Raw genomic sequence first — 125,628 nt, 5'->3', positions numbered from 1 at the left:
AGGGCAGTCACAACTCTCATGCAGCATTTGACAGTATCAAGTGTTTTCTGCCCCTGGTATGAATTCTAAGGACAGGGTTAAGGGCTTTTGGTGTAAATCCTACTTATCCAGAGGTAAAAACACTAATGTCCTGAGTGCCTGGTTATGAAGGGCTGTCCCTTCTGCCATGGGGGTTTGGGAGTGTGCAGAGGCCCTTCCTGAGTATAGCTCAGGTAACAGAGTTGGGGGGGGGCGCATAAATCAGCCAGATGGAACTAGGAAACTGGCCCTGCCCCTAGCACCTGTCAAAGTTCCTTGCAGATGAAACACACACACACACACACACACACACACACACACACACACACCACGGTTTATAGTAAATTTTTAATTGGTTCCATCAGTGACTCCAGCATAAGTTTTCCTGAAAGGGAGACAGAATCAAGCTACCTAGAGGTTGATGAGGTGTGGGGATCACTGAAGTCCCTGACCCCACTCCACATACCCAGTGGCCCAGTAGAATGAGGGTTGGGCTAATAGAATATGAAGAGAGAAAAGGAATTGCAGGGTGAGGGAAATACAGGCCCTGGCCCTCTCCTTAGCCTGCAGGAGTGAAAAAGGGGAGGAGACTCTCCCTACACAGCAGTGCTGGAGCTACACAGTCAAGTTCTCCATCTCATTATGTAGGGAGAAAGAGATGAGCCTCTTACTGTCTTGTACTGGGAACCCCTTCCCAGGTGGTCTTCTGTAACCTCTGTTCTATCTTCCCGATTCTGTATTCCAAATTCTGCAGTTCAAATCCAAGGTCTGAATTCTATGTTCTACCTTCTAAGTTCATGTTCCATTCTGTGACCCAGATCTGTCCCAGCTCCATCCCTTTTCCCAGCCTTTCTCAATGGAATATGTAGGATCTCACGCTGAATTTGCTAACTTTAGGGTTTTCCCCTTTACTTCTTGAGGCAGTTTTAGGCTTTTCCCTGACAAGAGGGACTTGGCTCAGACTATCCAGCAAGTGGGTGGCCCAGTGGAGACCAGGGAATTCCAGACAACGAGGCCTGGTCTGACTTCCTTCCTCCCCACCCCACTCTAACCACTGGACACACTACCTTTTGTGTAAGTAAAGCTAAACTGAGGGCTTCCATGGTGATAACTAGGGACTGGTGGCCTTGAGATGAGGAATGTTAGGGGGCAATGTGAGAATACATAAAAGGTTGCTGTTTTTCATCAGAGAAACTAAAAACTGCTTCCAGCACAGGGGAAGGGGTGGGCAAGGAAGGTGGGAAGGGCCTGGGCAGAGCTGCAAGTCCTCAGAACCCTGTCATCCTTTAGCTTCCCCTTTGTCTGAGCTGAGCACAAACCCCCAGAGTCATCCCACATCCAAAAGAAAACCAAGACAGCAGGACTGTGATCTCCTCTGTCCATTGGCTGCCCTGAGGGAGAAGGGGAAGGAGGCAGAGGCAGAGGCAGCGGCAGCATCACTGGAGAGGCGAGATCTTCAAAGGGATCATGATCCGAGACTCCATGTGTCGCACCAGTGGGACTGCGGAGAGAGAAACAGAGGTCACAGAGGGGGCAGAGGCAAACCAACCCCCAAAACTGGACTTTGAAGGAGGAGGAGGGGGCGCCTGGGTGGTTCAGTCAGTTAGGCGTCCGACTTCAGCTCAGGTCACGATCTCACAGTCCGAGGGTTTGAGCCCCTTGTCGGGCTCTGTGCTGACAGCTCAGAGCCTGGAGCCTGCTTCGGATTCTGTGTCTCCCTCTCTCTCTGCTCCTCCCCTGCTCATGCTCTGTCTCTCTCTGTCTCTCAAATAAATAAAAACATAAAAAAAATTAAAAAATAAATTAAATTAAAAAAAAAAGGAGGAGGTGGCCTAGGATGCTGAGACAGGGAAAGCCCCACTGCCTTCCTAGAACAGAGAGCACCCAATTGTGGGATAAGAGGGGACTTGGGTGGTGGTGAGATGCAACATTCTTAAAGTTTCACAATTATGTATTTATGTTCCTGTATAGGTGAGAGAATAAGCAAAAAGTGATTTTGCAGATATTGCTTAGAACAAAAGCGAGGTGTAGAAGTAGGGGGATTTAAAGAAAAATATCAAGGGCACCTGGGTGGCTCAGTCAGTTAAGCGTCTGACTTCAGCTCAGGTCTTGATCTCATGGTTTGTGGGTTCGAGTCCCACGTCAGGCTCTGTGCTGTGCTGACAGCTCAGAGCCTGGAGCCTGTATCTCCCTCTCTCTCTCTGCCCCTTCCCTGCTCATGCTCTGTGTTTCTCTCTCTCAGAAATAAATAAACATTAAAAAAAATTTTTTTTTCATTATCAAGAAAATAATTATTGCCATAGTATACAAGGAGGATAAAAGCTATGAGGGTGTCCTCAAGTGGCTAACGTTTGCAAAACACTGATTTGGTTCAGTGGTTCATTTGGTTCAAAAAGATTCATTTTATAGATGGGGAGGCTGCAGTCCATAGGTCAGCACAAGGTCACCCAGGAGGTTAGACTCCTCTTGCTCAGAGTTGTTCAAACTTTACCAATTACCTCCAGTTCTTGTTAAAGTGCAGATTCTGATTCAGCAGCTGGGGGTGGGGGTTGAGATTTGGCATTTTTAACAAGCTTCCAGGAGATACTGATACTGTCATTCAGCACCACACTTTCAAGACTGAGGCTCCTGCTAATTACTTCAGGAGATGCATTTTCCCCCACACCAGCTGGTAATTGTGGATCCTTAACTGTAAGCTCAAGGGGAGGGACAGGCTTCTTCTGTTCATTCTGTGTCCCCCAGCCAGCCACCCACTGCAGTCCCTGGCACACAATCAACACTTGCTGACTTCACGTGGTTCTCTGGGGTCCCCGCAAGGTAGCAAACATGGAGAATAAAAAATTTGCTCAAAAAATTTGCACTTCCTCTGTGCCAGTCTGGAAGCACTTTCCAGAAATTAGCTCCTAGAATCTTCCATCCAGCCCTCCAAGGGAGGCACCATCACCATCTTACAGATGAGCCCTCAGTGTGAAGAACCATGTCTGAGGCCACAGTGCATTGGGACCACCTGTGTTTTCGTCCCCTGAGGCACTCACCTAGACCCACTGCCTAAATCACATGGAGTGTGCCACCAAGATCGAAACCTACTCACTGTCTTAAAAGCTTCCTAGCACTAGAGGTAATCAAGTGAGGCTCGATTTCCTTGCAGAGGGGATTCTATCCTCAGATTGGACTCTTGGCAGATGACCTCCAAGGGCTAGGCTGATGCCCCAGCAGAAGCACTCACCTGTGTAGTAGACATTTTGGTCCCAGCCCCTCTTCCTCCAGGCAGCATTTCGAGTCTCCTCCCGAGACTGTAGGTCTTTATAGGCTGTAGGAAAGGCATTGGCTCATTCCGTGGGCATAGAGGATCTGATTCTATACCTAGCACAGAGCCCTCTTCCCATTGCCCCAAACCCTGTCCTGCTGTCTCTCCCCAGTGCCTCAGACTGTTACCACACACTGTCTACTCTGACGATCTCATCCAATTGTACATTTGTTGACAACATCCACCTTTCTATTTCCAGCCCAGAACTCTCCCTCAGGCTCCAGAGCCATATATCTGGTGCCCACTTGTGTCTCCACTTGGACGTGACAGCACCTTAAAGGCAACATTTCCAAGGGCCAAGATTACACTCTTGACTCCCTCAACCTGCCTTCCCAGGGTCTCAGTAAGAGACACATAGCTAGCTGCTGAAGCAGGAATCTGGAGTTCTCTCCCTGCCTCACCCCACACAGACAATTCATCCACAAAGCCCACTGGCCTCACTTCCAGACTAATGAATCTGTGGCCTTTTCAGCATCCTCACTGCCACCACATTAGGCCAGGCCACCATCCTCCTGAACCCATCCGCCTGAACGAGTATAACCATCTCCTGATGCCCCACTGCCTTTCTTGTTCCCCTACAAACTCTCTCCAGCAAAGCACATGGCAACCAGAGCAATCATAGTGGAATACAAATCAGGTCATGTGCTTAAAATGCTGCAGCAGCCTCCCACTGCATTTAGAATAAATCCCACTTGTCTCCACAACCTGCAAGGCCCAGCCTGATCTGGTCTGTCCCCATCTCCTCACACCCATCCCTATCTCCACACTGGCCTCCTCTGCACTCTTCAAAACCCTGAAGGCGTTTTCTCCACCACAGGGCCTTTGCACATGTTGTTCCCTCTACTTAGAATGCCTTTCCCTGGCAATTCACAAGCTGGCTCCTTCTCATCCTTTAGCAGAGCTAACACTTTACCTCCTCAGAGAGGCCTTCTTTGTCTATCCAAGTCATTCCCGTTTGTTTCATCATTTTCCCCTGCGTCTTCATTATTTGTAATAACCCAAAATGATGTTTTTGTGTTAGTTTATGTCTGAGGTGGTGTCCCCCTCTGCTGGAACATAAGCTCAAAAGGGCACTAATATATTTGCGTTGTCTATATAGAGTGACAATGGAGAAACGGGACAAGCAGAGGGCCCTTGGAGGGTTCCCAGCCTACCCCAGAGATGGTGCACAACGTAGAGCTCGCCTATCTGCGAGAAGAAGCCGCCCACTGCCTCCTGGTTCTCTTGCCGGTACTTGATGGCCCGCGCCCTAGGGACAGCAGAAGAGTGTGGAGCAGGGGCCAGGGCGAGTGCAAAGGGCCCTATGAGGTGTCACCAGGCTGATTTCTTAGCCACACCTCAAGGGAGGAGCCTGAGGTAGGACCCCCCAGTTCTCAGAGATGATCAGGGAAGGGGGTGACAGAGGTACAGCCGTGGGCTGGGTATTCTGCTAGAAGAGGGTTCACATCCTGGTTGGATCCTTCTCCTGGATCCACAAGGAGCAGAGGATGCCGGGTTCCCTGACATATGGCCCTGGGAAAGGTGGGATGCCAGGGAACTAAGCAGGATAGGAAGGCAAGGTCCCCCCAACCCCAGGCACTGCCACTCACCAGTTGTTCCCCCACTCAATCATGGTTCCTGGCTGAAAGAGAACCAGGGGAAAGAGTGGAAATGAGCCCCATCTCAGATTCCAAATGTCATGGCTGGGTAGAGGGGGGAAACTGTTATGTCTCCCCAACCCCAGGGGCCACTTGGCCTCATTCAAGGGTCCTGACTTGCACCTGGGTGTGCATGTGTGCACACGTGTGTACATACCTCTATTCTGAACCCATAGGGAGGGAGAGGCCAGAAGCCTCAGTCTGGGTGCTGGGGCACAGGACCCACCCACGTTGGTGTATCTGTAAAGCACCACCACAGCAGGGAAGGTGGGAGGCAGGCAGGGATCTGGTTGGGAGGAGGCACCTTGAGTTTGTATGTCCTCAGCTCATAGATGTTGGGGCCTGCTCTGGGCTGTGGCTCATTCCAGAAGCTGAATTCAAGGAGCATCTGGTTTCTCCTGGACAGCAGCATCTGGCTCCGCTCCTTTCGGAACTCCAGGTACTCCTGTGGGTGTGGCAGTCTGGGCATGGCAGCCACGAAGAGCCCCCCACCCTGGCGGTGTATCTCATGGGGTAGTGGTAGCAGCCCCCAGCACAGGGCTGAGCCAGAGCCAATATTCCAGAGAGGTTTGTGGAACAGATGCCGACATACCTTGTTGTTTTTGAGTTTGTTCATGCAGTCCATGAGGGCTGGGTAGCCACCTGAGAATCGCCACAGGTGTACTGTTGGGGGGGTGAGGAAAATAGGAGGTACAGGTCAGGGGGCTGCTGGGACCCTGCCCTGCTTACCCTAAGGCTGGCTAAGTGTGTATGAGATGGGGCAGTCTCCAGCTGAGTTCCCTTTGCCCTGGTAAGAGATAGTGCTAGACAGGGGATTTCCCCAGACACAAGCCCAGGAGACCTAGGTTTGAACTCCAGGTCTGCCAGGTGGCCTTTGACCGCCCCCCTCCAGCCCTTGACATCCTCATCTTGAAAATGGGAATAATGTTTCCACCCAATCTTCCTTAAATAGCACAAGAGGATCAGGTGTGTCCTTGTACCCAAGGTGCAACAGCACACCAGGCCTGTGAGGGACAGGATGGACAAAAAGGGAGAGTAGGCCTAATGGGCTGAGATGGAACATTCTTAGTGAATTAAAAAAAAAAAGAAAGAAACCAAGGAACAGAACAGCATGCACAGTATGCTAGCACATGTGTTTAGGGGTGGGGAGACATATCCAGAGATGTTGGTCTTTATACCATCTCTCATTGGAGACCCAAGAGATTGTGACAGAAGATGCCCCTGAGGCAGAGAATTGAGGCCCAGGTATTGTGGGCAGGAGGGAGGCTTGCTTTTTATTGAAAACTCTTGTGTACTGTTTGAATTTTCTATCATAGCCCCTCTGCTGGGTCAAATAGTATTCCCCTGCCCCTTATGTTTATGCCTACCCAGAACCTCAGAATAGGACCTTATTTGGAAATAGGGTCTTTGTAGATATAATCAAGCTAAGATGCTGTCATATTGGTGGGACCTAAATTCAAAGACTGGTGTCCTCATATGAAGAGGGAGACTTGGACACAGACACAAAAAGGGCACCATGTGAAGACGGAGGTACACAGGGAGAATGCTATGTGGTAACGGAGGCAGAGACTGGGGTGATGCATCTACAAGCCAAGGAAAGCCAAGGATTTCCAGCAAAAACCAGAAGGTGGAAAAGGCAAGAAAAGCCTTTAAAGAGAGCGCGGCCCTGCCAACACCTAGATTTCAGACCTCGGGGCTCCAGAACTTGAGAGAATAAATTTGTTGTCTTAAGCCACCTAGTAGTTGGCACTTTGTTATGGCAGCCGTAGGAAACTACTACACCTTCCAATAATAAAGGTGGAAGAGAAAAAAGGAAACAGTCTTGTCACCCTTGGGAGCATGGCTGAGGTCGAGAGAGGAAGGTCTCCAAAGGGAGACTAGAGCTGAGGCCAGTTGGCTGACCAGTGGTTTGGAAACACAGACTTTTGTTCCTTCCCATCCCCAGCCTATCCCTTACCTGCCTTCTGACCCCATCTGTATACCTTGATTCTCCTATCTGCAAAATGGTCTGACCTGAGAGTTTAAAGGCCTCTTTCCCAAGGGAAACAGCAAAAATACTATATGGATAGAAGTCTACCAAGCTCAGGAATGCTGCCAGTAGAAGAGGGATAAACATCATACTGGGGACCAATAGGGAAAAGTTACAGGAAAGGAATCCTAGGCCCACGAAATGTCAGTTTTCTAACAATTGCAGTGCTCCCTCTAGGAGATAGATCAACGGTTCTTCTACGTCCATTAAAATGTAGATTCTTGAGCCCTACTTCTAGGGGATGGCTTGGGGTGGGGTGGGGGTCTCTGCTCCCTAGCTGATTCTACACAAGGGATGACACCTCAAGATACACAAAATTTAGGACATGCTTTAAAAGTTCAGGAACCCATCCCTCAAAGTTAATTTCCCAACTATCAAATAATTAAGAGAATCCAAGGACTATAGCTAGAGCTGATTAAGTTGTACCTAATATGGGAAAATGGTAGGGGCTAAAGCTCAAGACAGTTTGTTCTTCTCTTATCCACCTAGCAATGTGTCAATGTCTGTTACAGAAACAGAATACATGATCAAGAGAATCTGTCTGTAAGACACTGATTTTTTTTTTTTTTTTAGACACATACAATTATCAGGGCTGTGGAAGGATGAGATAGGTTTGCTTATTACGGAGTGAGTTCCCCATTACTAGGAGTGTTCAAGGGACACTTAGAAGACCCTTTATCAGGACTGTTGCAGAAGAGCTCCCTGTGCTATACAGAGTCTAAATCAGCATGTCCAAAGGACTTTTTGCTACAATAGAAATGTCTTATGGGTGTGCTAACACAGTAGCCACGAGCCACACGGGTCTATCAGTGGACACTTGAAAGGTGGCTAGTGTGACTGAGGAACTGAATTTTTCCTTTTCTTTAATTTTAACTAATTAAAAAAAATTTAATGTTTATTCATTTTTGAGAGACAAAGAGACACAAAAAGGGCACCATGTGAAGACGGAGGTACACATGGAGAATGCTATGTGGTAACGGAGGCAGAGACTGGGGTGATGCATCCACAAGCCAAGGAAGGGGCACAAGTGGGGGAGGGACAGAGAGACACGGAGACACAGATACAGAATCTAAAGCAGGCTCCAGGCTCTGAGCTGTCAGCACAGAGTCTGACATGGGGCTTGAACCCACAAACTGCGAGATCATGACCCGAGCTGAAGTCAGATACTTAACCAACTGAGCCACCCAGGTGCCCCTAATTTTAACTAATTTAAATTTAAATAGCTACATGTGGTTAGTGGCTACTGCCCTGACAGTGCAGTCTAAATACCAGGGACCCTTTGAGTGAATGAGATGCTGTGAGTCAAATTTATGTGTGCCAGCCTAGCAGCTGGTGCCAAGGGCAGGGTGGGTCTCTGGGGGAGGGATAGTGCATGCTATGGGGACCTCCGGGAGGCTATAAGGAACCAGTTCAGACAAGAGCCTCTGTGAATTCCATAAGTATGTGCTACATATAGGGGATTCAGTAGTAAAGACAGACAGGGACCCCTCCATCCCAGAACTCACCACCTATATGGGGAAAATGCAAGCACAATATGGGGTACACGATTGGGGCTGTGAAGAGGGAAGTCAGGGGAGGTGCCTGACCCCGCTTAGGTGGAGAGGATCAGGGAAGGCTTCTAGGAGGACGTGAGGTCTACACCAAAACAAAGGTTGAGCAGAGGGGTGAGCCAGGTAAAGCGGGCAAGGGAAAAAGGATGTTTCCAGCAGAAGAAACAGCAGGAACAAGAGTCTGGAAGTGGAGGGTGAAATGGTCAATCTGGAGAACTGCAAGAAGTCCTGAGTGGGAGAGCACAGGAAGCAAAGCAAAGAGGATGTGGCAGAGAAGGGCTCACAGAGCCGCATGGGCCACCCTGAGGGCAGACAGGAGCCACAACAGGTGTCTAAGCAGTAGAGTGAGCTGAGGAGGACTGCATTATGAAAGATCCCTCTGGGTGCCACTGTGGAGGGTGTGGAAGGTGGCTAGGCATGACAGGTGTCAGAGATCCGGGCTGGGCGGCAGTAGCACTGGGGAGGTGGGCACCTCACCTGCCTGGTCCTGCTCCCCGTACCATGTGTTCCAGTTGCCCACGAGTGAGCAGGGGTAGTCCTCATCCAGGTGCAGCTTGGGCAGCACAGCTTCCCTGGGGTGGAGGGGAGGGGAACAGAGAGAGGGAGGAGGGCTCACATCAGCCACCAGGGTCCCTGAGATAAGGGTTCCAACTCAGGCCCTCAGGGCTGAGCCTGAGTGTCCCCATCTCTAAGATGCAGAGGCTGGACAATACATCTTTAGGACTTCTGGCTCTGACATCTACATCTCCTAGATCTCTGCAGGGAGAATGGGGCTGGGATGGAGTCTCCAACCCAAGCAGGGAGGGATGAGCAGATGGAGGAGGATGCTCACGTCAGGCTGTTGTAGGCATCCAGACACTCAGGCTTCACATTGTGAACTGCAACAGAGGACAGAAAATGGAAGGTGAAGCAGGGTGTGTGTGTGTCTGTGGGGAACTGGGGTGGGGGGACATCCCACAGGGCCAGGGCTCCCAGGATAGCTCAGAATGTCCCAGCCCCTCTCCTGTCCCAGCTGAAGCCTTTCGGGCCCCCAGAGGCCCCAGGAGGGCTGGCGGGCTGGCTCAGCAGCCACTCACACTGGATCTTGTAGAGGTTGCTTGTTTCCTTCTTGGACAGCAGGGTGGAGTGGGCATCCTTCCGGGGATCCACCTTGTGCACAAAGAGGGAGCGGAACCAGCTACCTTCATTGTCCTTGGAATAGAAGCTGCAGGACAGAGGAGTTCAGGGGGACAAGCGGGGGGGGGGGGAGCCCTGGCTTTTCCATCGGCTCCAATATCCTGTTCCCCCATCCCTCAGATGTCCTGAGGAACCCATATTTCTAGGAATGGAGCCAAAGAATCCAGTGGCAGACCCAGAGTTTAAAATGTCACTGGAGTCAGCTGAGCAGACCTGGTCCCTTTTACAGAGGTCATGGCTACCCACTTTGCTTCTTAAAGTTTTGCAAGGCCTCAGGAGGCCAGGGGAAGAGCCCCACCTCCCACCTCTCTCCTCCCTCCCTCCACTTTTCCCTTTCCAAGAGGTTCCTTGGGGCACACATCTGCAGCCTCTTGCCAAGAAGATCAACCCTAAAACCACCTTGCCTGATGTCCAAAACCTGACAGTGCAATGTATCTTACCAGCCTTCCTTGCTGTCCCCTCCCTCCAACCTGTGTACTCCACTCTCCAGATGTGCTCCTCCCTGAACATACCAGGCTCTTTTACTCAGTGCTTTCTTGGCAATTTCTGTCCCCTCTGACAGAAGGTTACACTCATTGTGCTCCCCAGTGCCCACACTACACTTGGCCTGTGCCTCTTCCCAGTCCCCATAAATGGAGAGCCAAAGAAAAATAAGCTTTGTCCTTGAAGAAGTCACAGTCCACTGGAAAAAACAGGCTTTGGAACATAATTATAGCCAGAGGTATCTGGGAGAGCCTAGGTGAGCAAGCCTCTGGCAGTCTGGGCAAACCCTCCAGAGGAGGGGATCTGACCAATCTCTGAATCTCCAGGGCTGATTTGGCAGATAACAGCAGATAGGGTAAAAAGGCATTGCAAGGCAAGACTCATTCATTCATCCAGGCAACATTTAATTGACATTATCCACCCAGTGTGCTTGGCTAAGGTGCCTTGAAAAATGAACAAAGGAATGAAGTACTCTGTTCAGAGCAGGGGACCTGCCACCTGGTCCTGCCATACCCTAACTATACTTCCCACACAAGGTCCCAGCAGGGCAGGCTTTTTTTTTTTTTTTTTTTTTTTTTTAGGTGGCCAGAGGCTATAAATCTTTTTGCTTAATAGCAGTGGTACAACTTGTAGTCAGGCCTGAAAAGCAATTCTCATGTTGGATGATTTCTAGCCAGAGAGCCTGGACCTTAAGTGCCAGCAAGTGTACTTTTTCGATCTTTTTCTGTGGCTAGAATAAATGTCTTGGCAAATCAAAGTATTATTTTTTTCCAAAATATGGAGCAGCCACTGAGACTGATGAAATTAAAAAAGCATCTTAAAGTAGTAAACCATTTATATGAACACAGAGAAAGATGAATGAGGATTTGTCCCCAACCAAACACTGCTTACCTGGGAGAGGGGAGAAGATGCTTACATTTTTCTTTACTCACTAAAGCTTTTTGGAAAGCTAAAAAAATAAAATTGTTTAAAGTGTTTCTGAATTCACAGGCTTTCTGTCATTGTGCATGTATTTGTTTCATTAACAAAGAACAAAAAAGATGATTATCATCAGGGTGCCTGGGTAGCTCAGTTGGTTGAGTGCCCAACTCTTGATTTCAGTTCAGGTCATGATCTCATCTCATGGTTGTGAGATGGAGCCCCATGTTCAGTTCTGCGCTGAGAGTGGAGCCCGATTCAGATCTCTCTCCCTCTCCCTGCGCCCCACCCCCCCCGCTTGTGCGTGCACTCTCAAAATAAATAAACATTAAAAAAAAAATACAATTATCATCAGATGGGCAGTGTGGTTCTATGAAATTTGGGGACCAGAATATAGCTTCGCTATAGATACTTTAGCTGAGGACATCGTCTGTGTCAGGGATCTGTGATCAACTTGTCAGAAGCATGATCCTACTGCATCTACGTAATGTTGACATAGGGTCGATACTATTAGGGTTCCCATTTTTGAGATGTGAAAATAGTCAAGGGGTTAAGGAACTTGCCCAAGGTCATATGGTAAATCAGGGGCAGAGCTGAGGCAAGAAGAAACCCAGAACTCTTTCCTCCAAAGTTGGCTCCCACCTCCAGTTTGAGCACTGACTTGGGGAGCACCAGGCAGATACTGTGAAGAACCAGGTGTTTCAACAAAGCCACTGGCAGAGAGATCCGACCTTTGATTTGAATATAGAGGGGATGCTTCCCTTGGAAGGGGTGGTGGCAGGGAAAACAATGGCTCCTACTCACTGTCAACCAAGACCTTTGCTCCAGGACTGGGCTTTGAGTAATTTATTAACATCAGTACTGACCAAGACAAACAGCCAGGAGGTCAGCCCTTGGAGACAGAGCCTGGGGGCTAGAATGCTCTTCACTCCAGGGGAATGGCAGGGGAATCCAGGAGCTCTGATGGGCTCCCATCTCTTCCCACAACTCTCTCATCTTTTATGCCTATGGACCTCAGTTGTCCCATGTGTCAAATGAGCAGGCTAAAGCAACCTATCTCTAAAGATCTTTTCTCAGGCAAAACCCAAGATGGAACCTGTCCAAGATCCCAGGACAGGGTCTGAACTCCAAGCCAGTGTCCATAGGTTCACATTTTCAAGAATTCAAATTTCATTTTCTCAGTGAAATCATAACATTCTCCTGCCCCTGAACTCCCTGACCCCTCTCACCCTGCTCTCTGTTTCTGTAGCTCCTTCTATCACATTATACTTTTTCCCCCCTTATTATATGCCTTGTTTGTTGTCTGCTCCAGTAGAAGCAGCCCCAGATGGACAGGGATCTTATCTGTCCCTTGTATTCCCACTGCCTGGAATGGTGCTGGGCACCTGACACGTGCTCAGTCTGTGTCTGGGAAACAAATGAAGGAGTGAGGGGACACTAAGACAGAGCCGCTTGAAGATGATGAAAGTTGGAAAGAAATAAATTAAAGGAAGGGTGGTTCAGGGTGTGGACGCAGGGCTCAGGGTCCCTTTCCCTCCCCACCACCACCAGCAGAATTAGTGCTTAAGAGCACAGGTTCTGGATGAATCCAGGTTCTAATCTCAGCTCAGCTTCATCTCTTTGAGCTTTATATTCCTCATCTGTAAAATAGGGGCGTTAGGATGGATCTTTTAGAGAAAGGGCCTGACAAGATAGTGCAACTAACATCACTGTTCCTACCAAACTTCCTAACTCATCTCCCAGCTCCCACTCTTTCCCCACTTTTCCTAATTTGCCCATCCATCTTTGTAAAGCACCATTTGGATGATGCTATTGTTCTGCTCTAAAGTCTTCTGTGGCTCCCCACTGTGTACAAAACAAAGGCTGGATGTCTCCACTTGGAATTCTAGCTCTCATGTACTTTGCCAAGCTTTCCACAGATCCAAGATTCCCTATCCCAGTGGTTCTGAAACCCACCACTAATAATGTCATCTGAGAAATTCTCAGGGCCCATCCTAGACATACAGCAGCAAAAACTCTGGGGGTGGGCCTAGCAATCTGGGTTTTAACAAGCCCACCAGGGGACTGCTCAACTTTAAGGATCAGTGCTCTAGAACAGTCCTAATTTCTTTCCCTCCCCCCGGCCCCCCCCCCCCCCCCCCGCCAATGTAGTCTCAGAAATGCCAAAGATTTTGGTATCTAAACTATATTAAGAATGCCTCTTAGGCCTAGAAAAACACAACGCAGCTTTGTATACTCTGTAGGAAAGATCTGTCCGGATGGACCAGTTTTAGCCCCTTCCATAAAAACACCTCTTATTTCTCCATGGGCCCTTTCATCCTTTTCATAGAAGTATGTCTTATCTCCCCAGCCACACTGGAAGCCACTAATGTCCTCCCATCCCCCCCAGGGTACAAAGCACAGTGCTTTTGGCTTGGGAGTTGCTCAACAAATATTTGTCTCAGATGAGAACTTTTCGGTAGATATCACATTTGCACTCTCAATAGTGATCAACAATCCGACACCCTGCAAAATGAAATTGCTCCAGAATGTTCTCAGCTCTATGCACACTCTGAAACACTCTTGTGTTTTGAGTTGGCTGATTTTATTTATTTATTTATTTATTTATTTATTTATTTATTTATTTAATTTATTAATGTTTATTTATTTTTGAGAGAGAGAGAGTGAGAGAGAGCACACATGCAAGCAGGGGAGGGACAGAAAGACACACACAGAATCCGAGGCAGGCTCTAGGCTCTGAGCTGTCAGCACGTAGCCTGACGCATGGCTCGAACTCCAGAACCGCAAGATCATGACCTGAGCCGAAGTTGGACACTCAACCGCCTGAGCCACCCAGGCACCCCTGAGTTGGCTGACTTTAGAAAGGACCATGTATCTGCTTGATTATTCCAGAAGTGTATGTTTAGAAGACATACATAAGAGCTAAAAGAACTGAAGCTCTGGGGGTGCCTGGGTGACTCAGTCGGTTAAGCGGTCAACTTCAGCTTAGGTCACGATCTCACGGTTTGTGAGATCGAGCCTCATGTAAGGCTCTCTGCTGTCAGCGCAGAGCCTGATTCAGATCCTCTGTCTCCCACTCTCTCTGCCTCTCCCCCACTTGCATGCACATGCTCTCTCTCTCAAAAATAAATAAACATTAGATAAATAAATAAATAAATAAATAAATAAAAGAACTGAAGTTCTGGAGCACCTGGCTGGCTCAGTCAGTAGAGCATGTGACTCTTGATCTTGGGATAGTGAGTTCAAGTGCCCCATATTGAGTGTAGAGCTTACTTAAATAAAGCATAATAATAACAGTAATAAAAATAAGAGAACTAAAGTTCTGTTAACAGGATTACTGGTACAGCAGTAGTAACAACTGCTGTTTATTGAGCAATTACTATGTGCTAATCTGCATGACACGTATTTGAGAAAAATGAAGCTCAAGGATGGTTAATGGCCGAGAGGATTCCAACCCACATCCATCTGACTTTAAAGCCCACACTCTTATCTCCATCCCAGCAGTCCCCAAATCTCGGAGGTCAGAAAGGCTGCTACCTGTCCCTCTAGTGACTCCAGAGAGATATGGGGTGGCCTAAAGGTCAACAGGAGGGGATGTTCCCAGGTATCTAAAATGCATAAGTAACTGTAAAGCAGTCCCTGAGCGACGTGGGAAGCATTAGGCCAAGAGCCTTCACAGCAAGCCTGCAAAAACGCCCAGCAGATCATCATCACCACTTTACAGAGAAGGAAACCGAGGTTCACAGAGGTTCTAGTGCCCAAGTCAAGTGAGTAAGTGAGGAGCAGCAGGCTGCCTTATGTCCCACGCTCCTTTTGTGGTCTCTGGATATTTGCCACACAAATGGCTCTACCACCTACCGATTCTGGTACCCTGGGGAAGTGAGGTCCCAATCCCAGCCTCGATTTCCTCATCTGGAAAACAAGGAGCTCACAGAAGATGATCTCCCCAAGGCCATTTCAGCCCTGATATTATGAGGAGTTCGTGCAGAAACTGTTAGAACAAGGGCAATATCTGTTGCATGTTTACCAGGGGCTAGAAGCCTCACCTACATGGCCTTTTTCACCCTCAACAGCTCTATGAGATACAGACTATTTTATCACCCCTTTTGCAGATGAGGAATCTGAGACTTCAAGAGGCCAAACGACTCACCCCACTAAGAAAGGCTGAGTTAGATATGCTGGCGCTAAACTCCAGGCTCTTTCCATGATACTAGCTTTCTCCCCAATTATTGGGCGGACAGGGTGGGGGGAACACACTCAGCTCCTCTTTCCCAACGACCCATGAGCCACAGTGCACAGTGCTCTAAGATCTCATGGCAAGGTCTCACAGAACTCTGAAGTTTCAAGCCTAGGCTGCTGGAGAGGAGGGCCCCCTGCTTCTTTTCCACACACAGGTGGGGAGACAGGTGTCTTCACTTCTGTAGCAATATGTTCTTGAGCACACACTGTCCTGAACCCTGTGCTAGGGGCTGGATTAACAGAAAAATGACATGACAGGCTAGTCGGGCAGACAAGCAAGTGTGTATAGAGGGTGACGAGGGGATGGAGAAAGTACAGGCCGCTGGAGACGCAGAAGGGAGGGGCCGCCCAGGGCTGTTCAAGGAGGCCAAGCCCTGCCTCAGTCCAGAGCAGGGCCCAAACAAAAGCCCAGGCTGAGAGAACTGCCTCTCTCAGGAGGCCACCAGTTGTGGTGCAAAGAGCACTGTCAGGAGACCTAGGTCCGGACCCAATGCCACCTCCGGACACCAGAGGGAGTGACCTTGGGCAACTCCCATCCCTTCCTAGGCCTCCTTTGCCCCACCTGTACTGTTCAGGATTGGGGAGCAAAGGGTCTGTGCAGCCATGGCCCTTGGGGGTCCCCTATTGCTATCCGTATCTCTTCCCCCCAGAACTTCCGAGGGAGGAGCTGCCTCTCCTAGAAGGCCCCAGTAGGTGTTATTTCACAATCATCTCAAAGGCCTAGAAAAGAAGCCACTCCTGCCCTCTGCCCGGCTCCCACTCTCCAGGGCCCAGGGCATGTCCCTCTCATTCACCCCATCTTTCATCCTGTGCCCAGAGCCAGGTATCCATTAGGACAAAGACCCTGCGCCTACCTTTACCATTTCCCCCATTCTTTGCTGAGAGCTCTTCCCTAGGCCTAGATCTTGCTCCCGCCTCTAACCCATATAGATTCCAAGCCGGAGTCTGTCCATTCCTCTGACCAAGACCCTGGTCCCCTCCCCAGCACTCCCCGCGCGCGCGCAACCCTCCCCCATCCCTGCCCCGGCTCTCACCGCGCGGCAGCCGCAAGGTCCCCTGCTCGGGGCTTCGGGCGCCCCATCAACCGTCGCGTCGCCGCAGAGATGCTGCACAGCCGCGGAGCCATGTTGGAGCGGCGCAGATTGAAGGAAGCCCCCGCCCCGAAACCGGCGACGGGGCGGGGCGTGAGTAAGCCCCGCCCCACCGCGTAGACCGCTTCCTTCTGCAAGCAGCCAGGTGGGCGTTTCCGCCGGGCGTACCCCAACTCCACGGAGTTAGAGCTGAAGTCAGACTTTTGTTTTCAGAACTCCTGCAGCTCTGGTATTGACTTGCTCTGTGACCTTGACCAAGGCCTTTGCCCACTCTGGGCCTCAGTGTCCACCTCGGTAAAATGGGAGCATGGAACAATGGCACTAGGGTTTCTTGTTTTTGTTTTTTTTTAATTTATATTCAAGTTAGTTATCACATAGTGCAACAATGATTTCAGTAGATTCCTTAATGCCCCTTACCCATTTAGCCCAATCCCCCATCTCACAACCCCTTTGGCAACCCTCTGTTTGTTCTCCATATTTAAGAGTCTCTTGGGGTGCCTGGGTGGCTCAGTCGGTTGGGCGGCCGACTCCAGCTCAGGTTATGATCTTGCAGTCTGTGAGTTCGAGCCCCGCATCGAGCTCCGTGCTGACAACTTGGAGCCTGGAGCCTGCTTCGAATTCTGTGTCTCCCTCTCTCTCTGCCCCTTCCGCATTCGCACTCTCTCTCTCTCTCTCTGTCTTTCAAAAATGAATAAACGTTAAAAAAAAAAAAAAAATCTCCTGGGGCGCCTGGGTGGCTCAGTCGGTTAAGCGTCCGACTTCGGCTCAGGTCATGATCTCGCGGTCTGTGAGTTCAAGCCCCGCGTTGGGCTCTGTGCTGCCCGCTCAGAACCTGGAGCCTGTTTCAGATTCTGTGTCTCCCTCTCTCTCTGGCCCTCCCCCATTCATGCTCTGTCTCTCTCTGTCTCAAAAATAAATAAACGTTAAAAAAAATTTAAAAAAAATCTCTTATGTTTTGTCCCCCTCCCTGTTTTTATATTATTTTTGCTTCCCTTCCCTTATGTTCGTCTGTTTTGTATCTTAAAGTCCTCATATGAATGAAGTCATATGATATTTTTCTTTCTCCTACTAATTTCGCTTAGCATAATACCCTCTAGTTCCATCCACATAGCAGCAAATGGCAAATTTCATTCTTTTTGATTGCTGAGCAATAATCCATTGTATATGTATACCACATCTTCTTTATCCACTCATCTGTTGATGGACATTTGGGCTCTTTCCATACTTTGGCTATTGTTGATAGTGCTGCTATAAACATTGGGGTGCATGTGTCCCTTCGAAACAGCATACCTGTATCCCTTGGATAAATACCTAGTATGCAATTGCTGCATTGTAGGATAGTTCTATTTTTAATTTTTTGAGGAACTTCCATACTGTTTTCCAGAGTGGCTGCACCAGCTTGCATTCCCACCAACAGTGCAAAAGAGATCCCCTTTCTCCACATCCTCGCCAACATCTGTTGTTGCCTGAGTTGTTAAGGTTAGCCATTCTGACAGGTGTGAGGTGGTATCTCATTGTGGTTTTGATTTGTATTTCCCTGATGATGAGTGATGTTGAGCATTTTTTCATGTGTCAGTAGGCCATCTGGATGTCTTCTTTGGAGAAGTGTCTATTCATGTCTTTTGCCCATTTCTTCACTAGATTATTTGTTTTTTGGGTGTGGAGTTTGATAAGTTCTTTATAGATTTTGGATACTAACCCTTTATCTGATATGTTGTTTGCAAATATCTTCTCCCATTCTGTAGGTTGCCTTTTAGTTTTGCTGATTGTTTCCTTCACTGTGCAGAAGCTTTTTATTTTGACGAGGTCCCAATAGTTCATTTTTGCTTTTGTTTCCCTTGCCTCTGGAGACATATTGAGTAAGAAGAGGTTGAGTAAGAAGATCAAAGAGGTTTTTGCCTGCTTTTCTCCTCGAGGATTTTGATGGTTTCCTGTCTTACGTTTAGGTCTTTCATCCATTTTGAGTTTATTTTTGTGTATGCTGTAAGAAAGTGGTCCAGGTTCATTTTTCTGCACGCTGCTGTCCAGTTTTCCTAGCACCACTTGCTGAAGAGACTGTCTTTATTCCATTGGATATTCTTTCCTGCTTTGTCAAAGATTAGTTAGTCATCCATTTGTGGGTCCATTTCTGGGTTTTCTATTCTGTTCCATTGATCTGAATGTCTGTTTTTGTGCCAGTTCTGCACTGTCTTGATGATTACAACTTTGTAATACAGCTTGAAGTCCTGGATTGTGATGCCTCCTGCTTTGATTTTCTTTTTCAAGATTGCTTTGGCTATTTGGGGTCTTTTCTGGTTCCATACAAATTTTAGGATTGTTTGTTCTAGCTCTGTGAAGAACGGTGGTGTTATTTTGATAGGTGTTGCATTGAATATGTAGATTGCTTTGGGCAGTATTGACATTTTAACAATATTTGTTCTTCCTATCCAGGAGCATGGAATCTTTTTCTGATACTAGGGATTCTTAATTGGGAATCCACTCAAGTCCCTCAGTCCCTTCCCAAGTCCCTTAATTGGGAAGTCCCTCAAGGACTAGTGGCAGAGGGTCAGTAGGCCCCCTGAAATTGTGCATTTTTCTGGGGAGGAGGGATCCACAGGCTGTATTTAGCACATTTATCAAAGGAGCAAACCCCAACAATTGCAGACAGTTGGAAAAGGCTCTAGGCCATAGGTACATTTTCTCTCCATCTCCTTTTCTATTTTCATCCCATTTTGCCATCTCTGCCTGGACATTCTGGGGCCCCATGCCCTCTTCTGGCCCTGCCCAGCTCTTTTGCCTGCTTTCCAAACTAATCCCTTCTCGGTCCACAATCCCCCAGGTCACAGACCTCAGCAGGAGGGGAGAGCCTGCAGACCCCACGAGGGGCCCAGGGGCCGAAAGGGACATGGATGTTTGCATGTACACCTCCTCAAAGAATATCCACCCACTGGTTGCAGACCAGTGTCTCCCTCCTGGTGTTCTTGGCAAGGGGGAGTGGAGGGCAGGCATTAATTTTGTTAATCATTCAGCAAATACTACGTCTACCTGGCTATTGGCCGTGCTAAGCTCTGAAACACTAAAGGTAGACAGGACAATAAGCCCCCAGCCCTTTTGGGACTTGAGGTCTGGTAGGAGAGACAAAATCAAATCAGCACTGACTTTGAGCCCCTTTACAGCAGATGCCTTAAGCTGCTCTCCTCTCATTTCTCTTGCATGATACATTAAATATTTACTGAATAAGTGAAAAATACACACAAAAGTATTTTTGTCAATTGCAATACAGACTATGAAGAAGTACAAGGAGCTGTAAGGACTTACAATGTGTGGGGAAGAGAAAAAGGGAGGTCCCATATAGACTTGAGGGTCAGTAATGACTTCTATAAGAAAATGAGTCTTGCACTATGATTTTTTTTCCCTGTGTTTTCTAAGTTAACATGTATTATATGTGTAGCTTATTTTAAAAAGGAAACGATAGGGGCACCTGGGTGGCTCAGTTGGTTGAACATCTGACTCTTGATTTTGGCTCAGGTCATGATCCCAGTATGATTGAGCCCTTCGGCAGGCTCTGCGCTGAGTGTGGAGCCTGCTTAAGATTCTCTCTCTCTCTTCCTCTGCTCCTCTCCCCCACTTGTACGTGCTCTCTCTCTCTAAAATATAGATAGATAGATAGATAGATAGATAGATAGATAGATAGATAAAAAGGAAGCCATATCCTCATGATAAATGGAAAACCTGGATCAATTGTTCATAAACAGGCAGAATCATCCAAATAAATACAGTGGAAATAAGTGCTTGCTTAACTGCAGCCACTGCCTTGTAGCTAAGGCAGAACACTGTAAGCCTGAGGCCTGCTCTTAGTGTTAACAAAGAACAAAGAGAGGTGTTGGAGACACATCTGGGCCCAGTGGCTCCTTGGGGTTATCAGAGGGACTAACAGGGAATAAGCTCCCCCTTCTGGAAGTTGGTGTGATCAGAGGCTCCCCAGTCACAGCCACTCAGGCCAAGCCCAGATGGGTAGATGGAGATGTCACTGGTGTCATGCCATAGAGCTGCCCTTCCCTTAGACTCTGAGTGTGGCAGACCTGGAGAGGCGGAAGCGACTGGCTCCATCGGACCTCCCAGGAGGCCTGACTTTGGACCTAAGCTTGAAACAATACGCAGAGAGGGTTTGCCAGGAGAAGGGAGCAGGGCAAAGGGAACCTGAGGCAGAGAAAGCAATGTTGCATAGTATGTGAAAAGGCTGCCATGAAGAAACAGGTTAGAAATTTTAGCACATGGGGTGCCTGGGTGGCTCACTCAGTTGAGCAATTGACTCTTGATTTCAGCTTAGGTCGTGATCTTGTGATCATGAAATCGAGCCTTGCATCAGGCTCCTCGCTAAGCGTGGATCCTGCTTGAGATTCTCTCCCTCTCCCTCTGCCCCTCTCCCCTCTCTAAAATTAAAAAAAAAAAAATCAAGCAGAATCAAATACAATCAAAGGGTGGAGGTTATTTGGTAGCAGCTCCTCAGTCAGTACAAGGAAATACCTCTCTAACAATGGAGCAGGCAGCCTTGGTGACCGGTCACTGATTTTTTTTTGGCCGTGTGGTAGAAGGCGTTTGGTAATGAAACCACAGGAAGCCAGGACCCATGGACAGAAAGGGGCTGGCCCTCCTGGTCTAGGGTGAGAATCTTCACCAAATTCTAGATGTTTCTGGCCCCCTCTGCTGAGGAGAAGAAGGGAGGGCTTACCTGCAGCCTCCTTACACTGGTCTGACACTTGTAAGAGGGTTTTCCCATCTCCCTCCACTTAAGTGGGGCAAGAGGATGAAACCAGGCAGCTCCAGGAGCAAGCTCCCACCCCTGACCATCTCTCCTGGTCAGACAGATCTCCCTTCCCATGTCATATGAACCACAGTGTGGCAGCTTACTGGAAGTGCAGCTTTGAAACCCTAACCCCATCCCAACCCCAGCTAGGGTGACCAACTCATTTCAGCTTCCCCTAGACTTTCCCAGTTTTAGCACCGAAAGTCCTCCATTCGGAAAACCCCTCTGTCCCAGGGAAACCAGGAGATTTGATCATCCTAATTGTGGCCCTATCCCTCTCCTCACAATACATACCTACTCCATCCCAGAACCTTCTCCTTGCTTAACTAACTCCATTTACCCTGCTTGAATAAGTAAGGCACAGGGGTTCTCTTTGTGACACTCAGTAACATGCAATGCTGGTTAACTGAGCACCTGTCATGAATGGGTCCCTGTCCCATGACTGTGCATTCTGAGCGGCAAACCAGAGAGATGCTGAATGACAGTTCTACAAATAAGGAATTAGACCGTTTCCAATTACTGTGAAATAAATTACCCTCAAAATCTAGCAACTTGGAACAATAAACAATTATCATCTCACATGTCCAAACAGGTCAGAAATTCAGGAGTGAGTGGTCAGCTGGACTGGTTCTGGCTCAGGGTCTCCCACAATGCTGCAGTCAAAATGTCCGCTTTGGGGGGCTCCTGGCTGACTCAGTCACTAGAGCATGCAACTCTTGATCATGAGGTTATGAGTTCGAGCCCCATGTTGGCTGTAGAGATTAAATAAATAAACAAATTAAAAATAAAAAAGATGTCAGCTTGGGCTGTGGTCATCTGAAGGCTTGACTGGGGCTGTTTGGATCTACTTCCAAGGTAGATTGCTCACACGCCTGACAAGTGATTGCTCTGTGTTGGCTTGGGACCTCAGTTCCTTGCCCCATGGACTTTTCCAGGCACTTCTTGGGTGTCTTTACCACATAGCAGTGGGATTACCCCAGAGCAAGTGATCCAAGAGAGAGTAAAGTGGAATCTCCAAGGACTTTCATGACCTGGCCTTGGAAATCACACTTCATCATTTCTGCACGTCCCATTGGTTATACACGTTGGTCCTGATCAGTGTGGGAGGGGGCTTCACAAGGGTGTGAATACCAACATGAGTCACGGGGGCCACCTGGGAGGATGGCTACCACAATTAGGTTTTACACTAGGCCCAACTTAATTATTGGGGTTGGACCCAGCATTCCAAGCCATCTTCTGTGAGCAGGCCTCCCCAGCATCATTGTCTTCTGCCCCAGGATCTCTCCCTCCCCTTCCTCTCTCAGGTCCCTTCCCACTCACTACTGAGTCTGTGACATCTCTTTCTCCTGAACCTGTCCATCCATCCCTTCTCTCCAGGGAGCTGACCCATCTCTTCTCCCTCCCTCCCTTCCCAAAGCTGCCCTCACAGAATCCACCTTCATAACTCATGGCCAAGGCCTGCTGCCCAATCTGTGAAATGAAATGAGAGGAGCCAGGGACAAAGACAGATGGGCAGAGCCAGGAGGAGAGGAACAGGCAGGTTCATAAGTGTAAAATATGAACAAACCTGCCATCATCTATTCTCTGGGACAAATACATCATCACCAAATAGGCTGCAGAAGAGCAAAGAGACAAATTACCCAGCTGTGGCAGCGTCACCTGCTCCTTATTGATGGGCTTTTATGCTCAGACCCAGCTGCTCTCTGAGAATTGCATCCCCTGGCTCCTACAGGACTCCAAACAGGAGTGACAGGGACAAGAAAGCTTTTATGTTTTGGCTAGGGCATGAGCCACACTGCCAAGTTCCAGTCTTTCTGTAGTATGCATTATATGCAGATATGACTTATGCGACTTTGATGTAGTGCCACAAAAATGTTAACAAACTGACACTCTGTGTATACACTGGAAATCACACAAACACCAGGAAAAGAAAACAATTCTACTTCTTAGGTATTGAACAACTTCAAAGCCACGGAGATGGAATGGATTAAAAAGTGTTTATGCTACTGCCACAAGGGGGCGCCACTGTAGCGGGGAAAACAAATGACCACCGGTGTCCTTGCTGAGCAAATCACACTGTCGTTTTTTTGTTTTTTGTTTTTAATTTTTTTAACATTTATTTGTTTTTGAGAGAAGACAGAGTGTGAGTGGGGTAGGAGCAGAGGGAGAGGGAGGCACACAATCAGAAACAGGCTCCAAGCTCTGAGCTGTCAGCACAGAGCCTGACGTGAGGCTCGAACTCAAGAACCATGATATCATGACCCGAACCAAAGTCGGATGCTTACCGACTGAGCCACCCAGGCACCCCAACAAATCACACTGTTGTTAACGTCCTTTGGACTCTAGCAACAGCTTTCTGTGCCCAGTAAGCTGTTATTTTGTCGTTCACTCTCATTACAAACCACTTAAAAAAGCTATAACAACATCATTCAAACATTTACAAAGTAGAGATGCTAGGGCTGAAAAACACACCCCCAAATCAATACCTTTGGAGTAAATACTGGATGTGATAAAACACCACGAAGAGGACTGAATCACCTCCTCAACAGGTAGTGCTGTCAATTTAGGAGAGTACCCGTGGGTAGAGATAATGCTGCAAAGATACAAAGCAGCACCAAAAGCAAAAATGGGGTAAGACAGTCATAGATTTATGAGCTGTGCGAGTGCATTTCATCACCTACTTTACATTCATTCCTAGGGGGAAAAACGAATCTTGGAATACAAAGTTTTGAATCATGCAAAGTTTACAGAAGGCATCCTTCCTGGAAAATGTGACTTTCCTGGACCTCCCCAGCTATACTGGCATAAATACAGCACCTGGAGTCTGCTCTTGGAAAGAGAATGTTATGAGCTGAATTGTGTCCTGTGAATTAATAGAAAATATATATTTCATCTATGCCCTCAGTTTCTGGCACAGCTCCTAGAACCCTTGTCATTTTTTAAGTGATAAGAGAGTGCTACCAGCACCTTTTGTTCAAATATTTGATCTTTGACCCTGGTTGCTGACACAGAGCTCCAAAAATCCCTTGGTATTTCCTGGGTGATAGGAACATCTTTGGTTCTGAGGAGGTAATGCCTGGTGAGATCCTGGAAGAGAGTGGGTGGGGTCATCAGAAAGATGAAACCATCATTAGAAGCTTGGAACTTTGAGCCCAAACCTCCTTCCTCCTGGAAGGGGAGAGGGACTGGAGGTTGAGTTAATGACCGATCACGTCTACCAACAAGGTGAAGCCACCATAAAAATCCCAAAAGTAGGGGGTTAGGAGAGGCTGTACATTGGTGAACACATCCATATGTTCGGAAAGTGGTGTATCCCCAACTCTATGAAGACAAAAACTCTTGCTCCCTGGACCCTTCCTGACCTCGCCCTATATACCTCTTCATTTTGCTATTCATCTATATCCTTTATTATAAAAGCCAGTAAACCCAAGTGTTTCCCTGAATTCTGCAAGAATTCTAGCAAATTATTAAGTCCAAGGAGGAGGTCACAGGAACCCCAATTTGTACCCAGTAGGTCAGAAGTACAGAAGACAACCAGTACTTATAATTGGCATCTGAAGGAGAAGCAGTCTCATGGGACTGTGTCCTTAACCTGTAGGGTCTACACTAACTCTAGTTGGTGTCAGAATTGAATTGAATTGTAGGACATCCAGCTGGTGTCTCAGAGAATTGCTTGGTGTAAAAAAAAGCCACAGACTTTGTGTCAGAAGTATAGGGAGTATGACAGGAAAAGCTCATTCAGTCCCCTAAACAAGAGATATTGAAGTCCCAATCCCAGTCCCTCAGAATGTGACCTACTTGGAAACAGGGTCTTCTTTACAGAGGTAATCAGGTTAAAATGAGGTCATTGGGGTGGGTTCCAATCCAGCATGACTGGCGTCCTCGTGGAAAAAGGAAATCTAGAAACAGGACAGGCACGCACAGAGGGAAGACCGTGTGAAGACACAGGGAGACACAATGTGCAGGCTGCAATGATGCCACAAGCCAGCGAACATCTGGAGACACCGGGAGCTGGGAGAGGCAAAGGAGCCTTCCCTCCAGGTTTCCGAGGGAGCACGGCACTGCTGACTTCTGGATCTTGGACTTTCAGCCTCCAAAGCTGTGAGACAATACATTTCTATTGTTCCCAGTCACCCAGTTTGTGTCACTTTGTTACAACAGCCTAAGGAAGCTAATACAGAATGTTGCTTGAGATTCAAAAGTACGTACCACAGTAAAGGACACAGAAACAGTATCAAATTGCAAATTAGGCCAGAGTATACATTTTAGCCCAGAAAAGTTATTTTTCAGTTCCTGGTGTAGACAAAGTCGTGCCTGGTACTGTAGGCATGCTGTCTTTGGAAAACCATGGGCCCAGAGCTAGAAATCTGGGTTGAGGATCCAGCCTCGATCTCTGTTAGGCTCTGTGGTCTTTGGCCAGTAAGTTCACTTTGGGTGCTTTAGTTTTAACTGCCTAATGGTCATAATCTACTTAATCATGAGAATTCAGGGGCGCCTGGGTGGCTCAGTCGGTTAAGCGTCCGACTTCAGCTCAGGTCACGATCTCGCGGTCCGTGGGTTCGAGCCCCGCGTTGGGCTCTGGGCTGATGGCCCAGAGCCTGGAGCCTGCTTCCGATTCTGTGTCTCCCTCTCTCTCTGCTCCTCCCCTGTTCATGCTCTGTCTCTCTCTGTCTCAAAAATAAATAAACTTTAAAAAAAAAATCATGAGAATTCAATGAGAATGCATGTGTATGAAAATCATCGCTCAGTACAAGTGAAATAAATGTGTACTTTTAGGTGCTATTTGCAATTCCATTTCCTATCCACCCCCCCCCCAATTTAAGCGATGATGAGATGGGAGACCCAGAGGTAACAAAAACCTTTGTGAGGTCACACAGCACCTTAGACATAGAGGGTGTTCAATAAATATCAATTCTTATTTTAATAAGGGCTCCTAAGCATGTCACGTAATTTATTACTAATGCCCCTTTTTACAGATGAAGTAACTGAAGCTCAGAGAAGCTAAGTTGAGCAAGGTTACAGAAAAGTAGAAATTCCAACTCAGGTCTGCCTGCCTCTAACACCGTGAGGGACATCCTGGCCCAACAGGAATGGGGTGAGCACTAGTGATTTCCTAAGGTGTTCTAGGTTCCTTTACTACTGTTATTTCAGGTAACTTATTTCAGATAGCTGTTACCTGCAGGCTGCCTTCCTTCAGGGTCAGTGCCTCAGGAACCGCTGCCTTGGATCCTTGGAACACTGGTTCCTGGCCACGGCCTCAGAAGTCTTAGGTCCCAGGGGCACCTGGGTAGCTCAGTCGGTTGGGCGTCCGCTTCAGCTCAGGTCATGATCTCACGGTCTGTGGGTTTGAGCCCTGCGTTGGGCTCTGTGCTGACCGCTCAGAGCCTGGAGCCTGCTTCAGATTCTGTGTCTCCCTCTCTCTCTGCCCCTACCCTGCTCATGCTCTGTCTCTCTCTGTCTCAAAAATAAATAAAAACATTAAAAAAAATTAAAAAAAAAAGAAGTCTTAGGTCCCAGATCATGCTGGGCCAGGTGATATTAATGAATCAAATCACCTCCCTGAGCCTCAGGCTGCAGACAGGCCAAAACCTCTTTGTTTGGCTTTTAATCCCCACCCTGCTCCCAAAATAATGTGGTGTAGCTTACAAAAATACATCTGGAACATCAGTCCGATCGTGAGAAAACTTGAGACAAACCCGAATTGGAAGACATTCAACAGATACTTGGCCAATACTCTTTAAAAGGTCAATTGGGGCGCCTGGGTGGCGCAGTCGGTTAAGCGTCCGACTTCAGCCAGGTCACGATCTCGCGGTCCGTGAGTTCGAGCCCCGCGTCGGGCTCTGGGCTGATGGCTCAGAGCCTGGAGCCTGTTTCTGATTCTGTGTCTCCCTCTCTCTCTGCCCCTTCCCCGTTCATGCTCTGTCTCTCTCTGTCCCAAAAATAAATAAACGTTGAAAAAAAAAATTAAAAAAAAAAAATAAATAAAAGGTCAAGGTTCCTGGGTGGCTCAGTCAGTTAAGCGTTGGGACTTCAGCTCAGGTCATGATCTCGTGGTTCGTGAGCTCAAGCCCCGTGGCAGGCTCTGTGCTGACAGCTCAGAGCCTGGATCCTGTTTTGGATTCTGTGTCTCCCACTCTCTCTCTCTTTCTCTCAAAAATAAATAAATGTTAAAAAAAAAAAAAAGGGTCAAGGTAGTGAAGGACAAAGAAAAGCTGAGGAACTTAGTCCCGGCTGCAGGAAAATCAGAGAAATAACCCAATGTTATCTGGAATCCTGGATAGGATATTGGAACACAAAAGGGCAGTAGTAGAAAAACTGTAAAATTCGAATATGGTCTGTAGTTAATAGCAGTACATCAGTGTTAATTTCTTGATTCTGATCAATATACTATGATTAAATGATATGTTGACATTAGGAAAAGCTGAGTGAAGGATATGGAGAAACTACTATCTTTGCAAACTTTAAGTCTGACGCTAGTTTTTAAAAACTTAAGGGGCACCTGGCAGAGCTTGCAACCCTTGATCTCAGGGTTGTAAATTCAAGCCCCACATTGGTTGTAGAGATTACTTAAAAACAAAATCTTAAAAAAAATGTTTAAAATAATAAACATTAAGGGGCCCCTATGTGGTTCAGTCAGTTAAGCGTCCTACTCTTGATTTCAGCTCAGGTCACGATCTCTGGTTTGAGTTAGAGCCCTGCATTGGGCTGGCTGCTGTCAGTGCAGAGCCTGCTTCAGATCCTCTGTCCCCCTCTCTCTCTGTCCCTCCCCAATCTCTCTCAAAAATAAATAAGCATTTAAAAATAATAATAAAAGTTAAAAAATTAGATGCATGTTGGGGCACCTCGCCAACTTGGTGGGTGGAGCATGCAACTCGATCTCAAGGTCGTGAGTTCCAACCCCACATTGGGCATTGAGCCTACTGTAAAAAATTAGATTCCTGTGGAACGCCTGGGTGGCTCAGTTGGTTGGGCATCAGACTTCGGCTCAGGTCATGATCTCTAAGTTTGTGAGACCCGCATCGGGCTTTCTGCTGGCAATGCAGAGCCCCTTTCATATCCTCTGTCTCCTTCTCTCTGCCCCTCCCCCACTCATGCTCTCTCCCTCTCTCTCAAAAATAAATGAACATCAAAAAGAATTAGATACATGTAAACAATACTTTGGTCATATATATACTGACCTAAGAAGAATAACCAAAAGAGCCTTTAGGTAAAGGATCCATAACTGAATAAAAATACAATGAAGAGTGAGAAAAAAAAAAGTTAGTGGGTGGGAAAAAAGTTACAGCGGAGTAAGGAATAAGAGCAGGAAAAATAAGATGAAGCCACAGACAAGGCAAGCCCTGGTACAGTTGCCAGAAACAGACTGCAAATTTGGCTCTGGGCTTCCTAACAGCAAACTCCAAGAAGAAAACATGATTGGTTACATGATTCACAATGTGTGTAATAGAGAAAGGCAAAATTAGATCAATACACGGGATCCTATGCAGCCCCTAGAAGATTTTATTATAGAATATGTGATGATATGGAAAAATATTCATAACATATTAACAACAATCAGCAAATCACAAAACAATACGGGCTATATGAAAACAGTAAGTCAGTGGATTATGCAAGTTAAAATTTCTTTCTGCATCTGCCTGCTCTCAGCACCAGCCCAGGACCCCTGAGGGTGTCCTGTCAACCATGCAGGCAGGGCTACAGTGTCTCCCACCTGGTGGAGACTTGGCTGTGGTTTTTTTTCGAGTTTGTTTTTTTTTTCAGTTTAATTTTTTTTTTTTTTTTTTTGAGAGAGAGAGAGAGGTTAAGCAAGTCAGATGCTTAACCATGGAGCCACCCAAGCGCCCAACTTGGCTGTTTTCATAGCAGCTATGCAGTTTACCAAAACAGCAGCTTCCTGAGGTATTGACATGCACATTTTCTGAAATTTAGTTTTTTTAATCTTTATTTTTGAGAGAGAGAGAGAGAGAGAGCACGCAACACAGGGCTCAAACTCATGAACCACAATATCAGGACCTGAGCCGAAGTTGGATGCTTAACTGAGCCGCCCAGGAGCCCCTGAGATTATTTCAGTTTTAATCAAATACTGCAAACAAAATGAAAGGGGGAAATTGTTCTATTTATGCAGTAGCAAAGGAGTAACTATCATTCACTTGTTAGTTTAGCCAAACATTTTTGGGGCAGTGAGAGGGAGTTTGGGGTAAATTAGCCTTTATCAGATTTAGCAGTTTGTACTTGCACGTTTTATTTATTTATTTTTTTAAATTTTTTTTTCAACATTTATTTATTTTTGGGACAGAGAGAGACAGAGCATGAACGGGGAAGGGGCAGAGAGAGAGGGAGACACAGAATCGGAAACAGGCTCCAGGCTCTGAGCCATCAGCCCAGAGCCTGACGCGGGGCTCGAACTCACGGACCGTGAGATCGTGACCTGGCTGAAGTCAGACGCTCAACCGACTGCGCCACCCAGGCGCCCCGTGTACTTGCACGTTTTATATCATTAACTGTAACTTAATTCTGCTGGGTGTTGCTATGGGTTTCTGATCATTGAAAAAGCCCGTGTTTGTTTTTTTTTTAATTCTTTTTAACGTTTATTTATTTTTGAGACAGAGAGAGACAGAGCATGAACAGGGGAGGGGCAGAGAGAGAGGGAGACACAGAATCTGAAACAGGCTGCGGGCTCTGAGCGGTCAGCACAGAGCCGACGCGGGGCTCGAACTCACGGGCCGTGAGATCATGACCTGAGCCGAAGTCGGACGCTTAACCGACCAAGCCACCCAGGCATCCCCCGTTTTTTTTTTTTTTTAAGTTTATTTATTTTGGGAGAGACCAAGAAAGTTCGAGTGGGGGAGGGGGAGAGAGAGAGGAAGAGAATCCTAAGCAGGCTCTGATTCGGGCTCAAGCCCTGAGACCCAAGCCAAAATCAAGAGACTTGACTGACTGAGCCACCAAGATGCCTCAAAAAAAACCTTTGATCCTGGTTGCAGCCTTGGCTCTATTTCTAATGTCCTTGGTTGCAGTGCCATCGAGGAAACTGGATAGAAGGTGTGCATGGGGTAGGGGGCTGATTATTTCAAAATAAAACATTTTATTAAAAAAATTTTTTTGTCAGAGGCACCTGGGTGGCTCAGTCGGTTAAGCATCCAACTTCAGCTCAGGTCATGATCTCACAGTTCGTTGAGTTCGAGCCCTGCATCAGGCTCTGTGCTGACAGCTCAGAGCCTGGAGCCTGCTTTGGATCTGTGTCTCCCTCTCTCTCTGCCCCTCCCCTGCTCACACTTAGTCTCTCTCTCTGTCTCAAAAATAAATAAAACATTAAAAAAAAAAGATAAATTTTTTTTTTTGTTTCTCTCTGTTGGTATCAGTTTTCTATTGCTGTGTTTGCAAATTACCACAAATTTAGTGGCAATTACATTTATTACCTGACAGTGTTCATGGGTCTGGAATCCAGGCATGGCTTAGTATGATCTTCTGCTTAGGGTTTCACAAGACTGCAATCAAATTGTCAGCCATTTGCATGGTTCTCCCCTGGAGGTCAGTATACTCAGCTCACTCAGGTTGTCGGCAGAACTTAGCTCCCTGTGGTCGTGGGACTGAAATCCCTGATTTCTTGCTAGCTTTCAGATGGGGACCACTCTCCACTCCAGAGGCCATCGAGAGTTCCTTGCTCTGAGGCTGTATAGGCAGCTCACCACATGGATGTTTGCTTTCTTCCAAGTCAGAAGGAGTTCATTTCCTGGACTTCCTTTATCTCTGAACCCTAAATCTCCTTTTAAGAGTTCACCTGGGGGGTGCCTCGGGGGCTCAGTCGGTTAAGCATCCAACTTTTGATCTTGGCTCATGTCATGATCTCACAGACTATGAGATTGAGCCACACCTTAGGTTCTGCACTGACAGTGCAGATCCCTGTGTGGGATTCTCTCTCTTTCTCTCTAACCCTCCCCTGCTAGTGCTTTCTCTCTCTTTCTCTCTTTCTCAAAATAAATACATAAAAATAAAAACATTTTAAAAGCATTCATGTGGGTACACCTGGGTGGCTAAGTTGCTTCAGCTTCAATCTCTTGATTTTGGCTTGGGTCATGATCTCATGGGTTGAACCCCACATTGGAGTCTGCTCGGGATTCTCTCCCTCTCTCTTTGCTCCATCGCTCACTCTGTCTCAAAATAAATAAATAAAACTTAAAAAGAGTTCACCCGACACTACATTGTACATCTGAAATTAATACAACACTGTAAGTTAACTATACTGGAATTAAAAAAAAAAAAAGAGTACACCTCATTGGGTCAGTGTCTACCTGGGATAATCTCCATTTTGATGAACACAACTGATTAGGGCATTATATCTGCAAACAATCCCTTTTGCCATATAAAGCAACATAATCACAGGAATAATATCCCATCGTATCTATTGATCTTGCCAATGCCCAAGAGGGAGGATTATACAAGGCTGTAGATGAATGAGGGGTATTTTAGAATTATGCCTACATACTGCTTATGCAGTTTCCATTTCTTTTCTTTTTTTTTAAGTTTATTCTATGAGAGAGAGAGAGAGAGAGAGAGAGAGAGAGGCAGGGAGAAAGGGAGAGAGAGAATCCCAAGCAGGCTTTGCCTTCTCAGAGCAAGGCCTGACAAGGGGCTTGATCCCATAAGCTGTGAGATCATGACCTGAGCCGAAAGCAAGAGTCAGAAGCTTAACTGACTGAGCCACCTAGGTGTCCCTCCATTTCTTTTTTATAATGCATATGGATTACTTATAAGATAAGGAAAACACAATAAAACTTATTAAAAAAGAGAAAGCAAACCAGTCTCCCATGAGAAGTATAGGTGCTAGAGTTTAAGGGATATTTCTTTTGTGGGTCTTCATAGAAAGAGAGCTGTATTCTTTTTTTTTTTTTTTAATTTTTTTTTTCCAACGTTTATTTATTTTTGGGACAGAGAGAGACAGAGCATGAACGGGCGAGGGGCAGAGAGAGAGGGAGACACAGAATCGGAAACAGGCTCCAGGCTCTGAGCCATCAGCCCAGAGCCCGACGCGGGGCTCGAACTCACGGACCGCGAGATTGTGACCTGGCTGAAGTCGGACGCTTAACCGACTGCGCCACCCAGGCGCCCCGAGAGCTGTATTCTTTAGTCAGCTACATCTCTACTGTAAAGACAGAGTTCCACATGGTTGTTTCTATCACATTCATGGTGTGGGATATTGGCTTCATGCCAACGTATAGTAAAAGTAATTCCAAATCCAACAAAGTCCAGTTTTTGGCAGACAGGTTCCAATCTAGAATTCACATGCAGCATCTGGTACAGGTTGATTCAAATCTTGGCAATGACTTCATTTAATCTGGGGCTCATAGATATGCTTTGGAGGACTCTTTCCATGAACCTTCTAAAACCACGTGCAGGGGCGCCTGGGTGGCGCAGTTGGTTAAGCGTCCGACTTCAGCCAGGTCACGATCTCGCGGTCCGTGAGTTCGAGCCCTGCGTCGGGCTCTGGGCTGATGGCTCAGAGCCTGGAGCCTGTTTCCGATTCTGTGTCTCCCTCTCTCTCTGCCCCTCCCCCGTTCATGCTCTGTCTCTCTCTGTCCCAAAAATAAATAAACGTTGGAAAAAAAAAATAAAAAAAAAAAAATAAAATAAAACCACGTGCAAAATTTTGTGCATGCGTGTGTGTGTTCCTTTTTTTTTTTTTAATCTTTATTTTTGAAAGAGAGAGAAAGAGATAGAGTGTGAGTGGGGGAGGAGCAGAGAGAGAGGGAGACACAGAATCCGAAGCAGGCTCCAGGCTCTGAGCTGTCAGCACAGAGCCCAATGCGGGGCTCGAACTCATGAACCGTGAGATCATGAGCTGAGCCGAAGTCGGACGCCCAACCGAGCCACCCAGGCGCCTGGGGTTGTGTGTATTCCTCTGTGGAGAAAATCCACTGGTTTCATCAGATTCTTGAAAGAGTATGAACAAAACGAAACAAAACAAAAACAATTAAAAGCATCATTATTGTAGAGCAGGATTTCTTTAGCGTGGCACTATTGATACTTTGGGCTGTATGTTTCTTTGTTGTGGGAGGTTGTCCTGTGCACTGTGAGATGTTTAACAGAATCCTTAGCCTCTGCTATAGTGTACAGGAACATCCCCTAGTTGCAATAACCAAAAATACAGAAACAACAACAAAAAATCTTTAGACCTTGCTAAATGTCTCCTGAAGGGAATGGACTTCACTTTGAGAGGAGCCACTGATCTTCTGGAAGAACGGAGGAACGAAATATAACTAAGGTGACATCTAGTTTAAAACAGTCCTAAATGCAAATTGAGCCACTGCTGTTAGGATCTTGGGTAAATTAGCTCATTTCAGCCTTAGCCGGTTTCCTCATGTGTAAACTGGGGATATAGTACCTACCAAATAGGGTTTCAATAAAGATCAAAGGAAATAAAGCATGCAAAGCCCTTTGTGGGGCATCTTATACGGTAAGCACTTAATATGTTGTAGCAATTAATATTGTTCCCATAGTTGAGACCATTCAGTATTTCCCTGTGTCCCTATTACCCTGTCATTCGACAGGTATTTATAAACCAGTGTCAATGTGCCAGATCTTTCTTTCTTTCTTTTTTTTAATGTAATCTCTACCCCCAACATAGGGCTCCAAGTCACAACCCTGAGATCAAGAGTCACATGTTATACTGACTGAGTCATCCAGGCGCCCCTTAATTATTTAAAAAAAACCCAAAACTATATATATATATATATATACACATATATATATACACATATATATATATATACACATATATATATATACACATATATATATATATATATATATATATATATATACACACATATATATGTAGTTTTTGATGTTGTTAGTACAATCTACCTCCCAATGTGGGGCTTGAACTCATGACCCCAAGATCAAGAGTTGCATGCTGGGGTGCCTGGGTGGCTCAGCTGGTTAAATGTCTGACTTTGGCTCAGGTCATGATCTCACAGTTCATGAGTTCAAGCCCTATTATCAGGTTCTCTGCTATCAGCACAGAGCCCACTTCGGATCCTCTGCCTCCCTCTCTCTCTACCCCTCCCCCACTCGTTTTCTCTCTCTCTTTCAAAATAATAAAGAAATAAACTTAAAAAAAAAAAGTTGTGGGGCACCTAGGTGGCTCAGTCTGTTGAGCGTCCGACTTTGGCTCAGGTCATGATCTCACAGCGCTTGTGAGTTCAAGCCCCACATCGGGCTCTGTGCTGACAGCTCGAAGCCTAGAGCCTGCTTCAGATTCTGTGTCTCCCTCTCTCTCTGCCCCTCCTCTGCTCATGCTCTGTCTCTCTCAAAAATAAATAAACATTAAAAAAATTAAAAAAAAAAAAAGAGTTGCATGGTATACCAACTGAGTCGGCCAGGCACCCCCACATCTTTCTTACTGAGCTCTGCTTGAATTATTCCTTCTCACACTCTTATCTGGTAGGTACTATTATCATCTGTGTTTATTCTTTGTGAATGGCACTTTTAATGCCAGAATAATATTCCATTACATCTATTTTTATTCCAGGTCCTGGTCTCCCTTCTGAGATCCAGACCCATGTGTCTACCTGGGTGTCCCCCCAAGAATGTTTAAATTTGGCATCTTTGGCCAATTAGCCCAGTGCCTAGCACCTAGTAAGCCTTCCATAAAAACGAGCTATTACTGGCCATCAGTGTCATTTTGACCCCTGCTGTCTGATCTACATCCTCTTTCTACTCCTCAGTAGGATCCCAGAATCACCTATTTTCTGTCAGCAGTCTTGGCTCTGGGTTAAAGCCCTGATTTGTTGCCCCTGTGGGGAGCTCTTAGGAGAATCCACCCTAGTTCTCCCACCTGCAGAGAACTGAAGCAATAAAAATGAAGACACTCTCACTCCAAGCCCACACTGCCCTGAACAATCATTTTGGTGGGGAGAATTTGCTTGCAGTAGACAGGACATAAAGTTCCCCCACAGCAGCTTTCCTGGGTGTGCTAGCAAATGCTGGTGATTCATGGCACCACAGGGGCCTGTGGGGAAGCAGGAGATTTATGCTATTGTATAGTTACAGCAACAGTGTCTGCTGAGTGCTAGGGAACTGTGGTTCATGGTACTTGGGGCTACAACAGGCAGCAACTTGGCAGCCACAATCAGGGAAACAGGGCAGCACAATGGTAATGCCATCAGGCTCTGGGTGGGAGAAATCTGGATTTGATTCCCATCTTTGCTTCTTCTATCTAGGTAACAGCAGGTGTCTCTGTCATGCGGCATCTCTTTCCCATCTGTAGGGGAGGTGATGCTAATGATGGTTAATATTTGTGGACTGCTTCCTGTTCAGTCAAAAGAGAAAATCGTCTCTACTCAATTATTATTTAAAAGCATGGTTTATTTTTTAAATACAGAAAGCTATATTCTCCTGCCTCACAGTACACCCATTATAACTTGATGACATCTAAAAAATAAAAACATGTATGTGGCTCGAAAATGTAAATCAGAGTACAAAGTGAGAAATGCTTTCATGTTTCGACCATTTTGTATCTACAAAAATAGCAATTCCATAAGATTCAACCTAGTATGTGCCCTGTCTACTATGTCCTAGTATTTACCCTAGTTTATATGTATTAACTTCCTTAAATTCCTCAACAACCCCACGAGGCAGATACACTTATTACCCTTCCTTGGTAACAACGCTATTTCTCCTAAAGAGAAGCACAAGGGTCTGGGGGAATGCCGGCGATCTAAGCGGCCTCCACGTGATTTAAAAGTTTGAGAAACACAGAGGTCAGTATATGCAATTAAGTGCCAAGCTGGATTATCCGTCGGGTGTCCGAGAAACACGATTCCCTGGGGCGCCACACTGGGAGCGCATTTGGTTCAAAGTGCAGTCCCTTACCAACCAACCGCACCCGGCGACCAGCCTCTACGTGGTTCCCGGGGAAAGGCGCGCCGGACTCCGGTTCCTCAACCAGTCTTGCTAGAGTAGGCGTACTCCTTTCGAACAAAAGCGCTCGGAGTGACTGCCGCTATGGCCACTCAACGCCGAGCCCAAGCCCGCGCCTCCAATCACAGCGGAACTTCCAATTGGTGGAGTCGTTCTGAAGCCGGGCGAACGGAGGAGAAGTCCCGCCTCCCTAGGAGTGCTCAGCCAACTGCGGAGTCCGGGCGGTAGCCGCGGGGTTCGGTTGCGCTGTGTGTAATGATCTGGGGCCTGAGGGCGGGGCGGGGAGCAGGCGGGGGTCTGCGGGGAGGGGACGCTTCCCGCAGGCGCGCGGAGCGAGGACGGTGACAGCCACGCGCGCACGTGCGCGCCCGGCCGCAGCGCGGCCCCGAGGCCTCTGTTGGCCGCTGAGAGGCGCGCGGGGGCTGGCCGGCTGCCGTCTAGGGGCCCCGTGCCGGGGCGTCCCCAGCGTCCCCGGCCCGAGTCCCTGAGCGCCGGGCCGTGTCCACCCCGTCGGTCCTGGCTCGTGTTTCGTCCCCGTGGCCGTAAGGGCCCGCCCCCCCGACTCCCCTTTACGCTCCCGGGGCAGGGTCCTCACGGCCCATGCTGGCCGCTGGGGGCCCGCGCCGCCCAGACAGTTCCTCGGCCGGCCAGCCGGCCACCATGGTGGCCCTGAGGCCTGTGCGGCTCCTCCAGGGGGGCTAACCGGTCCAGAGCGCAGGTCTCGGGGCGCGAGGGTCCCGGGCCTGAGCCCCGCGCCATGGCTGGGGCCATCGCTTCCCGTATGAGCTTCAGCTCGCTCAAGAGGAAGCAGCCCAAGACGTTCACCGTGCGGATCGTCACCATGGACGCCGAGATGGAGTTCAATTGCGAGGTAACCGGCTGGCAGCCCCGACGGGCTGCGGTAAGGGGGAGCCGGGCGGAATCCGGTGGAATCCCCGCTCGCCGGGCCCTGCCACGGGTCTGGCACCGATCGGGGCGCCCCTGTGGCGGTGACAGTCCAGGTGGAAGCTTGAGGGATTCAGCTTGTATCATCTCTGAGCGTAGACAGAGTCGATCAGAACCGGAAGGAGCCATCTAGGCCCAAATCTTCATGTTAAGGATGACTGCTGCTCCCCCCCCCCCCCGTAGGGTTTTTGGGTTTGGAAGCACTTCCTGAAGGTTCTCATTCATTGTTACTGCAAGAGGCTGGAACCATCCGTAGTGGAGAATTCTGATTTTCATTGTCAGGCTTAAGCTCCAGCTTTATGGTCTTTTTTACTTCATTAGATATTATTATGTGCCCCAGGTATTAAAAGTTGCATTTTGTAGAGTGGAAACTCTACACCTATTTCCCTTTTCCAAAGCTACCATTTTCTGGGAAAAAAAACTCTTTAAGGAAAGAGTTGATGTCTAATACTTATTTTTCATGCAGTTTATTTTACATCATGATGATAACAGTTAACCATTTGTTGAATACATTCTAAATGTCAGACGTTCATACATTTAATTCTCACAACAACCCAATGAGGTAGGTACTCCAAGCCATGTATGTAGTAAGTGGCAGAGTGGGATTTTAGGTCAAACTTTTAGCCAAAACAATACTGCCTTTCAAGAAATGCAAGTCCTTGCTAGTCCAAAGTGTGTTCTATGAACCAGCAGCATTGGCAACAGCGATCTAAGTCAGGAGTTGGGAACTTTTTCTGTAAAGGGCCACATAGTAAATATTTTCAGCATTGCAAGCCATGGGATCTCTGTTACAACTACTAAGCCCTTCAGCTCTACTAGTGTAGTACAAAAGCAGCCTTAGGATCGACTTCCAGCCTGACAGAGTGAGGAGCTCCATTGAACTCCCTGATAAGACTGGTGAAAATCACTTAAAAAAACTCAACCATTTAAACCCTCTGGAAATGGTTTTAAGCGCAAACATTCATGAAATGAATGAAAATCTATTCAAGGAAATCTATGAAAATTTGCTAAGAAAGGTGAGAGTCTATGGTGTTTGAACCAAGGCTACTACCTCCCTCCCCACTTCCAACATACCAAGGGGGAGATCCACTCCAGACTGCTGCAACACAGAACACAGGGCTCCCTCTTCCCCTGGGTCCCTGTCAGACCACTTTCTTCCCAGGAGGAGCAGGACTGAAGTGCTTCTTATCCTGTGCAAGGCTTCTTGCTGTTGAGACTAAGTCCCAGGTGTGAATAGTTGAAAGATGGGGCTTCTGTCTTTTATCCAGCTCCTACTTACAGAATGGGAGCTGTGCCTTGGGCATGGCATACTGAGACTACTGGGACCCCAGTTGCTCTTTTCCCAGCCCCAGCTTGTGCAGTGGTGGTTCTGTGCCAGGAGAGGCAAACTGAGAAAACCTCTGGCTGGTATCCCTCCCCCGCCGCCCCCCCCCCGCCCCCCCTTTAGAGATTTTACCTGTAGTGAGAAGAAGTCTTTAAAACCTGTAGCTCCTGCTCTCTTCCCAAAGGTAGTTAGTTCATTTGCAACAAAATGTGGAGAAGTTTATGCCTAAGGGAACCCTTACAAGCAGTAGAGGTTTTGGTGAAGGGCAATTGGGAGGAGATTGTAGATTTAATGAAGATACTACCTAAACTGTAGGCCAGCTAGTTTGCAGGAGAAAATCAGAATAAGACAGCTGGAAAGAACCCGCATGGGATTGAATAAACTGTTCCCTCAGAAGAGCAGTCTTTGATTGAATTACTTTGTAGAGCAAATTATGCCCCAGGGCATAATGAAATAATAGAATAGTAAAACACTATTAATGGAGTTTAACAGCTGGGTGCAATCAGGGGATGGAGAAGGAGTCCTACTGTACACTGTCACTCCAGGATGACTGTGGCCATAACCAAATTTGTGCCTTCCTGAGGAACAACATCATACGTCTTAATACTATGTGAAGGAAATAGATTTCACTAAAATATTCCAGCCCATCACTAAAGAAACAAACAAGTAACAATAATAAGCCTTGGGGCTGGGTTGGGGAGAAACAGTCCAGTATCTATGTTATTTAGATAATATATTATCTAAGATGTCTGATTTCTAACAAAAAATTATGAGGCATACAAAGAAACAGGGAAATATGACCCATACAGTGGAAGATTAGCAACAAATTGCCCGTGACCAGATGTCAGATTTAGCTGAAAAGATTTCAAATAGCCATTACAAGTATGTTCACAGAACTAAAGGAAAACATGATTAAAGAAGGAAGATCTAATGACATTTTTGCATCAAGTAGAGAATATCAGTAAAGTGACAGGAATTATAGAAAAGAAGCAAATGAAAATCATGGAGTTGAAAAGTACCATAACTGAACTAAAAAATTCATTAGAGGGGCTCAAAGTAGATTCAAACTGCCAGAAGAAATAATTACCCTGTTTGAAGAGAAAATTGTAAAGATTATGCAAGCTGAAGAACAGAGAGAAAAAAATGAAGAAAATGTACAGAGCCTCAGAGAAATCATTAAGAGCATATGTGGAAGAAGAATACCACAAGAGGAAAGAGAAAAAAAAAATTTTAAAAAATAATGGCAGAAACTTTCTGAATTTATGGAAAAACAATAGTCTTGACATCCAGGAAGCTCAATAAACTCCAAAGAGGATAAATGCAAAGAGATCCACAAACAGAAACATCATAGTAAAAAAGCTGAAAGTCAAAGACAAAAAATCTTGAAAGCAGTAAGAGAAAAATGACTTGTCGCATACAAGGAAACCCCAATAAGATTAACAACTATCTTATCTGCAGAAACTGTGGAGTCCAGAATATTCAAAGTGCTCAAAGATAACATATTCAAAGTGCTCAAAGAAAAAAACCTGTCAACTTAGAATCCTATATCCAGCACAGCTGGATATTTCAAAATGGCTATTTCAAATATGAAGGTGAAATACTTTCTCAGATAAACACAAACTGGAGATGTCGCTCAAAGACCTGTCTTACAAGAAATACAAAAGGAAGTTCTTCAGGCTGAAAACAAGTGCCTTTAGATAATAACTCAAGTCTACATGAAAAAAAAAAAAAGAGCACCAGGAAAGGTAATTATATACAGAAGACAGTAGAAATGCATATTTTTCTCTTCTGATTTATTTATTTTAATTTTAGAATGAGTGCATGTGCAAGTGGGGGAGAGGAGCAGAGGGAGAGAGAATCCCAAGCAGGCTCCACACTCAGGATGGAGCCCAATGCAAGGCTTGATCCTACGACCCTATGGTCATAACCTGACTCAAAATCAAGAGTTGGATGCTCAACCAACTGAGCCACCCAGGCACCCCTTCTTCTAACTGACTTAAAGAGCAATTGTATAAAATAATACCTATATAATGTGCTGTTGGGCCTATTACTACAAACGTAATTTATGGGTGGTATACTTGCCAATAACAGCACAAAGGAGGTGGATCGGAGCAAAGCTGTAATGGGCTAAGGAAATGGCCACAAATGGTAAAGTAATAACTATAGCAATGTATTGTTGGGTTTATAATTTTAATAGATGTCGTGTGTGTGTGTGTGTGTGTGTGTGTGTGTGTGTGTGAACAATATGTATATTTATATATATGCAACAATGTGTATATTTTTTATATATGTAGCTATATATATAATTTTAGTAGATGTCATACACCCCCCATATATATATATATATATATATATATATATATGAACAATAGTTTACAAAAAAGAGGGAAAGGACCTATATAGGAGTAATATTTCTATATATCACTGGAATTAAGATAGTATAGTCTGGGGGCTCCTGGTGGCTCAGTCAGTTGAGCGTCTGATTTCGGCTCAGGTCATGATCTCACGGTTTGTGAGTTTGAGCCCCGCGTCGGGCTCTGTGCTGACAGCTTGGAACCTGGAACCCGCTTTGGATTCTGTGTCTCCCTCTCTTTCTGCCCCTCCCCCACTCACACTCTGTCTCTCTCTCCTTCAGAAATAAATAAACATTAAAAAAAATTTTTAAAAAAGATAGTATAATCTGAAGCTGATTTTGGTTAAGTCAAGATTATCTGGTAAACCCTAGAACAAACACTAAAAACAAAGCAAACCCCAAACACTTAAAAAGTATAGTGAAGGAAACATTAAATAAATTTAAATGCTTCATTAGAAAATATTCACTTAATGAAAAAGCAAGTAGTAAAGGAGGAATAGAGAAACAAAAAAGACATGAAACACATAGAAAACTAAACTAAAATGGCAATTGTACACCAAATAATTAGATAACTTAATGAAATGGACAATTTCCTTAAAAGATGCTATCTACCAAAATTGACTCAAGAAGAAACAGACAATCTGAATAGACCTATAACAAGTGAAGAGATTAAATCAGTAATAAAAATACCCACAAAGGGGCGCCTGGGTGGTGCAGTCGGTTAAGCGTCCGACTTCAGCCAGGTCACGATCTCACGGTCCGTGAGTTCGAGCCCCGCGTCGGGCTCTGGGCTGATGGCTCAGAGCCTGGAGCCTGTTTCTGATTCTGTGTCTCCCTCTCTCTCTGCCCCTCCCCCGTTCATGCTCTGTCTCTCTCTGTCCCAAAAATAAATAAACGTTGAAAAAAAAAAAATTAAAAAAAAAAAAAATACCCACAAAGGTCCAGGCTCTAGGTAGTAGAGGCGCAAATGGCTTCACTACTGAATTCCACCAAACATTTCAAGAACAATTAATACCAATTCTTAACATACTCTTCCAAAAAAAAAAAAAAAAAAAAGAAGAGGAGGGAATACTTCCCAACTCATTTTATGAGGCTGGCATTACCCTAATACCAGAACCCAACAAAGCTATCACAGGAGAACTAGAGACAAGATCTCTTATGACTATGGAAGCAAAATGGGGCACCTGGCTAGCTCAGAAATTACTTTAAAAAATACATGGAATGGGGCACCTGGGTGGCTCAATTGTTTAAGTGTCCAACTCTTGATCTTGGCTCAGGTCATGATCTCACATTTCATGGGGGGCTCTGCACTGGAATTGTGGAGCCTGCTTGGGACTCCCTCTGTCTGTCTGTCTGTCTCTCTCTGTCTTTCTCTGTCTCTCTCTCCCCTTCCCCTTGCTGGCTCTCTCTCTGTCTTTCTCAAAAAGAAAAAAAAAAAAAAAAAAATATATATATATATATATATATATATATATATATATATGGAAGCAAAAATTCTTAACAAAACTATTAACAAACTGAATCCAACAACAAATAAAAAGAATCCTACATCATAACAAGGGAGATTTATTCCAGGAATTCAAGGTTGGTTTAACATCTGAAAATCAATTAATGTGATACATCGTATCAATAGAATAAAAAACAAAAATCATATGATCATCTCAATAGATGCAGAAAGAGCATTGACAAAATTCAGCAGCATTTCATGATAAAAAACACTCAACAAAATAGGATTAGAAGGGAGCTTCCTTAACCTGATAAAGAGTATCTGTAAAGAACCCACAGCTAACTTAGTGAAAGAAGGATGCTTACTTGCTAAGATCAGGAACAAGACAGGGATATCTTGCCACTTCAATATTGTTTTGGAGGTTCTAGCCAGGACTATTCGGCAAGAAAATGAAATAAAAGGTGTCCATATTGGAAAGGAAGAAATAAAAATATATTCACAGATAACATGATCATGTGTATAAACTCTAAGGAATCCCCTAAAAAAACTATTTGACCTAATAAACAAGTTCAGCAAGATTGCAGGATATAAGAGCAATGTACAAAAATCACTTGTAATTCTATATACTTGCAATGAACAATATGAAAATTAAGAAAATTCTATTTATAATAGCACCAGAAAGTATAAAATACTTAGGAGCAAATTTAACAAAAGAAGTATAAAACTTATACTCTGAAAGTTGTAAAACATTGTTGATGAAAATTAAAGATGATCTAAATAAATGGAAAGACATCCTTTGTTCATAGATCACAAGATTTAACATTGTTAAAATGGCAGTATTCTCCAAACTAATCTACTCATTCAACACCATCCTCATCAGAATTTCCATTTACTACTTTGTAAAAATTGATAAATATTCTAAAGTTTATATGAAATTGCAAGGGATCCAGAATAGCTAAAAAAAATCTTGAAACAGAAGAGCAAAGTAGGAGAACTCATACTTCCTTATTTCAAAACTTACTACAAAACAACCATAACATAACAGTACATAACAGTGTAGTACTCACATAAAGATAGAGATGTTGATCAGTGGGGTAGAACTGCGGGTCCAGAAATAGACCCATACTCTATGGTTACCTGAGTTTTGACAAGGGTGCTAAGACTATTCAGTGGAGGAATGAATAGACTTACCAACAAACAGTGCGGAAAACTGGACAGCCACATGCAAAATATTGAAGTTGAACCCTTATTCTGCACCACATACAAAAGTTAACTCCAAAGACCTAAACGTAAGAACTAAAACTGTAATACTCGTAGAAGAAAATGGGGATAAATCTTCATGACTTTGGATTTGGCATATGATTCTTAGATATGACAACAAAAGCATGGGCAACAAAAGAAAAAGTAGATAAACTTCATTGAGATTAAAAACATTTGTGCTTTGAAAGACACCATCAAGAACATGAAAAGGAAAAATATTAGCAAATCATAGATCTCATAAGGGTCTTATATCTAACACATATAAAGAACTCTTATTGCTCAGTAATGAGAAGCAAATAATTCAAAAGTGGGCAAAGGAGGAGTGTCTGGTTGACTCATTCGGTAGAGCATGTGACTCTTGATCTTGGGATTGTGAGTTCAAGCCCCACGTTGGGCATAGAGTTTACTTAAAAAGATGGGCAAAGGATCTGAATAGACATTTCTCCAAGGAAGATATACAAATGGCTAATAAGCACATGAAAAAATACCCTCATTAGTCATCAGGGAAATGAAAATAAAAAACACAATGAGATACCACTTTACCACAATGAGAGCCAACCACTAGGATGACTAGAATCAAAAAAAGGCATATAATAACAAATGTTGGCGAGAATATGGAGAAATTGGAACCCTCATACACTGCTGGTGGGAATGTAAAATGGTGCAGCCACTTTGGGAAACAGTCTGGCAGTTCCTCAAACTGTTGAATATAGAGTACCATATGACTCAGCAATTCACTACTAGGTATCTACTCAAGAGAAATGAAAACATATGCCTACAGAAAAACTTGGACACAAATGTCCGTAGTGACATTATTCATAATTGCTAAAAGGTGGAAACAACCCAAATGTCCCTCAACTGATGAAAAGGTAAACAAAAGGTGGTATATCAATATAATGGAATGTTATTTGACACTAAGAAGGGATGAAATACCAATACATGCTACAATATGGATGAACCTTGAAAACATGCTAAGTAAAAGAAGCGGTCACAAAAGAACACATATTGTTTCATATATTTCACATAATTATTCCCTTGGAAGGATATCTAGGGAAATAGAAAGTAGTTTTGTGGTTGCCTAAGGCTGGGAAAAGTGCGGGAATACAGAAATGATAGCCAAGGGGTACAAGGTTTCTTTTTGAGGTGATGAAAATATTCTAAAATTTACAGTGGTGATGGTTGCCCAACTCTATGAATATGCTAGAAACCATTGAATTGTGCACTTTAAATAGGTGAATGTTAAGGTACATTATATCTCAGGCTATGTTAAAGAAAATGCAGCCTTTGGCAAAATGGAAACAAAAGACATGACTTTATTCCAATAAAACTATTTGTGAACATTGAAATTTGAATTTCATATAACTTTCACAAGTGATGAAATGTTATTTAAAAACTTACATTTTGTTAAAAATGTAAAAATTACTCTTAGCTCTCAGATTGCACAATAATAGGTGGTGAATTAGGTTTGTGTTGTGGACTGCAGTTTGCTGATCCCTAATCTAAGTTTCTTTTTTTTTTTCTTTAATTTTTTTTAATTTAAAAACTTTTTAAGTAATTTCTACACCCAGTGTGGGGCTCAAACACACAACCCTGAGATCAAGTGTCACATGCTCTACTGACAGGGCCAGCCAGGCAGCCCCTGATCTAAGTTGCTAGTTGACAAATGTTGTGAGAGGGGTGCCTGGGTGGCTTAGTCAGTTAAGCATCTGATTCTTGATTTTGGCTCAGGTCATGATCTCGTGGTTCGTGGGTTTGAGCCCCGCATCTGGCTCTGTGCTGTCAGTACAAAGATTCTCTCTTGGGGTTCTCTCTCTCCCTCTCTGCCCTTCCCTCACTCTAGTGCGAGTTACCTGTCTCAAAAATAAATAAACTTAAAAAAAAAAAAAAAAGATAAATGTGTAAGAGATTGTGAGAGACTGACCAGTAAGGAAAGGGATTTTGTATGAGATTTCTTCAGCCATAGTTTTACCACGAAAATCTCTTCTTTTTTCTTTAAACAGACCCCAGACCCAAAGAGGATGTACAATATTATCAACTATAGCAGCGTTCTAAACACTGGCACTGTTGACATTCTGACTGGATAATTCTTTGTTGTGGTGGGGGCTGTCCTGTGCATTGTAAGATGTTTAGAAGCCTCTCTGGACTCTATCCACTAGATGCCAGTAGCACCTCCCCGTGCTCCCCATCATGTCAACCAAAAATGTCTTCAGACATTGTCAAGTGTCCTGGCGGGGGGGGGGGGGCGGAGGGGGAGGACACCCTTCTTTCTGTCCCTCTCCCTGCCACCATATTGAGAACCACTGGTCTATAGAAGAAGATAAGAGTAGTGATATTCAGGGAGGCATAATGGTATAGTATAGTCTGTCAAACTTATATATGCCAGCAAACGGCCTAGCATCTTGGTGAAATGAGAATTCTCATTCTGTACTTATGCAGTAGGACTGAGAATTCTGCATTTCTAACACATTCTCAACTCTCAAACAGTGATGGTGCTGCTAGTCCAGAGAGTTGCAAAGCATTAGTGGAAAGTGCATAGGCTTTGAAATAAGTTAGACCTGGACTTGAATTCCAGCTGAACTTCTAGCTTGGGTAAGATACTGAAGCTCTTTGGACCTCAGTTTCCACATCAGTAAAATGGTACTAATACTATTGACCCTGCAAGGTTTTATAGGGATTCCTGGAATACATAGTGCCAGGCAGAAAGGAAGAACTAGAAGGGAGTATAATTGGCCTACAGTAGGAGGTGCAGGTCACTGTGGTCACTGCCCTGTTGCAATTTGTCAAACAGTTGCATCTCATTGACTTGCCAGTGGAAATACCTGTTTGTAAACGAAGATGTTCAGATATTCTGTTGAAAGTTATGGTAGTTTGACTTATGATGATAGAGCTCTGAGAAACTATTAGACTTTCTCCTGCCCTATTTTTATGTTGTACATTAACTGAGCAAGGTGCCGATACCAGGAGATGGCAGATGCATTTTGAAAAAAAAAAAGAAGAGGAGAGATGGTACTTGAGGAATTCTTCATTGAGGCATACAGGTAGGTGGTGGTCCAAGGAGGACTCAATTTCAGAACCAGTGTTAGTTAACATATGAATCATGTTACCTTATGCTAATAAGTTCAGACTTTTTTGCTGCAGAGGTAGGAAATAAATCTCTTGCACTACTTGCTGCATTGCACAATTGGCTTGATGTTTTAGAGGATTTTTCCACTTGAAATATTTGATATTTGTCATTTTGAGAAAGTGGGTGCTGAACGTAATTTGCCAGGAGGCTAAACGGTTATGTTATTTCTTATCTAGGCTGGAATTTTACTCTAATAATTCAATCTATCAGTAAGAAGAGCCAAATATGAAAAATTTCTCAAAATTGAGTTGTGAGAGATTCTAATACCATCTTACATTGGAAACAAAGCCGCCTTCTCCTGTTGGTTGTTGATATCCCAGATGTTTTCACATACCCAAATGGGATTGTGATTGGATTAAACCAACATTACAGATCATTCCAACATACAAATGGACATAAAGTAGAAACTTTGGAAAGAGGAAAACAGAAAGAACAAACTCTGGTGTTTTCAGTAAGATGTTACATCCCAGACACCCCAAGATATAGGTAAATGCTTCTCTTCTAGGATGCAAATCCCCAAAGGGCAGTGGTGGTCATTTCATTGCTTAGTTGTATATAGTAATGGGACTCTATATGAGGGCACTGAGAAACTTCTTATTTCAGAAGAAATGTTTCTGCCTTATCTGTGGGTTCTTCCATGGGGGTTAAGCAGTCCCCATGGATGGCATGGGTGCCGCACATCTAGGACGTGGGCAGTCCGAGGTGAATGATGGATGCAGTTGTGCTGGTGAAGGGTGAAAGAAGCAGGGTATATATACTGGCTAGTGCTGCCATCTGCTGGACCCCATATCTGCTCTTTTGTAGGAGGAAGGACTAGGGAATAGCAGCTACTGTGTGCCAGGTGCTGTGCTAAATGCTTTACAATGTACTATCTCACTTGATACTTGGAATAGATTCACTTACTCACTCAACAGATATTTCCTGAGTACCAGTGTGGACCTAGTGGTGATCAAGACCTGCTTAGGATGGAGGTCCTGTCATTGGCTTCATTTTCAGAGTGGGAATTGGAGGCTCCAACAGGGCAAATAGCCTGCATAAAGTCCCAGCAGAGCCACTGTTTGTTCTGAGAGAGGAAGAAGAGGACAGTGGGAGAATCTCAATAATGACCGATGAGGGGCACATGGGTGGTTCAGTGGGTTAAGCATCGTCTTTTAATTTCAGCTCAGGTCATGATCTCACAGTTCATGAGTTTGAGCCCCATGTTGGGCTTAGGAGCCTGCTTGGGATTTTCTCTCTCCCTCTCTCTCTACCCCTCCCCTGCTCATGTGTGGGCTGTCTCTCTCTCAAAATAAATGAACATTAAAAAAAATAACGACCAAGAGGCTAGCAGTCACTTATTTGAACCTCACAACTAGGTTTTCAAGTCAGTTGGGAAGGTCTTAGCTCAAGTTCCAGTTTCCTGTCAGGGCTCTGAAGTAGCACAGCCTAGAGGTTATGAGTGTTGTCTGGGGAGGTTCTGCCCTAACCAGTTCAGCACCCTTAGACAGGTTCCTTAATCCTTTCAGATGCCTGTTTCCTCATCTGTAAAATGGAGAGCATAATAATTCTTCCTGTATGGGGTATTGGTACTGGGATTAAAACGGAGTCATTATTGGTAAAGTGCTTAGACTAGCACCTGGCACAGGTAAGTTCCATATACAGGTTATTACATAAAAGGAAGTAAATCCAGGGCCTCTCAGCATTTGGCTCCCTTTCCCAGGCTCTCCCACACTTCCTCACTTACCCTTTTTGCTCTTGGCCTGTTGTCCTGGTTGCTGTTTCTGGAAAGTACCTCTTTTCATACTGCTGTGCCTTTGCATATAATGTCCTTCTCACTTGTCTGCTGGCACAGATGTTCTCATTCTCCTTCTAGGCTCTGCTCAAGTGCCCCCCCCCTTTTTAAATGTTTATTTTTGAGAGAGAGAGAGACAGAGTACAAGTGGGGAAGGGGCAGAGAGAGAGGGGGACACAAAATCTGAAGCAGGCTTCAGGCTCTGTGCTGGGGGCTCAAACTCACGAACCGTGAGATCATGACCTGAGTTGAAGTCGGAAGCTTAACCAACTGAGCCACCCAGGCACCCGAGTGTTCCCCCCTCTTTGTGCCCAAGACCACCACATAGCTACCAGTGATGGGGCTGAGATTCAAACCCAGGTCATCTCTCTTCCAGGCTGGCTGGCTCTTTTTCTGTTAAGCTATGCTACCCACATAGGAAGCTCCAAGTAGAAAAAGGAAAGAAACCATTAGAAACCTGGAGAGAACTTTGATATTTGGTAAACAGGAAAAAGAAAGTAGAAATAAGAGATTTTACAAAGAACTTCCTAACTCAACTATTTGTCTATGGTATTATTTTATTTATTGCAATTGGTGTAAGATACCATTTCAAAACCATTTTGTAAACTTGCCATTGGGCTTAAGTTTTTGGCTGGTAGATGATGTGACTGACAGCCTCTGCTAAATTGCCTCAGTGTCTGGTTTGTCTTTGAATCAAATGTACATTTTCCATAAGTGAATCCTTTTCACTTGCCATGATGTACTTGGAATTCCTTGCCTTTGGCTTAAGATGAAGCTTATTTTGCAACAGTTAAATATTTTCTAGTTGCATATTTAACAAGCTTTGTGGTCAGAATGTTCTTCCCTATATTCAGCCTGATGTCTTCTCTTAATGTTTGGTGTGTCCACATGAATAACAATTGGTTAACCCCTCTATTCTGAGGCCTTTTCATGTACTTTGAAAAGTCAGTTATCTAACTTCTTTGAAGTCCACCTCCTTCTCCATCCCCTTTGCCCTGTGCAGCTCAGTTTTGGAGTACCTAATATTTAGGGGATTGGAGCACGTAGATATTTAAGAGGGAAGGTCCCAGATTTCCAGGGTGCTCATAATCGAGTTAGAGAAACAGGATACACATGAAAAGATAATGCAAAGGAGTCTGTCTGTCTATCTGTCTATCTATCTATCTATCTATCTATCTATCTATCTATCTATCTATCAGATGAGGATGTGTTCCTGTTGAGAGAGAGAAGAAAAACCCTGCAGTGGGGTAAATAGGGGAACAACTGCCCCCAGGGATTGAAGGCAGGTTTGTGTCCACAGATAAAGGGGAAGAGTGTACGGATCAGTGGATGTGACCTGAGCAAAGGCAATAGTATTGTTTTGTTTATTGCAATTGGTATAAGATACAATACTGTGGTTTGAGGTAGAAGAGAAGAGAGATGTGTTTAAATTCCTAGGTTCAGGACAGATATTAGAAGCCTTTGAAGGCCAGATTAAGGAGCTTGTATTCATCAGATGCAGTGGGGGAGCTTTGAGGTTTTTACTAGGAGAGTGATTTAAAGTGGTCTTAGGGCACCTGGGTGGCTCAGTTGGTTAAGCATCCGACTTCGGCTCAGGTCATGATCTTACTGCTTGTGGGTTCGAACCCCGTGTCAGGCTCTGTGCTGACAGCTCAGAGCCTGAAGCCTGTTTTGGATTCTGTCTCCCTCTCTCTCTGCCCCTCCCCCACTCGCATTCTGTCTCTCTCTCTCAAAAATAAACGAACATTTAAAAAAATAAAGTGGTCTCCACGCAGAATGATTTGAAGTATTTGGGGGTGGGGTTGGGAAGAGTTTGGAAACAAGGAGCCCGGTTAGAAGACAACCTCTCTGGGCTGGGTGTCACATGGAAACCTGAACTAGCTGGAGCCTGGGACAAAACTAGGCTGAATCCAAAGGCGTGGGCACCAGGAGGATGAGGCCAGGGCTCAGGGTCTTCTGTGACAAAGAGTGAGCAGGAGACCTATTAGGCCCAAGATTCAGGAGGTACTGAAGTCTAGAGCCAGTCCTTAGTTGTCAAGGCCAGCCAAGCAGGAGGCAGTTCTTGGGTGAGACGTGGCCAGCCTTGGGTTCAGGAGGTCAGCTCACTTTCCTGTGTCTGGTCTGGGGCTGTAGTCAGGGTGTTATTGTATAAAACCAGGGAGAGCCCTGAACTGGTGCTTGAACCCCTGGCTTCTAGGCAGAGCTGCTCTGTGTGATCTTGGGCATGTCTCTTCTTTCCCCCAACCCAGGCCTCAGTTCTTAGGGTGAAAAATGAGAGGAAAGAATTTGATTTTAAAGGCCCTCTGCTTTAACATCCTATTTTAGGTGATCTGGGCAGAAGCAGCTCATTGCACACCTCCCCCTTTCATATTTCCTTCTTAGGTAGGAAGCCATCTCAGGATTTGAGCATGTAGGTGTGAGAAAAATCTGCTGGAGGACAGGAACAATATTGCTTAGGGAACAAGAGCTGACATCCCGATAGAAGGGGTAAGTTGGTGTGGGTGAAAGCCCTGTCACTGCCACCTGCTGCCTGAGTGATCTTGAACTCCCTTCTCTAAGCCTCAATTTCCACATCTGTAATATGAGGAGAATAATAGTATTTTACTTACAGGATTGTTTGAAGGCATGAGTGCAGTGGACCTTTAGAGACACTTAGCCCAGGGCCTGACTGTAGTAAGCACTTGGTAGACATTAGCTTCTCATGTGATCACGAGTTGGGGGTGTGGGAGTAAAGAGGAAGGGTCCCATGCTGGAGGCACTACAGATTTTCTCCTTTAATCATTTTTATTTTCTTTGAATCTTCTTCAGGTTATCCACACCTTTGTAAATGTAGGCTCTCTCGACTCCAGAATTAGTCTAAATATAATGAGCTTTGTCCTACACCATATTTCTGTTTAAGGATCTTTTTTTTTTGTAATGTGATTTTTTTTTTTGAAATGTGCTATATGATTGATCTCTTGATGTCCACTGTGATAACAGGATTCTTTTCTGATTTCTGCCATATTTGTTTTCTGTTCTTTTGTCCCCAGTGTGTCATTTTTCTCTGTTCTTTGTTTTTGACGACTTCTCCAATTATTCATGCTAGTTTTGCATTTTGTCCAAGAACATTTTTGGCGCTTGTTTATTTTTAATTTCAGAAGTTAAAGGCATTTGAGGTCTTAAAAACCCAGAGTTGAGTTTTCTCAGAGCTGCTAATCTTTTTAGCCAGCTGGTGATGAGGTTTCTCTGGTTTGTTACAGGATGATGTGTGCCATCCTCCTGTCTTTGCTTTGTCTAATTTAGATTCTAAATCCACATGTTTTAGTACATTTTTAGCACATAAAAATTTATTACCAAACTGGTGCTGACCTCAGGGAAAAAAAAATCTTTAATCAAATCTTCAGTCACCAGTGCGGAGACTCAAGGTGCTTATCCCAGCCTAGAAATCACTCCGGCCACCACTAGGTGGGGTCAGAGAACATCATTTCTAAAGGCATCAGGTCCTTTTTCTCTTCCAGCCCTCAACACTATTTGACTTTTTGCTTCTTTGCAAAAAAAAAAAAGAAAAGAAAAAAGAAAAGAAAGACTGAGCTTTGGAAAAGTCACAAAAGCTCCCTGTGAGTTACATTACTTATGGTTCCCCCATCCACCTTCCCAGTTTCAATCTCCTAGTTTTAGGCGTTTTGATAATTTGACTTTCAGATAAAACTTAAAACTGAAGCCCAGAGTAATTACTGAACTTACCTGAACTGATCTGGAGTTTTAAATTCAGCAACAGTGTCTTTATCTAGTGTCCTACTCATATTGACTGGAGATTAAATCAGTCTCATAAATATGTTAAAGAAGTCTTCAACCCACAGTTGTCCTCATCCACCTGCAGACATTTTTACCAGCCCTGTATGCTCCTACCTATACCTTCCAGTGTTGTTAAATCAGTGTCCTAATCACTGACCACTGTGACAGGTCAAGCTAGAAACAGAACCCGAATGTTTACAATTTCTTTCTAGGCTAGAATTGGGGTTCTCCATGAGCTCATTTGCACGGATGGATTATGCTCCAGCTGTTTTGCCAGGAGCTTTTTTGAAAGAGTGTGCTTTTAAATACAAACTGTAATTTTTGTGATATCCTGGGGCAGGAGGAGTTAATCGGCTGGATAATACTTAGTCATGGGTTGTGTTTCGGTCTTCTAGTTTGTTTGTTTGTTTTTTGATATTTATTTATTTATTTTGAGAGACAGCGCGCACATGAGCGAATGTGGGGGAGGGGCAGAGAGAGAAAGAGAGAAAGAGAAACCCAAGCGAGCTCCATGCGGTGAGTGCAGAGCCCGATGTGGGGCTTGAACCCACAAACTGTGAGATCATGACCTGAGCTGAATTCAAGAGTCAGATGCTTAACTGACTGAGCCACCCAGGCATCCCTCAGTCTACTAGTTTTACCTCATGTTTAGACATTTAAGATTTTGCTCTGTGTCTACCTGCACCAAGTGTTTCCTGTTTGTAGCTCTCTGCAGAATTATTATTCTCAGTATTTCAGCATTTTGTGATTATTGACAATTGCTGCGTATCAACAGTGTGCTAGGTGCTAAAAAAGTTATTTTTCAGTAACATTTCAATGACCATTTTTGTTACATTAGAGAGTTTATTATTAATACAGCTCTTTATTATTAGGAGTAAGGAGCACAGTAGCAATGGCAAACCCTGAGTAAGGAGAAAGAATGTAGAAAGCACACATAAATTAAATGTTAAGTGTCATTTACATCCCTGAAAATGATTTTAAGATATAGAATGGAATGTTAAAGGATTAAAAGAAAATTATTATAACAGTGGAAAAAGTGCTACATGGTTTATACAAAACCATCTCAAGCTCATAGACTCAGAGGGTGTTAATCCTCAAAGACCACTTGATGATTGTGGAAGCTGAGACCCAAAGAGGTTAAGTGACTTTCCCAACACAGCAGGTTTGGGTGTTTTATAGCTATTTGACAAGGCTATGATTGCTCTCATGTTGTGAGCTAAATTCCAAAGATAGAGATTGTCTCCTTTGCTTTTGGGGGACTGTATTGCTTTTATAGCACCATAACTGTATTGTTTCTTTTTGCTCTGTCAGCTGACTTTGAAATGCCTCATCTTTTTTCATAGCATCATAAAATCGGGACCTTGCACAGAGGTCATAGGAGATTGACAGAGGAAGAAACTGAGGCCCAGTGGAGTTGCATGGCTCACTCAAGGTTATATATAGGCTTGTGTATGGTAGAGGTAGAGTTTAGGATACAGATCCCTTCTCTGGGTTCACTGCTGCTCCCATACCCTCTTTCCACTGTAGCAGGAAACATGCCAGAAGCTACAAACATAAGGACCTTTTTCCCCCAGAAAACTATAATTCACTTAGTTTTGAAAGACTTAGAGTTTAAAACCTCCATTTTGTGGCTTCCCAAGGTGCTGTGATTTGTTTCTTAGTAGTTTCTTTTGTTCTATGGAAATTTTTCTTGGTTGGCTCTCCAAGATTTGGATTTCTTTGCCAAGGTATTTTTAGAGAAAAGAAATCAGTGTGTCACCAAAGGGGGATAATGTATACCTTAAGGCCCAATTATGCAATTAGAATTTTAATAAGGAGTATCATAAATTCTTGCTTCATTGCAATCATTACTTAGAGAAGACTGTTCTACTCAGAAGCCTCATCTACTTATCATCATCATTATCATCAACATCATCAGCCAACCACAAGCACTTATGGAGTGGCCACAGGTTATGCAGTACTTGCTTGTGTTCTGGGAGACTTACAGCATGGTGTGTGTGTGTCTGTGTGTGTGTGTATGGTGTGCATAGTAAACCTTGCCTTCAAGGAGTTTGTGATCTGTAAGACTGGAGGAAAGACAGGGATCTTGGAGAAAGACAAACACCTCATTTTCCCCGTGTATATAAAGTACATACTGACTCATGTACCTGGCGTTGTATGGGGGAAGGGGACAATGGTGAGATAAAGGAATGGACCTTAGTAAGGTCTGGTTCTGGATAAATGGAAGCAATAGGTTTGCTGATTTGGGAGGGCACAGGCTGGGTTGTAACAGGCAGGGTAATTGGTTGGAGAGAGGAAGTAATTGGTGGAGGGCCTTTAAACCATTAAACTTTTTTTTAAAGGTTTATTTATTTTTGAGAGAGACAGAGATTGAGAGCACAAGTGGGGAAGGGGCAAAGAAAGAGAAAGAAAAAGAGAATCCCAGGCAAGCTCCATACTGCCAGTGCAGAGCCCAATGCAGAGCTCGAACCCACGAACCATGAGGTCATGGTCTGAGCCGAAGTCAGACGCTTAACCAACTGATCCACCCAGGCATCCCTTGAAACCATTAATTTAAATATATTTGGCATACTAACAGATGATTGGGGGATTAGGAGAGGAAAATTACTGGCTGCGGTTGATTATGGCAGAAACTGACAGGCAAGAGATTGGAGGTGGTCTTTTTTGCAAAGAGGTTTTTGCCCAGATTTAGATGAGAAATATAGGGGTTGTGTTTGGTAGAACAGAGAAGTTGATCTCTTTTTTGGAGTGTTCCCTTTTCCCTTGTGTTGGGAAATAATGGCTGATTAGGTGTGAGGTGTCCTTTAATCATGACAGGAAACGGCTCAATAGTTTTGCAATTTCGGTTCATGAGACACAAGAGCCCACTTCTGTGGTGTGATGGATGATACCACACCTTGAGTCTGGGCACGTCAGTTTTACACCTGCATTACTATACTTGTTTATCCTCTTTGATTAACCAGAATAGATTAAAAAAAATTTTTTTTTGATGTTTGTTTATTTTTGAGAGAGAGAGACAGAGTGCAAGCGGGAGAGGGACAGAGATAGGGAGACGCGGACTCCAAAGCAGGCTGAGGTGTCAGCACAGAGCCCTATGCAGGGCTCAAACCCACAAACCATGAGATCACAACCTGAGCCGAAGTTGGACACTTAACCACCTGAGCCGCCCAGACACCCCAACCAGAATAGATTTTAATGGAGCCCATTATTCACTTACTGCACAGCAAAACCATTGTTACCACTTTTTCCATTGTGTTTATCTTGTAAATGGAAGTATTTGGTATCTATTTTTTTTCAAAATGGACAAATAGAAGTTATATTTAGATTAGCATCTTAAATTTTTTAGACTTTTTAAAAAATAAATGTTTATTTATTTTGAGAGAAAACGAGAGCGTGTGCCTGCACATGCATGACCATGAGAGGGGCAGACAGTGAGGGGAGAGAGAATCCCAAGCAGGCACCATGCTGTCACTGCAGAGGCCAACGTGGGGCTCTGTCTCACCAACCTTGAGATCATGACCTAAGCCAAAATCAAGAGTTAGACGCTTTACCAACTGAGCCACCCAGGCGTCCCTCTCGACTTACAAACTGGTTCTTGTAGGCCAGCGATGACGGCAGAAGTCAGTTAGGGGTAAATGTTAAGAGACGAAATCACAGTTATCCTTGGTTTTCCATTTCTGAAATAGTGGTAAACACATGGCCCATGTCCTGAGCCTGGGGAGGCACAGTTCCTTCATTGCTCTATCTGCAAGGGGGCTAATCTTTTGACAGTTTTTATGGCAAATACTAGGGCAGCTTGTGAGTTAAACCCTAATAAGCAAATGCTGGGTTTGTCACTTCTCTTTCATCTTCTGGAAGAGACAGCTAATCAAATAGCATGCCTTGTGCGGCTAGTCCCCCAGACCTCTATGAAATGGAATGTTGTTTTCCCTGGTTGCTTTTTCCAGATTTGAGTCTTCTTTATAAAGCCAAAGTTTCTCTGTTGTCTTAATTCTTCAACACTTGACAGATGGTGGCCAAATTCAGTTCTCTTTCTTTAAGAAAGTTGTCATCTTCCAACTGTGGCCGTTCCCCATCATGCAGCTGGTTTCCTACTGACCCTCCCCGGGTTTATCAGTGAGTAAGTGTGATTGTTGGTGGCTGCATGACCCAGAGAAAGCAGTGGGAGAAATGCAATGTGAAGTGTCGAAAGTAAAAAACAAATGGTAGTTTTAGGGTTGTGAGTCTAAACCTGGCCAAGGGATGCTATTCATAACATTTCCCCAGTTAATAGACCCCAATCAGCGCTGTAGGTTATTGGTGCCAGTTGCTTCCTACAACAGAGAAGTGCTATGTTCCTGCTGTGGAGGGTGAGTGCTTAGTGCTATTTACTTAAAACATTCTAGGTTGATAAATTACAAGCACTTCACTTTGGGTAAAGCTCATAAATCCCGCCCCTACGAAAAATAACAAGCTGACAGCACTTAGTCCCGTTTATAAAGTTCATACGCATCTATCTTTGATGCAGGCACAAGTATATATCTATGAAATAGCACTGTAGCCTGTTAAAGTAATGGGAGAGCACAGCCACAGAGCGAGCAGCATTGTCCTTCCAGGCTCACTACCATCAGCCCCTCTGCTTGAAGGGCACCTCGAGGACAAGGCTTGCAGAGCAGGAGCTTGCACACCATGGAGTCCAGATTTGTGCTTCTTCCTGCCTTCTCCCTGCAGATCACCTCTCTCACTCCTGCCGCCTCCCTTTTCCTGTCTGCAAAATGATCGTCTGCCTGTTAGCGTCCCTGCTCTTCATTAGGCCGAGATGAGGCACAGAGCTGTGCCGATGTGTGGGGAGCAGTTTGAACACTTAGGCCAGGTGGAGAGACATGGGCCTCAGTGAACACTAAAGCATCTGTTCTGGAAAAAGGACAGACCCTAACAAAAAGACCTTTAAGTAGTGTAAGGGCAAAGCCTGGAAGGCTTATGTGCTATCAGGTATCAGAAAAGGAAATATTTTAATAAAAAAATAAATATGAGACTCATCCCACTGGCTGTGGGATCTTCTTAGAGATCTGGCAGGTGTCATTATGGGATGCATGGCTGTTTGGAACCTGTGACTGAGCAACCTGCTTCCTAATCAACTTGTGGAGAGTCCGAAGTGTCACATGCATCGGGCGGAAGCTGCCTATTCAGTACCGCATTGAACATTCAGTACTGCAGATAGTGTAATTATGCTGCTTGTCAGATACTAGAAAAGTGCAAAGAACATTCCTTCACTTTGCAACAGCTTGGACCCAAGTGGCAGACATGCTGTTCCCTCTGGCTGGCATGACCTCCCTTTCTTCAGCCCCTTCACCAGAGTATCAACTACTGCCTGGCTTCCAAGACCCAGCTCAGACCGTGTCTCCTCAGGGAAGCCCCTCACCCCAGGCCCCCAGGCCCAAGCTGTGTTTCCACAGCACCGTGGTCTGTTAGCATTTACCAGGTTGCATTTTTGTTATCTGTTTACCTACCTGTCTTCCCTGTCAGACATGAATGGGGACAGTGTCTTGTCCTGAATTCATCATTTATCTCTTGTGCCGAACATAATGACTAGGATGTAATGGGTGCTCAATAAGTGTTTGTCAAATGAGTGATAGCATGGTTAGCTCGATGAGAATTGATGGTGCCCTTTCTGATCTGTCATCCATCATCCATGGAGTGAAACAGGACCAGGAGGCTTTACATGGCACCACTTGAGAATGTAAGGAGAGGAGGTGGGATTAGAATGAATAATGACCACCCTTTATTGAGTATTTACCATGAGCTGGGCACTATATTTACTAAAGTATTTAGGCTTTTAAAATATATTAATGTACTTAATCCTTAGATTAATCTGCTAAGACAGGGTCTGTTTATTATCCCCATTGCGAAGCACAAGGAAGTTCAATAACCTGCCCGAGGTCACACAGTGACAGCACGGAGATTCATACTGATGTTAGACAGCTATCTATCTGTGCCTCTTAGACTGGTTCCTGGAAAGAATTAAGCCCTAATGTACAGAGGCATCCATCTTAGGTAATGATTCGACTTCTGTATATCTGGAATGATATGGTTATGTTTTCTCCTTGGGGAAAAGGGAGAAGACAGTCACCCGGATAACTTTTTGGGTTCTGTGGTTAAAGTGAGAGAAGTGGAGTTAGTTGACAAAGAATTGGTGTTAGGTGGCAGTTTGGGTCCTTGCAGAAGCACAGCAGTATTCTCCAGTCAAACTGAACTACGGTGCTTTCATTTCCTACAAGGACCATCTAAGCTTTTTTGCCTCTAGACCTTTACATATGCTGTTCCCTGTGCTTGGATCACACTACCCTGTTCACTGTTTCTTCCTCAAGCCCAGTCTTCACTTGGCTCCCCTCTCCCACCATGAGAGTTAATTTAGATGCCATTCTTCCCTGCCCTCGAAGACAGTGTCCCTTCCTGGGGGTCCCTATTGTGGCACTCACAAGTGTTGTAGTGCTAGAAACCATGCTTGGAGTTGATTATTGTGTGTAGGGTGAGGGAGGTGACTGGCTCATGTCCTAAGCTCATTTTGTAAGAGCAGAGACTGTCTCTTTTGTTCCTTATTATCTTCTGTACCTTGAGTGGTGCTTGGACACAAGGTGTGTTCATGAAATATTTGTTGGAGGAGTGGATGCATGGCAGCTAATTTTGCTTTACGTTTTTGAACCTTGTTTGTTTGTTTTTTTTTTTAATATTTATTCATTTTGAGAGAGAGGGAGAGAATGAGCTGGGGAGGAGTGGGGGTGGGGTGGGGAAGAATCCCAAGCACGCTCTGTGCTTGTCAGTACAGAGTCCAGCGTGGGGCTTGATCTCATGAACCATGAGATCATGACCTGAGGTGAAATCAAGAGCCAGATGTTTAACCGACTGAGACACCCACGTGCCCCGAGCCTTGGGTTTTTGAAGTAGGCGAGTCTTCTGTTTGACACCATTGTTTACTGTATCTTTTTAAAATTTTTATTGTTTTTTTTAATGTTTGTTTATTTTTGAGAGAGAGACAGAGACAGAGTGGGGGAGGGGCAGGGAGCGAGGGAGACACAGAATCCAAAGCAGGCTCCAGGCTCCGAGCTTGTCAGTACAGAGCCCAACATGGGGCTTGAACTCACGAATCGTGAGATCAGGACCTGAGCCGAAGTCAGAAGCTTAACTGACTTGAGCCACCCAGGTGCCCCGTTTGCTGTCTTTTTTTTTTTTTTTAATTTTTTAATGTTTATTTACTTTTGAGAGAGAGAGAGTGTGAGTGGGGAAGGGTCAGAGAGGGAGGGAGACACAGAATCTGAAGCAGTCTCCAGGCTCCGAGCTGTCAGCCCAGAGCCCGATGTGGGGCTCGAACTCACAAGCCGTCAGATGATGACCTGAGCTGAAGTCAGATGCCCCACTGACCGAGCCACCCAGGTGCCCCTGCTGTGTCTTTTATGTACAAAGTCAACTGGGCACCGTGGGCAACAGAGAGATGACTGATGTCACTATTGCTCTGAGGCGCCTCCAATCTTAGGAGACACTCAGATGTTCAGATCATGTCACAGCATCAGCACAATGCAGTGGATCACTGATAAAACTGTAAAAAGGGACACGGTCACATTCTGGTGAGTCATCTGGCGCCAAGGAAGCCCATTCACAACCCAAGACCTCCTTTTACAGAGTGCCATGGGAATCACCTGGAACAACTGTGACCAGTGGTTCTTGTTTGTAAAGAAGTAGAAACCCAGGGCTTCTGGGTGGCTTAGTTGGTTAAGCATCCAACTACTGATTTTAGCTCAGGTCATAATCTTACATTTCACGGGTTCAATCAAGCTTTGCGTCAGGCTCTGTGCTGACCGTAGGGGGACTGCTTGGGATTCTCTCTCTCCTTCTCTTTCTGCTCCTCCCCTGCTTGCATGCTCACACACTCTTCTCTCTTTCTCAAAATAAGTAAAATAAAAGAAACCCAAATTAAGAGGACTAAACAAGTCTGCATACACTTAGGGAAGGGCTTGTTGAAAAGTGGAACCTCATGTAGGTACACAACGTGTTGGAGGTTAGATTGAACCCAAAAGAAAAACCTTTTCTTCTTTTTTTAATGAAATGTTTATTTATTTTTGAGGTGGGGGGTAGGGCAGAGAGAGAAGAGAGAGAATCCTGAGCAGGCTTCCACTGTCAGCACAGAGTCTGATGTGGGGCTCGAACTCCGGAACCGTGAGATCATGACCTGAGCCGAAATCAGGAGTCAGAGGTTTAACTGACTGAGCTACCCAGGCACCTCCAAAAGAAAAACTTCTTAATTACTTTATGATAGAACATTTGATTTTATAAATAGAGCTAATAAATTGAGTTCAAAAATATTTATTAATTTTTGAGAGAGAAAGAGAGCATGCATATGCGTGAGCTGGGGAGGGACAGAGAGAGAGGGGGACAGAGGATCTGAAGAGGGCTCTGTGCTGACAGCAGTGAGGCTGATGCAGGGCTTAAACTCACGAACCATGAAATCATGACCTGAGCCGAAGTCGGACATTTAACCCTCTGAACCACCCAGGCGCCCCTGAGCTAATAAGACTTTAAATCAAATGTATTTAGGACATCTCTACCTGGTTTTCTCTGACATGGTAACTTATCCTAACAGTTGTTCACCTATTCCCTCTGAAACATGCTGCTCCTCCTGTATGCCATCTCTCCTCTAGTGGAACCACCTGCTGTTCAAGCCAGAAATGCAGGTGTCCGTCTTCATTCTTGATCCCTCAGTCCCTACCAGCACTCAGGTGCCAGCTCTGGGACTTCCTTCTTTCCAATTCTCAGGCTGTCTTCTCTCCCTCCCACTGCCTTAATCAAGGCGGGAGTTGGCCTCCTTTCTGCCCTTCTTGATTCTAGGCTCCTTTCCTCCAACTTATTGTCCGCCCTGTTGATGGAGTGCATTCTGGAATGCTGATCTGATCCCATTACTCCTCTGCACAAGAGCCTTCAGTGACTCCCAAGACGAGCCACCTGGCCCCACATGGCGCCCCATTCTCACCACGCCCCCTCTTGAGTTCAGGCTGTCTCAGCTCTACCAGATGACTTGCATTTCACTGAGATTATCATGATTTTCTTTTTAAGAATTCTTTCTCTCTTTCGCCTAACCCTCATTTGTTCTCTAAAGCCTTTTCTGACTTAGGTCCTTGCTTGTGTCTCCCATAGGGCCCATGCATCCACCATTTTGCGTCCTCAGTGTCTGGCATTTCTGGGCATATAGGATGTGCTCTGTAGTGCTTGTTCAAAGAATGAGCTGTAGCAGAGGCTTTAATTCACACTGAGCTGTAAAGGAGCAATATCTGGCTCTTCCCAAGAATGGGTTTGGTTTCAGGGTGGGAGAAGAGTGTTAAGACACGTTTCTTACTGGAAAAGGTGGTTGGGGAGTGCTGGTGGAAGGCAAGACAAATGGAAAGGCTCCTAGCAGGAAAAGAGGCCGTTGAGAAGCTGAGGAGGTTGCCTACCTTCGATCGCCAGGAAAAAGGCCAGTGTCTGCTTCAGAAGGCTGCTAAAGAATCTGTGACTCGGTTTCCTTATTTATACTTAAAGGGGAGGGGTCTACAGTAGCTAATGACTCCGGCTCACATCCAACACTGACATTGTATGATCCTTAGAGTCAAAGTTAAGAATCTAAATAAGACACTGTGAATTGGTGTGAGATTCCCCCCCCCCTCACTTTTTTGCAAGCTTCCTGGAAACAAAGACGTCTATTTGCATTCAACGGGTCGTTTTGCATTTTAAAAACAAAGAAGTAGAAAGGAATGCAGGAAAACTGCTTTAATATGATACTATGTTTGAGAATTTAAACTCCACCCCCTCTCCCCCCCAGTCAAGAAATTCACTATTCTCAGCTTTGGTTGAGATGTGCTGCACGTCCCACTTGCGCCCGGGTCCTCCGTGGCAGAGCCCGGCCCCTCCGTGGCTGTGAGTTATGGCAGCCTGGGAATCCATACTGTGATCTTCCTGGCCCTTGGGTGTTCAACTTCTCCAAGTTAATGTCTGTTCTTTAGCCTTACATTATCTCCTAGAAAGGTAGTCATTTATAATTTATATACTATGTACCGGCTTAAAATAGAGACAAGAGGATAATCAGCATCCCGAAGCTCCTAGCTTTCCAAAATAACATTTCTTCAGTGAAGTCTGCCTGTAGGAATTAAAACCTGCCTTGAATTAAAAAATCCTTTGTGCTGTTGTCAGACTGGGGAATGGGTGTGCCCGCAAGCGTTTAGCAAGCCTTGCAGAAGGGGAAGGCCATCATTTTTTTTTTTTTTAATAAAACTTGTCATTTTATTTTATTCTACTCAAAATAATTTCTAAAGACCTCATCCTTTGTAGTGTTACAGGGGTCTCACTAAAGTCACAGAGAGGAGATGGGGCAGAGCTAGAAGGATATACAGGAGAAGTGGCCCCCGTGAAGGACAAAAGCCATTTCATACCTCAGCCACTTGTCTGCTGCGGTTTTGGTGCCCTTCCATCTGGGTCGCTACTTTGCTCTTTGACTGTAAACACGGAGAATGGATGGGCTTTCCTGCTGAGTACCTCCCAGAGAACACACTGTTCATTCATATATATTAAAAATAGAAGACCTACTTGAAAAATGCTCTGTACAATCAGGTTTTAGCAAGAGCCAATCAGATATTAGAGGTCTAACTTATTTTTTTCCTTCTTGCTTTTATAACCTGTCTCTAAACCCTAACTTTTTCTCCCATTCCTTTTCGTTATGCATCTTCCATGTGCCAGGACATTGGGAGAAGATTTCTAATGAGGGCTGGAGAAGGACAGATGCTTCTGCAGTCCAGTGGTCTTGTCCTTCGGGTGTCTGGCGACTTTGCATTTGAATCCCAAGATTATTCTTACTGTGACCTCCATGTCTGTGATGTGTCTCGTGTGCTCACAACTGTCCCTGGTGTACAGTTGAATGTCCACCTGATACCTGGGGGCCAGCAGGGGTGGGGCTTGGGGGCAAGCAGCAGCTGAGGGGCTTGTAAGGGAACACCCTGGGTGATTTAACTTGGAAGCCACAAGGTGGCAACATTTACCAAGTGGCTGGGCATTTTTTCCCCTATTAAGATGTTGAACTTGCTTTTCCATTTTCTGAGATTGAAAAGCTGAGAAAAGGGTTTAGCAGCCATTGCTTTAGGTCCTTTTGAAAGTGAAGCTGTAGGTTAAGCATGCTGCAGTTTATTGGTGTCTGTTCATTCCCTGGGTTTAGATACCGAGAATTTGAAATTGCTCCGTGTGACCATGGGTGAGTCACCTCTCCTTTGGCCTCAGTTATGCATCGGAATAGGAAGGATGTGTAGTTGGGCTGACTGTACGTGATTTATGGCTTGGGTTTTAACTTCCTCCCCTGTATTGCTTTAAAAAAAAAACTTTCAGTAAAACTAGTCTTTATAAAACAAAAACAAGAAAACACTAGCTTTTTATCAAAGGACACTGTCATGGTTTAAAAAAAAAAAAATCAACGACTGTGGCTTCCGACTTCAGCTCAGGTCATGATCTCATCATTTGTGAGTTCAAGCCCTGCATCGGGCTCTGTGCGGACAGCTCAGAGCCTGGAGCCCTTTTTGGATTCTGGGTCTCCTCCCACCCCCACCCCACCCCTCAAAAATAAATAAACAGTAAAAAAATTTTCTTTAAGTCAATGACAAAGTCTCAAAGAAATCAATGTCCCTAGAAGCTAGCCATCTCCCTGGGTTAACTCAAGAGGCTAGACTCTCCTAAATGAGGATGCTTATTTACCAGCTTTCCTAAATTAGCAGCTTTGGGGATATTAAGATCTGTAAGGAACTGTCCAAGGGAGGTATTGTGTATGCTTTGCAGTGATTAAGCCATTAAGCTCTAATTGGTATTTTCCCACTCATGGTTTTGTGTAGGAAGCTTTAAAATTATTTAGGAATTCTGTGCTCATCAGCCATCTTAGTGCCATCCCCACATTTTGGCACCTGAGAGTAGGGAGTACAGAGAAAAGGTTTTTGTTCAAGTGGATTATGACTTTTTGCTCACGCTGCCCTTCCTTATTGGTCTGTTATATTGCAGATGAAGTGGAAAGGGAAGGACCTCTTTGATTTGGTGTGCCGGACCCTGGGGCTTCGGGAAACTTGGTTCTTTGGACTGCAGTACACAATCAAGGACACCGTGGCCTGGCTCAAAATGGACAAGAAGGTTGGGCTGGAACTTGATGAAACCAGTGAGGCTGGTGTGTGCTCTGGTTTTTCCCTGAGCATGTGCCTAGCTTCGTTACTCATCATGGGGCATTATGGATGCACAGTAGAGAAAGGGGCAAGTCCTGAGTAAGTCATGTAGAAAACAGGTTCTGGAGATGCCACAGGCTTTCTGCCCCTCACACGCTCTCCTAGGTGAGCAGAACCAACGAGCATAAAACTGTTGCCATCCCTGGCTTCTTTATTCATTGTCACCAGGCTGATTGCTTCTGGCTTTATGCTATTCAACTTACTGAACCACTAGTCGGGCTTTATGAATAAAAATTACTATTATATTATTGTGCTCTTTTTTTTTTTAAATACAGTTTATGTCTTTGAAAGATTTGCTTGGGACTCATGTTCTTTAGGGAATGTTTTTAAGTCTTTTCAAGAAACACTGTGGCCCAACTCAATTTAATCATTAACACGATCTAAAGAATAAAGAGTGCCCTGGTCCCTGTGGTGAAGACAGAATGACCGTTTTGTCTTAAGTCTTTATGATTCTCTGGGGCTTCTGAGGCCTGGATGACAAGTTGGGGCTCCCGGCAGTTCTAATGTGGCTTAGAAATGGATATTGCCTAGGGAAACTGCCTTCTGCGTGGATTCACATGTGCACATAAAGCCACACTTACCTACTTACCTGCCTATCTAACCATGAAGACATTTAGGAACAGGGCCATCTGCTTTTGTTAGTAACTCCTAAAAGACCCCTAGATCTCAAAATAAGTCAATGTCTAATTCTTACTCCAAATGGTACCCCTTGCAATTGATTTTATCATCTGCTGCATGGCATGATAAACGATGAACGCCTCCTGTTTTTTACAAGTTTGACTCTAAGCTCAAGTGTTCAAATTGTGTTTCCATATGTACACAGTAATCTGAATCTTCGTTGTTGGGATCTCTGCTGGTTATAAATTTCATATGGTAATTCCCATGATCATGAGCATTGAAGGGCCACCACATGCCAGTGTCAGTGAGTGTCCTAGATCTGGTTTATTTTGGATCTCCTGGGCACTGCCACCTGGAATTTGGACAGGAGCATGAAGAATTATCTATCAAAGACAGCAGAACTTTGTGTATCTTTTTGTGATTCTCAGCAAAATAAGTTTTAAATCATATCTGAGTGTTGGCCAAATGGATATTAGATTGGGGGCATCAGGAGCCATGGAACCTGCTGCTCAAAGGAAATAAATTATGACACATGTTAATGGAGCCTTGTAGCCTGTCACATGGCATGTTTATGTCCTGAAATGAAATTCATTCTGGAGAGCAGATGGTTCAAGCTTTTCAGTGGGTGGATGAAATTGTTAGAAGATTAAAGGCAGTGAGGTTTACTGGCTGCACTCAAGTATTTTGTAGGGCATCTCTAGAGGTTCCTTGAAACAAGGGTTGCCACAACGGACACATTTCACTTTTGTTGCTCAGTTAATGTTCAGAGGATTTCACAAAAATAGAGTTCATCATCTCTAAGGTCCATCCTGATCTGGACCTAAATGTTGGGGGTTAGCAGTAACAAAAAGAATATAGGAAGAATCCACTAGTTTAGAAAATTAAAAAGCCTTCAGCCTACTGTAAAAGATAGTGCCCAAGACCTTTGAGTTATAAATTTCTACTTTTTAACTATCTCTGTGGCCTTGAGAACATCTGTGCCTTAATAATCTCAGCTCCTCTCACCCATTGGGGATATTGATTAATTTGGTTCAGAAACGCCATGTGAGGTGAATATTACCTCTTGTTATAGATGACTTCATGAATGCTTCAAACTGTAGGATCATAGCCTTTGGGAAATGTGATGAATTTAGAGAGGGAAAAATATTTATACGCTCCCTGCAAAGGGATGGTGGCAGGGGAGGAACAGGTGCCAACATACCTTGTTCTTCTTTTGCTCTGTAATTGTGCAGGTGCTGGATCATGATGTTTCAAAGGAAGAGCCAGTCACCTTTCACTTCCTGGCCAAATTTTATCCCGAGAATGCCGAGGAGGAGCTGGTTCAGGAGATCACGCAACATTTATTCTTCTTGCAGGTACACCAGTCTGTGCTAGCCCCGTTTATTCTGAGAGAACTCACCCAGGGGTAGTTGCCGAGGCAGCCTGGATGACCCCCACGGTGTTGACCACAGAGGTCTTGGCATTGTGAAAATGTCCTGCCTCTGGGAAGTCAGTCCCTTTGGTTCCATAATGGGGGGAAAAGTCTTCAGAATAGAACTTGTACTTGAGTAAGGAGAATTGGTGTCAGAGAAGATTGCAAAAATAGGGTAGTGAAAGAACGGGTACAAGTAGCTACCTGGCTTGAAGTCTCTTTGAAGATGGATCCTATTTTCTTCTAAGTGAAAAGTACTTAATAGTTACAAAGGAAGTCCAAAGAGAAAGTCTTGGAAAGAGTAATTTTTCCAAAAGTTCAAAATTTGCTGTCATTAAGACAGGACTTCAGAACTCCAGTGAGTTGGAGTTTAACTCCACGTGACTAATCCCACACGTGTGGAACTTCAGGCATCGTGCTTCATGCTGCCCATTGTATGTGAATGTCTTATCCCTACTCCTTCATTAGAGTATAAGCCCTTTAAAGGCAAGGCTCACTGAATATGCAGGAGGCATTCCGTAAGTAATTGCTCAACCAAATTGAAGAGATGAGGAGCTCCATGATTATGGGTTCAAAGACTGCTAAGACTGACCATCTAGGGGCGCGATGAGTAGGGGTTTGTGTGAGGATGAAAACCCTGTCAGTTTTGCTTGTGTTCTTACCGCTTGATCAGAGTGCTGCCCCAGTTTCATGGTTAGTTGCAGTGATTGGTGGTGGAGCTGCTTGTGTGCCCAGAGATGCCCGCTGTCGGTAGATCGCACAGGGGCGTTAATTACAGGATTTCCCAGAAGTAGACATATGTATGGGCTGTCACATAGTCCTCCTATAATTAGTTTGAGCCTCAGATTGTTATGTTCAGTTAATATTAAGTTAAATGTAATAAAACCCCCAAATAATTTATTTTCCAAAAAAGGTTTGCCAAAAAAAGTGTATATAGATGTACACACACCTCCCCCATCCCTAACATTTTCCTTCAAAGGGAAACCCTTTCAGTTTTTCTGTAGTATGGCTTTTTTTTTTCCTTTGAAAATAAATCAGGGATTAGAAAGTTACACTGCTTTGAATAAAACCACATAATGATCTCCTAGGCCCCAGAATGTCCTAGTGTTATAGAGATGACTTTCTTGTTAGCATTTAGAAGAAGTGCCCATCCCTCTTGTGACTTTAGCTTCATTTTTCCTCATATTGAAATGTTGGAGTGTTTTCGTGGCTGAGCAAGGCAAAATTTACTACTTTTATGAATCTGGTGACTGTTGACATCTGTGAAAAGAGAGTTGGCTATCCTGTTGTGTTTATTTCAGTGAGGCTCTCTTGCCTCTATGTCTGGAACATCACACGCTGCACCATTCTAAGAAATTGAATGCAATGAGATCCGTTAATTCAACATTATGGCTTAAGAATTATATTTCCTGGACCTCACATGTGCTTAAAAGTTTAATCGATCAAACTTTATTGCTTCCTTTTTCCTTAGAGCAGGCATTTGGAAAGTGATAGGTTTTTTTTCTTGCAGTCATAACTCAGTGGCCTTGCTGACTTTTGTCTTGTGTTAAGACTTTAAAGTAGACTCCCATTTCCTCTGGTGCTGCGTGTGCTCAGCAAGTGGCCGAGGCCACAATCACCACCAGAGCTGCCCCTGACACTTCTGGAATTCACAGCTCCCCTCTGTCACGGTCCAGATATCAGTCTCTGTTTTAACCATGGAAGTATTTTTCCTCTTCAGCATTTTTTTTTTTTATGCGTAGTCATCTTACCAATAACTTCTCAGTGACTGAACTCCCAACCTGTCTGCAGCAATAAAAAAAAATTGTACCCTTTGTCAGAAAATCATTAACAGGCTGGTTTGGCAGGCCTCATTAGAACACCCTGCAGCCATCTGCTGTGACCAGCCTGCACAGCTCACTTCCACGCACACAGCGTCATGTCTCCCTTGTTGCCTCTTTCAGGTAAAGAAGCAGATTTTAGATGAAAAGATCTACTGCCCTCCCGAGGCTTCTGTGCTCCTGGCTTCTTACGCTGTCCAGGCCAAGGTAGGCTCAAAGAAGAAAAGTGCCTTCCTCCTTGGCATTAATGTGTGTCACAGGATCACTCCAGTCTTTTGTTTCTTCAGGTTTTCTAGGCTTCAGAGACACTTTCCCCAGAAAGGAAGTGTTTAGGACTTGGGCTGGGGAAACCACTGTCACTGTCCCAGGTTCTGTATAATCTTGTGAGAATGTGTGTGTGTGTGTGTGTGTGTGTGTGTGTGTGTGTACAAGTGTTAAGTGTACGCTTATGATGAATTGTCTGTGTAATCTCATTATGCACATGTGGCTTATTGCAATCACTGGACCAACCTTTCTTTTTATGAAGCAAGGAAAATGAACTTACTGTCTCCAGTTTGGGCCAAACTATAGCATTTAGGTCAGAAAGGCCCAGGTCCTTATTCCAGACTCATCCTCTGGGGACCAGCAGCCCTGGGTGTGGGGACCCTGCTATAGCCTAGAGAATGCCCTACTTCCTTCACCCCTGATGGGCATGCTAGCTTTGCTCATGGCTGGTACTGCAGGCTGTTTGGCACCCCAAGCCCAGTTGAGCTGTGAGTGAATCATTCCTAGAGAAATCACTGCGGACTCGGAGGGGGGTGGAGGACACCACCGCTCTTGTGTTTTGACCTCTCTGTTTTCATAAGACCAACTACAGGGTCAGTCAGGAGTGCTTCATGTCCCTCAGATACCCCACTTCAATCACATAGCTTCTTTTCTTGGTCCTACTGCTTCCCACCCCTCCCCTGCAGTGTAGGAAGAGGCCCCAGAATTGGGGCATCTTCATTACTTTTGTGATTTTGCATAATCTTTTCAATTTTTATTTTCCTTTTTCGTTAGAGGTGTCTATAAAGCCATTTCCCTGTAGTGTTAAGAAAATTAATAAGATACTCTTAACTTCTTAGCCCACTTTTTTGGGGGGTAGTTTAATACAATTTCAGATCAAAGCCAGGAAATGACTGGCCTATCATTTGGGAGGGAAAAAAAGTCTGTTCATGTTGGTCAGACTAACAGAAGTACCAGAATCAATTCAATCATTTGATGCCTCGGCTAATATTTGCTGAGTGTTCACCAGGCCTGAGGAGTGGGTTGTTGACTCTGTCACAGATACAGACACTACAGCGAGTATCTGCCCTTTAGCGATTTGCCCAAGGGCATTCGGACAATCTTGGGTAAAGCTAAGGGCAGAATTCATGGCTTTGGGATTGTGTTTTGTGCCTCCCCTATTCCACTGCCCAGAAAAATGAGTAATTGAAAAAAGCAGAAAATGGGCCTTGATTCAACTAAAACATATGCTTCCTTTTATGCTTTGATTAAGAATATTAATAACAGGAAAAATGTGTCCTTTCAATCAGTATTGCCCTGACAGTGATGAAGCAGTCATTGTCACTCTCATCAAATGTGAGCACTTCCTGGCCCAGAACTGAGTTCCTTTTTAGCACGCTTTCTCTCCAGCTGAGAGGAGACCCAAGCTCTCAAGGACACTACCTCTCTTTGAAGGGCTTCAGTCTCAAAGGCTACATTTCCTTTACATGGATTTTGGGCCACAAATTCAAAGGCCACCTGTGGAAAAAAATAACTTTTCAGGGAACCAGCAGATGTTTGCTTAAACAGATTTCACTGTAGGAAAGCCCTACTAATTTGGATCCTACTAATTTAGAGATGAAAGTGATTCACAGACAGCATATGTGGTTCATATGGAGGAGGATGTTCTAACTGTTTTTTCCGGTGTAAATTTTCAGGATCTTACAAATAAAGGTAATCTGTGGCTTCAAGTCTGCATTCGAGAAACTAAGGATTATTATCACATGCTTCCAGTTTCTAGGACTGTTGGTTAATATTAAAAAAGACATCTCTGATTACAGTATTAATAGGATCTTACATGCCTGTAATGTTTTACAGTTCTACAAAGTGTTACACACGAATATTTCGTGCAATACTCAGTGTAGTCTTTTCCATGAACCACAGCTTGAGAGGATTATGCCCGGTTTGCAGATGAGGAATTTAAGGCTCAGAAAGGATTAATAATTTGTCTGAAGTCCTAATACTTTATGTTAATTCTTTTTCAATGGAATTTATAGCCCACTTCTTGATGGACAAGATTTGAAGCAGAGTGGAACTGGAGACTAGAGCCGGGATGAGAACCCTATCATCCGGGACGCTTAGCTCAGCACTCCACTCTTGCCCTCCCCTTGTAGCGTGTGAGGGATGTCTCTGGGTAGCACGCACTGCCTTTCACCAAATTCCAGATTCATTTATAGGGTCTAATTTAGTCCAAACTTCTCAGTAAACCACACTGGTTCCCTCCATCATATTCAGTTTGTTTTCATCCTCAACCTTTCTGAAACAGAAAGGAACTTTAGAAGTATGGTGCGGAAAACGAATCAGGCTCATTAACACATGGAATGTAATTATGCACAAATGCATTCATTATGGTATTTCAGCTGTTGGAATGATATAGACAGAGCTAATTCCACAGCATCAAGAAACAATTACTCTCAAAGTATAAATACAAATATTAATCACATGGTTCAGTTAACAAGAACCATATTTCTTGGTTAGAGTTTGAGTTATGTTTGAATCGAAAGTCTGGGCTTTTTTTTTTTTTTTTTTTTTTTTTTTTTGTCGTTGTTGTTTTGTTTTGTTTTGTTTTGTTTTGTTCGGTCCAGTCGCATGACATACCAAACCATCTTGCAATGTTTTAAGCCACCTGTTGGATTCTATACTGACAACTTGGTGTTTGAAATGTGTTCTTATTAAAAATGACTTTGGGAGATCGTGGTATGTAATTTACCAGTCTTGCAGTGCTGGCCTGCAGACTCCTAGTGTTCAGAAAGAGAAATGGATGGTGGGAGAGGAGGCTTACCGTTTCTTGGTACTCTTTGATGTCAGTTAGGGAAAAAGAGTGCCAAAAGGCAATTGAGTTGGGTATATGTACAGTGTAGGTGGAAAGTAGCAAGAGTTGACAGTAGCAAGCTGGAGGGGTATGTCTGTAGGATGCCAGATCAGAAAGGGTCTTGACTTTATTGTGTGGGTGGTACAGAGCCAGTGAAGGGTTTATATTTTAGATAGATCCTTTGGTGGCTATGTGAAGGCCATATTGGAGTGAGACAGGTTTGGAAGCAGGGAGACCTGTTAGAAGGCTGTGGTGGTCATCCTGGGGAGAGGCTCTGAGGCTCACATCTGGGGCAGTAGTCAGTTGGATGGGAAGAGACCAACTTGAAAATGTCAAAGAGGCAAAAGTTGAATATAAATGATGTTGTCCTTCACACACCGCCCCCCTTTTATGGCTTATACTTTTACACATTGATGTTTTTTCCCACTCAACATTGATTTTGAGATGTATCATGTTGTATGTGTGGATGTAGCTTGTTGGTCCTAATTGCTATATGGTGGCCATTGATGAGTAAACCTAATTCATTGATCCATCCCCCTTCTAAGGGAGAGGTAGGTTTAGTTTCTCTTTTCCCCCTTCCGTTATCAATAGTGTTTTACTGAAGATCCTTTTATATGAATCTTCGTGTACATGTGCAAAAGTTTCCACCTCTTTTTTTTTTTAAAGTTTCCGCCTCTTAAGGTAGATTTCTACAAGCAGAATTGTAGATATATCCTTGAACATAAAGAACTCTTGAGTGTATGAGAAAAAGATAGCAGAAAAATAGATACAAAGGGCATACATACTTTATAGAGGAGAACATGAGAATGGTCAGTAAATAGAAAAAGATGTTCAATCTCAGTAGTAATCAAGAAAAAAAAGCAACGCTAACATGCCATTTCAAACCCAGAAGGTTGACAACGATTAGTAAATAGGAGAGAAGTGTTGTCTGAGCTCACATACGGGCAGAAAGGGACTGTGAATTGGAATGATCTCTGTAGAGCAATGGGTGTGATAGGAGCCCATCAGGTGAGGGGGTACCCCTTCCCCGAAATTCCCCTTCTAGGTGGCTACCCCAGAGGACCTCCTGTACACCATGCCCTTTTTACTTAAAACTATCAGAGCAGATCGCCCCACTTCATTTTTTTTTTTTAATTAAAAAAAATTTTTTTTGAGAGACAGAGCATGAGCAGGGGAAAGGCAGAGAGAGAGGGAGACACAGAATCTGAAGCAGGCTTCAGGCTCTGAGCTGTCCACACAGAGTCTGATGTGAGGCTCGAATTCACAAGGTGTGAGATCATGACCTGAAGTCAGATGCTTAACTGACTGAGCCACCCAGGCACCCCTCGTCCCACCTGATTTTTAACGTTTATTCATTTTTGAGAGACACAGAAAGGCAGAGTGCCAGCAGGGGAGGGGCAGAAAGAGGGAGAAACAGAATCCAAAGCAGCCTTCAGACTCTGAGCTGTCAGCACAGAGTGTGACGTGGGGCTCGAACTCACGAACTGTGAGATCATGACCTGAGCCGAAGTCAGATGCTCAACCGACTGAGCCACCCACTCACCCCTTCCCGCTTCATTTTTAAACTACTGAACAGTATTTCCTGAAAAGGAGGGACTGTGGATTACTTCAATATGTCTTTATTGGTAGATATGTAGGTTTGTTTTTCTTTCTATTTAAACGAATGCAGTGAACATCTTTGAATATGCCTCTTTGGGCACATATGAACAATCTTTCACTAGGATAAATACCAAGAAATGGCATAACTGGGCTGAAGGATAAGAACCTTTAAAATTTAAATAATGCCAAGTGAAAGAAGCTGGACACAAAAGGCTGCCTATTGTGTGATTCCACTTATATGAAATGTCCAGAATAGGCAAATCCATAGAGACAGAAAGTAGATTTAGTGGTTGCTAGGGGCTAGAAGGAAGAGGAAATTAGGACTTAACTGCTAATGGGTATGGATTTCTTTTTGGGATGATGGAAATATTCTGGAATTAGGTTGTGGTGATGGGTGTACAACATTCTGAATATACTAAAAACCACTGAATTGTATGCTTAAGATGGTGAATTTTTGGTATATAAATCTATCAGAATAAAAAACATTAAATATGTATGGCCAAATTGTCCTCCAAAAGTCTTGTCCTAATTTAACTTTTTTTTTTTTTTAAACGTTTATTTATTTTTGAGACAGAGAGAGACAGAGCATGAACAGGGGAGGGGCAGAGAGAGAGGGAGACACAGAATCGGAAGCAGGCTCCAGGCTCTGAGCCATCAGCCCAGAGCCCGACGCGGGGCTCGAACTCACAGACCGCGAGATTGTGACCTGGCTGAAGTCGGACGCCTAACCGACTGCGCCACCCAGGCGCTCCCCTAATTTAACTTTTAAGAACAGTGTGTGAGGGGCATCTGGATGACTCAGTAGGTTGAACATCTGACTTCAGTTCAGGTCACGATCTCATGGTTCTGGAGTTTGAGCCCTGCGTTGGGCTCACTGCTGTCAGCACAGAGCCTGCTTTGGATCCTCTGTCCTCCTCTCCCTCTGCCCCTGCCCCGCTTACGTGCACTCTCTCTCAAAAATAAACAAACATTACAAAATTTTTTAAGAAAAAGAACAGTATGTGAGAATACCTGTTTTTCTACATCCTCATCAATAGTGGATGCTATCAGTCTTTTAAATTTTTGCTAATCTGACAGAAAAATAGGTGTTTTTGTTTTTTTTTAAGTTTTTGCTTCCTGATTACCATGGGGCTGAGAATCTTTTCATAGATTTATTGGCCATTTGTATTTCTTTCCTCTGTGAATCAAGTGTTTACAGCTTGCCCATTTTTCTACTCTATTGTTTATCTTTTTCTAATTGATTTATAGGAGCTCCATATATTATGGGTGTTGACCTTTTATCTTTTTTTTTTTTTTTTAATCTATCAGACTTGTCAATCTTTTTATGTTTTGGGTGACTTTTAGAATGGCCTCACCAACTGTTGTTCTGCACATGTCCTACATTTTATTCTGGTATTTTTATGGATTTTCATTTATGGGTTTGAGCCTTTAATCCACCTTGAATATAGTGACCGGTGTTTTGGTAAGGAATCTATTCATTCTGTGTATGTATTGACCAAATCTGTTTTGTGAAATCCTGTTCAGAGCATTTGGTCGAATTTCCCATGTATATAGGCAGAGGCTAGTATTTCATATCCAGAAAGAGCCTCTGTTTAACCTAAGAATTGACTTCAAGAGTCCTCTAAATGGTGAATTCCCTTCTTGAATTTAAATTCAATTGGTTCATATCAGGGGTGGATCCAGTTTTGTGGAGCCTGAAGTTTATATAATTCAGGGGCTTCTTTTTAATGCTAGAATACCAAATTTTGAGTACAAAATTAGTTCAGGCCCACACAGGTGCAGAGAGACCTGAACCCAATATATATTAGTTTCAAAGTAAATCCACTCCTGGTTTTGTTACCAGAATGCATCCGTACATAAAAGGATGAGGAACAGCCATCTCCATCTATGGAGTGGTATGACTTTCCTTTATATTCACTAACTGCCATAACTTAAGGATTTTCTTCTTCTTTTGTTTTTTGAAGAGACATTTAAGAGCAGACACACGTATCAAGGTGGCTTTAATGTTGTAGGTGGAGTTAGTCCAGCGGTGAAGTTCTTTAAGCAGGGTCTTTGCTGCCTCTGCATTGCTCAAATGTGTAACATATTTGATCACTGAAGTAGCTGGGAGCTCAGTATGGTAATGTGGGTCGTTAATCTTACAAGCCTTTGGAACCTGAATTTACAACTTTAACTTTGCATATCTGCTTACTTCGGCATTTAGAGTCTGGTCAGCACCATTAAGAGGTCTGCAAATGCGACTAACAGGGCTTGCTTTAGCATCCTACCCCTTCAAAAATCAGAGAGGTGGGGGTGCCTGGGTGTCTTATTTGGTTAAGCATCCCACTTAGGCTGAGGTTCTGATCTCGTAGTTCGTGAGTTCAAGCCCCGAGTTGGGCTCTGACAACACAGAGCCTGGAGCCTGCTTTGGATTCTGTGTCTCCTTCTCTCTCTCTGCCGCTCCCCTGCTCACACTCTTGTCTCTCTCTCCTTCAAAAATATATAAACATTAAAAAATTTTGTATGGGTATTATTTCATTTAATCCCCATAAAAGTCCTATAAGACAAATACTGCTATTATCCCTATTTAACAGATGAGAAAACCAAGACACAAAAATTCCCAAGGTCACAGCTAATAAGTGGAAGAGCTGGGATTGAATTTTTAGCTGCTTGCTTCCAGAGCCAGGCTCTTACCTGTGCTCTGCAGCTGCCTCCCGAGAGAGTGCCCTTAAAACTCAGTCCAGTTACTCACTGATCACATCCTCAGGCCTTTGGAAGATCGAGAGAAGCCAGGTTCCTTCAAGTTTTTTTTAAATGAAGACAGGGGTACAAAAACTGCATATTTTAAATGTTTAATTTGACAAATTAATTCCTTTAAAAATGCTCAAAAACGCAGTACAATTCTACTATTTGCAAGATAATGATGAGATTCTTAAAAGACATTAATTTATGGTGTTTTTAAAAAATTTTATTTTATTTTGAGAGAGAGAGAGAGAGAGAGAGAGAGAGACAGAGAATCCCAAGCAGGCTCCACACTGTCAGTACGGAGCCCATCGTGGGGTTCCAACTCATGAAGCACGAGATCATGACCTGAGCTGAAATCAAGAGTCAGATGTTTAACTGAGTGAGCCATCCAAGCACCCCAGTTCATGGTGCTTTTTTAGCAGGCATGGGATGAGACACAACTTAAAGTTGCTGATGAACATCGGAAAGAAAGGGATATTCATTCTTAAATCATAACATAAATTTCCAAGTTATTGTCCTTAAATAAATACATTAAAATGCATTTCTGGCCCCATTAATGACTTGCTCTGCAGCTTTAAGAAAATCAGTTAACCTATTACTCATTTCTTTGTCTGTACAATGGGAATGACAGCCTTGGCATCAGATTTCTCCAAAGCACTTTTCAGAGCCTTGAATGAAAGGTATTGGAACTATTGCCTGCGTTATTCCCAGCTCCCAACCTAGCAATTGTCTCCAATTACCAGCCACTTAGAAGGATTTGTAGGTAAGACTCTTATCACACGTTGTTAATTACAACTTTCACAGTTGTGTTTTGTTGTTTCCTTTCAAAAGCTAATGTTTGGTAGTGACTGCTTTCTTTGGGTTAGAAAACACGGCTACATTTCCATACAAATGTCACATTCTTATTAGCACATTACCCATCCATCCCTCACGGGATTATACAACTCTGTTCATAGATATAATCAGCTTTGTATTTTCATTCAAGGGTAACAAACTAGCAAGGTAGAAATCTTGACTTGGCATCAGAACTGAATTGGAACTGAATTGCTCCCCGAGCTGGGAGGGGATAAGACAGAGTCAGGCTCCATTCAGAAATGGCAGTTGTCTCTAGAATCTCAATCACTTGCTCTCCTTTCTTCTCCTTCCAGTATGGTGACTATGACCCCTCTGTTCACAAGCGGGGATTTTTGGCCCAAGAAGAATTGCTTCCAAAAAGGGTAAGAAGAAATCAATCCCCTATTTGGGAAGACACAGCAGAGATGTGCTCTGTGATAAAGCCAACTGGGGGGCTTGAAGGAATATTGGAAGTACATGACAAAAACAATAAATATTTTGTGATCAATCTTGATGAGTAAAGAATGTTGAATCTCTGTTAAGAATGTTAAAAAGCCAAGGTTCGTGGAATTCATTTGCGGTTGCCAGGGCTGTAAATGTTTGTTTCCTTCAAGGTGGGTGAGCACCAGCGATTCCCAGGGAGGTGTGTGGAGCAGTGTGTGTTCAGCCCAGGGAGCTGAGCTATTTGCAGCTGAGCAGGGTGGATAGAGATAAATTGGGGTGGACATTGTAGTTTTTAATCCTCAGTGTTCATCTTGTTCATTAGCCACAGAAGCAGGCCCTCCCTCCCTTTTGCTGCTCCCGGTTTTATAGTTCCACTCATTTGTCATGTGTAATAAAGGCCCGATTCTCACCTTTACCTGACTTTCCCTGCTCCTTTGATGGCTTTTGTGCAGGCGGAGGCAGCAGCACACACAGCTTAGCCCTGGCCGACCCAACTGAGCTCCTCCCTCTGGGACGTGCAGCCCAGGAAAGAGGGACGGCAGCTGGGTGAGGGGTGCACCTACGCCTGAGTAATGGTGTACCCTTCTGAGTTGTGACTCAAACTGAATGGTGCTTGTCTGTGCGCACCACCTCTGTGCCGTGTGACTGGCTCCCTGTATGTGGCTTTTTAAAAATAGCTTTGCTATTTTGTAAAAATGATGCACAATTATGAAAATGGCATACAATACCAAAACTTTCTTTGTATGTGGGTTTTTTATTTTGCTCTACTTTTTGGTAGGTAATAAATCTGTATCAAATGACTCCAGAAATGTGGGAGGAAAGAATTACAGCCTGGTACGCGGAGCACCGAGGCCGAGCCAGGTGAGGCTGCTTCATTATCGGTTTACATTTCTGTGTGGACTTTTTTTTTTTTTAAGAACTATGAAATTAGGACACGCTCGTTGAACAAAATGCAGTACCGAGGTATATAGAAAAAGGGAGCGCTGGGAGTAGCTGGTCTTCAGTGTTGTGTGTGCTTCTTCTAGTGCATGAATACAGCCTGTCCAGATGTACAGGCCCACTGCACTCGTTGGCAATTTAGGTTTCACGTTAAGGATTATAATGTATGGATATTCCATAGCTTTTGTGTCCATTTCCCTACTGATGACATTTGGAGTGGCTATAGATTTTCACTTTCTGCAATGTACAGCCTAATGTTGTTATATAATTATATGAGCAGTTCTGAGGATACATTCTTTGCAAGAGTTGCTGAGTCCAAGGATATGAGCATTTTGTGTTCTGACAGGTGCCGCTAAATCGCCCTCCACAAAGGCTGGACCTGTTTACCTGCCTACCAGCAGTGTGTGCACGTCTCTCCCCGCCTCGTTTCTCTCCCCACCACTCATTTTTATCAATCTAATTTTTGTAATCTGAAAGAGGAGACATGTATCTTAAGTACTCATTAGCATTTCCCTGATCACTGTAGGAATTGATCATCTTTTCATTAGTCTTTAAAATATTGTCCTCTTCAAATCAACTTCCTAGCGTGCTCTTTTTTTAATACCATGTATACTGAAAAGTGGACAAGTCTTAAACGTACCACTCAATGAATCACCACAAAGTGAAAACACCGTGTAATACCAGGTGATGAGATAGCACGTGACCACCCCCCCCCCACTATCACTCCCCATCCTTCCTCCCCACAGCTAACCACTCTCCTGACGATGGAGTAGCAGTGCATGTTTTAAATTTTACTTACATGCGATCAGAGAGTCCCTATTTTTTGTGTCTCACTTCTTTTACCCAGAATCATATGGTGAGAATTGGTTTGTGGTGTGTAATAGCAGTAACAGTTTCATTTTCAATGCTGTGCAGAACTCCACTATGTTATTAAAGCATGAATTCCCCATTGCACTATTGGTGGATGTTGGGTATGTTGGGCTGTCTCTTGGTTTTTCACTATTACAAATGACATCAAACGATTTTCCAAGGTAATTGTTTGTACCAGTTTACATCAGCAGTGTGTGTGTTTCTAGTTATTCCACGTGCTTGCCAACACTGTGTGTTCTCTCAGGTTGAATTTTTAAAATTCCATTTGAGAGCATTTTGAGATTGGAGAGAGGGAAGAGGCAAGGTCATAGGGAGACCTAGTTAAAATATTTCAATATCGCACCTATTTGGGAGTTTCCTGCAAGTCATTGCTTTAAGATCTTAATCTGACTCCTAGCTTAGAAGTAGGTGACCTGGGTTGGGTTTTACAGCCCCGATAGCTCTTGACCTAATCTCTGGCAACACCCACAGAAATAAAATCAGGAAGGTAGCTCTCCGGTAGGTTGCCGAGAGAATTGTTTCAATACCAAAACCTTGTAGGTGAAAAAAGTTCACAACCAGATAAAGCAACAACTTAAATCAAATTTGCGTATCCAAATCCATTTGAGGGAAGAAGATAACATACCACGTGCTTTTCTTGAATTCCTTGAGACGGGTATCATTATTTATCAAGGGCAAAGCGTGAAATTGAAGCCAAGAGACACTGTAATGAATCTGTTCTCTGGCTTTTATGAGGCCGGGAAATTCTGCTTGACCTCGGTGCGTTTAATAGACTCAGGGCTGGGAAGAGCCTTGCTGGTATCTGCTCTGGCTGACATCTTCTGGCAGGTTCCAATGCTCAGGGTGGCGTGTGCCCGCCCTCCGTTTTCTCACTTAGTTCCGGTGACAGTGTCTTTCATTCTCTTCACAGGGATGAAGCTGAAATGGAATATTTGAAGATAGCTCAGGACCTGGAGATGTACGGTGTGAACTACTTTGCAATCCGGGTGTGTTGAATCCTCTTTGACTTCCCTGTGTATAAACAGAGGCTGAATCAGGGGCAAACTGCTTTCGAAAATGGGTTACTTCCTTATTCCAGGATAGCAGACTCTTTAATGGTTCACTGGAGGAGAAGGGGAAGAGGAAGAGGAGAGGGTCTTATAGCCTCATTTTCTATTTCTGGACTTCAATTAGATCCTCCGTAGTTAAGTGTCAGTTGAGCCCCCGGGGGACTTGGGCCTGGTCCTGGGCTCTGCTCAGCAGAAACCTGTTTGAATGCTCTGAGTGTAATGTTTGATTATTTCTGGCTCTGTGAGATCTGGCCCACAGGGAGCACCTGTAAATACTTTCTTCCCCCAAGGCACAAGGAGAGTAAAGCTGCTTTTATAGATTACTGATTTGTTTGGGTGGGACTCTTGTTCTCTCTAGCAGGCTAATTGGTTTTCTCTTCAGACCGTTAATAGTCCCACTGCTGTCCCCTGGGAACCCACTGCTTCTGCACCAGAGGCTTTTGTTTTCAGTCCTGGTTGGGTGGGCCTCTTGAGCATCTTTCTCCCAAGGTTCTGCTGCTGGTGCAGCATCTAGGAGCTCCTTCCAAAGGAATTCATGCGATTGGCTCTAGTATTCCATTGCTGGTTCCAAGCTACAGATAAGTAGATGTTAAAATAACCATCCACAGTGGTCCACCTTTATTATTATAGTTGTGGTGTTTTTTTAAATCTGTATTTATTCCTTTTGAGAGAGAGAGTGAGAGAGAGAGCAAGAGCGTGAGCGAACGCAAGCAGGGGAGGAGCAGGCAGACTGGGACAGAGAATCCCGAGACTTGACTCAACAACTCAACGAGGGGCTTGACGGGCTTGAACTCATGAACCGCAAGATCATGACCTGAGCTGAAATCAAGAGCCCTTAACTGACTGAGCCACTTAGGCATCCCTTATTGGAGTTATGGTTTGCTTTGCTTTTCAGGGTTCTTATAAATTTTATATGAAATTTGGGTAAATTGTATTACATTTTAAGTAATTTAGGATATGGGGTGGCCTGGCTGGCTCAGTCAGCAGAGCATGTGGCTCTTGATCTTGGGGTTGTGAGTTTGAGCCCCACATTGGGCATAGAGAGTACTTAAAAATAAAATCTTTGAGTAATTTAGGATAGCTTTCTACCTGATTTGTTTTCTAAATACCGATTTTTAATAGATTTCATTACATAAAATTACACTGGCAAGTTATGTTATTTCGTATAGCAAACAAGTACCTAAAAGATTTTCTATAATCATGCAAAAGGTTATTTTCTTTTTCTTTTTTAAGTTTATTTATTTTGAGAGAGAGAGAGAGAAACAGAGCACATGAGAGAGAGGGAGAGAGAGAGAATCCCAAACAGGCTCTGTGCTGTCAGTGCAGAGCTCGATGTGGGAATTGAACTCATGAACTGTGAGATCATGACCTGAGCCGAAGTCAAGAGCCTGACACTTAACCAACTGAGCCACCTAGGCACCCTATATATATATTTTTTTTTTTAAGTAAGCTCTACACCCAACATGAGGCTTGAACTCACTATCCTGGGCTCAGGAGTCACATGCTCTCCTGACTGAGCCAGCCAGGTGCCCCGAGGTTATTTTCTAAAGTTTTATTAATTTGTATTTGCTAACTGTCTGGTTTCTTTCTTTTTTTAAAAATTTTTTTTTTTTCAACGTTTATTTATTTTTGGGACAGAGAGAGACAGAGCATGAACGGGGGAGGGACAGAGAGAGAGGGAGACACAGAATCGGAAACAGGCTCCAGGCTCTGAGCCATCAGCCCAGAGCCCGACGCGGGGCTCGAACTCACGGAGCGCGAGATCGTGACCTGGCTGAAGTCGGACGCTTAACCGACTGCGCCACCCAGGCGCCCCTTCTTTCTTTTTTTAATTTTTAATTTTATTTATTGAGAGAGAGAGAGAGAGATTGTGTGTGTGCAAGCAACGGGGAGGCGGGGCACAGAGAGGAGAGACGGAACGCCAAGCAGGCTCTGTACCATCAGTACAGAGCCCACTGTGGGGCTTGAACTCATGAGCCGTGAGATCATGACCTGAGCCAAGGTCAAGAGTCAGATGCCTAACCCACTGCGCTACCCAAGTGCCCCAATTGTCTGGTTTCTTTAAGGTCAGACTAATTTAACACATTTCTGTGGTTTTGGCAACATCTTTCCTCTTGCCCCATATGCCCACCATCTAGATTCTAGAAAAGTAGTGTTTTACAATCCTTAAAAACCAGTTTCTCATTAGGGAATATTTCTTTTTTCTTTTTCTCTTCTCTTTTTTTTTTTCTTTTTTTTTTTTGAGAGAGAGAGAGTGTAAGTGAGTGAGGGGCGGAGAGAGAGAGGGGAGAGAGAGAGAATCCCACCAGCAGCATTGAGAGAAAGGTGAGAGAGAAGCAGGGCTCACCCAGAGTGGGGCTCGAGCTCACCCAATGCAGGACTCAAAGTCATGAACTGTGAGATCATGACCTGAGCCAAAGTCAGATGCTTAATCCACTGAGCCACCCAGGTGCCTGGGAATATTTCTGTAGCAATCAGACCAAAATACACTATTTTGTATGTGTATATGTTTTGTATAATGCAGTAGACAAAGCTAATGGATATTTTAGTATCATTTGTGCGCAAGTTTTTGTAATTTCACCATCAACTAAGGAAGATATGTGCTTAAAACCATTTAAAAGGGACTGCTTGAGTCGCACCTCTCTGTTTTTTCCCTAGGAATGTTGGCATCATGATAGGAAGCAGAGGGTAGAATCCTTTTTTTTTTTTTTTTAATTTAATTTAATTTAAAGGAAATAGTCACAGGGGCACCTGTGTGGTTCAGTTGGTTGAGCATCTGGCTTCAGTTCAGGTCATGATCTCATGGTTCATGAGTTCGAGCCCTGCATCTCTGCTATCAGCACGGAGCTCTCTTTGGATCCTCTGTCCGCCACTCCCCGCCGCCCCTCCCCTGCTCATTGTGTGCGCTATCTCTATCTCAAAAATAAACTTAAAAAAAAAAGTCACAAATATAATGAAGTATCTTGTTTTCCAGAATGTACTACAGCTCTTAAAAGTACAAAGCCTCACTGTGTTAATGTAGTAGTTTTAAGAGCTTTGCAGACGAGGGATCTCTCTCCTGGTTAGTGATAGCTCCTGACTTTGGGGTGTTAGAAGGAGTAAAAAGATTTATCTTGGAGAGCTCACTTGTCCATCTGACACCTGCTGTTAGATTGGTCCTTCTCATCACAGTCCGAGCACCTTCTCACTTTGCAGATCTATTTTCCTGCCTTTGAGTCTGGTTCAATTTCCTTCTTGTCAGCAAGGGGTCAGGTGCTTTAGGTCCTTGTGCAGGGAGCTTCCTTCCACTACCACACAAGGGCCAGACCACACAGCACAGGTGGATGGATCTGTAGCCTGAAGATGTAACCCCAGGCCCACTGCTGGGTCAGTGACATGGAGGCCCAGGACACTTGCCTTCTGTCTGCTCTGCCTGCCAACCAACATATGTACCATCACATTTTCAAACAGCTTTATTGAGGTATAATTTATATACAGTTCACTTTGGAGTATTTTTTCCAGTGTTCTATTATAAAAATTTTCAGACATATAAGAAAATTGAAAAAAATTTATAACAAATACCCATAGATACCCACTGTCTAGATTCTATAACATTTGACTATATTTGCTTTATCATGTTGAGACTACATTTTAACATAAAATAAAACCATTTGATCCTAGCACTTAGAATTTTCTTTCTGGTAGTACAACTACCTTTTCTTTCTTTAAATTTTTTTTTTTAATGTTTATTTATTTTTGACAGAGAGAGACAGAGCATGAGCAGGGGAGGGGCAGAGAGAGAGGAAGACACAGAATCCCAAGCAGGCAGCAGGCTCTGAGCTGTCAGCACAGAGCCCGACGCGGGGCTCGAACTCACAGACCGTGAGATCATGACCTGAGCCAAAGTCGGATGCTCAACCGACTGAGCCACCCAGGCGCCCCCTACCTTTTCTTTTAATGTTTAATCCTATGGGTTTTTATTCTACCTCTGTGATAACCTGGTTATAGTAGTTCCCCGTTATCCATAGGAGTACTTTTCCAAAAGCCCCCGTGGATCCCTAAAACCATGGATAGTACCAAACCCTATCTATACTATATTTTTTTCTTGTATAGCCATACCTATGATAATTTTAACTTCTAAATTAGGCTCAAGGTGTAAGAGATTAACAACACTAACAATAAAAAAGAACAGTTATAACAATATACTATAATAAAAGTTATGTGAATGTGTTCTCTCTCAGAACATCTTATTGTACTGTGCTCACCCTTCTGGTGATGATGCGAGAGGCTTAAATGTCTGCATGATGAGATGAAGTGAGGTGGATCACATAGGTGTTATGATATAGCGTTAGGCTCCTGTTGACCTGACAGTAGTTCAGAAGGAGGATCATCTGCTTCTAGACTGGGGTAACTGAAACTGTGGAAAGCAAAACCACAGATAAGGGGTGGGTGTGGGGCGACTACTGTATTTAATTGGAGGTAACAGTGCTTAGATTGCTGCTACTTTAGCCATCAAGCCAGTGACAGAAGCCCCCAGTGATCCCTCTGGGGGACACTGAGTCATGAGGATGGTATTTTGCCTCTGCCTGCCCCAATTCAGGAAGCTGGAGCCCCCTGGGTTACACAGCAGCTGTGACTTCTATTGGGACCTGTTGGAACTCGTCAGATGTAACAGCATGTGCCAGGTTCTTTGGGAAGTTGAATAAAATCTCACACGTCTGCTGGAGCTGACGGTGGCTGATCTTTGTTGACTCCACAGAATAAAAAGGGCACAGAGTTGCTGCTTGGAGTGGATGCTCTGGGGCTTCACATCTATGACCCTGAGAACAGGCTGACCCCCAAGATCTCCTTCCCGTGGAATGAAATCAGAAACATCTCGTACAGCGACAAGGAGGTAGGACAGGCCCCGCATGCAGACATGCCAGCAGCCCAGCTGCCAGCCTGTCCCCATCTCTCCTCCTCCCTGGACTTCTCCTTGTTATCAGTAAAATCCTTTACTCCCCAGGCTTTGGGTTTTTGGTTGCTGTTTCCTGTTTACAGAGCAGTATTGGCATCCTATTTTCAAGTAGCATCACTAAACCCCCCCTGCTGACCAACAAGAGGCTGGGAAGCTCAACTTGTCAAGACTAAACCCCAAAGAACAGTAAACCAACCAGAAAGTAACCTTGTCTTATTACTTGCCTTTCCATTTCTGGTGAGAAATTCTGTTTGTGTTTTTCAGTGTGGTATACATTAAACCCTCTCTCGGTGTCTAGTGCTTGATATGTAGGGTGGGGATATCTAAGTATTTATCCCCACATGTATATATACGTATGTGTATCTCTTTCTGTCTCTCTGTGAGGATATAAATAAGAATATCAGGCTAACTGCTTATGAGAATTCAAAAATAATTAAGTTTGAATAACTTGGCTGAGCACTCTAAGTTAGAAGTCAGATGTTCCTATACCGGATGGTGATCTTTCCCAAACACTGTAATCTTAGGTTTGTTCATTCACTCGTTTGTTCTCTGTTAATTTTAAAGGAATTATCAAGCATCTGCTTTGTGTTAGTTTTCGTAGGGGAAACGAAGATGTAGAAAAGCCAGTCTCGACCTTCAGGGAAGTTACAGTCCAGCAAGGACCGGACTGCTGTGAGACAGGCCTGTAGCGCAAGGGACTGATGACACACGTGATAATGATCCGGTGCTTTTCTGCTTTCATAAGCGCTCTCAGCCCGACTCTGATTTCTCCTCCTAAGAACATGCTGCAAGAGTAGGGGCCGGGTTTGGGGTATCTGTGTCACATCAGGAAGTGAAGATGTGGAGGGATCAGACGACTTGGTGATTGGTGAAGGGAATAGCAGGGGCTGAGCTCCATGTTCACCAAAGCCATAGCCCTGGGGGCACTTTTCCGATGCAGGGCACTGAGTAGGAGTCCTGAGAGCACAGAGGGCAGTAGGCCTGGATGGTGCTCGGTGACACACAGCTGGGACGCTGAGTGTGGAATGAGGAACAGTGACGGCTCGTGTTGCTGCCTGCAGAGCCCCCACCCTGAGCAGATTTCCTGTTTTCCCTTCCCTCGTAGTAACTTGAGAAAGGGAACACCAGGCTCCTGGTTTCCAATACGTGGTTGAGATCTACTCGGCCATGCTTGATGAGACAGATTGAGCTTCTTAATTCAAAACATTCTGGCTCTGAAATTTTTTGTTAAGTAGCTCAGAAAAGGAGCATTTAACTATTGCTTTTTAAAAATACTTAAATTGAAAGCCCCACATGACTTAAAGTAGTAGGTATGTTACGGCACGGTAGTTTTTCATCTCTAATTTCATAAAGTCTGTTTACTGCATATCCACACATTTGTGTGCTGAAGGCTCCCAAAACACTCGTTCTTCACAGAACCCAAGGATTAAAGTCTCCCCTAGTATAGCCTGACACAATAAACTCTAATATACCCTCTCCAGGGGCAGGGCACCATCATGTTCCATCATGTCAATAACTTCGTGCAGTAAGAGGACCTCAAGCTGACTTGACATAATAGGAAGTAGTCTTAGTAGTTATGCATGACAGCCGTGCTGTCAAAACAGAAATGTTGGTTTATTTTAAGTGATCCATTGATTCTTTGTGCGCGTCCCGGCAAAGCCTGTGGTTTCCCCACTGTTTGTGGTTTCCCACTGACGGCTCCGGGGTTTGACTTCAAAGCCAAAAATAAGCTCAAGAAATTCACGAATAGCAGCCTACACAAGAGCAATAGTGCTTCTAAGTTAGCTTGACCAAAAGCTAACCAAAGGATCGTTTTCTGTCCTCAGTATGCTAACCCCTCCTTCCTTGGACAGTATAATATGCAAAAGAAATACCCAAAAATACATCTTCCCAGATGTATTTATCTGCTTAGCACGGCTTTCTCGGGAATAGATATCCATTTTTTAAGTGCTTCTTTGAAATGGAACGGTCTAATCAGGAGTGGTTGAGAACAGCAATTGCCGTTTGTCCTTTATATGCTTCCCTGCCTGTGGTCTGGCCCTGGGATCTCCTACTTAGCTACCACCCTGTCCTTATCACTCATCCTTTTCTCCCCTTTGATTTCGAGAGCAGTTTCCCTCTGCTACCACGGTCTCTTCTTCGCACTTTATTCCTTTTATTAACAGCTTTCATCTGATAATCCCCACGTTCAGAAACCTGTGGTGACGACCTGTATGCTGTCACATCAAACCCAAACCCCTCCAACTGTCCACCCCCAGCCCACCCCTGCCTTCCTCCCAGTATGAGCCCGTGATATCATCTTAGTCATCAGAGAGCTAGTAACGTCAAACGCGCGCGCGCACACACACACACACACACACACACACACACACACACAGTCTGCTCATTTCTCTCTCTGCCTCATTTCTGTCGCTTGCCCTGTCCTGAATAGCCCTCCACCCAATCTTTTAGGTCCTCTATCATATTCTCTTTGTCTATGACCAGCTGAAGTTCCCGCCTACTTATGGTAGATCTACTCTGAATCCCCACGACATTTGTGATTTTTGCCACCCGATGAGGCGCTAAGAGATGATGTAATTTCTTAAGTAGCAGTTGAGTCATGAGTCTAGTTCCAGCTAGGTTGTGAGCTTCCTGAAGGCAGAACTGGGCCTGGGATGCTGCAGTGGGCTTCCCAGCGTTGGCCTCATGGTCGGGCCCATCAGGGGTCTGTAGTTCAGGTTTCCAAGCCTGAGATGGTGCCGACAGCACCCCTTCCAGGATCCTGACCTTCCATAGCCCCAGACTCCATGCCCTCAGCTGCTTCTAAATAACAGCGTGTTAGTGCCCGGGTGCCAGAAGCCAGGACAAGGCGCAGCCTTGTGCTGGATCTTTGCCAGTGTGGTTGCTGCTTTTGTGGAATTTCCTGGTTGGTGCTAACACTTTAGGTTGTCAGACTGAAACTTTTTCTGCTTCTTTCTTTCAGTTTACTATTAAACCACTGGATAAGAAAATCGATGTCTTTAAATTTAACTCCTCAAAGCTTCGTGTTAATAAGCTGGTAAGTTGAGATCCTAGTCTTTGTTACTAATAACTGAAGTTTTTCTAAGAAACTGAGCGCCTTTTTTGAGAGAGTGACCTCTTGTGAGGTGTAGAATGATAGGTAGCTCACTTGCTACACGCTTTGCCGATGACTTGAAAGACTCTTCTCTTTAGCTTAACCTAACAAATCAAACCTGAATTTTGTGATGTGGAATTTTTAAAAAGTATTTTTATGGAGGTAACTAATATATATAAAAGGATAAGTATAATGTGTATAGAAGGTATAAAGAGTGACAAAAAGGGGCACCTGGGTGGCTCAGTCAGTTAAGCGTCCGACTTTGGCTCAGGTTGTGATCTCGCAGTTCGTGAGTTCGAGCCCCATGTTGGGCTCTGTGCTGACAGCTTGGAGCCTGGAGCCTGGAGCCTGGAGCCTGCTTTGGATTCTGTGTCTCCCTGTCTCTCTGCCCCTCTCTGGCTCACACTCTGTCTCTTTCTTTCTCTCAAAAATAAACATTAAAAAAAATCAAATATAAAGAGTGACAAAAATAAATAGCTATGTGGGGTGTCTGGGTGGCTCAGTTGGTGTCTGGGTGGCTCAGTGGCTTAGATCATGATCTCACAGTTCATGAGTTCAAAACCCCCACATCGGGCTCACTGCTGTCAGTGCAGAGCCTGCTTTGGATCCTCTGTCCCCCTCTCTCTATACCCTTCCCCTGCTGTGCTCTCTCTCAAAAATAAATAAACATTAAAAAAAAAAAAAACTACACACCCACTCCCCAGCTTTAAGAAACCACACACTCCGATACTATTAAACCCCCCCATGTTAGCACCCTTCTGGTTTCCCCCATCCTCCTCCCTGAGGGCAATCACCATTCTGAGCTGGGTGCTCATTATTCGCTCGCTTTTCCTCAGAACTTTATTTCCTATACAGAAAAATGAATGTACTATTAAGTTTTGTGTACTTTTGACATAAGTGCTGTCAACTGTCTATGCTCTTTTGTCACTTTTTTTGTACATTATTTTCTGAGATGTGTCTATGTTTGATGCTTAAAGAGATGATCCCTTTATTTTCACTGCTGTATAGTATTCCATTGTGTGCAGATAAATGTACACATATATACATATATCCACACAATGATACATATATATGTCTCCCTCCCCCTCTCTCCCCACCCCCATATATATGTCATTTTCCTATTAGTGAATAGTGAAGTGCTTTCTACTTCTCTGCCATTTTAACAAAGCTGTTAGGAACATTCTCGTACCTGCCTCCTGCTGCACATGGGCAATAGTTTCTCTAGAGAGTATCTGCTTAAGAGTACAAGTGCAGGGCTGTAGTGTATGTCCAAATTCAAGATTAAGCCATGTTGTTTTCCAAAGGAGATGAATTAATTTACAGATGCAGTGCAGTGGGTGTGACTTCCTTTTGCTTTATGTCTTCTGCACTTATAATATCAGCCTTTAAAATTTGTTTGACATATGTTGTGCATATGAAATGGTTTCTCAGTATTATATAAATGAGCATCTTTATATTTACTAATGAAGTTGAACATCTTTTTGTATATTTTTTGGCCAGGCTTTTTGTCTCTTTTGTCAAATACTTATTTCATGTCCTTTGGCCATTTTTCTCTGGGTTGTTTGTATTCTTTATTGATTATATCATCTCTCAACTTGTGGCTTATTTTTCCTCCTTTTTAATGTCTTAACAAACAAAGAATGCTGGATTTTAACATAGACAAATGTATACATCTTTTCCTTAATCATTTGTGCTCTTTGTGTTTTGTTTGACATCTTTCCTTATCCTCTGATCATAAAGATATTCTTCTAGGCTTGATTTCGGCTCAGGTCATGATCTCACGGTTCCTGAGTTCGAGCCCTGTGTTGGGCTCTGTGCTGACAGAATGGGGCCTGCTTGCGGTTCTCTCTCTCTCAAAATAAATAAACTTAAAAAAAAGATATTCTTCTATATTCTTTTCTAGAGATTTCAAGGGTTCAATCTTCGTATTTAAGTCTTTAATCCTTCTGGTGTTGATTTTGTGTGTGGTGTAAAGGAGGGATCCAGCTTCTTCAGCTTCTTGTCTTTTTTGTTTTTTGTTGTTTTTTTGTTGTTGTTGTTGTTGTTTTTTAAAGTAATCTCTACACCTAACATGGGGCTCGAACTCATGACCCCAAGATCAAGAGTAGCATGCTCCACCTACTGAGCCAGCCAGCTGCCCTCAGCTTATAGTTTTTTCACATGAATAACCTGTTATCCCTATTGAATGAACTTTCCTATCCTCCCTCATCTGTAGTGCCACATCTTAAATTCTTATTTATTTATTTATCTATTTATTTACTTATTTAGAGAGAGGGGCAGAGAGAATCCCAAGCAGACTCAGCACTGTCAGCACAGAGCCTGATGCAGGGCTTGATCACTTGATTCATGAGATCATGACCTGAGCTGAAACCAAGAGTTGGACACTTAACCAACTGAGCCACCCAGGTGTCCCTATAGTGCCATATCCTAGGAGAATAAGATGCATCCAGAAGACGCACCTCCCTTCACCTGTGACTTTTGCCCCCTGGCGTACTGGAGGCCTGTCTCCAGAGCCAAGAGCCCTGGAGGCCATTAGCAGGGAAGGCCTTGCTGTTTCACTCTGTGCTTTGCTCTTTAGGTTTCCTGCTGCCCCCAAGAGCCCTTAGACAAAGATGCTGTAGCCCTGGTGAGCTGGTAGGCAGTGAAGTACATTTGGGGGTTTAACATTTCTCCTGCTTCCATGGCCACAGATTCTCCAGCTCTGTATTGGGAACCATGACCTTTTTATGAGGAGAAGGAAGGCTGATTCTTTGGAAGTTCAGCAGATGAAAGCCCAGGCCAGGGAGGAGAAGGCTAGAAAACAGGTGAGAAAGACCATGTCTGTACCACTGTTGTCGCTGCTTCTTGGTCTTGGCTTGGGAGGTAAGGAGCAGTTGTAGGCTGACAGGTGTCATTTGGCAATGGACATACCTTCTCTTATTTTATCCCTGTTGGATCTTTACTGGCCAATGCCCAGCTGGTGTGGTGTCTGCTCTGGAAATGAGGAATAAATTCTAAAAGCATATACAAAAGAAACATCTCTGGTTATTTCCCCACTTAAGTGAAGTGGGAGTAATGCAGGTTTGGGAAGAGATAGTCAAGCCTGGGTCTGTCTGTCCATCCATCCATCCATCCATCCATCCACCTAGCTAACTCGCTTTTTTTTTTTTTTTTTTTTTTTTTTTTTGCCTGCCGGTCTCCTTTGCCCAGCCTTGTCCTTTTCTAATTAGAAGGTGATAGAATGCATGACAGCATCTCATGCTTACCGCGGGAATGCTAATTAGACTTCGGCCACACTTCCCCACCACGGGTCAGCCCAGGCGGCATATTGCCTGTGGTGGGAGGTGCCAGGAGAGCTTATCAGCAGACTGGACAGTCCGCATCATTGTTTTCTACTCATAAACTATCTCGGCTCACCGAAATCCACACAACTAATCTGAGCCTCGCTGCTGAGAATATCCACTGTGGCTTTGGACTAACTCCTAGACAGAGTAGCAGCAGCTGCAGTCAGCTGCCCGCAGGACTCACAGGCTCGGAGCAGTAATCATTAGTCTGTGCGCAGCTCTCTGATGTGGGTACTCTGGCGAGGCTGGCTCCCTGCCCTGAGATTTACAATGAAATGCCCAGTTTGATCCAGCATGCTTTTAGGGCTCCCATCTCTTTGCTCTCTGAGATTGCATACTATAGATGTGCTATTTGGGATGCTTTGGCGGCCAGGCTAGTGGAATGGGTTTTGTTGGACAAAGAAATGCTCCTGAACCAGCACGGTCTAAGTGGCAACTTCAAGAAGAGCCTTCTTTGACCTCTTTTCAGCTGAGCAAAGCTTAGAAGTGAGAGATCTGAAGACGGCAATGAGTGTGTAGGCCTCGAGATTGTGGCAGAGAAGAGCGTGCATACACCCCACACCTGCACTGCCTGTGGAACAGCAGAGGCAGGGGACTGGCACCTGCAGGCCGGGCTCCATGGCCCAGTAGTATAGACACTGACCTTGGAACCAGATGTGAAAGTTAGTATGTGACATTAGTAGATGATTTATCTTCCAGATCTCAGTTTTCTTATCTGTTAAGTGGAGCTAATGGTATGCCTTCTCTGTCTCAGATCAAAGGACACATTGCACCTGAAAGCCTTTGTGAACTTAAACCACCTTGCAAACAAGAGGTCCCTTATTATCGGGTGGAGGTCTAGGGGGAAATGCAGTGCTGGGAATGGAAGGTGGTTGCCTGGGCTTTTGTCAAGGGGAGAATAATAGAGATACAGTAATCCACCTAATGGAAATTTGTAATGCAGTGGAAATTAGAGAACAAACTGGCCAAGCTTTTCACTGACCTGCAAGGGAAAAATTAGAGAAGAATTTACAGTATTTTATTGCTTGTCTTTGCATTATTCCTTCGAGGCCCAATGCCTTTTTTTTTTTTTTTTTTTTTTTTTTTGGCTCAGTATTTACAAAAGGCAGCAATCTTAAAAATCTTGGGTTTGGGAGAAAATTGAAGCAAGAAGTAATTAAATGTGCTCTATTTAAGGAAGAAAATAGTGCAGTGGTCACTTCTGGCTTCTGCTTTCTGAACTCAGTTAATACCCTAGGATCACAGAGAATAGCACTTGTCCTGTGCTTGTTCCCCTTATTAAGCTCTGCATGTGGCCCAATTAACACAGTGATCCAGAAGGCATGGGAGGTGGTGGCAGCTTTGTACCAGTGCCTTAAGGACAGGGGGCCGTGTTCCCTGCTCAGCTCCCTCCTGTTGCAGGCCTGGCCGGGAGCTGCCTCTGCATGAGGCTGGGAGCCTGTGCCGTGGGGCTGTGGCTTCCCCCTGTGAAACACAATGTGTGAACTACACGATTCCATCTTCTCTGTGGGTCAGAGGCAGGAGTGATTGTGGATGAAATTAGAGATGTGGGAGGGGTCGTGTGGGTGAGAAATGGTGAGGTGGCTCGTCCAACCAGAAGAAAGCTGTCTGTTTCTGGGGCTCCATCTCAGGGAGAAGGAATCTGCATTGCGTCCTGTCCGCTGCTGGGCGGAGCCACGTGAGGTCTGATATCGGCAGGGTAGCCATTTCAGTACACAGTGTGTGAGAATGCCTCCTTCGATCCAGGTGGACTTGGCAGGGCTGGCTTTTTGGTGTTTTGTTTGTTCCCTCACCCCTAGATGGTTTTTCAAGGGACACAGCTTTTGATTCTCCAGCTGGTTTTGAAGGACAGAGGGTGGTAGGTGACAAGAATGACACTGCCAACCTCTAAAGTAAAGGGACGAAGAGGGTCTCCCTGGGCATCTCCGGACACTGGGCGTTCTAGGACCCTTGTGGCAGTGTAGGTCGTGAGCCCCATGACTCTCGTTCCCCCCCCCCCCCACCCTCCAGATGGAGCGGCAGCGCCTTGCTCGAGAGAAGCAGATGAGGGAGGAGGCTGAGCGCACAAGGGATGAGTTGGAGAGGAGGCTGCTGCAGATGAAAGAAGAAGCAACAATGGCCAACGAAGCACTGGTGATTTCTGGGGGAGTCTGGGTCCCAGGAGGCTACACGGGGATTCCCTTGGGTTTTGGGAATTAGGTAGGCCTCCTGAGGACCACAGATAAGTAACATTTGCTTTGACATTTCAGCTAAAAACAAACAAACAAACAAAAAAAACAAAAACAAAAACGGTGCCTTTTCTTCCACCCATGTTGGCAGGAGATCATGTGTGGCCAAGCCCCACTTTCCCTAGGGCGCCTTTAAAGCAGGGCCTCTCTGCCTACCCGGGGGTCAGATCACCCTCTGTGATGAAAGTTGTCCTGTGCCTCGTAGGACGGTTAGCAGTGTCCCTGACCCCTACCCACTAGATGCCACTAGCACCACCTTACCCTTGATTTGTGACAATCAAAAACATTGTTACCTGTCTCCCACTGGTTTGAACCACGCATTTAAAGGGAAAAGCCTTGGCTCAAGTGGTACTCAAAAAGGTGCTTTCTTGTTGTTCCCCATGGGTGGGACTTTCTGAAAAGTTGAGGGTGTGGCTGTCTGGCCCTTGCCAAAGTGTCATCTGATGGGGCATTCAGTGGCAGGGCCCCGGGGAGTCTGACGCTCTGGTTCCTGCTGACCTGAATTTCTGAGGCCACATCTGGGAGGGATGACAGGCATGTGATCGATCCCCATCCCAGCTGATAGCACCCTTCTCTCCAGATGCGGTCCGAGGAAACGGCTGACCTGTTGGCGGAAAAGGCCCAAATCACTGAGGAGGAGGCAAAACTCCTGGCACAGAAGGCCGCGGAGGCCGAACAGGAAATGCAGCGCATCAAGGCCACAGCCATTCGGACGGAGGAAGAGAAGCGCCTGATGGAGCAGAAGGTGCTGGAGGCTGAGGTGCTGGCGCTGAAGATGGCTGAGGAATCGGAGAGGAGGTTAGAGGTGGGGAGTCCAGGGCACTGGGCCCCAGGCGAGGGGCTGTTCAGTCGAAACCTGGCCCTGAGGCAGAGCTTGACCGCACTTGTCCACAAGCTGCTTCAACTTCTAGGATGGTGGGGTGGGGGGAGGCTCCTCCCTTGACAGGTTGGTGAGGACTGGTACTTAAGCCGGTGTGGGCTTTGGGGGCTGGGGTTAGTGGAAGGGCTCAGGAACACGGTTCTCTAGTCGAGTGGACCTCTGGTCATGCTTGTGTCTGTGATAAACTGCCGTCCCTCTGATAGCCATGTTTGCAGGAATGCCATCAAGCACGTCTGCAGACCGCTTTTAGCTGAGGAGCTGTAAGGAGGCTCTTCTTAAGTTTAAAAAATGTGGTTCTTTTCCCTTTTCATTTAGGGGACATGTGGGGACAGAGCAGCTATTTACCTTTAACGTGGTAATGAGGAACCCGCTTCCCTTCAGCCATTCTTGGTGCTAAGGCTCCCGAGGCAGATAGGAGGGGAGGGCCAGGATCCTGTCTGTGGCCAGGATGCGCCAGCTCACGACCAGGTTGAAGGATGGAACTGTAGTCTCCACTTTTCAAAGAGTATTCTAGCCTCTGGATTGTTCTGGTCCTGCAGCCTTCAGATAAACACTGGCACATTCCCCACAGCATTTGGCTCTATTGACCTAGAACACTTGAATTTGGCTTTTTGCTACCAAGGTGCATTCACTACAGTTTCCTATCCGCTTTCTGCATGTCGTTCTGGGAATATGGATCTTTGTTTCCTGCCCTGTCTCGGGCCCCTTTCTTTCTGTGTGTGGGTCACTTCCCCCAAGACCGATGTTGGGCCTGGTCCCTGGGTCCTGTGTCTTGCAGGGTGAGGCACGAAGACCTCAGCGTTGCTGCTCATCTTGCCTGAGGTTGGCCCTGGGCCTGCAGTCGTTTTCCTTGGGGGCTGTGAAGAATCGATTCTTTCTCATCCTGTCCTTCGTGATCCGATATAAGATCTTTGATTCATGCACTGTACCTTTGCCTAGCTCACTCTCACCCACAAGTTAAGCAGAGGAAGCTGTTGGCCCCTCCCCCCTCCTCTCCCTCTACCAATTGCAAAGGTTTGAACTTGACTCCTTCCCAGCAGCTTCCCTGCCCTTCCCATTTAGATTTACCATTGCAGTGAACAGTACTCAGGAATGTTATCCTTGCTTTGGAAGTTCTGATGTTCATGTCAGTGTCCACCCCCCCACTCCCCACTGGCCTTGTTTGCCTGATCTGGTGCCATCATCAGGGTTAACTCAGGTCCCTCCTCTCCAGGGGGACTGTGGGGAAGAGGGCTGTCTTTCTTCTACCTGTCACCTTCATGGACCTGACATCTCCTCCTTTCCTTGCAGGGCCAAGGAGGCAGATCAGCTGAAGCAGGACCTGCAGGAAGCCCGTGAGGCAGAGCGAAGAGCCAAGCAAAAGCTCCTGGAAATCACCACCAAGCCCACATACCCGGTGAGCCGGGCTGGGAGCTGCCAGCCTGCAGCTGCTTCAGACCTTGTAGCTTTCTCTTCCCTCCAGCCCTTCAGTTCCGCTGGTGGTGCCACAGCAGAATGAATGATGCAGAGGGCCTGCAGCTTGGGAAGGGGCAGAATGCCTGGTCTGCCATTGGCCTTGGACTGGTCACCTCTCTGGTTGCCTGGATAGCAGGCAGTGGGGCCTTTCCTAGCTCTGAAATGTTTTTCTTCGTCTTTTTTTTTAAAGTTTATCCATTTATTATTTCTGAGAGAGAATGAACAAAAGCAGGGGAGGGGCAGAGAGAGAGAGGGAGATAGAATCTGAGGCAGGCTCCAGGCTCTAAGCTGTCAGCACAGAGCCCAACCTGGGGCTTGAACTCATGAACCGTGAGATCATGACCTGAACCGAAGTTGGATGCTTAACCAACTGAGCCACCCAGGCACCCATGTTTTTCTTATTCTAAGTAATATAGTCCCAAATTATTTTTTTTTTTTCAACGTTTATTTATTTTTGGGACAGAGAGAGACAGAGCATGAACGGGGGAGGGGCAGAGAGAGAGGGAGACACAGAATCGGAAACAGGCTCCAGGCTCTGAGCCATCAGCCCAGAGCCCGACGCGGGGCTCGAACTCACGGACCGCGAGATCGTGACCTGGCTGAAGTCGGACGCTTAACCGACTGCGCCACCCAGGCGCCCCCCAAATTATTTTTAAGAGATGATAGCTGCTGCTGCTGCTGCTTCTTCTTCTTCTTCTTCTTCTTCTTCTTCTTCTTCTTCTTTTTTTTTTGAGAGAGCGAGGTTGCAAGTGAGCAAGGGGCAGAGAGAGAGAGAAGTGGGGCTCACTTGGCACTCATGTTTTACCTAAAGTGAGGCTCATGTTCACCCGAAGTGGGGCACGAGCTCACCTGAAGCGGGGCTCGAGCTCACCCGATGTGGGACTCGAACTCACAACCTGTGAGATCATGACCTGGGCTGTAGACAGATGCCACCCAGGCACCTGAGACGGTAGCTTCTTGATGCCAAGCTGAATGTAATCTTCAACTACCTTTGTGTAATGTATACCATCATTGCAGTTCTGGGCAGGGGTACCGTATACCTCAGGGTAAACTATAGCCATGTAAGAACCATTTTCCAAACTCAATTTTGGGACAAGGAGGCAGACTTCAATTAAACAGGGTCACACCATGAGTAGACAAGCCTCTTCCCTTCCCTTCCTCTGTGCATTCAGTTCAGCAAACTGTTCTGTTCCATATAATACCAGGGACCTGGATAGTTCAGTTGATTAAGTGTCCAACTCTTGGTTTCAGCTCAGGTCACGATCTCACAGTTTTGTGGGTTCATGCCCCGCACTGGGCTCTGCACTGGCAGCATGGAGCTTGCTTGGGGTTCTTTCTCTCCCTTTCTCTATCTCTCTGCCCTTCCCCTACTCACACTGCCTCTGTCTCTCCCAAGTAAATAAATAAACTTTAAAAAAATAATAATGCCAGGCAGATGCAGAGTCTGTATACAGACAGGGTGCACAGAGGCCTGGAGGGGAACATAGCCCAGCTTGTAGGGGCAGGAGAGGCATAGGATCGTGCCTGAGCTGGCTCTCAAAGGCTAAGGAGGAGCTAGCCAGGCGAGAAAGAGACTGCAGGGTATTCGCAGCCAGTGCACAGATGTGCACATGGCACAGTGTGTGCACTGCACACTCACAAGGCATGCAGCCAGGAGGCACACAGGGCACAGCGGCGTAAGCTGCCCAGGGTTTGAGGTGGAGGGAAACGTGAGTGGTTTCCTATTGTCATCTGTTCTGGTTATCTATTACTATGTGACAGGCCACCCCCAAGCCAGCCATATAGCTCAAAACACCCATTTGTTATTCTCTCTCATGGCTTGGTGCATTGATTGGGCTGATGGTCCTTCCTCAGAATCTCTGAGGCAGTCGCAGACAGCAGCCAGGACTGGAGTCGTCTGAGGGCTCATCTGGGCTGGGTACCTGAGATACGAGTGATTTTAAAATATATACTGGAATGGGGTAGCCTGGCTAGCTCAGTAGGTAGAGCATGCAACTCTTGGTCTAAAAATAGATGGGTAGGTAGGTATGTAGGTAGGTAGAAACAAAGGGAGGGAGGGAGGGAGGGAAGGAAGGAAGGAAGGAAGGAAGGAAGGATAGGAGGGAGGGAGGAAGGAAGGAAGAAAAGAAAGGAAGGAAAGGAGGGAGGAAGGAAGGAAAGAAAGGAAGGAAGGAAAGGAGGGAGGGAGGAAGGAAGGAAAGGAGGGAGGAAGGAAGGAAAGGAGGGAGGAATGAGGGAAGGAAGGAAAGGAAAGGAGGGAGGGAGGAAGGAAGGGAGGAAAGGAGGAAGGAAGGAAGGGAGGGAGGAATGAAGGAAGGGGGAAGGAAGGAAGGAAGGAAGGAAGGAAGGAGGGAGGAATGAGGGAAGGAAGGAAAGGAAAGGAGGGAGGGAGGAAGGAAGGGAGGAAAGGAGGAAGGAAGGAAGGGAGGGAGGAATGAAGGAAGGGGGAAGGAAGGAAGGAAGGAAGGAAGGAAGGAAGGAAGGAAGGAAGGAAGGGAGGAAGGAGAGACACTGGAGCAAACTTCATGTGCTCTTCAAACAGTAAATAAATAAGTCCTGGAGGAGCTCATTCATATCAGCCTTTTACTCATATTTCATGGTATGGATGGATTGTAATTCATCTAAGCAGTCCCCTATGGATGGGTATTTAGTTTGTTTTCATCGGCAGTTGTGAACAAAACTGCAGAAAATATCCTTGAGCATAAATCTTCGCACATACGGTGAATGTACTGGTAGAATAAATTGTCATAAATAGAACCGTGGGGTCAGGTTTTCCATCGAGATGCTTTCCACAGAGGTTGTCCCAGTGTCTGTTCTCACCCACAGTGCAGCACTCAGCGCCCGTCTTTTTGGAGATTTTGATGAGGTATAACATCCATACAGGGAAGTGCCCCAAATTATAACTGTACAGCTTGATGCATTCTCGCAAACTCAACACACCAATGCACCCAGCACCCAAATCAGAAAACAGAACGTTCTAGTACCCCAGAAGCCCCCTCTCAGCACCACCTTCAACACCCACGCAGACAGTCTGCCTCAAGCCTGTCATCGTCTCAGACGAGCGCTCTGGGCCTCTGCTCTTTCCCAGACGCTGTCCCAGACTCAGCCAGGGATCCAAGGGTGAAAGAGAGGCAGATCCTGCCCTTAGGAAACTTGCCAACAGTAAAAGAAGAAGACACAGCCAAAAGGGATTTTTTACAGGGTGGAGTTAGGGAAGTGCCACCACAGAACCAGAAGCACCATGTATAGCAAAGAAAAGAGTTGCCATCTGGCCGAGAGGGATCTAGAAAGGCTTTGGTGAGAAATCCTAGTATTTGAGAAGGGCCTTGAAAGTGAGGTGGCGTGTAGCAAAAGGAATAGTTTAAGCAAAGGAGCAGAAACAGTGATGTTCACGATCCAATAGGGCAAACAGTAGGAAACACGGGAGAAGTAGATCGGGGCCATATTTGAGATGACCCTTTGTTCTGGGATGAGAAAGTCCTCAAGTCTAATTGCTTTGCCGTCTGCTTCAAGCCCTGCTCTGGCTCTGTCTTCCAAATCCAAACCCTCAGCATGCAGGGCAGCCCTCTATGGTCTAGTCCCGGCCCCCTACCCACCTCACCACACCGGTGCCGCAGACCCTCGGCTTTCTCACCAAGCATGCTCTGCCCTGCCCAGTGCCGTGCCTCTTGCCTGGCATGTTTTTTCCTCTGTCATATCCTCTGCTGCCAACATAGCACACCTTCTCTAGCTCCCCGGCCTCTGTTCACTCCCTGGCTGTAGTGTCTACCTTACTTAACCAGGATGATCTGTAAGCACCTTTGTTTACTGAACAATACTGTCAGCTGCTCAGAGCCAGGGACCCTGTCTTGTTCTCTGCATCTCCAGCTCCTAGCCTGGGGCTTGAGGGCTTCCTCAACAAAGAAGTGAGTGGGAGTAGTGTTTAATTTGGCTGAGCGTGAAAAGCTGGCAAAGGTTCGAGGGAAGAGGAATGATTTGTCTGGATTTGTAGTCTTTGGGGCCAGTCACCTGGGAGCAGCCAGTGTGGGTAGATGGGGAACAGGAGAGACTGGGGTAACATGAGGCCATGGTGGTGCTGGGAGGCAGGGCCTGAGCTGTGTGCTCATTTCTGTGGCTGCTGGAGGATCAGTGGTTAACACAGCAGTGCCCCCTGTTCCCATAGAACCTGAACCTCCTAACAGACATTTTTCATTCATAGCCCATGAACCCAATTCCAGCGCCATTGCCTCCTGACATGCCAAGCTTCAACCTCATTGGTGACAGCCTGTCTTTCGACTTCAAGGATACTGACATGAAGCGGCTTTCCATGGAGATAGAGAAAGAAAAGTACGTAGTTTCCTGACTTCCGTGCCCCCAGCCAGTGAGCTAGAGTGGGGCCATCTGGGCTTGGGAAAAGTGGAGGGTTATCACAAGCATCTGTCACTAGCCCCTGCAGGATTTGCTCTGTTCCCATCCTCTGGAGGAAGAATTTCCTCATCAGAACTGAAGGACGTCACACCAGCGTCCAGTCTTCCAGGATAACAATGATACTTGATTGGTGACTTGGAGTTTACAGGGCTCAAAACCTCACCTACAGTCTCAGACTGGTTTTCCGGGAACTCTGAGTCAGTCAGACTGCTGTTCACGTGGCGATAGAGCACGTGATAGTGTTCTAACACAGTAACAGAACATGCTTCCTAGTTGTGTCCTCTGGCGGCTGAGATCTGCGGCACTTCCCATGTCTAGAACAAGGGTCAGAGAAGAAACTCGGGCTCGAGGCCGAGGAAGGCAAACGTCCAGGTCAGGCCGGCCCTGCTGTCCAGGGCAGCCCTGAGCTGAACCCCCACATGCCCTGTTCACAACAGCTTCTGCTGTCATGGTTGGTGGAAGTGGAGCTGAGGTGGAAAGGAGAAATCTAACTGAGGTTCCCCCGGATTCCCAACCACAGATCAATTGGCCACTCATGCCACAGCTTACTGGAGAACCATCACAAAAGCTGCTGGGTGCTGGGTGCATCGGTGTCCAGTCTTTTTTTTTTTTTTTTTAATGTTTATTTATTTTTGAGAGAGAGAGAGAGAGAGAGGGAGAGAGAGACAGAGACAGAGTGCAAGTGGGGAAAGGGCAGAGACAAGGGGAGACACAGAATCTGAAGCAGCCTCCAGGCTCTGAGCTGTCAGCACAGAGCCCAATGCAGAGCTTGAACTCAGAAACTGTGAGATCATGACCTGAGTTGAAATCCCACACTTAACCAACTAAGCCACCAGGTGCCCCCGTGGGCCTTTTTAATTTTTATTTATTTTTGAGAGAGAGACAGAGCATGAGCCAGGGAGGGGCAGAGAGAGAAGGAGGCAAAGAACCCGAAGCAGGCTCCAGGCTCTGAGCTGTCAGCACAGAGCCCGATGGAGGGCTCGAACTCATGAACCGCAAGATCATGACCTGAGCCGAAGTCGTATGCTTAACCAACTGAGCCCCTCAGGTGCCCCATGTCTGGGCTTTTTAGCTTTGTCTCATTTCATTCCCACTAACTAGCCTCAAACATCAGAGGTAGGTTTTAGTGTGCCATTTATAAATGAGAACACAGATCTGGAGTGTTTAACGAACTCACCCAGCATCACACAGCTGATGAGGGACAGAACCGGGATTCAGCTCCAAACCCATCTGAGGGTATGTGCTTTCACCTTGTACAGTATCCTTGGAAGAGCTGTCTCGGGACAGTGCCTCTTTGGAGCTTGGGGTGAGCAACCACGAGCCTCTCCGTGGTATCTGCTGTCCAAGTTCATCTTCAAGTCTTTCTCCATTGACCAGGCATAGTAAGCATTTCGTGGTTGTGATCAGGGAGAGGCTACATCCTGTTCCGTGTTCTGCTTTTTTATAGTTTGTATTTTCTTATCACCCATGCATGTGACATTACCATCACATGACAGACTCCATATACTAGCCATGGGAATCACTACAGAATTAGCATTTATATTGCATGATTTGCCTGGCCATGACATTATAGTTGGACACTTTGAGAATGATTTCCAGATTTTCACCATTGTAGATACAGTGTATCTACCTGCAGGTGGTGGTGGGAATCTTTTTCTTCCTGATATTGGCCGAGCAAGCTTCCATTCTGTTTAGGAGATGATGTCCCAAAACAAGTAGGGATGTGGCCACGGCCTAGCAGAAGAGGTCACTTGAATAGAATCACTTAACCAAGAAGGGCCAAGACGAGGAGATTGTTTTGGATGTCAGGAGTCTTGATTCATGTGTTGTTGCTTGTGCGGAATTAAAAACTATCTACTGTAACTGGTATTTGTAGAGCGCTTTCAGAGAGTTTACCAGAGGGCTTTCCTACCCTTTATTTTGCTTAATTCTGACCACGGCCCTGTGATCATTAGCCCAACCTCATGGCCAAGGAAACAGATTCAGACCTATTTAGCGATTGGCCCAGGCTCCCATGGCCTGGGAGTGTCTGAGCAGAGATGTGATGAACTCCATCCAGGCTGCAGACCCTAGATCCCATGTCTCACTGTTGCCAAAGCCATGATACACCATGTCCTCTTGCTGGCAGAGTGGAATACATGGAGAAGAGCAAGCATTTACAGGAGCAGCTCAATGAACTCAAGACTGAGATTGAGGCCTTGAAACTCAAAGAGAGGGAGACAGCCTTGGACATTCTGCACAATGAGAACTCTGACCGGGGTGGCACCAGCAGCAAGCACAACACCATCAAAAAGGTACCGAGTCTCCCGTCTTTCACTGATCAGGACAGTCATTAATGAAATGGAGGTTGGCATCTGGTTTCCTGAGTAGCCAAGTCATTAGACTGTTATCATTTTGTATACATACTTAGTTGAGGAAATTTTTTAACTCACGCCAGAAAGGGAATTTAATCCGCCAGTGACTGTGAACCCATTGGCTTGATGGAAGGGGAGCCTGTGTTAAAAGCTCTGATGAAATGAATCACTGTTACGAGACAGGTTTTGATCCATCATTTAGCAGTAAAGCGATTCTGTCTTTTAAGCCAAGGGGAGTTCTGCCCAGGGAGCTGCCTTACTTCATGAGAAAGCAAAATGAAACAGAGGCTTTTGAGAATGGACTCTCCCTCTAGTCTTTTTGGGTGATTAAGTGGCAAGAACTATTTAAAAAATCCTGTTCTTACTTTAAAGAAACCAAATTCTGAATTTGTAACGTTTTTCATACTTAAAAGGAAGTGTCTAGAAGAACCTTAATGTTTTAAAAGATGAAACTTCATTTATGTTGCTATCAGTTTCAAATTGTTCTCTACTGATATTTTGAGCGTTCAGGTTTTAGAGAAGGTTAAATTCCATAAATATCAGCCCAAGAGTGTGCTTCTCTCTCGGACAAAGCACAAACGACCCCTCCTGCTGGTTTGTTCCTGACTTATAGCCCAGGGTCAGGCTAATACCTGTAAAAGAGGTGTCATTAAGATGAGACTGTTCATTGAATTTAGATCATGATGGTTTACCTAAGTTTAATTTTTTACTCTTTACCCTTATTCTTTAGAGTGGTCTCCCAGGTTAAGGAATATCTGTTTTCAGTAGTTAAGCTGCATCTGAAAACTCCAAGGGTTCTATAGCTACTTGCCAGTGCTAATGGGTACAGTCGGGAGCCTCAAATTCCTTCTCTGTACTCCAGTTAGTATTGGCACCGGGTAGAGAATTCCTCTTAATAGCATAGCTGAAAAGGAAAGGCCTTTCCCCATTCCATATTCTTCTTCCCTCTGGATTCCGTTATTTACTGGGTTTCACTTCCAAAACTAAATTATTGAACAGTTAGTGAAAGGGAAACTAAAGTGAGGCCTCAGCCAGTGAGCTGAGAGGTAAAATGATGACTGGGCCAGGGAGCCAGTCAGCCCTCGAAGGAGCTTCCTCAGGCACCCCACCCCCAACCCCCGCTCCTGTCCCCAGGCTCCTCATCTGGGCACACTGAACGGTCTCGTCTTTGCTGTTGCTGCCGTGAGCCAGGCCCTCAGGAAAGCCGGAGGGACCTGTTTCCAGGCCATAAAAACAAACAAATGAAGTCACTTGTCACCATTTCAGGCCTGTCTGAGCATTTTGCAAATGGCACATGTGGCATTTGTTGATATCACAGGGTATGTTTTTGTTTTTCTTCATTTTATTTTGCTGGTTTAGCCTCAAGCCCAAGGCAGAAGACCTATCTGCATTTGAGCCCTCAAAGTAGGTTATCCCAGGTACTCTGTATGTGGTGATGGTACTACCCTCTGTGATACTAACCCATGCATGAGCTTGCCTGTCTCTGTCCCTGGGCCATGCCGAGCCCTCCCGAGGGCAGGTGGCACTGGGTACTGGCCGCAGCATGCTTTGAGTCTGAGAGCAGGCATCCGCCCTGTGGGGCCAGACCAACCTCCGGGGGTTCAGAAGGCTGCCTCGTTCTGAAGAGCATGTCATGGGGCTGTAGGACCAGCTGTCCATCACATTTTGTGTCATCGTTGGGCTGGGGATGGTCATGGCTTCTCGTCCAGTGAGGTCTGTCTAAAATCCTTTGTCTCAGTGGCATAGTCCGTAGATAAATAGCTCTAGCATGGAAATGGGATAGATCTGGGTGTCTTTAACTCAAGATCAAGACCTTTCATGTGGTGACAGCTTCTGAAGACCCATGGTCATACCTGGTCGCGGAATGAAGGGGCTGTCCTCACTCACTCATTTGCCTTTAGAGCCTCCCCTTTCTGTACACATCCACTTTCTTTCCAAGTCAAGCAAACCAACAGTACAGCGGTCTGATCTGTAGCCCATCTAAGTGGACCATCTATCTGTCTGTCGGTGCTCTGAAGACTGTCTCTGCTCAGCTCCTCCACAGCCTGGGGCAGAGTTGTGGTCAGCATGAACTCACATTGGGACAGTCGCTGGCACCCAATAGATGAGCAGTCAGTGGTTGTTGAGTGAATTAATGGAATGATTGCTCCTTTCCTTCTGCGATAGTTCATCATCCTCCCAACATGCCTCGGCAGCAGGGAGAATTTATTATGCCCAGTAATAACATAACATCCTGCCTCTGCTCCTTACCTAATCCCCAGCGGTACGCCAGCCAGTGGGCCCACCGACACCTGACAGTCGCGTAGGATGTGTCCTTTGGTGTCCTCGCCACAGTTTCTGCTGTTAGAATAAAATAAGCTCACTGGAAGCTTTCTACCAAAAAGTGAGATCTGGCATAAGATAGACCTTATTTGTGGTTGTTATCCAAGCAAGAGAGGTTAGCTACTAAAGTCCCAGATGGATCTCATTATAAGATGGATTCTGTCTGTCAGTGGTTCCAAGAGCCCATAGCATGAACCCCAATTTGTGTGTGACACTTTTATTTAGTGGGCTCCTATTTCTTCAGCTTTCATACCACACATTGGCATCAAACGCCCTGACACCAAGCAGCGCGTGCTCTGAGCAGGGCAGTATGACCAACGCTGGAGTTGGGCAGGCCAGGGGGATCATCTGTCCAAGTGGTGACCCCACGGTGCCCAGAGGACCCTGGGGTGGATCCACTTTGGTTTCCTGGACTTTGTGACTAGCACAGGGTCCAGCAGAAAAATCCCTTTTTGTGTCAGCCTGTGCTGTCAGGCATTCCTGCATATGACCATAGCATTCCACCTTGATACGATTTCATCTGTCTTTTTTCTGTAATGATTCAGAATGTTTCGGTTCTTCAGGGACCTGATTTTGACCGCCAGTTCTCACTGAGCTCTTATTATAGACAAATGAGGTTTGATTTGCAGTCAGATTTGTACTGCTCCGAGGACATTTACAGAAGTCTTTTTTTTTTTTTTTTTTTTTTAATGTCTTGATGTGAACTTGTTTTCAAAGCAGGCTGCCAGATTCCAGTTAATCAAGAATTCTGATTACTCGAGGGTTAACAGAAGAATGGGCTCGGCTTTTAATAATAGCTGGACTTATCTCAGCATTACTAGATTAAATAGTGGCAGTTTTTGCTACACTTCACGTTTGATTCTCTTTCCATTTTCTGGACTTTGCTGGTCCCTGGGGCTAGTGACTAAGCATGACGAGTAGCCACCTGCCTGTGCTGGGGTAGCCCTGGGGCTGTGCCTACTGTAGTCTGGGCCAAAGTAAGCCTAGTAAAGAGAAACACCACTGTGGGCTTTGGAAGTTTGGGCACCTAGAGTGTGAAGGTCAGAGCTCCATCTACAAAGTCTAGGACGAGAAATGCAGAGACTGGTGGTGACCTGGAGAGCTTCCAGTGTCCTGAGAGCCCATTAATCTTGGTTCAAACCAGGCTGCATTGATTTTTGTTTTGTTTTTAATGTTTTCTGATCATAGATTTCTTCAAGAAAAGAATGGTTCTACCTACCTCCCACAATGCAGGCATGTTCCTTCTTCTCACCTTCAGTACTTTCCTGCCTCACTGTGAGGTCCCAGTGTCCTCTCCGCAGTACTCTCACTTAAGCTAATTCCAGGGATTACCCTTGGGTTCAGGGCTTAGTTATAATGTTCCCTTGGGAATGCCAAGAGGCTGTCCCGTCTGGCTAACCGAGGTTACCACTACTCTGCCACTCGTTTTCTCTGTAACTCTTACTTTCTCTTAATGCCCAGTGTCCTCACCTGTAAAAAGTGAACAAAACAGTTCTTAACCCCCAGGATTGTTAGGAGGATTAAAAGAGGTAACACACCTCTTTTACACAGGAAGAGCTCAGCAAAGAGTTTCCATGAGTTTGGAGGTAAAAACTTTGAAGAAGCCAGAATTAACATCACTGGTTCTTTTGCTATCCGATTTGAGTTTGCAAGGGTATATTTTGTTCCTCCTGCCAATCTTAACTGCCCACATTTCCAATTCACTCCCCCCGCCCCCACCCTGCCATTGATAATCAGTGCAGCTGGTTTGGCATTTGCATGTGATTCAGAGTGGCACCTAGTTGTCAAGAGTCGCTCTTAAGAACCTAGATTCATTTCATGCTCAGGGGGAGCGACAGCAACACATACTTCTGGCCTCTGAGTCTTTTGAGTGAGGGAGTGAGGTCCGGCAGTGAGGCTGGAGTGAAGGGGACACAGGTGCCGTGGGCTTCAGAGCCACAGTGCCGAGGAAGTGAGCTGTGGCCGGCTGTGCCGCACACTTTGGAGGTGAAGATGCAGTGCCAGAGCTTGTACATTTCGGGGTCTTGCTCTCATCCCCTCTCAGAGGACAGTTTTCACTCCCCGATCCTGAGCTGGTCTGAGTGCCAGCAAACTTGTCATCATTTTTGTGCCCATGATCTCCAAGGGAGCACAGGGTTTCAAAGGAAATCGACAGAGGACAAATCATGAGGATCGTGGAGCTTAGAAAGTTTATTTTATTAGTAAATGGTTTGAGCCATCAAGGTCCAGCTGTGGTTTCCGCTGGTGGAGGAACAGGAATGAGTAGCCTTGACAGTTCTCTGAAGCTCTAGCTGCCGCTTGGATCCAGAAGACATAAAAGTCCAATGTCATCTTCAATTTGCACTGACTCCCCTTGGAGATGCAGGGCTGGCGAAGTGAAGTAGAACACTTAGAACACCAGGGAAGTGATAAATCACAGGGCAGGATTGAGTATGCGTGAAAGGCTTCTCCCACAATTAAAACCAACGGCCAGAGCCTCCCTGGTGACCTCTGGTCGCCCACCTCAAAGAGGGCTCTGGTTAGTTTCTGATGCTTGTGTGTAGTTAATGTGTTCAGCCCTTCCATGACCCCGGTCACTGGACCCAAGCTGACAGTTGGCTCTGCCTGCTTTGGAAACTGGGCATCGTCTGGTGCGGCATCCTCTGCCCTGACTTAAAGGCAGCATGCACTGGCTCCCAGCTCCAGAACCTTTCTTTTGTTGCTGTTGAAGGGTGGCAGAGGCAGGAGGGGGGAGGAGAAGAACGGGGGTGGGAGTGGGGTGGGAGCAAGGATTAGCAAGGAGCAGCAGCACTCAGGTGTGGATAGAAAACGCGTGGAAGAGATTGCAATGGCGAACTCTTCCCTGCTCTGTGGGAAGCACAGCGAAAGCATTGGGAAGCACAGCCTGGTCTCTGGGAGCCTGCTCTTCCTGGATGCGATGCCTGGGCTCATTCCCGAAGGCCACTCTTACCTTAACACGTGCACCAGCTAGATGTCCAGGTGCCTCTCAACTGGGGAGGGCTTACCATTCTCTTGCTTGTTTCTGGTAGCTCTCTAGATAGAAGATTCTGCCAGCCTCTTTTCCAAAAGACCACGACCTAGTTCCTCTTCTTGGTTGGGAGACTTTACCCAGTCAAGCAGTTGCCCTTTGGGGAGGCGTTGAAGATCCTGCAAAACCTGCTTTGCCCTCTTAGGATGTTTTACAACCATTTGGAAGTGCCTGGGGACATTATTGGGCCTTATTTGATGCAGTAAAACATCCCATTTGGTCCCTCAGCACTGAAGATGTGTTTCAGTGCAGCCTTCCTCCGGCACCTGATTTGTTACTGCAACAGTGGGAGGGAAGAGATGGGATGCAAACTCATTCTGCGGGCTCGAGGTTCTGTTCTTATGATCCTTGCTGTGATTTCCCTTCTGATATTGGCAATTTGAAAATGACATCAGCGTGTCTGCACCTTTTTGCTAAGGTACTCAGTGCTCAGAGAACTCTGTAGCTATGAGTTCGTCTCTACCTGCCCAGTGAAGTGAATCAGACTGATTAGTCCATTTTCCAGGTAGAAGGACGGAGTAGCAAAGGCCCCTGCCAGCATCTCACGGGCAGCTCAAGACACAGGCACACACCAGTTTCCAGGCATCTTCCTACTTTAGGTCCTTAAAAGATTAATATACAAAAGAGACCCTCTGGGCTTTCCCTGAATTGAATTCATTAATTGGGATGGACTTGGCCTTTCATCCCACCCCTGCTTAGGGATAAGTGTGCGCACAGCTCTCTCCCCGTACACATCACCAGATGGCATTTGGGTGCAAGCCGTCACTAGCAAGACGGCAGAAGCGCTTAATCTGGCCAGTGTACAGCAACTATCCCCCTTCACTGGCCTGCCCCCTCCTTGGCTCTGATTTGGAAGGGGGGATGTTGATCACACCCTAAACCAAAGATTATGTTGGAATTTGCTGCTGCTGATTTGGCTGTCACCTTTCTGCTCCAGAGTTGGCTTTCTCCTGGTGGATCCCAGCGCCAGAGAATCCGCATGTCCTTTTGAATCCGTGCCCTCCCCCGCTCCTTCATTTTTGATATGTAGTGGCGGAAAGGAGGTGTAACATGATTTTAGGGCTTGCATTTCAATTCCGCTGCATTTTTATGGGACAAGCAGTCTCAGCGCCTGGAGTTATTAGGTTAGTATCTAAAATGGGTTCAGCACTGTGGGTCTTATTGTTTAAAATGAATTAGATGGCCCCCCTCCCATCTTCCTTTCTCCTCCCTCGGGATGAGTGGATTGAGGCAAGGCCCCCAGAGACTAGTTGGAGGAATCCTGGCGCTCTGATTAGTTTTGTTCTCCCAGCTTAATTGTAGAGCTTCCTTTCTCTTGTCATTGATAGCCCAAGTGGCTCTGTGTCCTGCCCACCCCCACGCCACCCCTTTTTGCTTTAGGAACAAGATTATCACAATGCGGCCTTGTGAATCAATTTTCTCTATGTGCTGATGAAAGTGTAATTCATTCTTAATCAAGCAGCCTTGCTGCTGCAGGCTCTGTGCCGGAATACATTTAGTTACCCTCCCATCACTTTGGGAAATGATTCCCCCAAAAGGACTTTTAGAGGAGAGCTGGAAGGAGAGTTGGCAGCCAGCCTGGTGCTGTCTTTTTCCAGCAGGGGGCACTCTTGAGAATGATGCTGGAGGATCCTTTGTAGCTGGCCACATTCCCCACTGCCCCCAGCCGGGAGGGATTGGGGAGCCTGGTGCTTGTCACAGGTGCCTTCCAGTCTTGCTGTCTCTAGACCCTGGAGCCATTTCTTAGGACTGGGCAGGTGCCAGATCGTTGTGTCTTGATGGGCTGCCTGAAACACTTGCCCAGTGAGCAGGAGCCGGTTGAACCTGCGTATGGCGTGCAGGCCTGGGTTAGGTCCTGTGTAGGCTTGAGAGGAGCCAGCCTCCTGCCTTTTTAAGGAGACAGATATGTCTCCCGGATCTGAACTGGTTGAGATTGGATGGATGTGCCCATGTGGTCACACCACACACAGTTGATAGCTCGAAGAGGTGTAGCTCTGCCAAGTAGCTCCCTCTCCTGCCCTTTCACAGCCTGGTGGCTGTCACAGACAACTGGCAGTTTGATGGACAAATGCGCAGGAGGAGAGGTGACTGCCAGGCTTGTGGCTGTTGATGCTGGGCAGGATGAAGGGGCCAGGCCCAACAGGTGGATCGGAGCCCCTCGTAAGATAAAGACCAAGCTGTATAGATCTGCAGCAGAGAAAGCAAAGGAAGTTTGTCTCCTCAGAAAGGAATTGGATTAGTGACAGACTTGAACAGCCGGTTCAGTCAAGAGAGAACTTAATTCCTCCTGTATTATTCACACGGCTGATTTTAATCAGATGTGAAGAGACAGCTGGAAGAGAGAAGCGGGTCAGCCCAGTGCCTGGTGAGGAAACTTCATGTTCTTTTAGTCATCTTTAGGGAACTGGCAAGAGCACTGCAGGATGGAGGCTTTGTGCAGGGCCTCTGTGGTTTATGGCTTCCCGAAGGAGCTGGCGGGACTGCCGGGAGCCCCAGGGTTGGCCCTTGTCTGGATTCAGTGTGAGTTTTGAGCGGTGCGTGGCAGACACAGTCACTAGTCGTGTCCAGGCAGAGCTCTAGCTGTTTGTCCTTAGAAGGAATCAGAAAGGTGGACCAGATTCAGCAGGTCCCAGAATGATGTAGCCATTGTCTGCAAGTCCCTCCTTGTCTCTCCGCGTCCCAGGCTTTTCCGCTTCACCACCTACTTAAATTCAGAGGAGACCTTTTTTCCGACAAGCTTGGAGATAGGCCATGGCAGTGTAGTCCCCCCGCCATGGCAGTGTAGGACCCCACACCATGTGCCCTCGGGGAATTCCCCTTTGTTCCCAGAGGCGCTGCCTCCCCAACCTGGCAAGTCGGGCCAGAGGGCGCAGAGGGTTATTGTCGATCATCAAACAGAGTGCAGGGTTGGGGGGGGGGGTGGAGACTGGGGAGACTGGCTTCAGTTCTCACAGTGTGACCTGCAGGAGGTGAGGCTTTTGTCAGGCCATCTCCATGGCACCTTTGCTGTGCTGTGAGCAGAGAGCCGGGCCTGTCACTGAGCAAGAAGGCAGACCAAACACTGACACGGGTTCGTACACCTTAAAGCATGGGAGGGCGGCAGGGAAACCAGGACACTTGTTAGCTGATTTTCATGAGCACACAAAGACCCACAGAGCCAGTTTGTTTTATGAAGGGCTCGCTTTGTGCCATTTCCTCTGAGCCTTCCCCTTCTCTCTTAGGAATACCCCTGCCTGTAGCTGTACTGTAAACGTGACAGTTAGTGAGCTTTCTAGAAACAGCAGGTGGTGACAGATCCCACAGGTGAGAGGAGCCAGGCTGAAGGCAGCTTGACAGATGCTATTGGCGGTGCCCCGGGGGCCCTCCTGACCTCTGCCCCTGGGCTTCTGAGTTCTCGCCCAGTGCAGACCCTCCTCTTACTGCCTGCTTCCCCCACCCGCTTTCCTGCACGAGCACAGGGAGAGCTGGCTGGCTCCAGAGGAGGACATCTTGATGTCTAAGATAAAGGATGCTGCTGGGGGGGGGGGGGGAGCAGGCAGAGGCCGTGGTGGGAACTGGAAGGGTTCCAGCTGCAGACAGTGCACTTGTGCAATAATTTCCCCTGACAGCAGGGTCCCTAATGGAATTAGGACCGCCAGGAATTACACAGTAAAGGTAAAAGGCAGGGGCAGTGGTAGCCAGATCCGCCTGTGGGCCACAGCGGGAGGCTCCCAGTGTCCTCAGTGTCCACGGTCACGTCAGCCACCTCTGTCTGGTGGGTCTGCCTGTTCCTGTAGCAGCCTGGTGCCTTATGGAGGATTGTGGTACTCTCTCCTCTTGCAGAGGCCACATGTCTGTGGTGCTTTCCTACTTCTACATGGCCAGAGTATTTGACTTTGCTCCAAACCTTTCCTCGGGCTGGGGTACCACTTGTGCTTTTGTGAGATAAGAGGTCAGGCTGAGCCCCTGTCGTGCAGCGTGGGGTGGGGTGGGGATCCAGGGAAGCATCTTGCCCACCCGAAGAGGGCTTTGCATCCCAACAAACACATGCTTGAATAACTGGAATCTGGCACTGCCAGAGCTGCCAAAACCTTCCCCTGGCACCTCGAGGGGACAGCCAGCACGCAGCTTGGGTAGAGGATCCAGGAATTCTTGGAGCCAACACTGTACAAATGGGCAGAAGGCTCTCGGAGGCCCCCACAGCCTGGGCTTCCTGCCTGGGAAGTGGCCAGGCCTCTCGGGGCCCTCATCTCGCCCTGCCTTGGAGGCCACGAAGGCCAGCACAGTGCATGCCCCTGCCTTCTGTACCCCCTCTAGCCTACACTCTGCCCTGCACCCCCACTGGAAGGAGAGGAGCCAAAGCTGGGGTTAGGGGAAGAAATGTGATGCTGCGATTGGTGCTAACAGCTGTTGGGTTCTCCGTGAGCATCAGACATGGTGCTGACTGCTTCGCAGTGCTTCCCATTTACCCTCCGTGTCCCCCTGTGAGGAAGGGGTGCCATTGCCCCGCTTCACCGTAGGGAGCTGAGGCCACAGTGAGTGAGTGACCTGCCCAGGACCATCCAACTGGTCAGCGGCTTTAGGTCAGGCAGCCTGGCTGGAGCTGTCTGTGACTCAGTGTGTGGAAGGGCTGTGGGCATCTCCCTGTCCCCTGTTGGTGCCTTGTCCCCCCGAGGAGCCAGCCAGAGGTCTTCTCTGGGAGCGTGGAAGAAATCTAAGTGGAGACATTGGGTTTCACACCTTTTGATTTAAACTCTCCAGCAAGAGGATTTTGTCTCAGTGATTCTTAGGTTCTCTTTCTTTCCCGGTTAACATCATGAGTCCCATTATCACAGAGCACATAACCCGCAGCCGTTCTCCTCTGACTGCATTTAGGGAGAAACCCATCCAGACTTGGCTCCCTTCTAGAGGGAGTTCCATTTAAGCAAAGAAATGAAAGCCCTCTCCATTCCCATTAGAGCTGGGCTTTCCAGAGGGCTTCTGAAATTGGTTCCACTGACGAAGACAGCCCAGACGCGTCCCTGCACTCAGCTTGTTAGTCAGGAACTTCAAGGCCACAAGATTTGGCAGGGTTTAAAGAGCCAGCTCTCAAGCTGTCTCATTTGAGCACACTGACGCCGCCTGTGTTTGATGGAGAAGGGATCGGTTTTGAGCTTCCCTCCCCCACCCTTTAGAGAGGCAAGATGGTACCAAGGACTTTTCAGATTTAGAGACTGCCAGAGGTCCAGGGAATGGGCCAGACCATCCAACCCACTTCCATGGTTTAACTCCAGAGGAAAGAGGCACAGAGAAGTCAAGGGTGTCCACTGAGGCCACGCAGCGAGCTGGTGACGGAAAAGAATTAGTGTCCGGGCCTTCTTAGCCTCGTGTGGAGCTCTTGCCTTTCCCGTGCATCACCCCATTTCCTTAAGAGCCTACATCTTACTCATTCAACAAACATTGTTTGAGCTGCTACTAGGTGTGAAGCAGTAAGCTAAGTGGGTTTGGGGGATATGAAGATGAACACTATGTGCTCTGTGTCCACCTTCCCTGAAAACCCTCCTTTACGAAGTCCAGGAGCTGGATGTGGAATACACAGTCTCACCCAAACTGGTGATTTCTGGAGGGGGAGCAGGTGCTGGAAAGTGTCCGTGCCAGATGCTTCTGTTTGGGGAGATCCTGGGAAGTGGCCTACAGAGTCTCAGGGGCTGAGGGTTCAGCAATTCCGGAGGGTCACAGATTCTAGTGCCTTTTCTACCATGCCAAGAGCTCAACCCCTGATCCTGCCTGTCTGCATCTTCCCAGCCCTGTGCTTCTTAGACCAGCATCCTTCCTGGGAAGGCCTTAAGTTTCCAGACAGAGGACTGCCCCTTGGGGACTGTCCCCCTTGCCCGAACCAGCCCCAACCAGAAAGCTCATTGCCTCCCAGCTTGTAGATGCAAACCCCCTGTGAGCTGCCAGGTCATGGGCAAGTCTGCTGTAGGGCTACCTGGGGAGCCAGGAGTGGGAGGGACACTCTCCTCCTTGTCTGACACAGGCCTGCCTTGCCTGAGGCTTGTGTTGCCAAGCCGGTCCTCTGAGCCCTGGAGAGGACGAGCATCCCAGGCTGGCGCCACCGCAGACGGAGCCCCACAGAAGCATCTTAGACACTCTCGTAGACGAGAATGTGAGAATCTCTTACAGTGTCCAAGGAGCTCCTGCCCTCTGTGAAAAGATGATGTTGATGACATTTTCCTGCTGACATGCTTCTGTCCACCAGCCATCCCTCCTGGCATGTCCTCATTTGTCACTTCCTAATTTGAGTTCTTGGGCAAATCTGGAAACTTATTTGGGATTGGCCGCCAGCTCCTTGAATATCTATCTGAGCAGCCTTCCCTTCCACTCCAAACCAGCCCTGAGGTTAGTCCCCAAGGCAGGATGGCACCTGTCATAAAAGCAGAAATCCAGCGCCCTTCAACTTCTTCTCTGCTTCCTTGCAGCTCACCTTGCAGAGCGCCAAGTCCCGAGTGGCCTTCTTTGAAGAGCTCTAGCAGGTGCCCAGCCAGCCCAGGATCTGTCACACCTGCTGCTCCCGGCACCAGAGGGATGGGTCAGACACCGTGGGAGTCATCATAGGTGGGCTGGCTGGGGGCTTCCATGGGAGCTCTGGAACTTTTCCCAGCTGAGTGGAGAGCCCAGCCCCCTTCATGTGCAATTGCCTTGAACTGTGACCTGCAGAGAGCTCTCTCGTGGGGTTCTAGTTCATTTTAAACATTTTAAAGAAGTATTTGTCTTTCCTCATCTAATGTGGGGTTCCAAACTTCCTTTGTCAAAGGCACCCTGGGGTCTATGTCTCACTGTCCAGTGCTGACCTCCCGAGCCCTGGGGAGTGAAGTGTGCAGGAGCCCTGGAGACAGGGAGCCTGGTGCCACCGCCCCCACCCCACCCTGGCTCCAGAACGTTCATCTCCTCCACTGGTGAGGAACTGGCATGCGAAGAAGTGTGGCCCACCCGAGCGCAGGCCCAGAGCGGCCTGCCTGCCAGCCTGCCTGCTACATATCGTCGGTGAGCTGGCCTGTGGCTCCTGACAAGCCACGCGATGTGTCCTCAGCCCGCCGCCCCCCTGCCCGAGGCTGCGCTCTGGCTGCCAGCTGGTGGAGAATGGGAAAGGCAGCTGTGACTAGGGGAAGACTTTAGGCAGGAGCTGTGATGAGGGGTCGGCTGCCAGCAGAGGGGCCGGGGGCCCAGCAGAACTGAGTAGGAATCTGCTCCATACAGAACGCTCGCTGCCTTCCTCTTGCCACCGCAGACCAGGGTTTGAGAGGCAGGCGGGAGCTGCGTGTCTTTCTCACCGCCCTTCAGCCTTAGACTCTCCTGCCTGTGGCGGGCCACCGGGGGACTCCCCGGTCACGCTGTAGTCAGCACCTGGTAGCCTGGCTGGGACTCTGTGGCCCCACAAGTACTTCTCACTGTGGCCTCAGTCTGTGTTGCTGCCTGAATCACCTTTCCTCCTGGGCCATATGCCAGCAAGCCCTTCCTAAGCCTTGATTGTACCGGGCCTCCTTTGGGTGTTGCCCTTTAGGGGCAGACAGCCCTTTATTTTTTTTCCCCCTTGGGCCATGTGGGGTCCCGTGTGCTCCTCCCAGCACAAGCCAGATGCACAAGCCAGGTGTCCACTCGCCATCGGTGCTCTGCACCTGCTGGTGCACAGCCCCCTTCCACTCGGGCGGCAGCGGGTCACGGAGCCACTCCCATAGCACCATGCCCCTTTGTTTGGGGCCACTTTCTTGCCCTTCCTTTTCTCTATGGTTTGGTGGTGCTGCTGTGACCTGCCAGCCATTCGGATCCTTCCAGTGGGGCTGTTATGCAGAGCAGGAGATAAAGTCAGAACCAGTGAAAAGAGGCTTATTAAGTGAGGACACGTGAGGGCCTGGAGATGTCCTGAGAGCAGAGGTGTCTCTGGCAATCCTATGTGGTTTTGAGAAACTTAGAAGCTCACGGAGATCCTGCCTTTTTTCCACGGTCAGGCTGACCTAACGGTGTCCCGGGCTGGCCAGCCCCCTTTTGGGCCCCCTTGCCCTGAGGAAGCCAGCCCTGTGTGTCACTCAAACCCCTTAGGATATACAGGGTGGGACTCCACATCTGGATGCTCAGTGTAGATGGTTGTGGCTGAGAGAGTTTCCTTATGTCTCCCTGTCCCTCAAAAGCCTCTTCCCCTGAGATGCGGTCACAGTGAGGGGAGTCCTAAGGCATCTGTAATGTAGGGCCTGGCTCTTGTGTTGAGGCTTTGTCTCTCCAGGCACACCACCCATCCCTGAATTTCCATGACGAGTTACTTTCCTCCTGACCTGTAAATTTAATCTGTAACAGTGGCTGTGGGCACAGGAGCATGGTGGTGGTTTATATAAATGTTGTCGGGCTTTGTTTTTTTTTTATTATTTAACTGCTGTGTGTGTGTTCCAAGTCCGGGAAATGCCGAGCCATGTGGCCACGAGGGAGCCAGCTGGCATCTGAGCTGTGGCAGGAGCACCGTCGGGCCCGAGAGCCGACTCAGGAGGGCCAGCAGAGCCTCGCTCCTCCAGGAACACTTCAGCTCTCCTTGGAGGCGGGAGCTGGCGCGTACCTCCCAAAGACGGGTAGGCGGAGAGGATGGTGGCCTTTAGAAAAGTCCTGCGCCACAGTGGAAGGAAACAGAATAAAAGAGGAGCTTGGTTTTCAGGGACTTGTGCCGAGGCTCAGGTGACTGTGTTCTTTTCAAGTGAACATTTTTAGGGCATGGGAGCTTATCAAGTCAGGAAGCCTCCACTGAGGGCATGGCCTGGCCACAATTATTTCATTACAAGCGCTTCTGATGGTTCTTGGGCTGCCCAGCTAGTGACACTCCTTAAGGCTAGGGTGTTGGCCCTTAGCAGTTCTGTCTACACAGACAGACCTGACCATTCGCCCTGACCGAGGCCCCACCTCAGTCCCAGCAGCGCTCTGACCTGTGACATCAGCTCAGTTATTCATGTACCCACCAGGCCCCGCTAGACAATACCCCATGGCATTACATAACACTTCTTAAGTGACTGTGTTTTGTAAGCTTGGGGACAAGCTTCTCTCTCCCTCTTTTCTCTTTCAAATCAAAACAGCAAATCCAGAGTCTGACAACCAGGATGGTGACTAAGTGTTGCTCGCTGACAGGGCTAGGGCCTTGCAGCCCCCCGGAGGGTCCACCTCAGTGGGGAGACAGCCTCTTCCAGCTGCCCTGGGGCCAGGCGAGCCCCTCATGGGCTTCCAGAGAAGCTCCATCCGTTTTCAAAGATGTCAAACCTCACTCGTTCCAGTGGGGCCTGGGTCTTGCCTCCTGTCAGGGCCAGACCATGGAAGGCTATTTTCTATTCCGGGGATTGTTGTAATTTAAATGATTGTTTTAATAAAAATTCTAAGCTGTCAAAAGTGTCTTGGGCTTCCTTGGTTTGCTTGATGCCCTAGTCACTGAGGCGGCAAGCTGGGCTGGGTGGTAGGGCCGACTCTTGGGGACTCTGAGGAGACGGGACCTCTGCCCTCCCTAACTGCCCAGCACCCCAACTCCGGCCCCGTGTCACTGGTGATAGAAGGATCACCTTTTCCAGGCCGATGACAGCACCCCTTACTCTACCTTCACCTGGGAACGCTCTTCCTTTGTCCTGTGGGCACTCAGGGTCATGGAGCAGTCCCTGGACAGGGTCCCAGTGCCAGTTTACTCTCCACACCCCCTGCCTGTCCTCAATTCCAGACCTGAAAACTAGGGTACTGGACCAGGCAACCCTTCAAGGTGCCTCTGCTTGCTTCCAGGTGTCCCCGTTCTGGGCTCTGGAAGGTGGGGGGGGGGGCTTGCAGAGCCAACAGGGCGCTGGGCACTGGCTGTGGGACAGATGAGGCCAGCTATTGCCACAGGGCCACACGACTCACACTTGGGGTTGGGAAGCATTGCTGTGGAGCTTACATTTTTTTGTTCTGTTTCTATTTTTTCAATCAATAAAAATCCTTTAAGACCACAACTACTATAGGATAATTCTATCTCAAATCATGCAGCCTAAAATGAAAGATTCCAGTGGCACAATGTGTTATCAGGACTTCTCAGGGACCACAGTGCTGCCTGCCACGAGTCAGAATACATTTCAGGTCTCCATTGTACAGGCCAATCACGAAAATAACCTATCAGAATACGCAAAAATTTCCAGGAGTCAGAGGTAAATACAGCTTTTTTTAATATATTTTGGAAAGATATGTTTGAAATTGTAAAGTTAGAAAATTGCAAAATTTGAGGCACCTGGGTGGCTCAGTTAAGCATCTGACCTCAGCTCAGGTCATAATCTCACAGTTTATGGGTTCGAGTCCCGCATCAGGCTGTGTGCTGACAGCTCAGAGCCTGGATGGAGCCTACTCTGAATTCTGGGTCTCCCTCTCTCTCTCCCCCTACCCTGCTTGCGAAGCTAGCTCTCAAAATATAACCATTAGCAAAAAAATTTTTTTTAAATTGCAACATTTTATAGGGAATATTTTGTTAGTTTTCAATTTATAGAATTGGTAACTAATTAGACTATTAGATAAATAATATGAAGCTGCTTCATTTCTTAAAAATGTAGATTATGGGGGTGCCTGGGTGGCTCAGTTGGTTAAGCATCCTGACTCCTGGTTCGGCTCAGGTCATGATCTCACGGTCTGTGAGTTTGAGCTCCATCGGGCTCTGCGCTGTCAGTGCGGATCCTGCTTGGGATTCTCTCTCTCTCCTCCCTCCTGCCCCTCCCCTGCTCGTGCTTGTGCTCTCTCTCAAAATAAGCTTTTTTAAAAAATGTAGATTATGTTATCTTTAGTGATTGGAAATTCCTATGTAGTGTGAGCCAGAGAAAGTAATTCATAAATACTGATCACTTGAAGATGCCCAGACAATATTTTTACTTGACTTTTTGAAACCAACCACTGACTGCCAAAAGATAGGAATACGTTCATACAGATCCCAAGGTCTCCATCAAGTGGGGTTAGAACCAATAATGTTGCCTGGTATTTTGGTATCGAGGAGACCAGTTGAGTTCTCTGCTTTTTTAAAATTTGTTTTGATGGTGCTGTAAACCCAAAGCTGCTGGCCAGACCTGCATGCTTAATGTTAGCGTTTGCAGCCTGGTCCCATGGGGTCCCTGAGCGGCTCCTTCTGACCTCCCTGCCGGCACTTGGTCCTTTGTGTTTGGTCGTCGCCTGAGAGCTGAGTGCCTGGCAGCTGTTCCCAGGGCTGCCCACCTCAGAAGCCTTTGCTTTGGAGGAATGGATAGGGAGCCACCCACGGAGAAGGATGAATCCTAGCAGTAGGACTCTGGGTGGAAAGGTATTGGTGTAACCGCGTCGAATCCAATTTCTTGCACGTCTGAGGAAGAGAAAGTTGAGCCATCTGCATATCCGGTGTCTTCCCCTCAGACAGCCCAGGCCAGAGATACCAAGGGCTCCTCTCCCCTCTTGGCCGCGACGGGGCTCCCTGGCAGCCTGTCATTACTGCATTATGGCAGGTTGCTGCGGCCACAGTCCCGGCTCTGGTGGGGAGTCCGGAGCTCGCTTACGGGGAGCCGGCTCAGGGCCCTTCATCGGCACTGCGAGCACCTGAATTGACTCACTCAGAGAGGAACCCTCGCCGTGTTCTCTCCCGGTTCCCACTTGATGCCCGTCTCACTGGGGCCATAGCCCCAGAATAGCACCTGGCATGTTGCCTGTGAGCCGAAGAAATCAAGACATCTCTTGAAGAGTGCCGCAGTCAGAGCAGCAAGAGCCTGCCTCGCCCTCCGCTAAGCCGCATGCTCGCTCCTGGCTCCCCCTTTCCTGCAGGGCCAGACGCTTTGCTCCCCTCTCTGAAAAGAGGGTGGACAAGAATGTCTCTGGGTACCTCTGGGGTGTTGTCAGAATAACGTGAGGAACAGATGCAAAAAGTACTCTGATTTCTAAGAAAAAAAGGGGTGAGGAGACGTGGCAGTATCGCCATTATTCACGAGCAATAGGAACGGCGCGCGTGAAGAAACCAATTTTTTTCCTTCCACCCAGCCGTGGAGGAGGCTAAGGAGACCACACAGCTGAAGGCTTCAGCCCTTTCTGACTTGGAACTCAGACCTGGGTTCAAATCCCTCCTCAGCGACTTGCCAGCCCTGTGACCCGAGGCAAGGGTTTTGTGGGGATCGATAAGAGAGCTCTAAGCACAGTGCCACTTGGTGACGGTGGCTCTTTATCTGGCTGCTTCTTTGTGGGGGTAGGGGTGGGCGGTGCGGGAGGAGGCAGAGAAAAGAGCAGTTGTGACCCAGAGGAAGCCCTGGCTCAGAAGGGTCAAGCCCACTGGCGGCCCCCACGTGGGCCCCATCCCTCCACCTGCACCGGGAGCTTAATGAACCTGCATGTGGCCTGTTTGTCCTCGCTGTGTTTGCCCAGTGCCAGCTGCAAAGCCCCAGAGATGATAGATAACCCAGGCTGGGGCTGCATGGAAAGGATGTTCTGGATTTGTCACATTAATACCCGCTGCTCCGGTCAATAATTTACTGGAGGCTCAGGGTGGGAGAGGGGCTGGGTGGGCAGTGCTAGCTCTGCACCTGGAGCTCTTCCCGAGCCTGTGGGTGCCTGGGCTGTAAAAACCCAACCTCAGACACCAGGGAGGCATGACAGTGACCTAATTTTCTCTTATCAGGCATAAGGAAGAAGTCCCCATGGAGTCTTGCCCATTTCCAATATAAATAATGTAATTCCCCCGCCTGCCTGCTAGGGGAGGAAGGGGCAGTCTTTGATCTGAAGGAATTAAGTCAGTAAACAAAAGGGAAGAAGGCTGCGGAGGTGTCTCCTTACGAGCACCTGCTGTGCCATTTGCCCTGAGAGACTGGAGTGAAATTCAGACAAGTAGAAGTGGATCCGTGGGGGTAGCCTCGCTCCCACCCACTGTCCCCCTGGATCTCCCTGAAGACTCCCTTTGTCCCCAGCTGAGCCCAGAGACACCTTCCCAGGGCCCCTGCTGCAGGCAGCCCCGTGCAGTGCGTGATGTCCCCCACCCCACCCTCCCTGGACTGGCCCAGCTGCGACCCTGGGCGGTTTTCAAAGAAGGATAATTCTGGGGGAAATAGGTGAGCCAATTGGGCTCGATCTGGGTTAGGCAGCTTAACCCAGGGACCCCGGGCTGGAGAAGGGCACTACCTCTCCTCCCATGGGATGAAGGGGCCTGTGGCTGGCAGAGCCACCCGGAATGTGTCCCACAGAGGACCACTCAGGCTCCCAGCCTGCACTTCAGGAGAGCAGGCCTTGGAGTCTGGTCCCTCAGAGGTTGTCTGCTTGCAGCTGGGCAGCCTTGAGTAAGTCTCTCCACTTTCTGGGCTTCCAAGTTCTTGGCTATAAAAGGTCAGGTTTGGACAAGAGGAACTCTGGGGCCCTTTCTTGTTCCAATCGTCTCCGAATATCATGTTTCTATTTTTTTTAAGATTATTTATTTATTTAGAGACAGAGAGGGAGGGAGAACGAGTTGGGGAGAGGCAGAGAGAAAGGGAGAGAAAGAATCTCTAGCAGGCTCCACAGTGTCAGTGTGGAGCCCAATGCAGGGCTTGAACTCATGAACCCTGAGATCATGACCTGATAAGAGATTAAGAGTCAGATGCTTTGCTGACTGAGCCACCCAGGCGCCCCTTGAATATCATGTTTCTAAAGGAATTCCTCAGGCTGGTCTCCCCAAAGGCCCTGTCAAACCAGTTTCACCCCACAGGGAGCCCGGCAGCCATGGGTCGCTGGCCAAGACCTGGGTGAACCAGGTGCCCTGCACAGACAGCCAGGTCTGCCCTGTCCCTTCTCTTAGCCCCCACGCTCCTCTGGCACAAATGATGGAGCGGCCAGTGGTGGTGCCAGCACCTGAGTTAACGTGAAGGGCAGGCCGTGGGCACCAGGACGGGGCTGGCATCGCCACCTCGGGCTTTCCTGCTGCATCCTCTCGAGCAGTGCCCCGGGGAGAGGATGAGGTGGCAGGAGCCTCACCATTGCACCGTGGCGGCTGCTCTGCCCCGAAGCCCCGTGGGGACCTCCCTTCTTTGCCCACGCCTACATCCCTCCCCCAGCCTCCTGCTCCCAGCCTGAAGTTCCTGAAGCTGAATCTATTAAGTCCTTCATATTAGCCAGCAACGGGGGAAACAACCCTCTTTCATCTTAACTGGAGTGAATTTGCATTAACACCTGGGGAGTTCTGTTTGCCTTGAGAAAGCACATTGCTATTCTGAGCTGCACACGCTGCGGAGTTAGTCGCAGTATCCTATTCTTTTATTAATACGGCTTTTCTCTCCTCCCTCCTCTTTCCCGTGGAAAGGGGAGAGCGGCTGGGGATGCCAGGGCTCCCCGCCCCACGTAGGAACATCCCCGCAAACACGAGAAGGGGGGGCATCTTTTCCCAACAAGGCAGGCCTGTGAGCTGCCCGCTGTTCCTAGAGGCCATCCGGCTCCAGAGACAGCCCCCTCCCCAGCCCAAACCCAGGACCCCCATTTGCCAATCTCTGCTGTGGCCTGTCCCGGCTGTGGAGAGGCCCGGTAAGGCAGTGGTTGCATAGATACGGCCTGCCTCAGGGAGCTCCTTGGGCAGCCGTGGGGGCCAGGAGATGCAGAGAACTCGGGGATGGCTCCCACAGGGCTGAGGGGCCCCAGCAGTCACTCTGTGAGAGTCACAGCATTATAGGCAGGCCTGGCTCAGGGGCTGCTGTGTGTCTGCCCCAGGGGCACTGCTCCAGACCCTCCGGCAGCAGGACTGGCATCAGCCACCGCATGTCCTGTCAGCCAGTAGCTCATCCGTGCCGCTTAGGGTGGTTACACCTAGGAGATGTTGAGTCTAGGTTGGGTGTGGGTTGGGCAGATCTTGGTCTTCAGAAGGAGGTTGCAGGAGAGAAAGAGGGCACAGGGGAGGGTACGGCCCTCGGCCCTCGGCCCTTCTTGCTTCCTAGTCTTTCAGGAGGCCCAGTGCCTACCCAAGTGCAGACCTAGAATGGACATGCGCCCCCTGTCTCCCTCCCCACAGCACTCATGGGCCCAGATTCGAAGGCTGAGGGCTGCTGAGAGTCCAAGATGAGCAGAGGAATGGCCACACCCCCAGACTACCCCCCACCCCACCTCCTGCTTCCTGGCAATCCCAGGAGTTGGGGAAGGGGAGGCAGATGCAGGGAAGACAGGTGGTCCAGGCCCCATCTCCTCTGGGGTGGGGAGCTGAACAGAGACAGGGTCCCTTGAGGACTGTAGGTGGCACAGCAGAGCTGGAGTAGGGGTGGGGGTGTCCCGCTTCCAGTACTGCCTGGAGGAGAGGGCTTGGTCTCTCCACCCTCACGCTCCTCCCCTGCATGATGGAATCAGCTCCCACTGACCACAGGGTGATCATGGGGGAATGAATGGGGTCACAAGATACCAGGTTCTGAGCCAGTGCCTGCCGCAGTGAGAGTTTATTAAACAAGGCCGGCCGCTGTGCCGTTATAGCTATTAGCTTGTTCCTGACTCAGTTATCAAAGGAGACAGCTCAGGGCAGCAGGGGCTGTCCTGGGCCAGGAGGGGATCTCCCAGAGCTCAGCCTCCCACTTGTGTGCCCTGGGAAGCTGTGCCTCCCTCCAGACCATCCTGAACTTACCCCAATGAAAAGAGGGGTGGGATGTGGCCCATGGTGTGCAGAGACCTCTCAGCACTGGGGCTCAAGCCTTTGTGGATTGACAGCCGGAGAGGGGCTGGTGGTTGCAAATGTCCCTGAGTGGGTGACAGCTGCAGCTGGCTGGCACAACCCCTTGGGACTTGGGGGTGGGGAGTGTCTGGAGGGTCTGGGAACCCTGAGCCAGCGTCAGCATTCCATGGGCATCCCCAGCCCCTCTGGCAGCCTGCCCGCCCCTACCCTCGACTGGGCTCATGCCAGGTGCCACGGCTACTCTCTCCAGTGACATTTACCAGCTGGGAAGTGGCCACTGAAACATGAAATCAGTACCAGCCTGGGGCTAACCCACTTCATTACAGCCGGCTCTGCTCCACTGGGTAGGTCAGCATAGGCCAAGCACTGCCCCTCCCTGAGCCCCCCAGCTTGCTCTGGCCAGTCCAGCACCAGGCCTGGCTCAGGAGAGCAGGCTCTAGCACCCCACCCCAGCACCAACCCTGTCTGCCTGGGGTCGGGGCCACAAAGTCCCCTGAACACCTGCTCTGACCAGGCACTAAGGAGTGTGAAAATAATAGCAGTGATGTTTGCCTTGGGATACTTGGTCTCTCTCTTTGATCCTCAGCGGCCCCAGGAGGGCCGCATTCACCACAATACACACCAGGGCCCCATTTGTGGTGGCAGCTCCCAGGTAGATCCTTATCTGGTGGCATCTCGAGGCCCCACGAGGCCCTCATGTGAGCTGGTGGGAGACTGAGGCTCAGGAGTGCCCATCCGACCTCTCTGCCTGGGATCGTTCTGCTTCTCAGCTTCAGAGGAGAGTCTCTCCCTCTGGCCCAGCTCAGAGTGGATGAAACAGAGCCCCCCCCCCCCTTACATTACCTGCGGGTGGCCACAGACCTTCTGAGGGGCTCCGCAGTGGGACCAAGCCCAGGGCAGGACAGGTGTGGGAGGGGCTGTCTGAGGAAGGGATCAGATTCTGGGAGGAGAGGCTATAGCCCTGGCCCTCGCCCCTGCAGCACAGGAGGAATTGGGGATTCTGGGTTGGGCTTAGCTCCGCTGGGGTACATGTGCCCATTCATTCCTGAGCCCCCAACTTGGCAGCTCCTCATTGAACCATACCCAGCCAGGATATGTGGCCCTGTGAAGGTGGAAAGAGCGCAAGTCCTGGACGTACATGTGGGCTCGGCCTGTTCCCAGCTGGGGGTCTCCAAGCCAGTCACCTTAGCGCTTAGCGTTTCTTGAAGCTAGAAAATGGAGTCACTGATGTCTGCCTTGGATGAGTAAATGAGACAATGCACCTTCAGTGCCCAGCACTGGGCCTGGCACCGAGTGTGCCCCGTGACTGCCAGGGAGCATGCACTCCCCGAAGGGATGCTATGGTGACATATCCTTGTTTATGCAGCACGTTGGGTGCAAAACTCAGTCCTGATCCACCTGCAACTTCCAGAGTATCTGGGGAAAGCAGGCGGCCCAAACCTTCTTGTCTGATTTCCCCAGCACAGAGTCTGGCACTGAGTAGGTAGGTGCTCAGTACATATTTGCTGAATGCAGGAAAGGGTCTCTGTTTCCCCCTCCGTGGTGTGAGGATCTTAATGCCCCCAGGATCTTACTCCACTCCCTAGGCTATTGTGCTAGCATTTGGGTGAAATGCTAGCTCAGAAAGTGTTTGCTTTCATAATTAAAATGCTGAGGGGGGACGCCTTGACTTCCTGCTGGGAGAGAGTCTGGGGCGTGATGCCCCCCCCCAACCCCCCCCCCCCCCCCCCGCCAGCTGGTTGGGTCAGCTGAGCTGTAATCACCAGGGGCCTGTCATCACTCAGCCACACCCTCCCCCAGCCCCTCTGGCCCAGAGGAGCATCCATCAAACGTCTCCTTCCCCCTAATGCCCAATGAGCCAGTACCCCCTGAATCTGCTGGCCTTACCACTGGCAGCCCCTGCTGCCTCCTCCTCCCCTGCCAGCTGGAGGAGCAGGGGCCAGGGAAGGGGCGCATGGAGCCTCGTCTCCATGAATCCTCTTCTGGGCGAGAGGGCACGGCTGTGTCCCCGTTTTATGGATGAAGACACTGGCTCCCAGAAGCCAGAGACTTACCCAGGGTCACAGAAGTGAGTCCCAGAGCTGTCACTCAAACACTGGTTGGTCTGGCCCCAGAGTCCCCACTTTTAATTCCTGCCACCCTCCTCTAGACTTCAATTCCTCCCCCGCCCCCCCTACCGAGCATGAG

The 125,628-nt window shown here is 46.5% G+C and overlaps 2 protein-coding genes across 8 annotated transcripts; one reads left to right on the top strand and one right to left on the bottom strand.

The window, feature by feature from the left end:
• Positions 1-356: 356 nt before the first annotated feature.
• Positions 357-16,483, bottom strand: NIPSNAP1 (nipsnap homolog 1). Of its 2 annotated transcripts, XM_047088409.1 has the most exons (10): positions 16,392-16,483; positions 9,618-9,745; positions 9,374-9,419; positions 9,019-9,113; positions 5,555-5,625; positions 5,267-5,407; positions 4,915-4,946; positions 4,480-4,574; positions 3,245-3,328; positions 357-1,519 (listed from the first exon to the last, which is right to left on the bottom strand). In XM_047088409.1, the coding sequence occupies exons 1-10, from the start codon at positions 16,481-16,483 to the stop codon at positions 1,455-1,457; spliced, it is 849 nt and encodes a 282-aa protein (XP_046944365.1). In that variant the 3' UTR covers positions 357-1,454. The 2 variants fall into 2 exon arrangements, with proteins under 2 accessions (XP_046944365.1, XP_046944364.1); XM_047088408.1 differs by lacking the exon at positions 357-1,519 and having other exon boundaries at positions 2,256-3,328.
• A 20,016-nt stretch (positions 16,484-36,499) lies between these two features.
• On the top strand, positions 36,500-117,209 carry NF2 (NF2, moesin-ezrin-radixin like (MERLIN) tumor suppressor). 6 transcript variants are annotated; one of them, XM_047088100.1, is made up of 16 exons: positions 36,513-37,027; positions 64,191-64,316; positions 66,256-66,378; positions 68,378-68,461; positions 76,820-76,888; positions 77,728-77,810; positions 79,669-79,744; positions 84,546-84,680; positions 87,706-87,780; positions 90,528-90,641; positions 93,171-93,293; positions 93,969-94,186; positions 95,559-95,664; positions 99,922-100,049; positions 102,259-102,424; positions 103,844-103,888. In XM_047088100.1, exons 1-16 carry the CDS (start codon positions 36,914-36,916, stop codon positions 103,877-103,879), a joined length of 1,776 nt encoding a protein of 591 aa, XP_046944056.1. In that variant the 5' UTR covers positions 36,513-36,913; the 3' UTR covers positions 103,880-103,888. The 6 variants fall into 6 exon arrangements, with proteins under 6 accessions (XP_046944060.1, XP_046944056.1, XP_046944059.1 ...); XM_047088098.1 differs by lacking the exon at positions 103,844-103,888 and adding an exon at positions 114,272-117,209 and having other exon boundaries at positions 36,515-37,027; XM_047088101.1 differs by lacking the exons at positions 36,513-37,027; positions 103,844-103,888 and adding exons at positions 46,439-46,523; positions 114,272-117,209.
• The last annotated feature ends 8,419 nt before the right edge of the window (positions 117,210-125,628 follow it).

The sequence above is a fragment of the Lynx rufus genome, unplaced genomic scaffold (assembly GCF_022079265.1).
Source record: "Lynx rufus isolate CCGP_SWC_20201006 ecotype Redwood Valley unplaced genomic scaffold, mLynRuf1.p SCAF_24, whole genome shotgun sequence".
Lineage (NCBI taxonomy): Eukaryota > Metazoa > Chordata > Mammalia > Carnivora > Felidae > Lynx > Lynx rufus.
Note: the sequence above shows the minus strand (reverse complement) of the source record. Positions and strands in the feature narration are given on the sequence as shown.

Excerpts from the sequence above, each read along its gene's own strand:
- NIPSNAP1 (XM_047088408.1), bottom strand. The coding sequence starts at position 16,483 with ATGGCTCCGCGGCTGTGCAGCATCTCTGCGGCGACGCGACGGTTGATG. Across the intron at positions 9,114-9,373 it reads GATGCCTACAACAGCCTGAC|GGAAGCTGTGCTGCCCAAGC; the intron begins GTGAGCATCCTC and ends CCTCCACCCCAG. Across the intron at positions 3,329-4,479 it reads CGTTGTGCACCATCTCTGGG|CCTATAAAGACCTACAGTCT; the intron begins GTAGGCTGGGAA and ends CCTTTCCTACAG.
- NF2 (XM_047088098.1), top strand. The coding sequence starts at position 36,914 with ATGGCTGGGGCCATCGCTTCCCGTATGAGCTTCAGCTCGCTCAAGAGG. Across the intron at positions 64,317-66,255 it reads GGCTCAAAATGGACAAGAAG|GTGCTGGATCATGATGTTTC; the intron begins GTTGGGCTGGAA and ends GTAATTGTGCAG. Across the intron at positions 84,681-87,705 it reads TCTCGTACAGCGACAAGGAG|TTTACTATTAAACCACTGGA; the intron begins GTAGGACAGGCC and ends TCTTTCTTTCAG.